This window comes from Vigna unguiculata, chromosome 3 (genome assembly GCF_037176805.1).
Source record: "Vigna unguiculata cultivar grain cowpea cultivar isolate G323 ecotype 2 chromosome 3, ASM3717680v1, whole genome shotgun sequence".
NCBI classification, from domain to species: Eukaryota; Viridiplantae; Streptophyta; class Magnoliopsida; order Fabales; family Fabaceae; genus Vigna; species Vigna unguiculata.
Window position 1 is genome coordinate 1,913,446 of NC_140794.1, and position 135,169 is coordinate 2,048,614.

The 135,169-nt window shown below is 31.3% G+C and overlaps 16 protein-coding genes, 1 long non-coding RNA gene and 3 pseudogenes across 22 annotated transcripts; 6 read left to right on the forward strand and 14 right to left on the reverse strand.

Annotated features, from left to right (window-relative positions):
- Positions 1-2,474: 2,474 nt before the first annotated feature.
- On the forward strand, positions 2,475-5,185 carry LOC114177074 (protein IQ-domain 26-like). Its single transcript, XM_085670670.1, has 4 exons — positions 2,475-3,133; positions 3,390-3,845; positions 3,959-4,168; positions 4,263-5,185. Exons 2-4 carry the CDS (start codon positions 3,450-3,452, stop codon positions 4,965-4,967), a joined length of 1,311 nt encoding a protein of 436 aa, XP_085526796.1. The 5' UTR covers positions 2,475-3,133; positions 3,390-3,449; the 3' UTR covers positions 4,968-5,185.
- Positions 5,186-8,529: 3,344 nt separating this feature from the next.
- Positions 8,530-11,566, reverse strand: LOC114176760 (putative pectinesterase 53). 2 transcript variants are annotated; one of them, XM_028061903.2, is made up of 5 exons: positions 11,023-11,566; positions 10,380-10,554; positions 10,084-10,290; positions 9,669-9,907; positions 8,530-8,782 (listed from the first exon to the last, which is right to left on the reverse strand). In XM_028061903.2, exons 1-5 carry the CDS (start codon positions 11,379-11,381, stop codon positions 8,629-8,631), a joined length of 1,134 nt encoding a protein of 377 aa, XP_027917704.1. In that variant the 5' UTR covers positions 11,382-11,566; the 3' UTR covers positions 8,530-8,628. The 2 variants fall into 2 exon arrangements, with proteins under 2 accessions (XP_027917704.1, XP_027917705.1); XM_028061904.2 differs by having other exon boundaries at positions 9,669-9,904; positions 11,023-11,553.
- Positions 11,567-19,307: 7,741 nt separating this feature from the next.
- LOC114175939 (protein OXIDATIVE STRESS 3-like) lies at positions 19,308-20,468 on the reverse strand. Its single transcript, XM_028060793.2, has 2 exons — positions 19,871-20,468; positions 19,308-19,755 (listed from the first exon to the last, which is right to left on the reverse strand). The coding sequence occupies exons 1-2, from the start codon at positions 20,122-20,124 to the stop codon at positions 19,467-19,469; spliced, it is 543 nt and encodes a 180-aa protein (XP_027916594.1). The 5' UTR covers positions 20,125-20,468; the 3' UTR covers positions 19,308-19,466.
- Positions 20,469-29,525: 9,057 nt separating this feature from the next.
- On the forward strand, positions 29,526-32,763 carry LOC114179823 (O-Glycosyl hydrolases family 17 protein). The gene is made up of 4 exons (XM_028066288.2): positions 29,526-29,808; positions 30,484-31,758; positions 32,297-32,327; positions 32,446-32,763. The coding sequence occupies exons 1-4, from the start codon at positions 29,754-29,756 to the stop codon at positions 32,585-32,587; spliced, it is 1,503 nt and encodes a 500-aa protein (XP_027922089.2). The 5' UTR covers positions 29,526-29,753; the 3' UTR covers positions 32,588-32,763.
- Positions 32,764-37,254: 4,491 nt separating this feature from the next.
- LOC114178642 (profilin-1) lies at positions 37,255-39,158 on the reverse strand. The gene is made up of 3 exons (XM_028064659.2): positions 38,870-39,158; positions 38,310-38,447; positions 37,255-37,662 (listed from the first exon to the last, which is right to left on the reverse strand). Exons 1-3 carry the CDS (start codon positions 38,990-38,992, stop codon positions 37,528-37,530), a joined length of 396 nt encoding a protein of 131 aa, XP_027920460.1. The 5' UTR covers positions 38,993-39,158; the 3' UTR covers positions 37,255-37,527.
- Positions 39,159-41,449: 2,291 nt separating this feature from the next.
- On the reverse strand, positions 41,450-43,580 carry LOC146887415 (bifunctional riboflavin kinase/FMN phosphatase-like; annotated as a pseudogene). The gene is made up of 6 exons (XR_014993870.1): positions 43,559-43,580; positions 43,338-43,499; positions 43,157-43,252; positions 42,885-43,043; positions 42,722-42,807; positions 41,450-42,616 (listed from the first exon to the last, which is right to left on the reverse strand). The product of XR_014993870.1 is annotated as a bifunctional riboflavin kinase/FMN phosphatase-like (transcript).
- On the reverse strand, positions 43,436-45,031 carry LOC114176024 (profilin-1-like; annotated as a pseudogene). The gene is made up of 3 exons (XR_014994064.1): positions 44,757-45,031; positions 44,409-44,535; positions 43,436-43,755 (listed from the first exon to the last, which is right to left on the reverse strand). The product of XR_014994064.1 is annotated as a profilin-1-like (transcript).
- Positions 45,032-47,349: 2,318 nt separating this feature from the next.
- Positions 47,350-49,079, reverse strand: LOC114178861 (profilin-1-like). Its single transcript, XM_028064986.2, has 3 exons — positions 48,820-49,079; positions 48,297-48,434; positions 47,350-47,748 (listed from the first exon to the last, which is right to left on the reverse strand). Exons 1-3 carry the CDS (start codon positions 48,940-48,942, stop codon positions 47,614-47,616), a joined length of 396 nt encoding a protein of 131 aa, XP_027920787.1. The 5' UTR covers positions 48,943-49,079; the 3' UTR covers positions 47,350-47,613.
- Positions 49,080-52,876: 3,797 nt separating this feature from the next.
- LOC114179455 (profilin-4) lies at positions 52,877-53,892 on the reverse strand. The gene is made up of 3 exons (XM_028065800.2): positions 53,616-53,892; positions 53,407-53,544; positions 52,877-53,205 (listed from the first exon to the last, which is right to left on the reverse strand). The coding sequence occupies exons 1-3, from the start codon at positions 53,742-53,744 to the stop codon at positions 53,071-53,073; spliced, it is 402 nt and encodes a 133-aa protein (XP_027921601.1). The 5' UTR covers positions 53,745-53,892; the 3' UTR covers positions 52,877-53,070.
- A 1,343-nt stretch (positions 53,893-55,235) lies between these two features.
- Positions 55,236-58,870, reverse strand: DER1 (DERLIN-1). Its single transcript, XM_028059769.2, has 7 exons — positions 58,714-58,870; positions 58,213-58,348; positions 57,391-57,464; positions 57,170-57,263; positions 56,267-56,395; positions 55,994-56,154; positions 55,236-55,606 (listed from the first exon to the last, which is right to left on the reverse strand). Exons 1-7 carry the CDS (start codon positions 58,728-58,730, stop codon positions 55,474-55,476), a joined length of 744 nt encoding a protein of 247 aa, XP_027915570.1. The 5' UTR covers positions 58,731-58,870; the 3' UTR covers positions 55,236-55,473.
- Positions 58,871-66,055: 7,185 nt separating this feature from the next.
- On the forward strand, positions 66,056-68,953 carry LOC114176518 (uncharacterized). The gene is made up of 2 exons (XM_028061583.2): positions 66,056-66,870; positions 67,958-68,953. Exons 1-2 carry the CDS (start codon positions 66,275-66,277, stop codon positions 68,601-68,603), a joined length of 1,242 nt encoding a protein of 413 aa, XP_027917384.2. The 5' UTR covers positions 66,056-66,274; the 3' UTR covers positions 68,604-68,953.
- A 1,113-nt stretch (positions 68,954-70,066) lies between these two features.
- LOC114176675 (leucine-rich repeat extensin-like protein 6) lies at positions 70,067-72,035 on the reverse strand. The gene has a single exon (XM_028061785.2). It carries the CDS (start codon positions 71,917-71,919, stop codon positions 70,546-70,548), a length of 1,374 nt encoding a protein of 457 aa, XP_027917586.2. The 5' UTR covers positions 71,920-72,035; the 3' UTR covers positions 70,067-70,545.
- A 2,926-nt stretch (positions 72,036-74,961) lies between these two features.
- Positions 74,962-76,977, reverse strand: LOC114175913 (uncharacterized). Its single transcript, XR_003602944.2, has 3 exons — positions 76,796-76,977; positions 76,616-76,686; positions 74,962-75,242 (listed from the first exon to the last, which is right to left on the reverse strand). It is a non-coding gene; the product is annotated as an uncharacterized LOC114175913 (long non-coding RNA).
- Positions 76,978-82,610: 5,633 nt separating this feature from the next.
- LOC114175640 (phosphatidylglycerophosphate phosphatase PTPMT2-like) lies at positions 82,611-84,759 on the forward strand. Its single transcript, XM_028060410.2, has 7 exons — positions 82,611-82,787; positions 82,866-83,083; positions 83,239-83,361; positions 83,618-83,711; positions 83,844-83,926; positions 84,016-84,105; positions 84,201-84,759. The coding sequence occupies exons 2-7, from the start codon at positions 82,886-82,888 to the stop codon at positions 84,459-84,461; spliced, it is 849 nt and encodes a 282-aa protein (XP_027916211.1). The 5' UTR covers positions 82,611-82,787; positions 82,866-82,885; the 3' UTR covers positions 84,462-84,759.
- A 5,155-nt stretch (positions 84,760-89,914) lies between these two features.
- On the reverse strand, positions 89,915-94,706 carry LOC114176561 (NAC domain-containing protein 75-like). Of its 2 annotated transcripts, none has more exons than XM_028061636.2 (7): positions 94,512-94,706; positions 94,035-94,269; positions 93,594-93,771; positions 92,778-93,355; positions 92,076-92,357; positions 91,118-91,210; positions 89,915-90,529 (listed from the first exon to the last, which is right to left on the reverse strand). In XM_028061636.2, exons 2-7 carry the CDS (start codon positions 94,158-94,160, stop codon positions 90,437-90,439), a joined length of 1,350 nt encoding a protein of 449 aa, XP_027917437.2. In that variant the 5' UTR covers positions 94,161-94,269; positions 94,512-94,706; the 3' UTR covers positions 89,915-90,436. The 2 variants fall into 2 exon arrangements, with proteins under 2 accessions (XP_027917437.2, XP_027917439.2); XM_028061638.2 differs by lacking the exon at positions 94,512-94,706 and adding an exon at positions 94,440-94,510.
- A 6,562-nt stretch (positions 94,707-101,268) lies between these two features.
- LOC114179447 (mitochondrial-processing peptidase subunit alpha-like) lies at positions 101,269-106,833 on the reverse strand. The gene is made up of 13 exons (XM_028065791.2): positions 106,610-106,833; positions 105,971-106,225; positions 105,567-105,863; positions 104,648-104,815; positions 104,359-104,526; positions 104,192-104,272; positions 103,957-104,023; positions 103,650-103,747; positions 102,993-103,065; positions 102,332-102,402; positions 102,163-102,212; positions 101,611-101,723; positions 101,269-101,500 (listed from the first exon to the last, which is right to left on the reverse strand). Exons 1-13 carry the CDS (start codon positions 106,646-106,648, stop codon positions 101,448-101,450), a joined length of 1,533 nt encoding a protein of 510 aa, XP_027921592.1. The 5' UTR covers positions 106,649-106,833; the 3' UTR covers positions 101,269-101,447.
- Positions 106,834-111,953: 5,120 nt separating this feature from the next.
- On the forward strand, positions 111,954-115,468 carry LOC114177095 (ATP-dependent 6-phosphofructokinase 3-like). Its single transcript, XM_028062331.2, has 13 exons — positions 111,954-112,208; positions 112,367-112,413; positions 112,547-112,586; positions 113,077-113,139; positions 113,217-113,354; positions 113,541-113,699; positions 113,783-113,836; positions 113,935-114,003; positions 114,102-114,231; positions 114,331-114,596; positions 114,681-114,729; positions 114,844-114,998; positions 115,079-115,468. Exons 1-13 carry the CDS (start codon positions 112,107-112,109, stop codon positions 115,229-115,231), a joined length of 1,425 nt encoding a protein of 474 aa, XP_027918132.1. The 5' UTR covers positions 111,954-112,106; the 3' UTR covers positions 115,232-115,468.
- A 1,525-nt stretch (positions 115,469-116,993) lies between these two features.
- On the forward strand, positions 116,994-118,626 carry LOC114177163 (AP-4 complex subunit sigma-like). Its single transcript, XM_028062418.2, has 4 exons — positions 116,994-117,183; positions 117,587-117,673; positions 117,858-117,926; positions 118,051-118,626. Exons 1-4 carry the CDS (start codon positions 117,043-117,045, stop codon positions 118,183-118,185), a joined length of 432 nt encoding a protein of 143 aa, XP_027918219.1. The 5' UTR covers positions 116,994-117,042; the 3' UTR covers positions 118,186-118,626.
- A 401-nt stretch (positions 118,627-119,027) lies between these two features.
- Positions 119,028-128,911, reverse strand: LOC114177162 (uncharacterized). Its single transcript, XM_028062417.2, has 22 exons — positions 127,821-128,911; positions 126,476-126,591; positions 126,134-126,342; positions 125,568-125,687; positions 125,221-125,349; positions 125,004-125,129; positions 124,765-124,817; positions 124,582-124,681; positions 124,372-124,489; positions 124,046-124,255; positions 123,610-123,940; positions 122,938-123,031; positions 122,604-122,712; positions 122,164-122,435; positions 121,930-122,057; positions 121,504-121,738; positions 120,693-120,881; positions 120,317-120,606; positions 120,052-120,232; positions 119,738-119,980; positions 119,445-119,530; positions 119,028-119,317 (listed from the first exon to the last, which is right to left on the reverse strand). Exons 1-22 carry the CDS (start codon positions 128,648-128,650, stop codon positions 119,170-119,172), a joined length of 4,317 nt encoding a protein of 1,438 aa, XP_027918218.1. The 5' UTR covers positions 128,651-128,911; the 3' UTR covers positions 119,028-119,169.
- A 3,269-nt stretch (positions 128,912-132,180) lies between these two features.
- Positions 132,181-134,342, reverse strand: LOC114179623 (inositol oxygenase 4-like; annotated as a pseudogene). Its single transcript, XR_014994068.1, has 10 exons — positions 134,118-134,342; positions 133,919-134,000; positions 133,606-133,808; positions 133,478-133,537; positions 133,332-133,384; positions 133,122-133,244; positions 132,932-133,001; positions 132,765-132,843; positions 132,596-132,677; positions 132,181-132,508 (listed from the first exon to the last, which is right to left on the reverse strand). The product of XR_014994068.1 is annotated as an inositol oxygenase 4-like (transcript).
- Between the last annotated feature and the right edge of the window lie 827 nt (positions 134,343-135,169).

Sequence of the window (135,169 nt, forward strand, 5' to 3'; positions counted from 1 at the left end):
TCCTATGCTATGATGAACTTCAACAACACATCAACCACACTTTCTCACAAATATCTGCTTCAAAATATTCTCTCATATTCTGTCAATCAATTTATAACTATATAAGGTTTCTGCTTGCTTCATTTATGACAACTTGTGACCAGAACATCCTATTCATAATGGGAACAATCCATCTAAAGTTTTAAATGTCATAATAATGTATCACTGTTTTCTATATTTGTTTTCAAAGAAATATTGTTAGAGTGGACCATTCATATATATTCACTAATACACAAACTTATATTATATCTATAATTTAAATACATTATACGCATAAAATATATCACATATCAGACATTCAGAAATAAGTATACAACTTACGTTAACACATTATTGGCAAGATGCACAAATCATTAATAACACTCCTGATGATATGTTGTTGATAAGATGTTGGATTTTAAACACATTTTCAATGTATAGTATAATATATCACTTAGTGCCTTCTACGAAGACTTACTCATATTATGTATATCTCACCAAAAATTAACACTTGATTAATAAAAACACCACTGATAACAAGTGATTTTAGTTTCTTAAGTTAGGATAGTTCATGTTTACAACCTAATTAAACTTACAAACCTTACTCAATTTGTTAAGATTAAATATCTTAATCTAAGTATTTTTATCATCATTTAGAATATATGATATTCATTTTTTCGATTAAATGTGTTTGTAATCCTTAAACTTTGAAATAAAATTAGAATTTGCTAATGTGTGAAACTTTGATACATTTTGGTTCTCAATCATTAAAAATAAATAGATATAATCATTTTAATTCAATTACATTATTTTTTTAACGTATCAAATGCATTTATTAGTTGACATTAAACCGAAAACATATTAAATAATATAAACAACTAAAATGCTAATACGAAACATGTTTAATATGTAAAAAAAAAAATAACCTAAATGGGTTAACAAAAATATATCAATTCATTTTTAAGGTTTAGAACCCAGAATATATTAAAATTTTGTATAAAGATAAATTTCAATCTCACATCACAATTAAAGACTAAAAACATATATCACCTTTATTTTTTTTTGGATAGAGAAATTAAAAAGCATTTAAAATACATGTATTTTTTTGAAGTATTTCAATTAACTAAATTAGAAGAAATTCAAATACCCTAAAAAAAGATAGAATTTGAAATTCTTCTCACTAAACCTCATACTTTTTACTCAATCCCAAAGAGACCCGACAAACATGACAGGCTGGGTTGGCTATATGATCTAAACGAATCAGACCGACCTGACGACACAAACGGGACGAGCAAGCCCAACAACTCAAACGGGTCGAGCGGGCCTGATGACCCAAATGGACTGGGTGACCTGATGACACATACAGGTCGGGCGGGCTTGACAACTCAAACAGGTCTATCAAGTCCTACAACCCACACCGTCCGGACAGGCCGACGACCAAGATGTGACAAGCTGGCCCAACGACCCAGACAGACCAGGCTGGCCCGATGACATAAATGGGTCAGCGACCCGATGACCCAAATTTTATCTCATAAGAAATTTAATTGTTTTTTTCAAACAAAAAATTGAAATGTAAGATATTTTTATTTATTTATCCAAATAAGTTATTTAGTAAATGAAAGGGATTTAATTGCAAGCAATTCAAATACAAAAATTTTAATTTCTGAGTATAGTTAAAATCTCCATCCAAACACAAAATTAAGTTATATAAACAAGTTTTAAAACTATGAAGAAAAAAAAATCATAAACTTGAACTAAAAATATGTATGAACAGTGTTATCCTGACATAACAAGATTCGGAATGATATAGTCAAAGGTGCATGTGAGTAAGATTTCCGAAAATGTTCCAATTTCTGAATTTCATGACCACATAGTGGATCTCTTTTTGAATGGTGTGGGTTCTCCCCTGCTTTACCATAGTGAATAACGCAGAGTTCAGAACTTTGAATAGAACTGAAAACTTTCAAATACAAGTTATTTTATTCAAAAAAAAGTATCGTTTTTAAAGTTTAGGTGTATGTGCCTTTGATGTAATTTTTTTAGTCTAAATTAACTGAAACTTACCTTTGGTATTTAAGAAAAAATGCATACACAGAATGCATGGATTATTGATACAGAGAAGTTGTGTGGTAAGTAATTATTAGACATAAAATTTTACCCTTACATGTTCTTTATCCCTGAATTACTGGAGTACTGTTTGATATGTTCACTAAATTACAAAATGGCACAATAATCGTAAACAGCGACGTGTTCAGCCAAATTTTGTTTTCATCTGGATCGTTCCCGTCAGCAAAGTACTGAAAGCCTAGTACAGCTAAGTTTGTCTTTGATGTTTTGAATACCCAAAAGGTTTCTATAATAACTTGGTAAACATAATCAAGTTTTTCACCATTAATCATACTTAACAGTGGATCATCCCAGATGCTTTCAAACAATAACATGGATAATAGTGAGTAGTGAGAGGACCATGTGGAATGATTTCTAAGTTGCAGAAAAACGACAGTAAAAACAAAGGGGAATTCGAATTGGTACACAAAATAATTGAGGGAAGAGTAAAACGAAACGATGAAAGAGAAAAATGGGTTGCAGAGAACAGCATAGGTAGGTGTTGGGAGAGAAAAAAGAGGAACTTTAATTGAAGTAAGAGCTATGTTTTTATTGGGAGAGCTTCATCAGGGCTACATGCAGAGAAGGAACATGCATTGTTTCTTTTTACACAGCTATCTGGTTTTGGGAGCTGAAAGGTGAAGAGAGAGCTGAGAAAATAGAATGAATGAGAGTGGTTCATCGATTAGCTAGGAGTTAAACTAAGGAGCAAAGGGTAAAACAGTTGCAGAGCACAGAGAGAGTTGATTTGTGGTACAGTTTAGGGAATGCCTTCACGAGACACGAGTGTGTCAGATGTTTTGGGACACTGAGGTATCTTTCTTTTCGAGGATACGTCCCTCCACAAGGTAGCAGGGGACAGATGAAGATAGAGATTTCACTATGGCCCTGTTCTCTTCTCTCAGCCTTTCCCATCTTTTTCTTTTCATTGGATCACTGCACAGTTTTTCCCTTCTCCTTTTCCCACTTGTGAACTGCTTTTGCCTTTCAAGAATTTGATTCTACCAAGGTGGTTACCTCACTCCTTCTGTTTTATACCACCAACATGGTTTCTTTGTCTACTATGTTGTAGTTTTTTCCTCTTTGAATGTAATGTGAACACCAACACCTCAATTGAACTCTCTTTATATTTTATATTCCAGTATTTTAATGTTCTTTGGTTTTGCTCACCATGTTCAGAGACGTTTTTGTCATGTAATGCAGATTTTGACGAGGTGTTTTATTTATTGTGTCTTGAAAAACTGTGTCTGTGTTTGTTTTTTTAGGTAGGTTTCCCACTAGCACTATTATTCAAAGGCCCCAGAAGCATTTCCCTGAGGCAGCCAATGGAGAGAACCATTAGGTGGTTGAAGGGGTTGTTTGGGATAAAGACAGAGAAAGAGCGCAAAGAAAATTCAAATCCTGGGACCAAATGGTGTCACTCAGACAGAGATTCCAGAGGTTTATGTCATAATCCTTCCACCATTCCTCCCAATATTTCACCTGCTGAAGCTGCTTGGCTACAATCCTTCTACTCAGAAACTGAGAAGGAGCAGAACAAGCATGCCATTGCAGTTGCAGTAGCCACTGCAGCGGCGGCTAATGCGGCGGTGGCTGCGGCTCAGGCTGCTGTGGCAGTGGTTAGGTTAACCAGCCATGACAATGGCAGAGACACCGTGTTTGGTGGTGGACAAGAAAAGTTGGCTGTTGTCAAGATTCAAACTGTGTTTAGAGGATACTTGGTAAGTCTATTACATTACATCCTAAAACACTAGTTGGATTCTATTACATATCATTCTTAGAAGTCATAAAGAGAAATACTTTGATCTTGCAATTCTTTGATTTTTCTACCCAGGCAAGGAAAGCATTGAGAGCTTTAAAAGGATTGGTGAAGTTACAAGCACTGGTGAGAGGGTACTTGGTGCGGAAGCAAGCGGCAGCAACCCTGCTCAGCATGCAGGCTCTAATTAGAGCTCAAGCCACTGTGAGATCTAAGAAATCTCGCGGACTCATGACCACAAAGAATGAAGCACACAGGTTTCAAACACAAGCGCGAAAATCCATGGTAGTTTTGTAGGAAATTAATAGATCTTAGATTCCTGTCCACTATCATGAATTGTGATAAACTTATAGTGATTGTTGTCACACTGTTTTTGCAGGAGAGATTTGAAGACATAAAGAGTGAGTACATAGCTCCCATCCACAGCAGAAGGTTATCATCTTCCTTCGATGCCACAATGAATAATGCAAACAACAACAACAGTGTTGATGGGAGTCCCAAAATAGTGGAAGTGGACACTGGCAGGCCAAAGTCAAGGTCTCGCAGGAGCAACACATCAATGTCAGATTTTGGCGATGATCCATCGTTTCAAACACTTTCTTCTTCTCTCCCATTCACTCATTTAGCCATACCAAACCACAGGACTTTTCTGGACTCAGAGTGGGGCTTAACAGGAGAAGAGTGCAGATTTTCAACAGCACAAAGCACCCCACGCTTCACCACCAACTCTTGTAGTTGTGGCTCTCTTGTTGTTGCCCCTATGACACCTAAAAGTGTTTGCAATGAAAACATGTTGTATGGGGAGTACCAGGATTTTCCAAACTACATGGCCAGCACTCAGTCTTTCAAGGCGAAATTGAGGTCTCATAGTGCTCCGAAGCAGCGTCCAGATCCTGGTTCAAAGAAGAGACTTACCCTGAATGAGATGATGGAGTCCAGAAGTATTTTAAGCGGGGCTAGAATGCAAAGGTCTTGCTCACAGATTCAGGAAGCAATTAATTTTAAGAATGCTGTGATGAGTAAGCTTCAGAAATCCACAGAATTTGGTAGTCAATTTTCAGGCAGAGGAGGTTGTGATTGGTGAAACTTGTGATAGTCAATTTTCTTTTGTCTTTTCATGTTGTTAGTAGTAGCTGTGTGTTTCTGCACCCCCATGATTGACAATTTGAGAACATACAGTGAATAGAGAACAGGGGAGACAAGACAAAATAGGAGAACAAAGAGAAGTTCCCCCTTGTAATTTGGTCATGGAATTATCCTCATCATAATCAAATGTTACAGCAATTAGTTTTCTTCCTCACAGTTCAGTTTTTTTTTTTTTTTTTTTTACTGATACTATGCATTTATTCTATTTCTCTGTACAGTTTGTTAAATTTGTTAATATTTAGGCAAAATAAAGCCTTAATTTAAGGATCTGAAAGAATGGTGTTAAAACAACAAGACTGTTCTAAAGTTTGAATGGAGTATAAAACATCAAGACACTTAGTTCAAGATTGCATGCTTGTTAAGGTTTTAGGAGAAAATAATTGTTTACTAAAATAATTTATTTCACGAAAAAATACAAAGATTTATAAATAACCTGAAGAAGTCATGACCTGTGAGAAGACCGTGTTAAACTGCAGAATATGCAGTTATTTAATGAGTGCAGAGAGTTCAAACAATTCAATTATTCAAATGGTAACTATAATTAACAGTTAATGATTGAAAATTGTATTTAGTTTATGGAGTGTGAGAAATGTCAGGGAATGCAGGTTTTTGATTATCTCTTCTTTCTGAATTCTGATTCATCACAATCACAGTACTATAATCTGACCTTTTTTATGTCGTTTCTTCAAATCTTTCCCTAATTCTTTTGAATTTTGAACTGTAAGGTAAGTGGTGATTTTTGTTTTTTATTGTCTCTTATGTTGATGCATGTTGCTTCGATAATCCCAAAAATTTCACCCTTCTTACTACCTCAGTTATAAGTAAAATTATCTAATTTTTAATTACTAATTAACAATAATAACATAAATTTGTTTATGCTTTATTTATTTAGCATTCTTGATTTTATAAAATTAAAAAACATTTTTAAATTACCTTATCTATATTTATTAGAAATAATGTTCCATTCTAAACATTAAAAGATATTTTTCAAATAATAACATTGAATTGTTTAAAATTTAGTTAGATTTACATTCATTAAAAGGATTATTATTTTTCCTACATTTGAGTCCAGAGGAAGTTATTTAGTTTCTAGTTACACTTGCTAAATGAAGTATTTAAGTGCAGGTTTATAATTGTATGAACATTGAGCGCTTGTAGGCTTTAGTTAAAGAAATATTAATTGTTGAGATTTCTCAGTTATAGTACATGTCTTAAATTTTATATATTATAATTAGAAACAAGTAATATTAAATATGAGTATTAAATCTGTAAAGTATAACATTTAAGGGAGGAAATTAAATGCTTTCTATCCAAATAATTATGGACATCAGAAATGTTTTGATGAATGCTTTAATTTTAAAATATGTATATATGAAAAATATATAATATAAGTGAAAAATAAAATATATGTATAATATTTAGATATCATACAAAGTAGGTCAAGTAGTCACTTTTGAACTATCATCTAATCACAGAATACTATAAGTAGTAATTTTGTTAACTTTTAGAAATTACTTTCAAAATTATATTACTAATAATATTTTTTTATTAGATGTCATGGTAAATTTTTTAGAAGATACATGTCTAATAATAGGGGTTTGTGTTGTGTTTTAAGGTTTTTGTCTTTTTATGGGCCTCAACATAAACGGGCTATATCTCTACTGTCCTAAGCCCATAATACTAGAACATGCTCTCGTTAAAAGGACCAAACAAATCAAAAAAATGTTATATTGGCCACTGTATGATAAGATATGATAAGGTGTGATAAAATAATTCTTGTATTTTATTTTGTAAGTTGTCTAGAGTAATGATAAAATAAAATTACTTTATTATATTATTTATCTTATCTTATTAGTAAAAATCATTATTGGATCTGTTCAAATTTAAAACATCCAAACGTATTAATCAATCATTTTGTAGAAAAGATTTATACTCATCAAGTTAAAATGTTGGGTTTGTGGGTGTTGTATGAATTAACACAATTTAGGGTTTCTAATCGCAACTAAAACAATACCAATATGATTTCCTTTATTGTATAACTTGTTTTGGGCAGTACAAATATCAGAAGTACAAAAGTATTTTAATATTTAAAAAATTACTACTCTACTAGTTTCACGAATATGTAACTTTGACCTGTATAAAAATTAGTTACACATTTAATCATATAAATTTTGTAAAATTAATAAATTTTGGTCTTTCGTTGATATATCATCTAATTATCAATTATAATTCTCAATGCATCTCTTAAAATTACAAGTCTTTACTAAATTTTACTATTAATATAAGAAATTCATATAAGTAATTGATAGAATTATCACCTATTAATACATAATGGATAAAAATCATTTAAATTTTAAAAAAATGAAGACTAAATATACAATTAATTTTCTATAGAATGTAGAATTGATTTTTTTGAAATTACATTGATCAAAGTGGATTTAAGTATTAGAAAAGAAAGAAGAAGACATGTTAGCAGGAATTTCATATTAATAACAATATTAAAGAAATTCATATCAATAATTAAAAAAAATTATTTGAATTTGAATTTTGTTTTTGATAATTTTTTTTTATTTCCTCAAATTATATTTTTTTATTAAATTGTATCGTATTTTTTCTTATAATTAATTTTTTAAAAAGTAGTTTTCTAACTTGAAGATAAATTCATTTTAGTTTTCGAAGTTCACATCGTTAACAAATTTGTAAACACAAACAACTAGTAGAATACTTATATATATATATATATATATATATATATGTATGTATATATACAAAATTGTATATATTGTAATATGTTATTTAAATAGTATTTTATAGTATCTAGAGTTTTGTATTTTTATCTTTCTAAAACTTTTGTACTGTTTATTTAAAATAGTAAACATTTTTTCTTATAATAGTTTTTATCTTTCTTAAACTACCACAAAAATGTGGTTCTTTCTTATCATCATCCTCCTTTGTTTTTTTTTTTCACTAATGAAATTTGATTTAAGTTATATTTTGAGACTAAATTACAGTAACTTGTGATTAAAAATTACTTTTAATTTTAAGGAGAGCAAAAAAAATCATCATTATAATATGGAGATTAAATGAAGTGATTAAAATATTAATTTCGGAATTAAAAATACTTTAAAATTAAAGGAGCTAAAAATATATTAAAGTCAAGTTTTGAATATTACTTTATTCTTGTTATTTTCTTGCACCATAGCACGAAAGACCAAAATAGAACATGTAAAATATTTTTCTCATCTTTTAGAAAGAGCATGTTTCTTCTTTTTAAAATATTTTAAAATTCATATACATGTTATGTTGATTTTAGTTTTGGCAAATATAGCCTATAGGTACAAGAATAAAAGCATAACTAAATTTTATGACATGTTTTTCTTAAAAAAAAAATGATATTATTCTGAAACATGTATACACGAGAAAAATAAGAGGGATGGAAGTAACGAGAATTCCCCGGGGCCCTACCCACTTTGACTAAAAAGAAAGTTATAGAAGAAATGTGAAGCAGGAAAAAGTGGGAAATGTGAAAGATACTGTGATAGTGTAATAATTTATATATTTATACATAAAAATTTTGTAATGAGATAAATAAAATTGAATCAAAAAGAAAGATTGATCCATTCAGAGCCATCGATGTAGCTAAGGGAAATAAACGGCTTAGCTTCCTCATCAGTGAGCTCCCTTGACCATGATACTCTCCCCGCGTAGCTTGCTCCTGCTCCTGTGCATTTGTACTGTCCATAGAACACAGTCCTAGTGGACCCAAACCAAACCAAACCAAAACCAGACAAAAATCAAATTAACAACACACTCACATGCCCATGCCAATATATATACAAAATAACAACAAAACATAGATCAATTCATAAATATCACTCAACTCAACTATAGCCAAAAAAGTTTATTAGGTGGCTAAGGTGTCACGCTCATTTCAGACTTTATGCACACTGAAGTGCCTTATCTATGTAAGCAAATATAGTTGCGTTGTATGTGGTTTCGGGTTAGGACTCTACCTATGTTTACCTACCATTTTTCTCATAAAAGTGCTACTATTTTCTTATTCTTCATAAAGGTCATGTTTCTAACATTTTGTGCATTGGAAGGGGCATGATTGATGAACCAACACGTAGACTTCCACCACACTTGTGTTCCTGGTGGCACAATACTCTAACTAGGCATACCCAACAATGCTCTTGTTCTGGCATGAGAGAATGGACTCATTCATTATTCTGGTATGTTGTTACCATGATCATAGAGGCTTACTTAGTGCGTTTGCTTGTCACTTAGCACAAAAACATTGAGAATTTCTGGGGCTATTTCTGACTTTGTCTAGTGCGAACTTCTCTGAGGCAAAACGACAAACACTCTGTGGCCCTACTGTTGCGAAAGGTATTCAGAACAGAACCACAGAACATAATCTTTCTAGGCAACACACTACACTTTCCGTTACCGAGAGAGATACCTTTGGTGAAAATACTCTTAACTTGTAATCTAATCAGCTGAACCTATATACCCATTGAGAAAAACACTTTATTTTTACTCTCTCGAGGTAATTTGCATGTGTTTTTATAAAACATTAAAGAAAAGTGAGTTGAAGCAGAAAAAGTTGAGTGATGAAGGAAATGTTTAAAGTACTTACATTTCACGGTTAGGGTCACCCCAGTTATACCATCCTTTGGGAATGATGATGTTGTCCATGTAAGTGTAAGCAAAGACAACGCGAGAAAATGGACCCCAAGCCCTTCCAAGGTAAAGTGCTCCTGAGCCCGTGACCTTACAGTGAACGAACGAGAATCCCGTGTCCTGTAATAAGCTGCTCCTTCCTTGCGCTGTTAGGGCCCCTGTAACTTGTGCTATGGCATGCACGTGACACCCCTGCTAATAAGTCAATAATCATGCTTTCAAAAATCTTACCAAACCAAACCATGCTTCGTTTCAAAACAACGTAAATGGAATGAATAAGACATACAGGTACGTACGCAACAACTTAGATTCCATTTCTCATTAATTTATCGAAAAACCTTGGTTGTGAAATTTTGGAGAGAAAATCTAACCTCAAAGAGAGAGAGAGCGTTTCCAAAGATGAAATCAACAGAGCCTTCGATATAACAATCCTTATAGTAATGCCTACCCAGATGATCATAGAGTGTGTCCTGTGCTCCCAGGAATTTGCAGCCTAGGAATATTGCATTGTCTGCTGAAATTCTTAATGCCACTGCTTGCTTTCCTACTGCTCCTGGTGCTGGAATCGGGGTAGTGTTCTGAAATCCCATTCAACAACGTTTTTCTTGTAGAAACACAGACAGAGCATGATTTGTATTCAAGCAGAGGAATGGAGGTTGTTACTTACTTTGAATGTGATATTCTTGGCTACGAAAAATGGTGAATTCACTGCAAAAGTTGCAGAACCATAGGTTCCCAATGGCTGGCTTTGAGCAGTGTCACCCCACTGAACAATGGTGTTATCCGCTCCAGCTCCTTGTATTGTTATGAAGGATTTCAAAGGAGGAATGTTAACTTTCTCCCTGTGTGATTACAAAATTTAACAAAAAAAGAAAGTGGCAAATAAGAGATTTTCGGTCAAATGCGAATCAAAATTTGTCCAGCAATGAACATAGAAGAAAAAGCTTGCAATTTGTGAAAGAAAGAATAAAATAAAAACAGGACAAGTCTCAGGTCTGAAAGAAAGGACAGTTCATTAGGTGCAATGTCTCCTGTAGTCAAAGACCAATCCTCAGGGCATTTGAATGAAAAGGAAAAGGACACCCAAGTTATTATCACTTCCCTATGTACCAAATAGCACAAAAACAAAAACAACAAATAATAATAATAATAATAATAATATTAATATTATTTTTATTGAACGTGAACAGGACAAACAGCGAACCCCATGTCTCACATGAACAAAGATAAAAAGAGACAGCACATGGCAAAAAGAGTTGAATGTGGCAGAATTGAAGTGGAGTAAGTAGAAATATAATACAAGTACTTACGTGTAAACCCCTGCATGGACCTTAATTACCACTCTCACTACATTGATGAATGGAAGGGAATCAATGGCTGCTTGAATCGACGAAAAACCTCCTTTGCCCGGCTTCTTAGAAACGTGCAAAGTGTGAGAAGGAAAAAGCTTATTCTTTGCTGTCTTAAAGACAGAATGTTTGAGGCCACCCACAAATCGCACCCATTCCATGAACTGTTCTTCTGAAAATTGAACTCTGGTCATATTGGTAGATAAACCATTCCCAGGCCTGGGTCTAATTCCCTTGGTGTGGCATTGTGTTGAACTGGGACTGTGTAGAAGAATGATAACTACTACCAAACCATAGAAAAGGGAATGAAAAATTGACATTCTCAGAGAGAATGTGATGTGAGAAAAAGAATAGTAAGGAGGGGAATGTGGTTGGGAAGTAGAAGTGTTTCACGGTTTATATACAAGTTAATAGTACTTGTTTATAGGTGGCACTGGAAAGTGAAGCTGAATCAGAGAATCAATGACAGAGAGATAGGTCACGGGTGCTTCTACTGACATCTAATGAGAGAGAGGGTGAGATGGGCAATCCAAACCACAGGACAGGTTGCACTTTTTGCCTATAAAAATGTTGTTTCATTTTTTTTTTTTTTAATGTTTGGCCACTTTCACTTTGTTGTAATTGTTGTTGTTTGTTTGGTGCTGCCCGTGAGCCCCTCTCTTTCTGTTTGTGTGTGATCGTGAAATTATTCTTGTTGAGAGATGACGGGTCGTTTCAGATTGTGCTCCAAACAATACCATATTTTGGAAAATATATTTTACTCTGCTAACTCTTGTGGAGCTGCATGCTTATACTACCTACCTACCTTGAATCATCGCCGTTCAGTGGTTGGACCCTCCTATATATATATAATTAAAATGCTTCTTCTTTACTTCAGAATTTTTATTTCGAAACTTGTAATGGTTGAGGTTGGTGAATCAGAGAAGCACCATGCTCTCTCCCAAGGAATAATTGGTAAAAAATAAAGCCACAAAGCAGTGCTGTGGCCTTAAGTTATAGCTTCAATGAGGTGAAAGAACTCACTATGAGCCATAAATAGTCACTACTTTGTGCTTTGGAGGACTATAAATTTTTGTTGGTTTTCTTTTCGGAAGATTCTCAGTTTACGCCATTTTTATAATCCCACTGTCTTCAGTGGCTTCTCTTGCTGGATCATCTTTTGTTCTTTAAAAAAAATGGTTCGCTATTAGCAAATCTTACCCAAACACTACTTACAATGTGTACGAGAAAGCGCGTATACTTCAAATAAAGTGTTGTTATAAAATAGTATAGAGATTTAGAGAATATAAGGGGAAAAACCGTATCGATTTACAACAGTAATTTTGTTCTGCAATAGATGCCAAGAAAGAAAACAAATGTATCAAAAAATGATACTGTTATTGTGAAAAAAGTTAAGCCTACAAACGCTTGAATTTGATCCAAACCTTTATGACAGAAAAAGAAATGAAAGGGTTATTGTCAATTGAAGGCCCCGCCAACTCTAATAAGAGACAACTAAAATGATGTATGAGTTCAATAATTTCAATCAGAGGGTGAATTGCTCTTTATCTGTTCCAGAACCATACCAGACCATCAATCATAATTTTGTCTTCTATAGAAATTTCTCATTAGAATTTAACTAGTTGGTCTGTTTGGGAATCGTCATCTTAATAAAAAAGATTAAGCTGTAAGAAAACTTTTGACCGTAATATTAACTAATCCAAATGTTGAAAATACTTTTTTTTTTTTAAAAAAAGTAACTGCCCTTCAGATTAATCAACTTTGACCGGTGTAAAAAACTTCTAATTTGTATATATAGAACTTTTTTAAGAGAAGATGCAATATCAGTTGACAGAAATTAAGTATTTATTAAACCAGTCATGATTATAATTAATATAAAAAAAATATTTTTTTTAAAGTCTTTTTCCTATTCTGAAAAAGTTTGGGCCTCATCTTTTCGTCATAGATCTTTAGAATCTTTTTTTAGTTCTAACTTTCATTTTGTCTTTCAAAGTTGAAATACTTCAACCTTTTCTCTCTTTTTAGAAGTTCTGTCTGTGAAGTTGCGATATATTTCTTAAACTGATCAAACGACGTTTTTTTCATGTAAGTTGAGCTCCAACTTTCACCTTTCTTTTTTTGTTTGTTTTTTTGTTCTGAATTTGTAATGGGTTCTTTCTAGAATCTCACCTTCGTACTAGTGTTTATTACTTCTCAGTCTTCTGGTGTTCGTGGAACTGTGGTGTTCCATCTTATTAGAAGTTTCACGTCAACTAAAGATAACATAGTTTCATAATATATAAGTAAGGTACAAATTTCACCTTACAAACTGAGTTTATATGATTTAGTTAGGCTTAAAACTTATTTCTAATATAATATACTTCTTTTATTATAAATTTATTTTATTTAAATAAGATATCACAAATTATACTAAAATGAACAACATTTTACGACATAACAAATATCCATTTACAAAGTATAAGCAATTAATGTCAGGTTTAGATGTAGATATATAATGTAACAGCTACAAATTTGACGAAATCAACTTCCACCACAATGTTCATTATCGAGAACTCTAGCAGAAGACACAGAAATAATAGAATGGTGAGAGTGGCACGAGCCGCGAGACATGCACTCGTGTCAGCTTATTGTAAGTAACGAACAGGGCCTATATTTTAGTTTCATGTGTTACAAGATTGTACAACTTTTACACGAGTTAATTCTATTTATAATTATTTTTTAAAAACTAATCCAGATGGAAGATATAAAAGAAAAAATTAACCCGATTCTAAACTTAAACGTTGGACACTTATGAAGAGAAGATAATGATAGATAGTTTAGAAGGCAGCATTAATTGAATCGACGGGATAACAGCACAAACTGATTAGCCATTAGAAGAGACATGGTGTGCAGAGAAAGTCAAGATCCCTCACCCTGTCTGTCACTCATGCTTTAATGGCTTTAAATCGCACATTTAAATTATTTTTTTTAGAGAAAATTGTATCTAAAGTGTTTTGCTATTAATAAAATCAAGATTATTACATATTTATTTAAGTTATTAAATTTTATTTGTTTGTAAGTTATTACTTACCTATCTTAATTAATGTAAGACATTTTTTACATAATTTAACAAAAAATAATTAAAAATTTGTTTGCTTTCAAATCAAAGTAGCTGATTTTTTTTAAGAAAAGTTTAATATATTTTTAATTCCTAAACCATGAAACTAAATTAGAATTAATTCGTATCTCATATTTTGTTATAATTTGATTTTCAAATTTTAAATATAAATAGATGTAGTTAATCTTCTATACTATCTGACATATAGAAAATTTTTAATTTAATTGATTTAAAAAAATTATATTTATTTATTTTAAAGTTTGAAAAAAAAATTCCAATTTAAATTCAAGTTTAAGAATTAAAAAATATTTATTTATTTTTAATTTTGCGGTTATTATCAAATTATGTATGTATTGTACTCAATTTTTAATATTATTTACATAAAATTTATTTGGAAACTTTTAGAGTAAAATAGAATTGATACAAATTAAAAATGAAATTCAAGAAAAACCAAATATCAATTCAAACTTTTCAAATTCTTAAAATACCTCATATGCTGTATACAAATTTATATTCAAATTTGAACAATCCGTTAAATTAAATAATTTAATGAAATAAACATACTAAACTTAGATGATACAAATCAAATTAAAATATATCATTAAATTTAATTTGTACATAATTATCAAATTAAAATTCAATAATTCCTAATTTAATTTATAAAAACAGAAACTTAAATTAATATTATAAAATACAAATCCAAATTTACACAGAAGAAAAAGATTCGAAGCATTTTGCGAACATCAATTCGATTACATGCTTTTTGTTTTCATAAAGTAAACTTCGAGATTTAGTTGATTCCGGTAGAGAAGTTATATTCATCAAATCATTTATCCATTATCAAAGTAATTATAAACACAATCAATACAAGTGGTCCAATAAAGAATGAAATAATATATTTAAACAAATAATAAATTTTGTTTGAACTATGATTCTGATAATACGTTCAAAAATAATTATAAGTCTAACTCAATTTTATAAAATTAATTTGTAGATAAAGTTTATATTTATTTATAAGTTATGAATTTATTTATTTTTAATTAACGTGTGACTTCCAACAAAACATACTTTTTTATTACTAAAAATATTTAAAAACAAAAAAATAGAACATATCAAAAGTATTTTTAATATATAATAAAATTATAAATATGTGGGATATCTGTCATCATCTGATGGATACTTTTCTTACTTATATAGGCATGCTCAATAATCGCAAATGCAACCAAGAAATCGTAGTATCTTGTTTAAGTACTTAAAACACTATTACATTTACTGAAGTCCTAAAATTTATCGAAAAATATGTTCTTTGGATGCTCGGTTACAGTTAATTATACACGATCAATGTTCATATTAAAATATTGTAATATGTACTAATCTCTTAAAGAGGAAATACAATTCGTTTATTTTTACTAATTTTTTTCATTGGTTTTTACATTGTAAAAACCAGAAATGGTACAAAATCAACTATTAGTCAATATTTATGAGTTTTAATTCTACGAATAATTGAATTATAAAATATGTTTCAATTTAAATTCATACATAGTTTGAGAATGAGAGAATTTCTATGGCTTATTTCACCTTATATCTTAATTAGAATTTTGAAAGCGGTTTCGTGATTTTTTAATAAATTGTTTTTAATTTAAACTTAAGTTTTTAAGGCATCAGCAGAATAGTATTAAAAAACGAACCGATAAACAAAATAAAAAAAAAAAGATTTAAATAACCGATAAATGAAAAATTAGAAAAAAACATGTATAATTACGCATTATAACAAAAGTTTTCTCTTTTTTTTTGGCTCAGCATTCTCTTTTGAATATATAATAACAAGCATCTTAAAGGACTTATTTGTCATTAATTAAAGTTTATTTAAAGTTAAATATGATTCTTAATTTGTGAATCTAAATTTTTTAGTTAGAGATAAATTATTTTGGTACTCAAAATTTTATAATTAATGTTAGTGACCAATTTAAAAACCAATTTATAATTGAAACTATTTTAATTATTAATTTAGAGACTAATTATAATTTTTTGGAACTATTTTAATTTTTAATTTGGTCAATATATAGTGATTAATTATTTTTTATCACTAAAATTAGTTATTATTTAAATATTTTATCATAGTGTACTATAATTTTATAAATTAAATACTTTATTGATAAGTAAAGTATCAAACATGATATTTATCGAATATAAATACGTAATCCAAATTAAAATATCGGTGTATCATAAATTCAAACTAATGTCTTTGTATTAAAAAAATAAAATAATTTCCGACTAGGTTATTCTAAATTGTTATGCAACTTGTGAACAGTGTGTGGTTGTTTGTGTGTGTTTGTTTCTTCTTTAAGGTTATCCTTTTGTCTGTATAACAAGAATATGTTGTAGACGTGAAGCAACCTTACAATTCGATTGACAAATGAATATGATGAGAGAAAAACAACTTTTGTTTTGTGAGTGGAATCCAGATCCATTACCCAAATCTAATCGCAAAAAAAAATGTCCACACGTTCATTTGGATAATTGAAGCCAACACATGAGATAAGCATTGGTGTTTGACCATAGAATCAAACAAAACAACATAAGAGATTATAAAAAGCCAATCCCACTTTATAAATACGTACCTTAGACGCTGGCTTCTAAGATCAATATTTATTTTTCTTTTTAATAAACTATACTTTTTCTACAATTATGTCATAGGATTTAATTATACATAATAAAGAAAATTTCTAATTTTGTATTCAATATAATAAGTAGTTTCACATTACATATAAAAATAAATGTAGTGAATACTATATACTTGTCAACACTCATACTTAATGTTTATTTCTCTCTGACACCATTTAAATTTTTTTAGTTGATGTCAGTTCTTATAAGTATTATTTCTATTTGTTCATTATATACCATACATTTACGTCATATTTTTACTCAAATTGTTTAGACGCGTCGGAAGAAGTCATCATTAAATAATTATATGTATTATTTTTTTTTAAGAAAAAATATGGTAACTTAAACTTTACATTTTTAATGGCAAAAAAAAATATATCTTTTATAAATATAAAAATGTATTAAATTTATTTTATTTTAAGTTTTTTAACCTTTTTGTTTTATTTTGTTAATTTTTTTTAAACTTTTTTCCAATTATTTAATCGATTAAGTTTATACTATGTATTGGTATATATTTGTGTGTGTATATATGATTTTTATTTAAATACATGTATATAATACTTAAAAATTAAATATATTTATATATTCACATTTATTATTTCATAAAAAAAAATACTACAACACAACTAAATTTTTAATATAATGAAACTATAACTTTTTATTCAAATTAAGAATACCAATTAATCAAGAAATAAAAAAATCTTTTTATAAATTAAATAGAAAAAAAAAAGAAATTTTGGTTTTGTTTTCATTATATGTGGGTTTAAAATTCAACTTGATGCTCAATCAGTTTCCATCATATTTTTTTCTTTTTTGAGTGCTTGAATCAAATTAAACCTAACTATATTCGATGTCTTAATTTTTTAGTCAACGTATATCTTGTTTTAACTTTTAAGTTAATGAATCCAATGAATATATTAGTATGGTAGATGTAACATTCACTTTTATTAAAAGAATTGCTATTTATATTGTGTATTAAAATAAATAATTAGGTAATAAACATTAATGTTCCACACTGAGAGAAAATGTTTAATTTAGGACTAATTTTAATAACAAAAAATAATTAACCTAATAAATTATTTAGATATCAATTTATAAACTAATAATAATTAAAATAATTTTAAATTTATTACTAAATCGGTCACTATTTAATTGATCTCTTAATTAGTTACTAATATTACACCAAAATTCTATCTATCAAAATAATTGGTCTCTAAATTTATATCTAAATTAGTTACTAATAAAACAAATTATCACTATAATAAGTAATTATTTTTTATTTCTAAAATTAATCATTAATTATACATTTTTTTTATGTGTTCGTGCTAAAAACTGCCATGTTCCGACTTCTAAATTCATCTTCATCCCATCGATATCCATACCAACGCCACCCAAGCATTCATATAACAACTCTCTAACCTTTAACTACGTGAAGATGAAGTGACAAGTCTCCATGATACTCTGCATAATCCTTTGCTAATATCTGTCACAACCACAACTCAGATTTGTACTGAATTTTAGTTGTCACCCACCTATCCAACTAACAAAGTAATTAAGTTAAACAAGGTACAATAACAAGTAATTCGATGTTGACTTTTTCATCTATATGTTTTCTATTTTTTATATTAATTGAGTCAATGCATAAGTTAGTTCATTTAACCATGATGATTGTGTGTTTTTTTTTTTTTTATCAAAAGAGTAAGATGAATTAGAGATTGATTCACTTTTTTAACGATCCGTAACATGAAAGATTCCCTCACTTTAACACTTCTACTATGTCTCAGGACCATCTTCATCTATGGGAAGATTTAAAAAAAATAGTGATAATAAAGATACTACGGTTGAAAATAGAGAGACGAGGAGGGTAAACAAAGAAAGAAATGAGTGATTAGGAAAAAGTTGAGAGAAATAGAAAAAGAAGTGAAAATGGAAATAAAGAGAAAGTAAATATACAACTATAGTTACGTTGTTTTGTTTTTCCATACCCCGTTATTTTCTCATCTTCTTCGTCAGAGACACCGTCCGCTATGGCCGACAAAACCGTCATGATTATCACCTTCAATTGATCTATGGTCCATGACCATAAACTATGGCTACACAAAGCTGTAAGGTAAAACCTGTGAGCAACCACAACAACTATTATTTCCACAAATCAAATCGTCTCTTTCTATGTCTGTAACCATGACCTGTGTGATTACAAAAAGATTAATAGAGTGATGACAGTGGTATACTAATGCTAAACCTGATTATTATGTGTAAACTCATCAAATCCTCTTTATATATTATTAACTGATTTTAACCTGGTCACAGTCTGAATAATTTCCACATAAGTGGTTCATTTCATATATATTCCACAGCCTGTCTCTCACCAACAACGATTACCTAAAAGTTCTCGCATACATGTGCTAATTGGCAGTCATGTAATGTGACTTTATTCTAGTAATAATGAAACACTGGCCATGATCCTATGGTATGAAAAACAAAGTAGCAGGAATTGATGATACTAATGAATCATATGTATATTAATGAATTAACAATAAGACTATATATTGAGGTCAGAAAAGAAGCAGAAGGTGAGGGCTTGAAAATTTTCCCCATTTTGTGCATAAAATAATAAGCAAGGTCTAACTATGAAGGTTGGATTTCAAAAGTTCTTCTGTACAGCAAAGGAAGAAGTTCTGGAGGCTCCGAGGAAACTCCGTCTTTTAGTTAGAACAGATACAAGAGTTCCTCTGGAAGCTTTCTTTGAAATTGTAGCCTTCGGAGTGAAGGATATTCTGGGGTTATCCAAGCCTCCCCCGAAGCTTTTGCATGATTTCATTTTCTTCCTGTAACAAGGTCTCTCTTTCTTCACAAGATCTTCTACGCTCTCTACGCTGGCTAGAGAACTGAAAGATTGGGCCTTTCCTTCATAAAACATAGACAAGCCCCTCCTGCACATTTCACATGTAATAAACTCTTGTTAACTCACCAACTTACACCAATTGAATAAAAAAGGAGGCATATATATATATATATGCATCATGACGCTGGATATTAATCTCTTACTTTATGGGAAGTTGGTTCATTAGCTCTGATAGTTCAAACAAGGGTCCGTTTGAATTAGATGATGAAGAGGATGATGATGATACCTCCTCAGCCAATTCTGACGATGAAAATGAAGACACAGAGTTTTCTGAATCTTCCGAGATTGATCCAATGGATGTCGAATCGCTGGTATCATCATTCACATCTTCCTTGACGATCCAATTGGTATTTCCATGGCCAAGATTATTCCCATCGATGATTCCCTTGACGTTCATTTCTGCGAAGATTTGCTCTGCCGATGAAGAAATTATAGATTTGTGTATGGTTTATGAAGTGGAATAGGCCTTCATTGAGGAAGGTTATCTGTTGATAATGAGACAGATATTATGATCCGATTGGGGTAGTTGTATGTATTTAACAGATAAAAATATATTGGGTAATGGGTGGTGTTATTTATAGGATTAGCATCATTGTTTATTATTCAAGTTGATGAGTATTAAGCCTTTATCCTAAATTTTGTCACTGTCAAATCACGTTATATCGTGCAAACTTAATACCCTTTAGTTTGTTTCTTCTTCTTCTTCTTCTTGTTTGTGTTAGTTGTATAGAGGATAAGGACTAAAAATGAAGACATCCATATCCCGAGTCGAGTCACCCATTGTTTTAGTTTTGGCGTGTGAAACTGTGGTCCCCCTTCTCCCCAACTTTGCTTCTTAAAGACATGACAGATGGGTATATTCCCACCTTTTAATGCATCGTTTATCACACCATATGTATCAATTTTCATTTTGTGACATTTTTAGTAAATGCTGGTGCTATGGCCAAGGACGACCAGGTTAAGGTCAAGTGTGGTTCTAATGCTCACGTTGCCCCTTTTCCTCATTTTTCTTCCAAGTTGTGGTACGATCGGGAACAATTTATGGGGCACCCCTATTCCGATATATTCTCTTCTTTAATTATCAAAAAACATAAACATTTTTCTTTTCATTTATCACCCATTTTTTAAATTTATTTTCTCAAAGATGATATAAATTGGTCATGCACTTACCTAACTTTTTTTTTGCTTAACCTTCTTCTTATTCTTCTTCTTGGTAGCTAAAGTCACGTGGTGCTACTTACTTGACCTCCAAAATTAATTTTACTCAATCTTCTTAAATTAACCAAGCAACCAACAAAGTATTGTATCCACGTGTTTTACGTTGTAATGGCACATTGCAATTGGTTCAACGTTTCCCCTCTTCTCAACCATGAATCATGCCATTTTCTCTACCAAATCTTTCAGAACTAACACAACATTAATTATTCATTTTTTTTTTCAAAATCACTCGAACCGGACCGGTCCAAATCTTCATAAAAGCTATATTTCATTTTATTAAATAGAATCAGTTGGTCGAAATGGTTATACGCTTGAAAAACATAAAAAACATCGAAGAATTAAAATGACGGTTGAATTAGTTATAAACTACAAAATTGAGAAAATTAACGGACTGAAAAAATGGTTTTTTTTTTCTGTTAGTTTTTTTAGAGATTTGTCATTACCAATAAATCTCGTTTGCTCTTTTTGAATTTAAATATAATACATTAGATTCGTTTTCTCTTATATATGTTTATTTTTGTTATATGTATTCATTTGTCGAACTTTTAAGTGGAGTTTAAATTTTAGTTTTACGAATTTAATTGTATTGCCTTTTTTTTATTAATATATTATATGATTATATTAAAAAGAAAAATTAACAGTATTTGTTGAAACATGGATTGAATCCTTGAACATTGATCCATCCATGGTTATAGTTGTGAGAAGATAAAGTATTATTGTGTTAGTTAGGAGAAGGGGTGGCCCAGCCAGTGGCAGTGGAGCAATTAAAAATTGTGTTAGTTAGTGATTTAAAGAAAGTTGATTTTGATTTTGCATAGAGCTAAACATTTGATGAAAAGCACATTAAGTCGTATATAGGATGAGGTGGAATATTTATAGCAGTTAGAATATATGAGGATATGTGAGGATAAGAAGGTTGACTTGTGAGGAATGATGTGGTGATACGTGAATGGCAATGGAAGGAGCACCACACGATTTTATTGTAATGTATTGACGGTGACAAGGGCAGGTAGGCCTCACCATATCTTCTTTATTTTGGGAGAAAATAATATCATGTTTCTTCACAATCTTATCTGTCTCCACCACTCATTCATCGCATTGTATATCACCATTTTTCATTTTATTTTAATATTTTTATTCAAATATCGTTATAAATCTGTATTGACGAGACAATTTTATAAATTTTAAGTTACAAATCAATTCTATAAAATTGAGTTAAGTTTAAAAATTCACTTCTAACAAATATTTAAATAAAATCTATTTGAAAAAAACTTTATAATTTTGTCTTTTATTTTATAGTGAAAATTAAAATTAGTCTATATTTATAATTTTGACTCAATTTAGTCTTTTATTATTAGATGAAAAACATATGTGAATAAATTTAACAAAATTTGGTTAAAATAATTAAATTCATCTATTTATATAGATGGAAGACTAAATTAATCTAAAATTTTTTTAAAAAAAAATACTAATTATAATTTTCATTGAAAATTAAAAATTTAAAAACATATTTAACCTTAAATAATGATATATTAATACTATAAAAAATAATATATTATAAAACATCAAAATCAAAGTCTATCGATATATTTAAAAATACATAAAAAGAAACCACAGCATAGACTCTAAATTCAACTTTCACCTTCATCCAACAAGTCGATCAACGTTTATGCGTTGTTTTCTTGATTCAATGTTTGCAGATCGGAAACCATAGTATTCCCCCATCTGAGAGAAACAATGGGCTAATGGATAAGATTTACTGTTTTTATTCAAAACCTATTACCAATTAATACTTAGCATGAGATACATGTGGGTTATGATAAAACCTAATTAGCGGAATGGATTTAGACTCCTCTCAAACAAACAAATATATAACTTATAAACAAGTACCGATTATTTATATCACTTTCAAAATAATTAATGTATATATACATTATTTTCAATAGACCATACATCCATACAATGTTGTTTTATTTAACAAAAGTAATTTCATCTTAATTAGATTCTAAGATTATCTCTAATGAAAATTTCATATTATAAAATCTTATTTTAGTTTATGTGCCTTATTATCTTATTTCTTTTTTAAGTCATTTTTATAATGTGTGTTGATATTATATAGAGCTCAACTTTAATAATCTTCTTTATATTTATATTTTTAAATTTTTTAAAAATCGTTTTTCTTAACTGGAATTTTATAGTATATAACTTTAAATGTCGTGTGTTATGTAACTTATTTTAAGCTATTTCTGCCATTTTCTGTAATGTTTATTTAACAAAAGCAATTTCATCTTAATTAGATTCTAAGATTATCTCTAATGAAAATTTCATATTACAAAATCTTATTTTAGTTTATGTGCCTTATTATGTTATTTCTTTTTTAAGTCATTTTTATAACTTGTGTTGATATTATATAGAGCTCAACTTTAATAATCTTATATTTTTAACTTTCAATACTAGGACCATACTGCACTTGTCTTAACCGATTTTAACCAGTGGTTCTGATATCACTTGTTAGGTCTATAGAGGGAGTTTCACTTCTCGGAGATATAACACCAATGAGACCTGAGCTCAACCATATAAGGCATTGACATCACTCTCAACCCAAAACCTTAGGGCAATATGTTTATGGGTCTTTATCTTTATATAGTGCTCTACTTTCTCATTTCTGATTAATGTGAGACTTAAACTCATACTTGGATTCCTAACAAATATTTTAAGATAATCTAAAACTGTAATTTCCATATTAATTACAAAATATATTCAAAGAGTCATAAAATAATTCCATTGAAAGTCATACTCAATTTTCAAACATGCATATATTGTCCTGTTATCACGTGAATAGTTCCTTATTCATTTCTCATACGTCTACAGACTATTCTTTCTTATTTGTGATATGGATGAAATTTAACGAATATTCTTTTGATACTATTAATTATCATAAAAATATAAAATTTATCTACACTAATATATATATATATATATATATATATATATATATATATAAATTATTTAAATAAAATTAATTTTTTGTCTTTTAATTTTATTGTAATATAAAATAGAGTTGTCAAAATGGACTGTCTGGCCCGCCCCAACCCAACCCATCATGGGTTGGTTATTTAGTGGGTCAACCCAACCCGGTTCACTTATAAGCGAGTCAAAAAACTTTGAATCCGTCCCAGTCCACCACGATTGGTGGGTTAAACGGGTTGCCTCACTAGCCCACTTAATTAAAATAAAATATAGATTTTTTTCTTGAGTCATAAATTGTAATTCGGATTAAAATTTAAATAAACTTAAATATAATCTAAATACAATACAAAATGATGTTAACCTCCAATACAAACCAAAATAAATAAATAAAAACAACAAATTACTATCTAAGATCAAAACATTATTGTCATTTATCTATAATATTAGAGTCTTGAATGGATAAATTCACAACATTTTCATCTCTTGAAGCATCTTCTTTATTCCATTTATTTGAAGTTGAAACTAGGTTTCCATTTGTCAATCCACAAATGTGTTTGGTTAAAAAAACAGTCCAACATTAAAAAGTCGAACATAATGTTTGTGTGACCATACCAGTTGGTGACCCGTGGTGAGTTGGGTTCTTGGTGGATCAAGTCAAAAATTGATCCGTACTGACTTTTATAAAAAAAATTTTAACCCAACCTGACTTAAATCCGTAATAGACCGGGTTGGTCTCGGATTTTAACCCACTTTCACAATTCTAATATAAAATGAATTATTTAATGAGTGTAAAATGAATAAGGAAGTAAAATTAAGATTGCTGTCACCGTTACAAAATGTTGAAGGGAAAGAGCGAACGAAGCAAATTAAAGGAGAGAAGGAAAAGTGGTGTAGATACGCAAGATATGAACAATGGCGAACGAAATGAACAAAAATGATGATGAAAATAGGTCCAGTCCTAGATATGTAGGTCATTGTCCATAAATAGATATGACTTTTGTCCTTTGTTTGAAAAGGATTATGGCATAATTGAGTTTTTTTACAGTGATGAACATAATCTATCAAAGTAAATAATGCAAAATCAACTGATCCGAATAAATCAAATATTCTTTTTCCACCACCATAAACATGGACCAAGGAAACAAAAATCATTAGAAAAAAATGTATCCAAAAGAAAATGAAATCACGTTAATCGGGAATTGTTTATTTTCCCTGTTGAGTGGAGACCACAACGTGTATGTTAGAAAATTGTAGTTTAAAATGGAGTGATGGATAATCGAGTTGTGCTTGGTCTAACAACAGTGACATAGGCCTAGGAGAAAGGTTTTTATTTTTGACTGAGCCATCACTAATCATAGCTTAAAATTGTAATTAATGATCACATCATCCTATTAGACTCCATGCCATGGTTATTAAAATCTCTAATAATTGTAGGACACTGTTGATAAAGTTTCTGCCAACTGTTATTGAACACAAGTGAGAGGAAACGATGGTTATCATTGATCGGGTAAGATTGGATTTGGATATGGTATAATTTAAATTTAATATTTCAAAATTTATATCTAATTATTTAATTTATTAGGTTAGTCGAATTTAGATTATTCAGATTGCGAATTAACTTATCTCATCCATAAAATAAATATATACTTGCCGTCAATTTAACTTGAAGTACTCAGTTAAAATTATTTATCTGGTAAATATATTTATTTTCTCACTTCTCCCATTCTGCATATTATTATGTTTAAAAATAGTAATGAATAATGGTAGTAAATTTTGAGTATGATCTTTTTTCAATGATGGTAGCAAATATAATTATTCTGTTATTATGTTTTAATAAAGAAAGAATTTTGAATGTGAATTGAATTAGAGGTTTCTCCTTTCTAAGGCGTAGCTTATGGACAGAAAAGTTAGAATTATGTTAGACTCGTAGCACTTCAATAATGGTGTATAACTCCTCCAGTTTGACCATGGATCCTAAATATGAGAGTTCGTTCTCATTAATTATACATACCTCAACGATGATATCTTGATAAATAAATAAATAAATAATAATAATAATAATAAACGATAATAAATAAAATAATATAATCATAATAATAAACGCTTTTATCTTTCTTTCCCTTTCTTTTTTTTTTTTAATTTTCTTATGTATATGGAGTGAAAGGGTGCGTCTAATATGTAAGAAATTTTTCTATGTTTCTTTTTTAAATTCTAATATCATTTCTCATATTTTATTTCAATCAAAAGAAACACTTCAGAAGATAACAAAGTTTAAAACTATTTTTTAAAAAGGTTTTCTCTCTCTCATATTAAAAAAAAAATTCCCATGTTTGGGTTGCATGCAATAATTATTAGAAATTTAAGTAAATTTAAATGTTTAACATTAAATAGACATAGAGTGGTTGAACAACATATCAAAAAATTATAAATTAATTATCTTAATTTTGTTTTTTAAAGTTGGTGTCAATTATTTATACAAGTAAGTTTTATTCAGATTTTATTGTTGTTATTTTTTTTTCGATACATTTTTTTAAAAGTCAACAAATTGAGTTGAATAGATTAATCTTTGTTGATTTAGGTTATTTTTTATTTTTAGTAAAGTGTTATACGAGCAAAAGACTTTTCTAATTTTGCCTAACTTCTGAATCATTTCTTAGATGATCACAAAAATGAAGGTAAATCAAGTTTATAATTTCATTTTATCTTTGGGTGACTCTAGATTTGACATGAAGTTTAGTTACTAAGTTAAAAAATTTGATGAATTAACACATTACAAAGTTAATTAAATTTTGGATTTGCAGTAATTATTATGTGTAGGATTAATTCTTGATTAAGTGATCATTTGAATTAATTACATTTTGTTACTCTAAGAATGTTATATGTAAAAATTGAGATAAGTTGATGTTTTATCTAATTTATGGTGGAGAATGATGGATTTATATGGTACAGTGTATGTTTGGTTTCACATCAAATGAATCCAAAATTGATTTTAGTGTATATGAAATAATTAAAAAATCATGTTTATAGGTTGCTTCGTTCGTTTTTCAAAATCAATTTATAGTTAAAAAATTAACGTTGAAAGACAATTCACTAATTGTAATTTCTTTGTCGACCACGATCAATTCATTCACGTCAAATAAAATTGATTTGGCAACGCTTATACAAACATGTTCTTAATTTAGTTTTAGATTTTGTAAGTTTTGGATTATAATGATTTTATGTTTTTCTTGAATTTAAAGCAGTCATTTTGATTTTGAACTAGATTGATGGTATATGAGTTTTTGAAGCATTTGGCAATGTTAAATGTTGTATTAAATTTATTAATAATGTTTGAACTAATTAATATGTAAACATAATTATGTATCATATGTACATAGTACGGTATTAAAATCTTCTTAAAAATATATGGTGAGATATATCTGATAACATAATATATTATTAGATGAATGATAAGAAATTGAAAAAAAAAATATTGTATTAAGATTTGCTATAACAAAAACAAGAGATAAAATGAAATTAGTTTTTGTTAATGTTATTATCAATAAATTAATTATTAGTTTTGAATCAAATATATTTAATACATCGAGACTGATAGTGTGTATTACATACATATTTAATATTCAAAATGATTTATCAAAGATGTACATATACAATTTTCATCAACTTATTTGTAAATATTTTATTAACATTTATTATTTGATAATTTTTTTACAGTCAAATTTTAATTAAAAATCTATTAAAAAAGTGTTTTTCTTGCCCACAGAACTAGTCAACTAACACCTGAAACATGGATAAATTAGATAAAATCATATAAAGGTATTTCTATTCGCCCATCTTTTCTTATATAAAAAAATATATATTTTGATTTTCGTCCTCATTTGCGTAACGCTCTTTTACGTAATTTAGCGTAGGTAATTAATTAATGTATTATTATTTAAAAAATAATAATTAATAGAAATTAAAAAATAAAAAATTGAAATTGAAATTAAAAAATAAGTCACAGTATTATTGTAAAAAAAAAATAGTTGATACAAACATAAGTGCATTTATTTTTCTTTTCTCATAAAAAAAGGCCACCTTCACCCAAACAGTGCATAAGCACAAATTTGATTATTTGGTGATTAAAATTGGGTCATCTTGATTACAGTGTTACAAAACCTATTTAATAATTGATGGGAGGAAAAGGAAGAAACATGCGAAATGGCGGAATAGAGAAGGATGTATAAACTGAATTGAATAATAAAACTGAGGACCGCTGCTTTTTCTCTGACACCTTTGTATTGTGTGTTGTCATGCGTTGCAGTCACATAATAAATCCTCTGTCTCTGCAAATTGTAAATTCACCACATTACTTCTGGATTCCAAATTATTTTTACTCATCATATTTCAATTCATGTTTTACAAATGCTCACATCACTACACTTTTATTCATCATATTTCAAATTCACAAGCGTTAAATAGTAATAACGTAATATCTTATAAACGCACTCTTCATCTAATCACGTGTGTTTCAATATTTTTACACTTATTACACTTATTATAGAAGGGTAATAAATAGGAGAGGAGATAAAATAGTTATTGGATTTAACTTGAGATAGATTAGGAGATGCAACACTTGTGTAATATAATTTATTCATATAAGAGGTTTGAGATCATCTTTCAGGAAAAAAAAATTTAAAATTTAAAATTGTTTGACTTTATTTTTTTATATATCACTTAAGTTTTTCGATTATATTTTATTTATAATGAGATTTTCAATTCATAATTGAATGTTTATCTTTCTTTATTTAAAAGGTTGAGCAAAACCATTTTAAATTACAAGTATTTAATGATCTAAATTTTTTAAGACAATAAATTTATAAATATTTAATTTTAATTTTTTGATTTTTACTCGGTATTAAATCAGACTTACAATCTGATTCCTAACATTATCTACACTTATGAATTTTGTTTTACTATTTGTACCTATCTATTTATTTCAAAACACTTTCTTTTTTAACCTAATTGTTGTTAGATTTTATCACAAATTTCTACCTTAAAAAGGACATACTTGTTCCTACCCTTATTTATCTTAACACATTTATTTCTTCCACTATCATACGGTGAGTCTTATTATATTGAAACATATTTATCTTTATTTGAACCGGATACCAATATAAAATAATAAGCTCTAATATCATTGATTTTTTTTTTCATTACAATACACTATCCATATAAAACAACTAGTACCATTTTTAATATAAAACTCTAAAACTTAATATTTACAAAAATTTTCTTTTTATATTACTTAATTTCCTCAACTTTATTTATTTACCCGGAAACATTGGAAATATTTTATATTAATGAAACATGAAAAAACTTATATGTATACCAAGGCATACTTCCAATTTTAAATTAAATAAAGAAATTATCTTACAATCAGTAATCTTTATGTTCTTTTCATAGAATATTCTTCTTTGCTGGAAACCATACTTGACACATCACTATTCTAAAAACATTATTTGGAGAAAACAGAAAAAAAAACAGTAATACTCCCTCCCTCTCTGTTTCTATGTGCATTTATTTTTTTTAGAATTAAAAAAAAAATGCATTAGTGGACAAAACATAATGTCCTCCTCGCCACTCTCGAGCTCCAATCTCCAGACAGACACAGAGAAACAGAGAAAGAGAGACAATAGCCGTTACTTTCTCAGCATTAGAACGTTAGGTAACAAAACCCCTTTCCCAACATTCACTTCGCACTTCACTCTTCACACTTCACACTTCGCTCTTCACAACACAAAATCCTCAAACGACATCAACAACTCTCTCACTTCACTCTCTCTGTTCCTCACACCAATGGCCACTCGCTTCACCCTCATCTTTGCGGCTTCACTTTTCCTCTTGCTTCTCGGTTCGTACCTTCCTTCTCTTCGTCCTTTCTTTTCCTACTCCGCTTCTCACAATGTCGGTGCTTCTATTTTTTATTTTTCCTTTTTTACACATGTGTATAAAAAAAACAATTAATGACGAACGGTGCTAATTGAAACTAGATTTATGATGCAGTTACCTCTTTTTAACCATTTTACCTGATGGAGGGTTTTAATTAAAGATATGTGTTCTAATTTACCTCTTCCTTGCCCTGCCCTTTCAACTGGGTATGTGGTTCTTCTCAATTTGTGTTACAGTTCGTGTGTAGAGACCATTTTCTGCATCATACTTTGGTTTGTGTGACACCTTACCAGAGATAGAGCTGGTAAAATGGTCGATACAACCGAGTTTTAAATTTTTATCCAAATTAAATGCGGGTTTTTTAGCCTCATCCAAGTACTGTCTTATTTTTTATGGGTTTAACCTTTGAAAGCCCCGCTAAAAGTCTTGCTTTTATTAGGCTTTTTTTGCCACATTTACCTTACTGCACTTTGCATTGTGTCTGTGGAATAAAAGAACTTGATGATTGATTGTTTAGACTTGCAGATACAGCTAGTAGAGCTAGAGCTAGCATTTTTCACTCTCAATGAACAAGTCATGTCTTCTTTTGTACTGCATAATTTGATTTGTTTTAATGTTATGAAATATTGTGTGTCAGATTGTTGCTCTGGGAGTTTTATTGGGGTCTGCTATGGAAGAAGCGCCGATGACCTCCCAACACCTGATAAGGTGGCACAACTGGTTCAACTTCACAAAATCAAATATGTCAGAATTTACGATTCTAATATACAGGTTCTGAAGGCCTTTGCAAACACTGGGGTTGAGCTTATGATTGGGGTTCCGAATTCAGATTTGTTGTCTTTGTCTCAGTTCCAATCTAATGCAGATAGGTGGCTGAAAAACAGTGTCCTTCCATACTATCCTGCCACTAAGATCACGTACATAACCGTTGGTGCCGAAGTCACCGAGAGTCCTAATAATGCCTCTTCACTTGTTGTGCCTGCCATGACCAATGTGCTTACAGCACTCAAGAAACTTGGGCTGCAAAAAAAGATAAAGGTTTCCAGTACCCATTCCCTTGGGGTTTTGTCCCGATCGTTCCCACCTTCTGCCGGGGCTTTCAATAGCAGTCATGCACATTTCCTAAAGCCAATGCTAGAATTTCTGGCAGAGAATCAGTCACCTTTTATGATTGATATATATCCTTATTATGCTTACCGTGACTCCCCTAGTAAAGTGTCTTTAGACTATGCCCTTTTTGAGGCATCCTCTGAAGTGATTGATCCAAACACTGGTTTGTTGTATACAAACATGTTTGATGCTCAGATTGATGCTATATACTTTGCACTGATGGCCTTAAATTTCAGAACAATTAAGGTTATGGTCACTGAGACAGGTTGGCCTTCCAAAGGGTCACCTAGGGAGACAGCTGCAACTCCTGATAATGCACAAACGTACAATACTAATCTGATAAGGCATGTTATCAACAACACTGGTACTCCTGCAAAGCCCGGAGAGGAGCTAGATGTTTATCTTTTCTCATTGTTCAATGAAAACAGGAAGCCTGGTTTAGAATCTGAGAGAAACTGGGGATTGTTTTATCCCGACCAGACAAGTGTGTATAGCCTTGATTTCACTGGGCGGGGTGCGGTTGATATGACCACCGCGGCAAATATAACCAAGTCCAATGGAACCACATGGTGCATTGCCTCAAGTAAGGCCTCACAAATAGACTTGCAGAATGCAATAGATTGGGCATGTGGTCCTGGCAACGTCGACTGCACAGCCATACAGCCTAGTCAGCCTTGTTTTGAGCCAGATAACCTCGCTTCTCATGCATCTTTTGCATTTAATAGCTATTATCAGCAAAACGGAGCTTCTGATGTTGCATGCAGTTTTGGGGGCACCGGTATAAAAGTTGACAAGGATCCAAGTACGCTCATCACAACCTCCTTCTCATACCTTATTTATCTTCATTGTATTTTTTTGTCATCTGCTGTTTTTCCCATAAACTGCTGCATTCATATGCTACATATGATTTGGAGAAAGCTAGTAAAATTGTGTTGGAAATTTAAGTGTGAGTCCAAGTTTTACATTGAGTAAAAATGAAAAAGTTGAGTATCATATAAAGATAAAGATCCATAAACTCATCGTCTTAAGATTTTGGGTTGAAAGTGGTGTCAATTTCTTATGTGTGAGTTGGACTCATGTCTCATTAGTGTTATATCTCTCTTGTGATTCTTTTTCGAAAGATCCAACAAATAATAATCCATTTTAGGAGAAGAAAGTGTATATATGTAGAGGGAGATCTGTTCGACATTATGTGGAAGTTGTTTGATATCTGGCAAACTGGCTGCTCTCATAGTTATTATGAATGTTTCCAAAATTTGGTTTTACTAAGTTGTTTGTTCGTACTTAAGTGTTATGGTAGATTGTTTTCTGTCACTGATTAGCTGATGTCAATTCTGCAGGCTATGACAACTGCATTTACATGAGGGCTGGGTAAGTTCGATATAGGACACGATATCTGGCTATTCCTTTTATTTTGACCTTAAATTATACAAATTCAATTTAGGATCAGTTATGACATTTGGGTTTTTCTTCCATTGTGTTTTTGCAGAAGTAACAAAACTGTGACAAGCAATACAACGGCAATGTCTTCTTCAACTTCATCCTCTTCCCAGAAGGGAAATTCAACACTAGTTTTTACTATTCTTCTTGTAACTTGTCTCTCCGCCTTGATGCATATTCAACGGTACTGACAAGCTAGATTGTTGAAAGTGCAGCACGATTTTGCTTTGTTTTAGATGTATGCTGCATTAGACATGGTTGGGGAAGTAATAGTTTAGTGGAAAGCGTTGGTATGCTCTGTGTAATGTATGCATCAGAAAAAAAGTGTAAACTCCGTTGTTGTTATATAAGAATTGTTTTTTCTTCACTGCATTGGTACCAGTTTTGTGTGACAAGTGATAAAAGAAAATGGCTTGCAAAGATAAGCTGTTGGACTGGTCAATTATGCATGTGTAATGCGTTGCTGCACCTCATTGTTATTGGTTCAACACAGTGAATTATTAAATAGTGAACCCGTGTAGACCATCCAACAATTCGTAGCATATTCTGTAGCAATGATTTAGGAAACTGTTAGGTTTTCTTAATGAAAGGAAATTGTAGGGTTGTTGTAATAATGGGTCTTTTCAACATCCTACCCAATATTCTTTTATTCATTAAAACCAAAAATAGGAATCCACTACTACTATTTTTAATAGTTAATGAGTCATAATAAGTTATATTGAATGTTACTACTAGCTAGAAAAAGAAAAATGGATTAACCAAGTTGATCCAAATTAGATTTCTGAAAAATTAATTGGATTGAGTTAGTCCATGTTTGAAAGTAAATTGGAAATCTTGACCCAACCCAAGTAAGAGTTAGGTTGAGCCAACTAGACCTAACTTGAGACATAATGCAAATTTTGAGGTGAGATATTTTTAAAATCAATAAACATAGCATATTATACCGACAAAACATAAGTGTTTTTTTCTGTTGGCACTGTTCGAACTCATCCACCAAGAAAAACATACACTAAGTTGCATTGCAGTGAACCAGCCAATAATTATATTTTGCCTAAATCAAGAACTTGGTTTGTTTGTCTTATGCCTGACCTTGTTTTGCCTAAGCTCGGCATAATTTTTATAACAAAATATATGAAGGTAATAAATAATCTAAAAATAACAATAGTAATCATTAATCATTCCACGAAAACATATAAATACTTAAAAACCATCAATGATCTTCAAAATTTAGTTTATCAAGAGATGCCATTACCATGAGAGCACGTTAGTGGCTAATCACTACATAATATCATCAGTTTATCACTTTAATTAAGCCCTTTCTCACCAATAAAACTTTTTTTTTTTCATTTAAATTGTTTCACCAAATATACTAGACTTATTAAAATATATTTTACTCGTAAAAAGAGTTTCAGGTACTATTAACCTAAAAAGTTATTGTGAAGAAAGCTTATATCAACCAGTCATATTTACTAAAAAGGAGCAAACATGTATAACATAGTACAGTCGTATAATAGTGCAATCTTTTTACCTTACTGTAACATGGATTTTCATTTATATTTATGTTGCTACGAAATACAAGCATAACAGGTGTAGAATCCTTCAAAGAGGTTAAATTAAGATAGTTTTATAATACTTGTAAAAAGAAACAAAATATAACAAGATTAAATTTATTTTCCTTTATTTAAAAAAAAAACTAAAAAATATTTATAGAAAAAGGATTTTCCATTTACTTTTTTTTTTCCTGATATTAAATTAAACTTAAACTCACTCAGCAATAACTTTCAACCGTGCAAAGTCATCACTAAAAGTGAGATACAATTATGGAATATGTGGCTACAATTAAGGTATGAAATGAATATCTGGGGATAAAAGCTTCTTTTTCAAATCCGTAAGAGTGATGAATTTATTCTTGAGCTTGGACAAAGGTGGTGTTCAAAGTATTGGAGTCATAGTGTTCCTTTTCTTTAAAAGTAGTCAAAGAATCCCTTTTTGTCATTACAGAACATAGTTCTCATATCGTAGTAGAATAGAATAAGTACATTCCTGACTTGCATTTATATCCACAAATACAATACGTATCGAATAATATTATATCTGATATGGTATGGCCATAGATTTAATTTGAAAATAAAATATATACATATCGTAAAATATACAGGAATTTTTTAAATATAATAAATATATGTTATTGCGTGAATCTAAATTAAAATAATATATATTAAATATTATAAAAAATATTAAAATATATTATCTTTATAAAATATTAATATTTTATAAACTAAATATTCCATTCATAAATATTAATACAAATATATTGGTGTATTATATCATGCAATATATTGTTGCTTATTATAGCCTTTAGTTGTATTTTACCGATGGATGTATCAAAGTGAGATATTTGAATTTACACCGATTGATTAATATTTCACTTGATTGAGATAATAATACACTTCAAAACTTGCGTTTCGTTTTGTTATTGAGAAGCAAATTCAAATTATGAGCAGACTAGTATGGTATTGATTTAATAAATAGCTAAGAAAGTTAACATATGTGTTTGATTATGCTTAAACACACACTCGTTGTTAGTATCATGTCAAATATTAAAAAAACGGGGAAGCTAGCTCATGCAGCATTAAAAGGACAAGTATGTGGAGTAATTTTATTTGTTGTAATAGATTATTACATTCCAATAATGACATTGAAAACAATTTTAAATTCAAATCTATTTCCAGGTCAAGACTTTTAAAGGTGCATTGTATACTTTATTCTATTAACCAACCAAAACCTGGTTTTCCTTGCGTTTCTTTCATTTGTCTAATTAATTTCTAGTATTCACCGAGTTGAAACAGTTGCAGGAGAAGTGTAAAATTAGAAAGTACTTGATTTTATCTAACACAATCAAGTAAAGGGTGTAATGATGTACTTTGGAGGATAAGCTTTGACTGAAAAGATAGCACCTACCTTCATTCTCCAAAATGAAAACAGAATTTATACAATATTGAAACTTCAACAGATTCTTCTATCTTTTATTAAGCGATGTCTGTATCTATTAAACCAACAAGAAGCATTTTTTGGTTTAGCTTCCGATCCTAGAACACGAACAAGGACAAACAAATATTGTTAGAAACACGCTTTCGATTTTAATAGCCCAATAATGACCATGGTATTTAAACAAATGAGGAAAAAAGGGGAGGACTTCTCCCAGCACTCCGTATACCCCAATAATTACCCTTTTGATCCTAATCAAAAATATGAAACGGATTTTGAAATCCGTTTCATAAATTTTCATGTTTTCTTATGAAATGAATTTCGGAATCCGTTTAAGAAAAGTATGAAACGGATTTCGAAATTCATTTCTAAAAAAAAAATTAAAATTTGTGAAACGGATTTTGGAATACGTTTCAGAAAAGTATGAAACGGATTCTGAAATCCGTTTCACAAAAAAAAAATTGTGAAACGGATTTCGGAATCCGTTTCAGAAATGTATGAAATCGATTCCGAAATCCGTTTCACAAAAAGAAAAATTGTGAAACGAATTTCGGGATTCGTTTCAGAAAAATATGAAACAGATTTCAAATTCCGTTTCAGAAAAGTATGAAACGGATTTCGAAATCCGTTTCTAGAGAAAAAATTAAAATTTGTGAAACAAATTTTAGAATCCGTTTCATACTTTTCTGAAACGTATTCCGAAATCCGTTTCATAAAAAAAATATTGTGAAACAGATATCGAAATCCGTTTCAGAAAAGTATGAAACGGATTCCGAAATCCGTTTCTAAAAAAAAAATTAAAATTAAAAATGTGGTTGTCGTTGATGTCGCTGAGAGAGGGGTCGAAGGTAGTGTCGAACTTGACGACGAAGGAGGTTGAGCTGAGGGAGGGTTGGGGGAGGCCCATGGAAAGGACAGGGAAGTGGGTGGATGAGGCAATGAGAAAGGCAATACCTTCGTCGGAGGGGCAGGAGGGAGAGGAGAGGATGGAGAAGGAGAAGCGGGAGGAAAAGGAGGCAGTGGAATTGATTTAGGAATCAAGAAAACAAAGAATTAAAAAAGTAATTATTGGGGATATAGAAGAAGGTTTGGGAGTGCAGGGAGAAGCTCCCAAAAAGTGACACCTGAGCATGGAAACTTTCCAAAGCTAAGCGTTTACAATTATCCAAGGTCCTCACCGACTAAAATTAAGCTTTATTATAAACTGTCTTATTCTAAAAATTAGATTTTGAAATGGAACATTTCATGTCTCCTCAGATTTTTAAATGGGACATTCAATGTGTTTTGTTTTTTTCCTTAAAAGGACAATCAAATCCAAGCCCAAATCCTCAACAACTTTATTAAGAGATTCCCATGCAGGAAGAAACAAAATTATCGCAGATTTTTTATTTTCAAGAACAGATATTTTAAAAAAGAAATAATAATAACAATTTTAAATAATAATATTTTACATCGTCATCCTAATCATCACTCATCACCCATCACCACATTTATTACCATCATCACCGAGCTATTATTTGCGTCTACCACTATGATTTTCATCAACACCACAATACAATATTAAATTTAACCTAACTTTGATGTAATAAAAAAATTAGTTTAATCTGAAACTCAACAACTAAATTAGTTGTGACTTTTAAAAAGAGGAAAATTAATTGTGATACGCTTTTGATCAAAGTTTATTCTGTTCCTATACTTTGAAATTGCAAAAAATAAAAAGCAAAATCAAATTTAACAAAAACTCGACCTAACGGGATTTTATATAACTAAAAGAATAATTACTTTTAAAATAAATAAAGGGTGGTAGGAGTACCAAGATAGTATAAATATGAAGGAAGAATATCTGCCAGATGGATAAGAATCTGCCAACTTCTGATAAATGTGAGAACCATTATACCATATCAATAAAATTTAAAACCAGTGTAATGTATACAGGTACCCCACTAAAAAAGTACAATCATAGAGAATAATAGTCATAATTCTTAAGCACCAAAACACTTTTTCTTCGCAACACGCACATGCCCTGACTTTTGATACCCAACAATATTATTACACTGCAATCAAAGCATTCCAATAGAGGTCGAAGCAAAAACTTGTACAGAAGCCAATGAAATATGCACTATAACAAGTCACAAAGAGGGGATTAGAGACCCTGATCAATGAGATAATCACCAAGCCTTTCAACTATCATGTTGCATTGACCCGGAGTCATGGGCTCATCATAAATGCCAATGACCAAGGCCAAATTGGTCTTCTTGACGGTAACACCACCAGGACCCTGGTTTGATGGAGATAGATAATTAAAGTCTCATATTACAACTATAATGGCTAAACTATGCTAGAAGAATATATCTGGACTAACATGTGCAAGAAATACAACTGATGTATATTCATTAAATTTCATTGAATTTAAGGCAACGATTGCATAAGACAACACTGGTACACAGCATTTACTTGTTCAGAGGATGCAAACAATAACCCCACTGCTTAAAGGTATCTATGTACATCTGCATTTGCTTGAAAACTATAACTTAAATGATGAGCATTTCACATCCACATGAATGGATTGCAAAAATGTGTATTGCTTTAAAAGAGATGTTAGATATTGTGCAAATAAAATCAAATAGCAGATATTGTGCGTATAAAATCAGATGCAAGATGCAGTTGCATAACTAAATTACTGCAGTACACCATAAGCACAACCCAAATAAAAGACTGAAATTTTAACTAGATCATAGTTTTGACAACAATATATGATTGGAATTCACTCCACAATCTATTGCTTGATTCTAACTCTAACAATGTACACAAAAATGCATCACTGTCATAACACAAAAATGCATCACTGTCATCACATAGTCGAGATCATCATCACACTAGATATCAACCTATGCACCAGGTTCACAAAAGATCATAAAGAGTTACCTTCTTGCCTCGAATGACAGCACCAGGTTCACCTTGGATGACCATATATTTAGTGCCACCAATATACAATCCAGTGGGAGCAAGTGTTCCAGGCTCATTAAAGTCATTCATGATCCCAGTTATTTCCTCAGGTTTAAACTAAATAAACAAAAAACATAATATTAAATCTCCATTAACAACAGATCAACAGAAACAAAAGCAGATCCGTTAAACCATTGTTCATAAGAGCATCAGACACAAATAATCAGATAATCAATCAATCAAGCACGCATCAAACTAACGACATCAAATTAAAGCATAGTTGTTGTATCAAACGGTTCAAAACTACTAAGGTGCAGTTCATTTCAATTCGGATTGGTTTCCGATGCAGATCAGGTTTAGCAAATTGACAAACATGCCCTGAAATTTGAAGTGTATTGCAAAACGATCCTTCTGGAATCTTGGCTTGATTTATAATTGAAGGCGGTGAGTAGAGATCGGAGAATCTAGAGACTTGAGTAAAGAATTGAGAATAAACAGCCAAAGGAGGCGATTGAATAAGTGAAGATGGAAACAAAAACCTGAGGGAAGCTGGAGCTCTGAGCCCAAACGCTGCCGTCATGGCCGATGATAGCGGCGTGAGTAAGGTGGTTTCCCTCAATTTCGCAGAGGAGGTGGTCGTCCACGTAAACTTGCCACGACATGGTTCAGATTGTTTTGGGGATTTTCTGGTTGAGAGTGTTCGGTGATCGGATTTGAAGAACTCTCTGTAACTCTGTATATCTATCTTTATCTCTCTCTCAGCTGCTGCGTTGATATCACGGAACTATATATAGCGATGAAGTTACGTTTACACCCTTTTCATTACCCTATTTTCACTCTCTCAGGTCTTGCAGAAAATATAGGAATTGTAAACCCTGTAAGTCTCTATAAAAATAAAAATTAATTGAATATTATCCAGTTATGTGTGGTTTTCTTACCCTAGATATACTTAATTTATTTTAATGTTGAATCATAAAACACACTTTATCTAGCCATTCAAAAGGAAGACAGACTATGATTAAAATAACATAATGAACTATTCATACCATCTCATCTTCTTGAATATACAAATAATTACAATAGGTTAGATTAAAAAATTATATTTAATGTGACGAATTTTTAGAAATATGTTATGTTTATGATCAGTTAAAATTTTTAACAAGTTATTCAAGACTTCATGTATAAAAAGAGTACGAAGAGATAGAAAGTACAAATATTAAAATTTATAAAAGAAAATTATTTTTTTAATCAAAGTCAAGTAATTATTAATGTAATTAGGGATATGTATCACTTGTAAACGTTGTCCTCCACCTTCTTTAGACAGAGAGTTAGCTGTACTAATTTATATCCATTAGTATGTTATTGGTTCAAGTTTTATATATACATAGTATCATCATTAAGATTGATCAAAATTTTATGATATTGTCATTAATAAAGGTTCAATTACATTTTTAAAATAAATTTTTCTTTGTTGTTTGGGTTGCAAGAATAGAAAAAATAAAATAAAAAAATGATTTAAGTATATTTTTAAAACCTTTTAGGCATGTTTGCAAATATCGATAGACAATATTCGAACCATAATTTTATATATTAAGTATTTAATTCATGACAATTCTCTTTAATGGAGTATAACAAACAAAATTTAATTACTTAATAAACTAATAATGTTTTGATTGTGCATGTTCATACCTTCTAAGTCGGTGTGAAAAGAAAATGCCATATAAAGAGATATTAAGAAAAAAAATAGTTTTATAATTAGGTTCAGTTAAAAATCAATTATCAACTGATTTAGTTTTGTTAAGCAAAAATAATGTTATGAAATACAATACAAATATTCTTTGTAATCGTAATCATTTTTAACTGAACTATTAAGTATTGTTTATAGTTGTATTTTACTTTTGTCAACTCTTTGAGTATTCTTTTAACAATTTTTTATTTAATTTGAGTACTTTTTTAGCTTCTAACCACTATGCATGGCCATATTCAAGTAATCTTTCTACAAGTCCTTTTTTACCCAACCTGGGTATTCTTTTTTGTTCTCAGCCACTCTTCATGATCATTCAAGAATTACTTCTATAAATTATTTTGGGCTTAAACAAGTGTTCATTCACAAGTCACTCATGACTTACACAAATATTCTTTGAACAATAACTACTTATAAATAATAATCAAGCATTTTTTTCTTACCAAAAAATTCAATCTTTAAGATGTTTGTAGTTAAGTGATCAATGATCACATGATTACTCACCAGAGGGCTAATAGTTTGTTGATGTACATAAAATTGATGTTCTCTCTTCTAGCTTGTTGGATATTAGCTCAAAAAAATTGAATAGCATTTTTGCACTATACAAGGTGGTCTATCTTATTGTTATTCTTCTCAAAATTGTTTTATATAGATTTTAAAGAAAGTAACTCTTATAAAATTTGTTTTTGGTTATTGAGTCACTTAAGCTCTTTTGAATGTCTTGTCTTTTAATAAACTTGTTCATGATGGATGTAATTAATGCACTCCATGTGGCAATAAGTGTTATTTTCTTCTTCACTCAACATTCTAATCTTCTTCTTGTGTAATATGCATATGTTTTCATTTTGTATGATTAACTCACTTTTATATACTTAATGTATGAGCACATTTATGTCATGATAAACATAAAGGAAGATCGCATTGTGTTGTATCAAACAAAACGCTTTTATCTTTCATGATTTGTTATTGATTTAAAATATTATCTTTTAAACCAAGCATGATTATGCTTTTATACTTAGCTGTTATCAACACTAGATCGAAAATAAAAATATGTTGAACTTATTCTCTAACAATATCCATACATTCACAACACTAATTACTCTAAAAGTTGATTATTAAAAATATTTCATATCATACCAAGTGTTAACCATTTTTCATATATTGAAAACTATGAAGTTGTGACAATTTTCTATATTATAAATGGGGCAAACCAATAAAACTATCAATAAAGAGTATCCCAATTATAAACACCAAAATAAACTTTTAATTGTTCGGCATTTTGCAACCATATTTATACTAATCTTAACAAAGATGATGTGTCATTCATGCACATCAAATAATGTGAAAGTGTTCAATTATATTATACTTATAAGACTTGTGCATGATAAAGACTCTAATATAAGATTTGTGCATAACAAAAGGTCTAGCAATTTGAGTTGGTTTGTATCAAAGATCAAGTTAAATTGGCTTGAAAGTCGAAGTTTGATCTGAGTCAACTCGGATTAAAGGTCAATCCAAGTAGTCTAGTGTCAAGGGTCAAGTTGAGACAGTTGAGCCAACTTGAACCGAGAGGAAGCTTGTACTAAGTCAGGCTGGACAAAAAGGCGAACTGAGTCAGGCTAGGTCAAAGGTCATGCCAAGACGCTCCAATTGAAGGTTGAATTGAGTCAGCATCATCAAAAGTCATGTCAAGTCGTCCCTGACCAAAAAACATGTCAAGCCGTCCTTGACCGAAGATCATGCCAAGTTGGTTCCTACTGAAGGCCTAGTTGAGTTGGCTCCAACTAAATGTCGAGCTGAATGAATTGAACCCAAATTGACATAAGTGAGCTTGGGTCCAAGTCGATGTTGATGCGCTAGTGCAATCAATTTCCAGCAAGTATACTGGGTAGTTGTAGTACATCTTCATCAGCCTGAGTTTGAGGCATATTTACATCTTCATCAGCATCAAGCACTAACTGCTATTTTGTTGGAGTTATTCAGACTTTGACAAACTTGTCCTGATACATTTATTCCTTTATATTCACAAACTCTGGAGATGAACAGAGAGAGTAAGGTAGAGGATAGGAGGAAAATCTCTTGGCCTTTAGCATAATGTCAGTTAACATAATGTCAATTACCAGACTTGGCCAATCAATAGGAATATTATTGATAATCCCATACAGAATAAGGATATCAGTTTCTGTGTATTGGGCATGATTGCTTGCTCTTGCACATAAAATCCACACCGAATATAGTGAAGCAATCTTTCATTGATCTAACAATCACTTGGCATTATGTCACTGATGCATATAAATTATAGGGTGAGAAGGGTATAATATGCAAACTTATTGAGTGGAATAACTGTATTATGCGCTTACAACAATTAACACCTGGGATTTCTTAGACAAGAACCTGTAAGATAAAAAAGGTTGTACTAAGAGCATCTGAGATACGAATCATTCTGAAAACTTGAATATAAGGGAAGATCAAGAGCCCTTTCAGCAACTCTGCGATCTTCATGAATTTTAGCTACCAAGCTTTCAAGGGAGGGAAAACTGGCCTGTTGTGCACAATGCCCAATTTTAGTGAAACTTTATAAGTATTCAGGGGACAGTACAAGGATGACAAAGATAAATTGTAAGAAAAATACTCATTCAGCTAATACCTCGGGACGTATATGTAACCAACTATAACAAGCCGTAGTTCTTCCCCATAGAAATCCTCGTTAAAGTCATGAAGTAACCATGGTTCCTACAGTAAAAAGGCAGAAGATAATATGAAAATTCATTGGTAAATAGTTATAGTTAGGGGTGGATAATAACACTTACTATAGTCTTTTCTTTGTTGTTAAAATATGGATTCCAACCAATGCTCATCACCATTTTAAAAACACCTCTTGCTGACAATCCAGCCCAACCAAAATAAACTCCCGTTACCCGTAGGATGTTCTGAAAGGAGATCTGAATATCCCATTGTCGATAAATTTGCTGGAAGAAAATAGAGTTCATATTACTATCAATATAATGATACACCAAAGATGTTTAAGACAGTAAAATGGACCAAAAATTCTTTGAGAAATAAGTTGAAACAAAGTACAAACCTGTAGGGATCCCAAGTACCTTCGAGCCACGACCAAATCCCTTGACAATAGGACCACCAATATACCAAGGATCTAAGGGCAAAGTTCCCTCCACCACTGCAATAATTTAGAATACTATACTAGTTCAAAAAGAAACAATAACAAATGCAAAGAGGACTATCTTATAGTATTTGGGGTTTACAATCTTCAAAGGGAGGCAGACCCCACTTTTCAAGTTACAGATCAAGTAGGAAACTGATCACCTCATCTGCTGTAGTGTAGATATGCAACTGGTTTGGAATATATATATATATATATATATATATATATATATATATATATATATATATATATATATATAAAACTGATTATATATGTAAAATAATTCAATGGACCATAACTAAGATTTTTATCAGGTCCAACACTGTTCTTGATTTAATGCCATGAAAAGTTCAATGAGATAATAACCAAGTCATAAGAGGGGATCAGAGACCCTGTTCAATGAGATAATCACCAAGCCTTTCAACAATCATGTTGCATTGACCCGGAGTCATGGGCTCATCGTAAATGCCAATGATCAAGGCCATATTGGTCTTCTTGACAGTAGCACCACCAGGGCCCTGGTGTAATGGGGATAGATAATTAAAGTCTGATATTACAACTATAATGGATAAACTATGCTTGAAGAATATATCTGCACTAACATGTGTGCAGGAAATGCAACTGATGTATGTTCATTAAATTTCATTGAATTCAAGGCATCGATTACATCAGACAACACTGGTACACAATATTTACTTGTTCAGAGGATGCAAACAATATCCACACTGCTTAAAGGTATCTATGTACATATGCATTTGCTTGAAAATTATAACTTGATTGATAAGCAATTCACACTCACATGATGTGAAACGCTTTAGAAAAGAGATATTAGATATTGTGCAAATAAAATCAGATATTAGATATTATGCGAATAAAATCAGATGCAAGATGCAGTTGCATAACTAAATTACTGCAGTAAACCATATGCAAGCACAACCCAAATAAAAGACTGAAATTTTAACTATATCATAGTTTTGACAACAATACATGATTGGAATTCACTCCACAATTTATTGCTTGATTTTAACTCTAACAATCTACACAGTAAAAAATACAAAAATGCATATCTTCACAGAAACTGCGACATTGTCATCACATAGCCCATATCATCTTGACACTAGATATGAACCTATGAAATCAAAATGAAGCAAAGATCATAACAAGTAGTTACCTTCTTGCCTTGAATGACAGAACCGGGTTCACCTTGGATGACCATATATTTAGTGCCACCAATATACAATCCAGTGGGAGCAAGGGTTCCAGGATCATTAAAGTCATTCATGATCCTCAGGTTTTAACTAAATAAACAAAAACCCACATAATATTAAATCACCAATAACAACAGACCAACAAAAACAAAAGCAGGTCCGTTAACACCATTGTTCATAAGAGCATCAGATACATATAATCAGATATAATCAATCAATCAAGCACGCATAAAACTGACAACATCAGATTAAAGCACAGTTGTTGTATTCAACAGCTTAACTAAAGAATAAGTGAAGATGGAAACAAAAACCTGAGGAAAGTTGGAGCTCTGAGCCCAAACTATGCCGTCGTGGCCGATGATAGCAGCGTGAGTGAGGTGGTTGCCTTCGATTTCGCAGAGGAGGTGGTCGTCCACGTAAGCTTGCCACGACATGGTTCAGATTGTTTTGGGGATTTTCTGGCTGAGAGTGGTTGGTGATTCGATTTGAATTTCATTACCCTATTGTCTCCATAAAAAACTTTGTAAGCATCAAATTCAAGTAATTATTAATTTAATTAGGGATATATATTACTAGTAAATCGGCCTTCTTTAGAGGAAGAGTTAGCTATGCTAATTTATATCCTTTTGTATGTTATTGGTTAAGTTTTATATATACATAGTATTAATCATCCTTAAGATTAATCAAAATTTTATGTTGTTATCATCACTAAAGGTTTAATTACATTTTTGAAACAAATTTAGCTTCTTTTTGGGTTTGTGCAAATAAAATAAAAATATAAAAGAGATTATTTAATTATAATTTTAAAATCTTTTAGACATTTTTATAAATATAGTCAAATAGATCATGTTCGGACCATAATTTTATATATTAAGCAATTAATTTATTACAATTGTATATGATGGATTACAACAAAAAATTTATGACTTAACAAATTAAAGATGTGTTAATTATGTGTTATTAACATGGCTTTCCTTCTAAGTTAGTGTGAACAAAAATAATATGCAATATAAAAAGATGTAGGAGAGAAAATACATATTTTACTTTTATAGTTACATCTACTTCTAAATTTTATTAAGCAAAGTAATGTTGTGAAGTATTTTTTTGGACTCTAGTTATTTCTAATCAAATTATGAAGTATTCTTTAAACTTGTATTCATTATTGGTAAACCCTTTGAATACTTTTTTAATAACTCTTGACTCAATTTGAATATTTTTTCATCTATTAACTACTCCTGTCTAACCTTACTCAAGTCATTTTTTACTCAATCTGTGTATTCTTTTTCCTCTCAGTCATTCTTGACCATTCAAGTATTCATTCTACAAATTACTTATAGTTCAAACAAGTATTTTTTTCACAAGTCACCCATGACTTACACAAGTATTCTTTCAACAATAGTCACTTAGATGATAACCGAATATTTTCTTACCAAACAAATAAGATAAGATATTTGTAGTTAAGTGATCACTGATCACTAGTCACTACACAGGTTGATAGTTTGTTGACAATGTTTTCTCTTCTAACTTGTTGGACTAAACATGAACAATGTTTCTTCTAAAGCCTTTTATTTATAAAAGAAAATAATAGGATTTTTGCATTGTACAAGGTGGTTTATCTCATTCTTTTTATTTTTCTTAAATTGCTTTATATAGACTTTAAAGATAGGAATTGTTATAAAGAATTTTTTTTGTTATTGAACAACTAAAACTCTTTGAATGTCTTCTTGTAGTTTAAAAAACTTGTTGATGATGGATGTATTTCATGCACTCTAAGTAGAAATAAGTGTTTCTTTTTTCTTTACTTTACATCTTAATAACTGGATATCTTAATAATTGAATGTACTTTTCTTTTTTCTTGTGTAATATACATTTACTTGTCTTATCTATATTGAAGTGTCTTATGATATATTTTTCGTATTACATTTATTTCCTAACTTTATTCTTTAAGTTAAATTAATTATTTTATCAATTTTGTCCAACAAATTACTATTTCTTTAAATTTAACTAACTATTGTTTTTGATTTATCATATTTTTAAACCCAACTATTTTTTAACTAAAAAAATACATATAAAATAAGTAAATTTATTTATAATAAATTAATCAAAAATATTTTTATTTAATTTTTTATGTATAGTAATAATTGTAATGATACTTTTTTTTATTATATCAGTGAAAACACATTACATATGTTCACCTTTCTATGTAATTAATTAATTTAATTTTAAAAGATAACTAAGTTGAAATAAATTATGATTTAAAATGATAAAATGGTGAAATAAATATTTTAATTTAAAAATAATTAAATTTAAATTAACAGTGATTTAGAAGATAAAAATATAGTTATTTTAATTTAAAAAAACGGTTACCAAAATTAAAATTAAAATATATATATATATATATATATATATATATATATATATATATATAAAAGAAAATTCCTTTTATACATAATTATAGATAATTGATTCTATATTATTATACAAAGAAAAATAATCTCTTTTGGTTGGTGTTCACATCATTTTTCATTTTCACTTTTTAAAAGTGAAGATATAAGAAATGTTTTTTCACTTGTAAGAAAGTTAAAACATGTAAAATTTGGTTTTCACCTACGGGCTTGGATCGATAGAGAGGGAAATCTCCGTAGTGTTTCAACTTACTAAAGCTTGACTTAAACAACTTGATAGATTTTCAAATACATTTTTTATCTAATTTATTTCTAAAAAAAAACAATGGGACCAGTCCCAACTACTTTCAATCTCAGCACCATAAACCAGGCTATTGTAGTTACCAAAGGTTGAACATGTCCACCTGGTCATCATGATTATTATCAGCGATTCGCAAATAGGAGTACGAAAGTATAAATATTAAAGGCTTTTTTGCCAGAAAGACAAGAATTCGCAACATTTTGATAAATATGCCAACCATTATACCATAGCATTAAAATTTTAAAAGCACTGTAATGTATACAGGTACCCACTAAAAAAAGTACAACCATATAGTCATCATTTCTCAAGCATCAAACACTTTCTTCACTACACGCAGATCCCGTGACTTTTGACACCCACGAGATTATTAAACTGCAATCAAAGCATTCCAGTCGAGGTCGATGCAAAAAACTTGTGCAGAAGCCAATGAAATATGCACCATAACAAGTCATAAAGAGGGGATCAAAGACCCTGTTCAATGAGGTAATCACCAAGCCTTTCAACTATCATGTTGCATTGACCTGGAGTCATGGGCTCATCATAAATGCCAATGACCAAGGCCAAACCGGTCTTCTTGACAGTAGCACCACCGGGACCCTGGTAATGGGGACAGATAATTAGAGTCTGATATTACATTGAATTAAACTAAACTAAATTACATTGAATTAAAGGCAACCATTACACTAGACAACACTGGAACACGCATTTGTTTGTAGATTATAACTTGATTGATAAGCAATTCACAATCACATGGATAAATAGCAGATATTAGACACTAGATATTGTGCTTATAAATCAGATACTAAAAGATTAGATGGATGATGCAACTGCATAAATAAATTACTCCAGTACACCATATGCAAGCTCAACCCATGCTGATCTCACCCTCAACATCAACCCAAATAAAAGAATGTAAAATTTAGACTAGATCATAGTTTTGACAATAATACAATAATACCTATGGAAATTCAATCCACAATCTATTGCTTGATTTTAACTCTAACAATCTACACAATCAAAACATACAAAAATACATATATTCACAGAAACTGCATCATTGTCATCACATAGTCCAGATCATCATCATCATCCTAGATATGAACCTGTGCAATCAAAATGAAACAGAGATAATAAAGAGTGGTTACCTTCTTGCCTCTAATGACAGAGCCGGGTTCACCTTGGATGACCATATATTTAGTTCCACCGATGTACAATCCAGTAGGAGCAAGTGTTCCGGGCTCATTAAAGTCATTCATGATCCCCGTGATTTCCTCGGGCTTGTACTAAATGAGTAAACATCCATACATCATCATCATTACTATTATTATTATACCACAAACAAAAACAGATCAACTAAAACAGATACAGATCTCTAGCAATTAGATTCAACCACCATCTGTTTTGTCTCGTGAATCAACAAATCACTCACACATCAAACTCAACTAAAAAAAACCATTATTTTAGAATTAAGATATAATTGTTGCTGAAAAGTACATACTCAGAATTAACACGTCATTAATCAGTTAACTTTACAGAATCATGCAGTGAACTGTGTTGCATGTTAATCATCATTTCATTAGCAGGAGGAGTGATAATAGATCTGCTAATCTAAGCTTAACAATATTAAGAATTGAGTAAAGAGTGAACAAAAATGGAAACAAACAAAACCTGAGGGAAGCTGCCGCTCTTAGCCCAAACGCTACCGTCATGACCGATGATGGCGGCGTGAGTGAGGCGGTTACCTTCGATCTCACAGAGAAGGTGGTCATCAACATAAGTTTGCCACGACATGCTTCTGATTTTCTCTCCAAACTTAGAATTTTCTCTAGAGTGTTTAAGTGCTCGCTCAGAGAATGGGTTGGGATTTTCTTTTCTTGGCTGCGTTGATTCCACGGAACTATATGCATATATAAATGGGTGCAACCACCTTGAAATTACGCAGATGCCCTTTTCATTACCCTATTTTCGCTGTTTCGGGCTGGCAGATAAGAAAAAAAAAATCTTATTTTATTATTGGCAGCACTTTATTAGAAATGAGCAATTATAATTATAATTATTACTAAATAAAACATTAATGGTTAAAATTATTATTATCATAGAATTCAAACTTAAAAACGCATTCTAAAGAATAGGTAAATCTTTTATTATTAATTGAGTTTAACAAAACTGTCTGTAAAAACTTTTAAGGCAATTAATTAATATTTTGCTGAAAATAATAAATAGCAAATAGTAAATTTATTACAAAACAGTGGTTACTGATTTGTTTTTCAAGTTACCCGTGAGTATACAATTTATTTTTAATATTTTAAGATTAATAAATATGATATTAGACGTTAAAAAAGAAAAAGAAAAACTTGGAATTGAGAGTTCACCATCACTTCTAACTTTTTCTTTTTCAGTCAGCTTTCTTTTTCAAGTAGCGACGTTCTAATTATACTATTTTTATAATTTATCAGCATGATTCATTCTGCAGTGGTGATAAACACTAATAAAAAATATATTCATATGTTAAGATTTTGAATTTTATGAGTTTAAGATTAAATCCTATGATACAGATATAAATTCATTATATTAATTAATGTGCAATAATTATTCTAATTAATTTATATAAATTATTAATTAATTCTTTTCGATTTTTATTGAGACAATAAAAACTGTTGATTGTTATTAATGGAGTGAAAGAATGTGCATTTTATTGTACATATTAACAATGATTTTTTATATTTATGCATAGTTGAATAGTAAAATTGTTTATTACAAAATTACTTAACTATGGGGATAGAGAAATTGAATAACAAACTTTAATATCATATTTTGTATGAGAAAATCTTATTCAGTTTAAGTTATTGCTTTGTTTTTGTAAATTTAAAAATTATTATGTTTTACCTACCTGTATTGCTTCTTAATATTTATTTTTATTTTCCATTTTCCAAATGAACGTGATGGTTTGTGAAATAATTTAGCTACACTAACAACTAAGTCAAATAGATACTGTAAATAGAACAAAATATATAAAAAATATTTAAATAATGATTGATATTTAAATTGAATAATTGTTATAAAAATATTATTAATATTGTTAATTTATATATATATATATATATATATATATATATATATATATATATATGCTTATGTTATGATTTAAAATTGTCACATTAAAAATGGAGATAAAAATGGAGAAGATGAGTACGTTATTGTGAGTACAAATTTATTTTGTTGTAATTAGTTGAAAATATAATTAAATGTTTCAATTGAAAAATATAAATACAAAAATATATTGCACCCACTTAATTGGGTTAAAGTAATCTTTTATTTGTTTATTTATTTATTTTTACCTATTTTATTTCTTGGAATTTTATTTGATTCTTAATTTTTCTTCACACACTTTTATTTTGTTTATATCAATGCAATTGAATCTCACAATTAACTAATCGAAAATAATATAAAACATTACTTAAGTAATTACAATTTTTTCTTCTTTTTTATATTAATTAGATTTTCTTTCTTTTATATATACATTTTCTCACCTACAATTAAAATACAGTAATAAATTAAAAGTGCTTGTAAGAAACTAAATTTTTAGTTAGAACTATGATAAAAAGTCGGTTGCTCATTTTTTTTATTCTAATGAGAGTAATTAGTTCTAGAGAGAACTAAGATGGAATAACAATTTTTGCTAAGTTCTCTTAGTCTTGTTAAAATTCATGATCTCACGGGTACAAACTAGGGGTGGGCAAAAAATTTAATTTTCTTGATCCAATCCACTTTTGCTTCGATCCACTCTATTTATAATCCATTTTATTAAAAATCTAATCCATTTAAAATCCATTTAATGGATATAGATTCCAATCTAATTTACATTTTATATATCTTATGGATTGAATATCCATTTTATAAATCAAGATTTTTAAATATGGATAATCCAAAAAATTCAATCCAAATTTTCAATTTAAATTTTTAGTTGGGTTAGACTAAAGGTTGAGATGAACTATGCTGAATTCAGAATTGGATGGGTCTTGTTCGACGACCTATACGGATCGGACAGGCTCGACAACCATAAGAGGTTGGACGGGCCTAAAGATATGAATGAGATAGGCGGGCCCGACAAACCGAACGAGTTGATCAGGCCCAATGACCTGATGAGCCAGGTGGGCCCGAAGATCCAAACGGGCCAAACGGACCCGAAGACTCGAACAAGCTAGGTAGGTTCGAAGACCCGAACGGGCCAAGTGGGCTCGATGACCCGAATGGGTCAAGCAGGCTCTAAGAACTGAACGGGTCAGGTAGGCCCGAAGATCCGAACGGGTCAGGCGAACCTGATGACCCAAACGAGTCAGGCGGGCTCGAAGAATCGAACGGGATAAGGTGGGCCCGAAGACTCGAACGAGTCAGGCAGACTCGAAAGGGTCACGCGGACCCGAAAACCCGAACGGACTAGGCAGAACCAATGACGAAAACAGGTCAGGCAGCCCAAAGACCCGAACGAGTCAGGCAGGCCCAAAAACCCGAACAGGCATGACAACCCGAACGGGCCCGAAGACCCGGATGGGCCGGACGACTTGGCGACCCGGACAGACCCGACGACCCGGACGGGCCTGGCGACCTGGATGGGCCTGACGACCATACGGGCCCGACGACCTACGAGGGCCTTACGACCCGGATGGGCACGACGACACGAACGGGCTGGACGACCCGAATGGGCTGGACGATCCGGATAGACCTGACGACTTGGACGACCCTGACGGGCCTGGCGACCCGGACGAGCCTGACGACCTACACGAGCTTTACGACCCAGATGGCACAATGACACGAACGAGCCCTACGACCCAGATGGGCTCGACGTCCCGAACGGGCCCTACGACCCGGATGGGCCCGACGACTCAGACGGGCCTGATGACCTTGACGTACCTGACGACCCAGACGGGCCCCACGATTTGAACGTACCCGACTACCCGATTGGGCCCGACTATTTGGACCGGTCCGTCCGGGTCGTTGGGCCCATTCGGATTGTCCAGCCCGTTCCCGTCGTCGAGCTTGTTCGTGTTTTCGGGTCCGTTCGGGTTGTCCGGCTCGTTTAGGTTGTCGAGCTCGTTCGGGTCATTGGGCCTGTTAGGGTCGTTCGGATCGTCGGGCCCGTCTGGGTCGTTCGGATCGTCGGGCCCGTCTGGGTCGTCCGGGTCGTCGGGTCCGTCCGGGTCGTCGATCCCATCCGAGTCATTCGGGCCTTAATGACACAAGTTTTAAGAAATTCAATTTAAATTTCTTTTATTAAAAATGGATTCTGGATTTTAAACTTGATCTAAATATTTGGATTGGATTTAAATCTTGATCCAAATATTTGGATCTGAATTTTAAAAAAATCCAAACTACTTTTACTAAAAAAATGGATTTGAGTCAAAAATCTAATCCAATTATTTGGATCTAAAATAGATGTGGATTGGATCATTAAATATCCAATCCATGTCCACCCCTAGCACAAACATATTTGACACTTTTTAACGCTAACACATCACATTATATTTCTTCATTTATGTTTCATGTGTTGGACATTGATGCTCTAATACTCAAATCACCTATTACAAAGATGATTTGAAATATATGCAAAAGAAGTTATAATTTTCTTTCTGATATGTTGCACAAAGTTTATTCTATCACCAACTTAATTAACCACGAGAGAAGAAAGGATAGAAAGATACAATGAAAATTTAGAAGAGACATGAGAGAAGAGGAAGAAAAGGGAATCATAACTTAAAAATTCAAACAACAAACAATTGTTCAATTCTCATATGGTTATTGTTGGCAACAACTCCCGGATTTAGGGTTGATATGTAGTAGATACAACTCAAAATATAAAAAAGAAATAATAAAGTATAGTATCCGAGAAATAAAAAATGTTCCAAAACATGATGTGTATATCTAGAGACCTTGATCAACTAGGTAATCTCCCAGCCTCTCCACAACCATGTTGCATTGTCCTGGAGTCACAGGTTCCTCATAAAGACCAAAAACTAAAGCTTGACCAGTTTTTTTTATGGTGATTCCTCCAGATCCCTACCACAATACACCAAATATGTTACTGCCTTCAAAACATATTAAATTTTAGGAAGTGATAAATTTTATATTTAATCAACTCTACCGAATCGACTTAATCAACTTATTATAATGTATTATTTATGTTCACTTATATATTATAAAATATTTTTTTTTTCGAATCGAAAATGTAACTAACATGTATGTAAATGATGTGAATACCTTCTTGCCACGGATGACAGCTCCCGGCTCTCCTTGGATGACCATGTATTTGGTTCCAGCAAGGTGCAAACCTGTAGGAGCAAGATGACCTGGTTCGTCGAAATCTTTCATGATATCAGACACCTCACTGCCTTTAATCTACAGAGGAAGTAACAAAATAAGGAGGTTGTGAGAAGAGAATTTATAGATGGTAATAGAAGATTGATTACCTGAGGAAAAGAAGTGCTTTGAGCCCAAACAGAGCCATCGTGACCGATGATGGCAGCGGCGGTGAGATGGTGGCCTGTGCCATCAATATCACACATCAAATGTTCATCGACGTAAGTCTGCCAAGACATTTTGTTTCTTTGTCTCTTGTTGTTGTGATGCTGATGTGATTTTGTTTGTGTCTCTGTTTGTCAACTTCAAATTTTGTTTTAAATAAGGGTTGGATCGTCGATTCTTGGATGCAAGTTCATGCTCCTTCTACCGTCTCTTTGTCTCCGTCCAATTCTTGCCACAACTTCACTTTCTCCTTATTTTTAGGATCAAAGCTTTTTATTTTCCTATTCTTATTCTCATTCTTTTATGTCCACAAATATATTAGAGATACCTGATTCATCAACCAATTCACCCATCACAATTCACAATTATTATTATTATTCTTATTTTTTTTTCATGAATAATTACGGAATATAACAATAAAATGCTACATAGTTTATGTTCTGCTAGATAAACAAATATAAAGATATATGAAATTGTTGTACTTTGAAACTGAGTTCTAACATTTACTTGAGGACATTTTTTTTATTGTTTAATTATCTGTAATTTTTTATATATTAATATTATTATTTATACTAAAAAAATTAATAGAAGTTCGAATAAATAGTTAATTACGACTAACAAAAAGAAGAAATAGACTTATGAGATGTTTTGGAAGGTCGAAGTTGTAAATAACTAAGTGTAAAACGTGTTAATCATTTTCTTGAATACAAATGCAGATATTACAGAGTGCGTATGAGATGGTAAGCACGTTAATTAGCCGAATAGGTAAAATATTGCACTATTATTAATTGTTATTGAAAAAAATAAATAAACTAATAAGACGCACGATCAAAACTGTTATCACTGCCAAAGAAATTGTCTTTCTTCTTTTCCTCTTTGCTACTTTTAATCCATTATTTTCATTTTGATTTATTCAAGGGAAGAACATTCTGTTTACACATACTTTTTATTTTTTAAATAAAAATCATTTTTATTTTATTTTAGTTTGTCACAAATTTAAAACATGTAATATGGAAGGTTCATATGTTTAACTTTCTTATTAGGTTTTATTTTATTTTAAGCAACTCTTATTATGCGATATAAATTTAGAGTTTTTGTAAATTTCGTTCCAATGATAAGTTTTATAAAATCATATTTTTAGTTTTTTTATCATTCTCTAGTTTTTTTTTCATGACTTAAAATTTTAATTTGATTAAATATAATTACCAGCAACCCCTAAATAAAGTAGAATAAGTTATAAAAAATTACTAACAGATAGTTAAGTTGGCCCACTGTGTAATCTACCTCCACCTCAAGAGCTATTTAGAAAAAAGCTTGGCAACTCTGTTCAAATATTGGGTTCTCACCGAAAACATTCATGACTCGAGAATAATCCGTAGTCACTAAATGACAAACAAGTATCCGAAATCGACTTTAATCTGACAAAATTCGGCTCTGGTTGCAACTTTTTTTATTTAAGAAACATGAAAATACGATAAAATCTAAACAAATGCAAAGCGCAAGTTAGAGGGAGAAAACCCCCGTCAAAAGTATAGACGTCTTGAAAGTGAGCACAAAGTAAAGAATTCAGAATGAAAACTCGATGATTAATTGATAAACCTTCACTAAATCTTTCTTACAAGTAAAAGCTCCGCATAGAATACATTGAAAATTATGAGGATACCTCAAAAGAAAGTTTGCTTTTCAACGAACAGTCAAGGTTCATACTCTGCTCCCATTCTAATTCCCAACTGATGTTCAGCTCTATTTGTCAGTGGTGTCAATAAGCAATAAGAGAAGACGAAACAACTCACTCTATTACATCTATCCACCAAGTCGATAGGATCTTCCCCTGAAAGCAACTCCGGAGCCACTCTCTTGCTGAGGGTTACTAGCAGCAGCCTGCGAACGGCTAATCGGTTGCATTCCAATTCTCCACCTTCCAACCAATTTACGTCTGAAAAAATATAGTTAAGAACACAACAGAGCTACCCCCGATTATAAGGAGTTAGACGTCATTGACTAAACAATAAGACCATGGCTAGGTCCTGCCCCCTACAATGCAGCAAAAACAATATGAGGAACAACTACTAAGTTTCTAAATGTTTATCTTTGATCCATTCCTGTAATTTTGATGTGTTTAGATGGAAGAGTTTAGAAAGGAATGGTGGTTTTTAAAGGTGAGGGGGAGGATGTGCTTCCTATGTTGGGTTCAGCTTCACAAAACCAATGAATAAAGCTTCAAGACACTATAAAATAAAAAGAAATCAAATAAATAAAAACTTAAAAATGAATACAGCATATGCATAATAACACCCTAAGCAACAGGAAACTAGAAGGATACACCCACATTGGAGTCTTCAAAATGTTCTTTCCACCTGCTAGTGGATGCAACACCGTCAAAAAGTAGTATAGATGTCCTGCGATGATACCTAAGAGGTCAGGTATAAGAGGCGAGCCAAAAATGACATCTAAAGCAAGCATTGCCCATGGAAGATAGAAGGCCTGGAAAAACAAAAAGATGTGGATCCTATCAGACAATGAAAAGATGTATCTCCTAGAGCTTATACAGCAGAGGCATAAGAACAAAGCTAACTTACAGAAGAGTGAAACATACCTTAAGAGCAACAAGCCCATATATGTTGATTTGAGCATTCGGAAATTCTCTACTCCAAACATAAAGGAGCATAAAAACAAGTGGTACTCCCAAAAATGGAGACCACAAAAAAGGGATAGCAGACAAAACCTATAATTGAGGAAATAAAATTAAAAAGAAAAAAACTGATGTCAGGACTTAGAATATCAAAGTGAAAAATGAAACTAGAAAGAAAGAACCTAGAAGTGGGGAAATGGAATTGGTGCAATTTCAACAACAATCAGACATGTGATCTTTCAATCAGAATTTTGTATCAGCAAAATTAACTTCCCAGATATTTTCTGAAATTCCCAAATCCCTTTCTCCACTGAACCAAGTGGTTATGTACAGAACATTCAAGCCTTCATTGACACTTCCTATCCTACCTAACAGAATTTATATTCCTCAGTCTCCTACAGATTCTCTCCAACTAACAGTAATCTCATACGAAATTAGCAACTAATCTTCACTTACCATTGATCATTTCGGATAATCAATCAGAATAATCATTCATTTGATAAATGAACCACCGATCTGAATATTTATCCATCTAACTTTGCATTCACTAAAATCAAATCAAATATAATTTGATTACCAAATGTTTTGAGATGTGACATATGCTAATGCATAAATTCTTAAAGACTAATGGAGCATAGCTTTCACAGGCACAATGGCCAAATGGAACACAGATAAACAAATTAGATTGGATATATCAATTGCCCATCATCTTTACCCCCAAAAAATTAAAGTTTTGTTATCTCTTGTCCAGTTCATAATCCAGAACCACTAGAATAGATTCTACAAAATATATCTTCCAGCATTTTGAAGGATAAATGTCACATTAGCAATCATAAGATGAAAAAGATATCTGGAGGATAAACATACTAATAGCGCAAACGAACCAAATATCATCATCCACAAGAAATCAGAAGTCCGTCTGTCAAATGGTCCCTTCTCAAGTTGGACACCGTACCTTAATCTGTACATTATAAGAATATGAACCAATTCAGATGAAGTAAAATATACCTCAACACTTAATATAATCTGCTTGTTCGATATACAGAAACGTAGAAATTGATGTAACAAATTATTCTTCAATTACTTACATCATCAAGAGACGGATCCCAAAATTGATAGAAAATGGTCCAAGGAAAAATAAGTTTGTGAATAACCTCCAGACCTACATATCATGGCAAGTACAAAAGATTTATTAAATCGGTCAATGGGAAAAGAACAAACTAAGATTATTACAAAAGATTGTCAACAGCAAGTTAAGCTTAAGGAAAAATCACAGACTTCAACAATAAAACTCTAATTGACTGCTTAATGTAATTGGCGGCCTGTCAGTCGCCAAGAGATTAAACCATTGCTACTTAAAGAAGCAGTATAATGTAATGTAGTGCCCAGATTACATAGAAAATATGGCAAAAAGGAATTGGGGGGATGCCACAGATAACATAGAAATTTCCTATATCAGTCTAGAAGGAAGTGGAGAGCACTCCATTTAACCCATACAATCATTCGATACACATGGCACAATTATAAATAACAATGAATGGAATGTTGACCTCAAAAATACAAGTATGTCAGCACATGATATGATAAACAAACATTCACGAAAATATGGCATAATCTGGTTGGCAATTGGAAGGCAGTGTTTGGCTGCAAATCTGGTTATGTAACAAAAGTTAGGATTAAAACCAAGTATGTCTCCATGATATTCTTTCAATTTGGCAACTGACAAACACAAAAAGATACTGAATCTGTCTTATATATAAAAAAAATTAAAAAAATCTTCACATCAAAGACGCACAGAATGGGATATCGAAAGCGAAGCTTTAGAGAATGAGTGCAACACTTGGCAAGAGGATTAACAGCACATTCCTCTTTCTTTGATACTGATACCAATGATATTAAGGAATTCTCACCTGAAAACCGTAGAACACTTGTTCGTACAATAGTGCAATATGAATTGGCTTATATAATCCAAGATGGTAAGCGGCAGTAGCCAACACGCAAACAGTGCCATATGCCTTGGTTATTGGCGGAAGAGAGTGATAAAAACTGAAAGCATGAAACATTTGAAGTATTAAACAAAGTGATTGAAGCAATTATAAAAATTTCCAAGAAAATTTCTACACCTAATCCAAGAATATCAATGAAAGCAGAATTTGTAATAGCACGCTTAACTGAATATTTCTGATACTAATGAAGCTGGAAATTGCTCAGATTAGGTTTAGCGAAAGAGAAAAAATTAATCAAAAACCTCTTAATCGACTTAAAGTAACGAAATGGATTAAAGTTGGCAATGATTCGACAGTAGAAGTTTGATAGGTCAAACGAACAAGAATTAAAATATTCATCAACATTATCTTTATTTGAAAAACGATAAAAAAAAAAAAAAAAAAACGAAGGATGAAGAGAATTACTCAGCGGGAGAAGACATTGCGTACTGAGGAAGAAAATAAGAACAGAACTCTGACTCCAGTTTGGAATTCAGATTTTTAGATCTTCCTTGTGATACCGTCTCCCTGAGACCCAGAAGCTTCCGTGCAACCTTTTCGCACGTGACCGTCGAAGCCTCACATGGCCCAAATTTTATGGGCCATTTGAAGGCTTACTCTTTCAATGTCTTTCCTTCACGAACCCCCCAAATTCATCCCTCAACCCCCGAATTTCTTCTTGCACCCCCAACTTTGAATTCAAATTGTTCTATTGGGCAATAAAAAGTCTTGATAAAAAATCGCTATAATTGCTTCACTTATGCTTTAAAAAGTGTTCTCATTGCTTTATTATGAGTGAAGGAAAATACACGTAATGTTTATTTTCGAGGATTAAAATTTATATTATTTTCGATTTTTACAAGAGTAGTGATGGTGTACCTAATGGTCTTGTTAGATGTTCTCATTGAGTCATGGATTACGAATTTTTAAAGAGATTTCGAATATATTTGCAAAGTTATTTTTCTTGACTTATAAATTAGTTCAAAATTTTAAATTTATTAAGAAAGGAATTCAAGTTAGTAATTTTTAACACATTTTCACAAATTAGTAATTTATGAAAATAAACTAGCTTGTTAGTTACTATTTTTTATCCTCGCTTGTTTATTTGAAATTCGTTTTTCTATAAAATTATTAAATATATTTTTTATGCCATTTTATTTTTATCAAGTATTTTATTATCTTTTTCAAACACTTTGAAGTGAATAACACAACTTACATATTTTTTAGCTTAGCATCTGCAGTTTACAAGTGATTGCCAAGACTTTTTTAGTAGCTTATTAGTTATTTTGAGAAAATTATAAACTAATTGGAAAAAATTAATCTTGATTCAAATACAAGGTTTTTTTTAATAACGTATAAGTTGTTTAGGTAGTTTAAAAAAATAAGTTAATTTATAAAATATTTTTTTTAATTTAATTAGATCCCATTTTAGTCGTTTAAATTTGATTTTTTTTATTCTATCCATCATTTATGCACGTTGATATCTATATATGGATCAAGTTTTAAAAAATAGTGTAAAAATAAGTATTGATATCCAAATTTAAAAGTTAAATGTAGCAATACTTTACAAAAGTATTTTGCAAATAAAAACCTTACAGTCAAATTTGTTATGCAATTAAAATTCAATCAAATAAAAGTTACTTTTCAATTCAATTTTATTAGCACAATGATACTATAAAGATATTATGACTACCATCTTTTTATTTTCATCATTTACTTTTTGATGTGACTTAATGTGGACCATTGATTATTTCAAAAGAAAAGATAGTGGTACATTAATCAATTATTCATAAGTCATGTTAGGAAATAAATGATGAGAGCCAAAAAAATGGGAGTTAAAGTATAATTTTCTCTTATAAAGCAGGGTTTAGAAAATAAGGTCGAATTTCACTTATATACTATAATGTGAAATTTTGATACATTTTATTACTTAGATGATCAAACATATCCAGATATTATATATTTATGAATGATCTAATAGTAGTTTAATAATAAATTTTACCATAAATCCAACTAGGAGAGTGATTTCACTGAAGAACCACATAATTAATAAGATATGAGTCTAACTCAAATTAATGATTGATATTACTCATAATACAAAACCTCAAAACAATGAGTTGATGGTTTTTTACTTTATAAACTATTCAACTTTCTCAAATATATAAAATGTGAGACCTATACTTAATTTAGACCTATACTTACAACCAGCTAATACATGAAAGCAATAATATTTTTAAATATAAAGAACAAATAAAAAAAAAACCTAACTGATTTCACTTTTAATATTTTTTTTCAAACGAAATGACATTAGCAATATTTTAAAAAATTCCATACATTAGTAAAATTGACTTGAAAAATTATTTTAATTTTAGTAGTATGTAATATTGTAGCTTTAAAGTGTTGTCGAATTAAATAAAATTAAAAAAAAAAGTATATAGATCAATCACATATAATACATACACTTAAAGCACTTCATTCCATTTCAATCCAAGCTTGCCTCTTTCTATTACTTAACAAAAAAAGAGATAGATAGAATAAGATGATAATTATATGGTACACCCATAAAGCAACAAAGTCGAAAAATGATGTAAGTTGTAACATTTTGAGCATATAGTATATGGTTGGCGTTTTTCCATGCAATGGATTCACACAATTAATTAATAGCATGATAGGAATTGGTGAAGAAAGTGTATGTGTGAGTGTATGCAGGAAGAAGAAAGGATCATAGTTTTGGTGGCGTAGAAACGCAACAAACATTAATAAAGCAGAGAGAAAAGGAAAGAGAATAGCACATAGCACCAACACGCTTGCCCCATGCTTTTATCATTTATCTTACTCATGCTCACTCACTCTCCGGTGGCTTCAATTGGGATCAATGAAAAAGACGAACTCAAAAAAGTGCAAAAGTCACCAATCAAAACAAAGGGATCAACTTCAATAACACACTCCTATGCAATTCATCTGCTTTTCTTCTCACACCACAATCATTTCAATATCAGTAGACTGGATTTTTCAATTCTTAGTTAATCAAATAAATTATATTTAAATTATATCAAATATAGATCGAATGTAATTTTGTTAATAAGATTAAATTCAATAAAATATAAATTTAGACTTATTCAACTAAACTCTAATTCGAAATTACTTGTTTCGATTTTCGATCTAAGATAATTTATCTCAATTTTCAGTTCAAATTGACTTTGATTGATCTAGAATCTAAAACAATTTTACTCTAACTTATCTTAAACTATCTTAATTCAATTTAGATGTACCTTAATTTTAGATTTTTAAAATATAAACGATAACTAAATCTAATTCTGATTAAATTTAATTAAGTAGATTGAACTTAATTAAAATTCAAATGTATAAATTCAGATTTGGAATAAATTTATTTAAATAAAATTATTATAGATTTAGATTATTATGGATTGAATTTTACAAATTTCCCCCTTCAATTTTGAATAATAATTTGGCAATCTTTTGATCAAAATATTATGGATGTTACAAAACCTTTTTTTTTCTATTTTGGAACTGGTTGAAAGTTTATCTCTAATTTTGTGTGTGGATAAATTGAATTGAAGTACTTGTCCACTGAAAAGACATGATTGATTGTTGTAATGAATGCATAGTATAGGATATACATTATAGTTAACATGCGTCACTTCAATCTAGTTCAACCAATGAAATTGGTAATACTCACTTGTTTGTTTCACTTCAACAATGTCCTATGTCATTTTTTATAATTACCGACTTATGTACTCTTAAAAACGGTTGATTTACTCTCTTTGTTATTCATTTTTCATTTATTATTTTAATATTTTTTAATTATCTATTTTAATATTTTTAAATAATATGATGTGATGATTTAAAATTAATATGAATAATAAATTAAAAATGATCAAAAACAATAAATTAAAATATTATTATCCTAATTACAAGTATTAATGGGTATAGTGCGTAACTTAAGGTTACTTAAACCATTTAAGAAGTTAAGATATCTCTAATTCTTTTTTTCTCACTGAATTTCTTGAAATTAAAAAAAATTAAAAGTAAGAACTTTTGTTTTGAAAACTATTTTTTTTAATAGTTGATAAACTTGCCAAATTGATTGAACTCTAGGTTTGATATCATAATAGCATATGAAATATTTTGGATTATTTAACTAGATGAAACCATTTGTTTTTATTTAAATTTACTTGTTCATTTGAATATAGATACGTTGAATTTTGATATCAAATGTTATATTTTGAGAATTTAAATTAATTGGAAAAAAATAAGCATATTAATTAAAAAAGTAGTCAAATTCTGGTTTTAAAAAGAAAATAGAAGAGAAGATGACATATCAACATCAATATTTGAAATAAGGTGATATTATTCCCATATTCCTCCACGTTTACATTTAATAAAAATATCTTTTATTCATTTTTTTGGTTTAAACAAATTAATTATCAACGAAGAATTGATAGAGTAAAAACAAAAAGTACGCAAAAAAAAAACTATTTAAATTAAAGATTAATGGTTGGAAGGTAAAAAAAGAATAAGTCAAAATTAAAAAAAATCAAATGAGAAACATTATGGTTTCTATCTTATTCACCTACATGATTTTTTAAAAATAAATTTACTTCCAAAGGCAAATAAAATGAAATAATAAAAAATATATGAAAAAAGAGAGAGAGGGGAAGGAATGGTATTTAAAATTAGGGTTAAAATTTGTTTTCCTTAACTTTCATTAAAATTTAAATATTATTTTGATATTTTTGACCAATTTAGTCCTTCAATTTTAAAAATACATAGATTTAATCATTTTAACTAAATTTTATTAAGTTTATTTGACGTTTCAATGAAATTTCAAACACGTTTCTCAGTTAGTATTGAGTTAAGAATGTATCAAATGTGTAAACAACTCAAATATTATCATAAAACACATTTGAAACATTAAGTAAAACGAGTAAGTAATTATATCCGGAATAATAAGAGAAAGGAAGAACTAAGAGAACAAAAAATATAGAAGAGGAGAATGAAAGCTCAAGTGGTGTGTCTTGGAGGAGGCAAATGACATCTATTTATAGATGAGAAAGAGCTCTTCACGGTAACAAAATTAAATATCAAATCAAAACTGATTGTGAAATAATGGCCAAATCAAAATTAAAACACCAAGACTTGCAACACAATTATGGATGAAGATGATATTAGGAATCAAAACATGGTTTATAAAATAGACCTGCAATGCATCATGTATCATTGATTGGTTCAAAATCGCTCCCATAAATGTAAAGATTTTGTTTCTAGACTCTTCTTTCCATTTTAAATATTCTCTATTTCCCAAACATAAAAAATCTAAATTCACACATTTCAAAAATTAAAATATTAAATTGGATCAAAACTTTGAAAAATTATTTAATCGTATGTCGATGGTAAAGATCTTAGCTGGAATGAAAAACATATATTGTTTTCCATTGAATCATGGAAAGAGAAAAGTAAGTAGGAAAGGAAATAATAATGGATAGAGTTAGAAGATATAGAGGATGTTGAGTATTGGTCGTAAGAAAGTGATGAATGTAATGAGAAGAAAGGTGGGCGAGGTGGGGTCAAAAAACAGCTTGGTTTAGGGTGTCATCCCTTTCTCATTCTCATTCTCATTTCTCACTCCAAACAAGGAACAATCCCTGCTTCTCTGCCACCACTTCACTTTCTCTTTCATTCACCAAAATTTCAGACACAAATTTCAGCCACAACTTTACACCTACATTCATCACTTCATGCCAATCTTTTACACAAAAATATTCAAATAATAAGGACATGCATTTGTTCAGTTTAGGACCAAATCCCTAAACTTGGTTGTTTATTCTTAATCCTCTACCAAATTAATCTTTAATGAAGAATAATCACGCTTGGACTTGACTCCGATTAATAAATAATAATAAAAAAAAGCATCGTGAATGATTGATCCAGCCTGTGCTGGGTTCATCTGAACTCATATCTAGCCAGATATGAAAGAAAGAATGTCATCAATTGTATGAGAAAATGTTCCTTTCACATATTGTTGTTTAATATTCTCTTCGTTTATTAAAAGATAGTCAAATTAATTATCACACAATAAAAAAATTTGATTATCTCTTCGTTCTCAAGATCATAATTGTACAATTTTAGTTGTATTTGTCTCGATTAAACTTGATTCAAACATTATATTTTTTTAGTGTTTTTTTTTTTTCGAATTTCACTTCAATGTTTAACAAAATTTGTAAACGTGATTCGGAATAACATTATAACTTAGCGTTTGACACATACGCTAATATTACTTATGCATTTTTGGTTTTTCGTGTCAGAAGGACCACAAATATAAACCAGTTATGTCAATAAATAGTTATATTTTAACGACGAAAAGAATTACACATTTATAATATTAAAGAAAAGTTCACTAATTCAAACTTGAAAATTCAAAATTGTATAACAAGGATTTTCTAAACGGATAAATGATGCAATAGTTGGAGAACCATTCGCGAAGATCAGCTCAAAGATTGAAAAGATAATAATTTACGCAAAAATATTACATATAACTTTGTTGTAATTTTCTTAGAAAGGCATGAATAAAATCTTAACCTAGGCAAAAACATATATGTAATGAATTAAATACTTAAATTCTGAAATTTTGAACGGAAAGTGACCATGAGTTTACTTCAAAATAATCAATAAACATTTTTAAAAGTAATGATTACTTCTTGAAAATAATGCAGTAAAAATCATTTTTAATCAGGATAACGATATTGTTTTATATAATTCATTTTTCTACCCCTTATTTCATTCCCTTAGACACGTTTTGGATTTCGAATTATAATATTTTTTTATAACGTAGTGGAAAATTAAATTTTGATTTGTAGACCAAAATTTTAAATAATTTATTAATTTTCTATTCCTTATTTCATTAATTTAAAGAAGTTAAGCTTTCTCTCATCTAAACAATTGTATATTTCTATTGTTTCTCTCTTTACTATTTCACTCTTAACTCAAACATAGTTGGTTGGCGTGAGCTGCGAGGGATCCACATGCATATATCTACGAGGCAATTGTCCCCACAACAATTATTATTTTTTTTAGTTTTTGCACCCCAAAAAAAATAACACCACCCATCAGAATGTTTTTTTTTTTGTAAGAGATAAAAAAATGCATTTGGTATTAATTTTAATTTTTAAAAGTTATATATATATGTATAATTTTATAATTGATTTTTTAGTCAATATATTAACAAAGAAAATTATATATATTTTTAAATGCTCATAACTAACTAAAATAAACTTGTGTATTAATACAACAAAAATCATTATTTTTGTTAACAGAAAAACTGTTCCACAATCATGAAGTGATGAGAATGAGAAACCACCCATCGGTTACTTCAGGAAAAAACTGGTGACTACAGTGGATACACTTTGACCCTACATTTACCAGTGTATTATTTTCTATTTTCTTGACATCTGAATGTGCTGTATCTTTTTTTTTTTCTCATTCGAGAATTGGATTTCAGAGAAAAATCCAGAAACTTCATTATTGTAAAAAATATATATACTAATTTAATATACCAATCTCTCCCTAGTATTTATTTCAATGAGTATTTAATTAGAATAATTGACTTCTCCTTTTTTTTCCTCTGCATAAGGTTTAGTCTATGGTAAGAGTATCTATGTAGATTCTTATCATGGCAGACATTAATAAATTATAGTGTATATTATTAAGGAGAATTATTATTATGACAGAACAGAAGCAAGCATGCACCAATCCTCGTATTGTGATTGAGTCATTTTCCCGCGAAAACAGCCAAAAAAGAGAGAGAAAAAAAAAGAGAGAGGATCTCCAAGAAAGTGTTTTAAACCTCGAAGCCGACACCCACATTTGTATTCCACAAAGGTAGATGTTTGGGCAGTTGTGTCTCTGAAACAACCACCACAACTATTCTCACTTCCTCTCAAACTTTCTTCTTCTCTTCCTCGTTACAATGGATCCTTGTCCCTTCGTGCGTCTCATAGTGGAATCTCTGGCTCTCAAACTTCCCTCTCCAACAAAACCCCCTCCACTCTCCGGGGTGCACCCCTCCACCACCCCTTGCTTCTGCAAAATCCGCACCAACACCTTCCCCACCCACACGGCCCTCCTCCCTCTCTCCGCCTCCGCCTCCACCCCCGACACCACCACCTCCACCCCGGCTTTCCACCTCGACCCCGCCGCCCTCCGCCGCCTCTCCGGGAAGCCTCTCAGCCTCGTCCTCTCCGTCTACAACGGCCCAATGGGCCGCTCCTGCTGGGTGCGCGGCGCCAAGCTGTTGGGCCGGGTTCATCTCACCGTTAACCTCTCCACTGCCCTCTCTCACTCCAACACCTTCCACAGCGGCTGGTTCAACCTCGCTGGGCCCCACAGCACAAACAAACCATCGGCCCAGCTTCACCTCGTCGTTCGCTCCGAACCGGATCCCCGGTTCGTCTTTCAATTCGGAGGCGAACCGGAGTGCAGCCCGGTTGTTTTCCAGATTCAGGGGAATATACGACAACCCGTTTTCAGTTGCAAGTTCAGCGCCGATCGCAACTACAGATCCCGGTGAGTCACTCACTGTCTCACTCACTCAATCTATTAAATTTTTATGTATTTGATTGAATGATGTTATTGAATTATGCAGATGAAATTATAGAAGTAAATTGTTGGAGTGCAATGTGTAATTTTGATTTTGGGTTTAGGTATGGTTTAGGCATGTGGGGTGTTTGGTTGGGCCAAGCCTTATTCAACCGAATTCATTTTCATGTTCCTTTCCTTGTTGGTGGATATCATTACCTACTGTTGTTTCTTTCTTTTTCGCCTGAAAAAAACGTGAAAAGTGACAGTGCTGCTGCGATGTTTTCGTTCCCATCTGTCGTTTTCAATTGGCTGGATCGTAATTCCAATCTTCGAAACGGTCTGTCATTGACGTTACAGTTTTCACGTTCCGACACTGTTTTCCTTCACATGAACGAATACTGTGCCGGTTTTATAATTTCCCTTTTCTCGAAAAATAGACATATCTACCCTTTCGGTTTAATCTCCCAATTTTATGATTATTAACTTGAGGATTACGATAAAAGACAATCTTAATCGAGACGATTTAGTGAAGACTAACTGCCTCCCCCTCTTGAAACATCAATATCTCATTGTTTTAATCAAACTCTTAGTGCCTTTTCTTTTCTCAATTACCGGCTTAACTGGTTTTCGTGCAATTCAAGAATCCATTGCTCAGTTTTATTTTGCCCCTTCTTTTTCCTTTTCGCATATACTCCCACTTCAACTTTTGGTCCTCCACCTTTTTCTTTTCCCCTTCAAATCCTAGACTACTACAACTAAATAAAAATAATTCCGTTTAAGAGTAACTGCTACTTCATGCCCATGTTCCGTAAAGCAGAGACGAGTTAACATCATCCATCCAAACTACCACATATTCTACCTAGGATTCCATCTTATGTGAAAGCCATAAGACAGCAGTAACAGTGTCTTGTTGATTAATTACCTGTCACTGTTTGACAATTTCATTGTGTTTGTTATCCAATAATTATACTTATCCACTTTATTTTCTTTCATTGGTCCCTTTGACTAACGAGGTAGCATGGGTGGTTAGTTGAATGAAGTTTGATTTTTGTTTCCGTAATTGAAAACTCAGGTCTCTTCCGTCAGATTTCAGAAGCAATGGCTCAACAGGTGACAGAGAGCGTCAAGGGAAGGAGAGAAAGGGTTGGATGATAATGATCCACGATCTCTCAGGCTCACCCGTTGCTGCAGCATCAATGGTGACACCGTTTGTCCCATCCCCTGGCTCAGATCGCGTGTCTCGTTCAAACCCCGGAGCCTGGCTCATCCTCCGCCCCAACGGAGCCTCCGTGAGTAGCTGGAAGCCATGGGGTCGTCTGGAGGCGTGGCGAGAAAGAGGCCCTGTGGATGGGTTGGGCTACAAGGTTGAGCTTTTCTCTGACAGTGGACCAGCCAACAGAATACCCATCGCTGAAGGCACAATGAGTGTGAAAAAGGGTGGCCATTTCTGCATCGATTACAAGGTCATGAAGGATGCAGGGTTGGGTTGGCGGTTGCCGGTGGCAGAAGGGTTCGTCATGGGTTCAACCGTCGACGGTGAAGGCAAAGTTAGCAAGCCCGTTGTTGAGGTTGGTGCACAGCATATCACGTGCATGCCTGATGCTGCTCTCTTCATTGCGCTCTCTGCTGCAATCGATCTCAGCATGGATGCATGCACGCTTTTCTCCCATAAACTTAGAAAGGAGCTTTGCCACCATCAACAAAATTCCCTATCATAGATAAAGATGACATTACTATCATGATTCATGAATATTCTTTTTGCCTTCATCTGGGAGTGAGTGCTTGAAGCTTTAGCTGATTTGGGTTGTTAATGTTCTTAGGCCTACCTCTACAATTTGTTTCGTCTTTGCATTCAGAGTGTTGGAAAAAGATATCGCAAGCAGTTGCTGTAGTACCTACACGTTGGGTTTTTTTCAGCAGCTCACATTTTAGGGGTGTGATTTAACTGCTCAACCACGTTGTCTGGTTATTGGGTGTATAGATCTCAACGGAAGATTTCAAATGTACAAAAATATTAAATGCACATGTCTATTCATAAATATTTCAATGCAACTTTCTCTTATCATTCCATGTCTTTTCTATTTTATTTATTTATTTATTTACCTGAAAAAAAAAAATCCAATTCACCATGTAACAACTATTTCCATATGTATACGGGCGTGTTTGAAGCATCGTTCCATTAAGTTCAATGTCAATCCTTCATGAGAGAAACTTTCACTTGAATGGGAAGTTTGGAATGTATGTTTTACCTAAAACAAACACACACCAAGTCCTAACCACGTCCCCTACATATTTTACACGTATCATATGAAGGCATGCCAAAGCCACATCTTCTAACATGTCAAAATGACACCAATAAAACTTAGTGACAGAAAACAAAAATGACAGTGATAATATACTCTTCACACGAAAATGGAAAAAATTCTTTAACAATTATTTTACATTAATAGAGAATAAGAGTTTATTTATTAATATTTTCCCATCGGTCAAACTTACAAGTATTATATACGATTTTGATAATTTAAATTTTGAGGCATATTAATAAACTATTTTCAATAATTATTAATGACTATTTTCCCATTGATAATATAGTGAGTAAGATAATTTATTCTTGTCTGTTTTTGAATATATATATATATATATATATATATATATATATATATATATATATATATATATATATATATATATATTGAGATGATTTTGGGTCACGCCATTATGATCATCGGCCCCATGTTTGGCGTGGTGAATGTTTGAAGTGATTGTGGTTTCCATGGTCCATGATCCACACTTCAAAATAGTTGCCAACTTACAAAGGAAATTACATATTTTATTTTTACTTTCCAAAAATGTGTTATATGCATTTTATTTACTGAGTATTTTTCTTTTCACTTGAAATATTAAGTGCGTCAAACCTACAGTGAAACCTCTACACCTTGTTTCTCCAATAGATTATATGATTCACTGATTGAATATGAAATGATCCCTTAAAAAAACTTCATATAATCCAGAATGTCATATACTTGAGCAATTCCAATTCAAGGAAAAAAAAATTATGCTTCAACGAATTCAGCAAACAGTATAACTAAAGAAAAAACAAAATTCTTGCTTTACACGATACTAGTTATTAGCCCGAAGATTTTTAGTGATCGTGGTTTTGTTATGTGATCCATGTCACAGATAAAGCTTAAAACTGAGGAGATGAATAATAACAATACATCAATAGCGAGAGAGAACAACAGGACCAAATGAATGTAGCAGTTTGTTGTATTTGGAAGGTAAAAGAAGTACTAACGTAACTTAAGCAGCCTACATCATGACTCTGGTGTGAAGATTCAGTAGTCAGAAAACAAGAAATGAAACAGGAGGTTCGTGATATTTATGAGGAGAAAAAACGTAGCAGAATACTGAATACACAGTCTTAAAAACCCTTGGTGGTAACCAAATGGCACGTGACATATAAACTATCTTGTTTGTTAAAACATCATAGAACTTTCTCATTGCTGGTTGCCCACAAGATCAAGGTGAATCTTATCCGTGCGGGCCAAGTATAACAATAATAATAAGATACTAACACGTATACTGAAAGCACCAAGAATAAAATTAGCAGGCTGTGATTCTGAATTAACTTGGCAGCATTAGTTATAGGATGAACCTGTATCAGGGAGAAGAAGAGTAAGATGAATTTGCGTGGTTGGACAAAGTTGCAGCCAGAGTTGCACAAACAAGAGGCTTTGGAGCAGGGATTCTAAGACAATTGAGACTACCCCCAGGGATCCCAGAACACTCTGGTTGTGGTCTCTGCATATTCCTTCCAGGGATACAGTTATCCGAGAAATCAAACCCCAGATTGAATAGCCTTGAGCATCCCTGGCTCAGCCCAGAGAAGAAATTGTGAGCAACAGTTAGATTCAGTAGGCTTCTCAAGGAGCACACCACATCAGGTAATTCCCCTGAAAGCTTGTTATTTGCCAAATTTAGAACCTCTATATCCTCCAAGCAACTCATTGTGTCAGGCAAATGGCCCATCAGAGAGTTGAAACTCACATCAAACACTTGCATCTCGGTGAAGATCCCTACACCCTGAGGAATGCAACCTGTTAACTGGTTGTTAAGGAAGAGAATCTCCTTCAGTCTTGAACCCATGAAGCCAAAGCTAAAAGGGATGCTTCCGCTCAACTTGTTGTTGGCCAAGTTGATGACGGAGGCGGGTGAGTTTCCGAGATTCTCTGGAATTTCACCCACAAAATTGTTGTTGTTGAGGAATATTGCATCGAGTTTCTTGTTGAAGAGTTCATCGGGAAGTTGCCCTGAGAAGTTGTTGTATCTGAGGTCCAAGTAGACGAGGCTTGGCATGGATAGAGTGGCGGTGGGAAAAGGTCCCGAGAGTTGGTTGTTGCTGAGGTCCAGCTCTTGGAGGGAAGTGAGGTCTCTGAAAGACTCGGGAACTGAACCAGAAATTCTGTTGGTGTTGAGATGGAAAAGAGTGATATCTGATAGCAAAGAGAGGTCTTTGACGAGAGTCCCTTGGAGATTTGCATGGTTGAGATCTATTCCGGCAACAACAGAGGACTCGGTCGATGCTGTTGTCGCAATTCCATTGTCGTCCTGGGAATTCGAGCAGAAGACACCTTTGTAGGAACACACATTGGGACCAACCCAAGTGTCCAAAATCTTCAAAGGGTCATCGGTGATGGCAGATTTCCAAGCTTGGAGGGCCGTGAAAGCATTGTTGAGGTTCGACACCGAGGATCCTGGGGTGTTACTGCCACCACTACCCCCATTGCCAATACCAATGCCAACACCTATGCCACCTCTTCCACCAACACCCACATCCACACTAATGGCCCCTTTTGCTGCATTTGAACGGAGCAGGAGGAGGAAAAGAAGAAGGAAAAAATTGAGGAACAAGGTGTTCTCCATTTGGAGCTGAAGAAACAGGATGATTGTTTGATGAAAGGCTTTTGAGGTTGTCGAAATAAAGTTGCTACATTGAAGGGGGAGGAGAGGGTGGTACACTAATGGGGTCTTCATTCACCATTCTCTTTTGGAATCACTCATAACTCACTTGAATTCTTCAATTAACTTATTTTTATTATTTTATCACACTGTCTTTTTCCCACTTCCTTCTCTAGGGTGTGAAAAGTGGTTGCTAAAATTCTTAGTAATCAGATTATAACATGGAGTATTATTGTTCCCACTTCCTTCTCCTCAAACAACTTCCAATAAAAATGAATTCAGATTAAACACTTTAGTAGTTGCAATTTTTCAATTAATTAACTAATTAAAATCGAATGTATTTGCTCAAACTTAAGACATCTGATTAAATTAGGAGAACTCATGGCTAAAAATATATCTATTATTTTAAGAAATAAATAGGGTGTAGTGTATATGTTAGGTTACTTACTAGCTTACAAATTTAATGAAAAGCTGGTAGATTGTGCAGACATAACCATCAATATAATGTTGTGGCTGCGCTTTCATTTAAGTTTTTGATGGAGATAGACATAACAGAACCTATGTTTTCTGAATTTGTATACGACCTTGATTCTTTTTTAGTGTGTGGTGTGTTCCAAACGAATAAAGAAATGAATCATGTAAGGGTAAGAAAACAAGAGCGTTACCAGGTGGAAATTTTTTGATAAACTAGTCAAAAAGATGTCATAAAAAACAAGGGCTAATCATGTATCTGACCAAATCAATATCATCATGATTATTGATTAATCTGTTTCTTTACACTTGACTTACGCCAAGACCAAAGTCCTGTTTGATTACTTGCACAAAAAAACAAATCCTTCTCTGTGACACTATGGCATAATTAATACATCACATAGGTTTGGTTATGTTAGTTCCCATCAAGAAGTCGAATCCTTCACATTTCCACCAAGAAAAAGCAGAGAAAAAAACACAGATATCTGCCCTTGTAGTTGTAGCAGCAGGTCTGGTAGAGGGAATTGAAGTTGCGATAAATGGTTGGCAGATGGTAGCTACCAGCCAACGGTCGTGAAAAGTTGTCTCTTAATTTCTAGCTCTTAACTTTTTTCCAAACATAATAATGTGTTACTCTTTAAAAACATCCTCGTCATGCAATCAAAAACTTAGAAAAGGAAAAGTCTTAAAATAATCAAGATAAGTTTACCAACGCGTGCTCTGCAAAACATCCACAACCAAATGCTACAAACAACACTAATTATTGGTGTGAATGAACTCGAACACGGTTTATTGCTAGCAACTCGGGTTGATTCAAAGTGGAGGAGTAAGGTTTTGTTGAATTATGTATTTGGCTGAAATATGTACAGTTCAACAAAAGTTAGTGGGATGCGCAGTTCAGTTCCCTTGCCTAAATAATGGGAGAACAGTCCATGAATCAATGATTAGAAAAAAAGTGATCTTGCAATACGCAATTTAAACTTCATTCTTAATGGATAATCATATGTTACATTGAAACAGTCAAAAGTCTACTTCATTCACTTTGAAAAAATTTATATACCAAACATGAGGCATGAAACACACATTATAAATATTCTTTTTTGATGATAGTTTGAAGCAGTTGATTAAACCACAGAAAGCAGCTAGTTTGGATGTGAATGGTGGTGTGAAAAGGGTGAGCATAGAAGAGCGCACACCATTTTGAAGAGTAATATGGAACAGCTAGTTTCCAAGTTCTATGGTTGAGAAAAAGGAGAAAAAGAAAGGAAATAAAAGAAGATTGAAAAAAAGAAAGATTCCTCTTCCGAATTCTCCATCCACTCCACTGCATAAAAGGAAGTTTGAGTAGTAAGTAGTTGCGTTTTCAAAACGTAGCCACCAAGCTTATATTAGTAGCAGTAGATTTTATAAACATGATGGCACCTACCAACCCAATGCATGCTCTTAAGTTAGGTATTCATCCCCTTAAACTATTCTAAACCAACCTTTAAGGAATTAAACAAATGAGAAACTCAAACTGATTTAACACAAAAAGTTACATTAAACTTGGCCAAAGCCTTCCTGGTTGTTTGGATTGAAGATCCTACATCAAATAGAGATAAGACGAGTTTATGGTATGTAAGTGGATAAAAACTTCACTCTACAAATCGATTTATAAAGTTGAGTTAGACTTAAAATTCATTTCTTAATAAATATAAGAGTGATGAGTTTGAGTTTATCGTAATCAAATTGGATATTTTTGAATTTATTATGTCAGATATTAAGTGGATTTAAACTTCATCTTACATGGTTCTTTACTTTGTGGAGTCTGTGACCAGTGTAACCAAGGACAGACTTCCATGTGCTGTGGTCACCTTCAAACATATGTGATTAGACAAAAAGTGTGGTACTTTAGTTCGATGTGGTGTTTTTATCCAAATTAACTAAAGTTTCGTTTTGCTAATTTGCTCATTAAAAGATTATGGTAAAGATTAGTGATAAGTTTCTAATTTTAAGAAGAAAAAAAAAAGAGAAATTGTGTGGTTAGTGGGACCCATCTTTAATCCTTGGAAAGAATTTGTTGGGTTAGTTGGTTTGGTTGCATAAATGTTGTTTTACTTGGCCTTTACGTTTACTCCCTCCTCTGTCTCTCTCTGTCTTTATCCTATGAGAATATTGGTGCACAGCATTTGTGTATGATTGTGGGACTAGGACGTGCAGGGAAATGGTAGACAAATATCTGTAACCTTTTTCTACACCATTCAAAACAAATACTCCAATATATAAAATCTAACAACATAAAAGAAAAAAGAAAAATACCATAAATTTAATTTGTTAAGATTTTGGATTGAATCTGAATTTAACTCATGTTTCATCTATCAATCTGTTTATCTTGCTCGTGTTCCTATTGACCATCAATTTTAAACTTTATGTTATCCTTAAAAAACGAGGAGGATAAAGAATCTATGATATGATAGTTTATAAAAGATAAATATACTATAAAAAGTTACACTGAATCTTAAAATAATAAATAAATTAAACGTTGTTACCATTAAATGTTTACAGATATTAAAGAAAAAAAATATTATTGAGTTTCTTTAATAAAAAACATTATTAAGTGTGACATCCCTTTCAAATAGATTAATCTATCAAATAAAACATCACATATTTATAACAGTAGGGAGCAAAAACTGACAGATAAATCATAGTCAAGGAAGACACTTTTACAATCATCCACGGAAGTACTTGCAAGGAAAACTAGGCATACAACCATGCCATAACCAAAACATAATCCAAAAGTTCAACAATTACACCAAATCAAGACTCCTAGAACTAGAAATAACAAAATACTACTGTCATTTAAACACTGCTCCCAAGAGCCAAAGGGGACAGGGCCCTCTACTCTGCACCATTGTTACCCTCAGGTCCACCTTCCACATGCTTCCCATCTGCTCCCACCAACAGGGTCATCATTGCAAAAGAGAAACATACAAGCACAACACGAAAATAAAAGGGTAAACTAGAGTGAAAATATGGGTTAACAGATTATAGAGCACGTACAAGGCAAAGCAAGTCATTACATTTAACAAAAGACACTCAGATCATGCAAGAACAATCAAATGCAGTTACTATGACTTGATATCTGGATCATACACTTGATATAGGATTCTAAAGGAAGTATGCGCCTGTGCTGGTTTCTAAACTCTGCAGAGTTTAGACGCAAGGGGTTATCAGCCAACCACACACAAGGTTAATCCTCTATTGTCTCAGGCCCAAACTATCCCAAGACAAGGACCTTCTGCCACTCTCACCACATAACCCATTCTGCTCTACGTGAGCGCGAATGCTTATTAGAGTTCAGGATACCCTCCTTTATCTAGACATCTCCTATATCAAGGTATACACTAAGCATGCATCTATATATACATATATATACATATATATATATATATACATGTATATATATATACATATATATATATATATATATATATGTATATATATATGTATATATATATACATGTATATATATATATACATGTATATATATATATGTATATATATATACATGTATATACATATATATATATATATGTATATATATACTTATCACTAGGGGTTTTCCATGAAACTCCCTCACCAACACTGTTCACATGCCTGTCCATCACCCAATTCTCATGAAATTTCACCAACAAATATATCATGTTTCTCATTTCATACTTATCACATGCATACCAACATTCAATCCAACGAAATCATAGCTTATTACCTAACAACACTTTCATTCAAAACCCATTTAGGCATACACACCAAGCATGGCCACATACTATGAGCAAAGAATTAATTAACACACATATAGAGTCACATCAGCCAACACAGCAGTCCCTGTCACAACATCTCACCCAAGCTAAAGGTCCTCATCCAGGCGAAAGGGTTCCTTTCGCTCAGGCGACCCCTCCTCGCCTAGGCAAGAACGCGACAATGGCCACTGCAAGATTCTAGCGGGTTCTCGCTCAGGCGAGAGCGTCTCGCCTAAGTGAGACTGCGCCTCGCTCAAAAATAAAAACCAGTCGCCTAGGCGACAACATGAGCTGGAACTCAGGGCGAGTCCCTGCTATTCTCACTTAGGCGAGGTCACTCGCTCGGGCGAGATTAGCAGGTTCTGCACCTGTTGATACATGCACTACCATTTCAACCAAGCATACACACGGGTTTAAAATAGATTCACACCACCACAGACATCGGTCAAGCACTAGACTCACAAAACAGACCATAAATGAGCAAAATAACCTAAGAGCACAAAGTTTCTAGCTTCCCTTACCTTTTTGGGGTACTAACACAGAGAATGGTAAACCAAGCAAGACCAAACGAGTTCTGGAGCAACCTACAGAACTGAGAACGAACACTCACGAAGATGAGAATGGGTATTAGGGGAAACCTACAACAAAACCGAAGTTTTTAACTGGAAAAAGAGGAAGGATGAAGTTAAAGCTCAACTTACCTGAGAGCATTAAACAGAGAAGCTAGCTGGAAACAAAAGGACTTATGCCCTAGCAGAGCTCTAACTGAAGTTCCAGAAGTGTTTGAGGGAGGGAGACAGTCTCTGAAAAATGGCACAAGAGAGGGAACGAGCTGCAAGAGTGACAAGGGCTCCTTACAAGACAGGCCTTGGGCCTGCGAAAGGCCAGGTCCAAACACAAAGAGCTGAAAAGAAATGGGACTTACATTAAGTACTCTCAATATATAGTTATAACATTATAAAATTAACAAAAAAAATTATAATTATTTTGCATGTACATAATTTTTTTATAATTTCAATATTTCTTTTAAATCTAAATTATTATATTAATTAATTTTTATTATTATTACTGTACATAATTGAATACACGTGTTTCGCTTATATTTCCACCAAGTTAATATAATGTAAATAAGTTTTTGTTTATTATTTTTTGATGTTTTAAAAATTAACACCGCACAAACAATTTTCAACTATATTAATTTCAATTAAAGGAAATTTGTTTCATCCGATGTATTCTTTTGACTAAATAAATATCATAGACATAATTTTGTTTTCTGGCTTTTGTTAGATGGTTTAAATAGTGAGTTGGGGGTGCCAATAGCAGGGCCGAAGTAAGGACATTGTATCGATTTAAGCTTTTAGCCCAATTATTTCTTTGGTTAAACTCGGATATTCATTTTGTGTTTGGTCAAATTTTTAAAGAAAATGGATTAACATGACTTCGTTCTTTCATTAAATTTATAATTGAGATGTCCCAAATAGGCTTGATTTTTTGAAAAACTATTTTTGCAAAATTAGACAACAAAGAAAAAATAAATCATTAATTCATTCACTAGTCAATGAATAACTAACTAACAATCCACTTTAATCCTTCTTTTGATATCACTACATGTGCCTACAAAACAGTATAATATGAAACCATTAATGTTAAAAGTCTAATATAGGAATAGCGTAATAAGTTTACCAATTAATTATATTTAACAGCTAATTTTTTTCCTTAAAATTGATTTAGATAAGGAAATAAATATCGTATAAGAAACGTGTATCTTAGATAACTTAGGTAATTGTGACCATGCTTAAAAATACATATTATTTTTCATTGATGACGTGGATAATTTAATTTCACATGTATATAGAAAGACATGGGCTTAGTCCATTCTTTCGTACATTTCCTTCTTTCTTTTCTTTTTATTTCATCTTTTCAAAAGCATGCAGTCTCTCTCCACATCTTATCATCTTCCATTTCTCTAAGTTTTTTTTTTTTTTTTTTTTTTTTTTATCTGAAAACCCAACGATGGGGTGCACTAGCATATAACGAGTACAATATCATTTTCATTCAAAATGATTTCAGTTTAGGTGAGTAACTTTTTTTATTTTAAAATCTTTTCACATGTTCTACGTATCTAGTCTTTTGATGAAATTTCAACTTTTGCCTGTCTTTTTTATGAAATTTCAATATCTGGTGATCATTGTTTGAATTGCAAGCAATTTTTATATAAGGAAAATTATTTCAAATAGCAATTAATCATAGATTTGTATATAATTTGTTTATGTATTGAGATTAAGTTGGATAAATGTGGATGATTGATTACATAAGTTTTTTAACTACGTAACACAACTTATAAAGGTCAACATGAGTACTAGTGACTATTTTGACTCATTTGTGTTTTATTGAGTGTGAAGTTATTTTAAACTTGTTCAAATATTGATTTTAGTTGAAATTTGTTTTTGGCGAGTTTTAGATTTTGAATAGAAATTGTTGTTTTATGTGTACCTTATTTAAGTGTAAAATTATATTCTATGTTAAATTTAGAATACAAATTACTATTATTTGAACTAATTAATCATATGTTTTTGCAAGATTAAGGATGATATCGGATCAAGTCAGGCATGAATAGTGATTATCCAATATCGAATCACAACAAAAAAAATCACATATTACTAAGGGTGACAATATGGACTTAGCCCAACGGGCCAGCCTGCAGGCTCGCCAAAAAATACGGGACAAGTCAGAACATTGAGCCAACTAGCACACAAAAGTATGGCTTGCAAAAGCCCACAACCCGCACGGGCCAACTCGTATAGAAAAAACTTTCACTTGTGTATATTAGTTACTTTCCTTCTGGACTTCTATATGAACGTTTCAAATTCTTGTATAACTGGAAAATACAAGTATTATGTATTTTTGAATGTGCTAAAATTTGACTAGTACATCGTGTATGTCAAAATACGAATATGAATATGATAATGTTAAATTATCAATTTATCATCCAACTTCCAAAGGTATTTGCTTAATTTTGTGAACTTTTTAAAGTTTTCCAAATTATTGAATATTGAAAATTTTATCATAAGATTTTTTTTTAAAAAGGCAAGCTGACCCGTGGGTCCGCACTTATGCGAGACGGGTCAGAATTTTCAATCTGCGTTGAAAATGCGGATCAGACCAACTCAACCCACATTTTGCAGACCAAGTGTAGGTCGAACCTAAATAGGTCGGACCAACCCACATTGTCATTCCTATCTAATATCCATTATGTTACCCACCGAATACCCATTTAAAAAATATATACAAATATTAAAAAATTCACGTATATTCGTGAATACTTACAAATGTTTAAAAAATTTTAATTTTTAGTGATAAGATATCTTCATCGTCTATGATACTTTCACCTAATCTGTTTGGGTAAAATTTTGGATTGAATCATGTATTATTATTCGGTAAAGTTATGTTTAGTATGAGGTTTTTTTTTTTTCAAAAGATGAATGTCTGTTTTTTTTTTTTGTGCCGGTTATAATAAAACAACATTTATCTAACAAATAGACATATGAATATATTAAAAAAAATTCACACACTCTTTTTGGGTGACACAGGCCACAAAATTTTGTAATTGTACATTTTGAATTAGATGAAGATCCTTCTTCTCTTGTTCCATTTTAACTGAATGATCCTGTGGGGTCTCTTCACTTTTTGTCCTCAACCGTAGTGAACTTTCCTTTCTTTTGTTCGTTACTCACAATAATAATAAAAAATAGTCACTCTTATCCGTTCAAAATATTAGTTTCGCATATCATTCTTTTTAGATTATGAATAATACTAATAGCTACGTCGTATATGAAATTTGTACCCTTGTATCACTTTTACAAATTTTAATTAAAGTATTTATATTTTTCTTATTTAAAATGGTAATAAGATTGTTACGTCATTTGAAAGGAGATTTATCAAATAAAGTTAAGACAGATTTAATAACAATCAAATATATGGCTTCAACTCATATAATATGTTTAAATAATTTTTAAACTAAAAATCTTAATATAACTAATTTATAATATATATATATATATATATATATATAGTTTTCTTATTTTCTCAGTATATATTTAGATTTATTATTGAATTCCTAATTGTTGAAACTAAATGTTTGATAAATAACTTTTCATGTAACTATTTTATTAAAATAATATATATATATATATATATATATATATATATATATATATATTAAATAATACGCTTTTTACTAATTTAATAATTTGTATAAATATGTTTTAGACATATCAATATATTTGTTGACTTATTTGATTATCTTATTTCACCTCTCAAATGTCTATTAATGATAAAATTGTGATAGAACTCCAATTTATTAAGTGAACAAAACTTCATATATAATGATTGATTATAACAAAATTATTGACATTGTTTATGAAATGTGGAAGAGTGATTCTAATAAATGGAAAAGTGATTATAGAGAAACTCCGTAGGAATTGTTTTAATACGTCTAACAATTCACGTCACTTGAAAGTTGAAACTAAAAAAATTTTAAATATATTTTACTTCTTCTTCAAAGTCGTATTGTAAAGACAAAATTATGACAAAATTCTGAATTTTAAAATGAACATTTCATGTATTTGAAATATTCATTCCCTTAACTTTTTAACTGAAAATAAAAATATAAAAATTTATTTAAAAGAGAAATTCTCATTCTTCTTAGACATTAAATTGTTCTGATATCCTAATAGTCTTATATACCTTAAAAATAATCTTTATAGTTATTAGAAATAGATACAAACAAATTATATAAATGAATGTTACCAACAATTTGAGATATGAGTAATTATAAATGATTTTTTCGCTTATATAAAGAAATAATTGATTCAACAAAAGTGTTTTTGAACTCGGCACGTTTCTTGATCATGTAAGTTAATTTCCTTTATTATAATAGATACAAATTAAATATTTTCAATGATGGAATAAATATGTAGAGTTCAATTGTTTAGGGTTTGTCTTCCTTAGATCACCCCCTTTTAAGTGTAATTTTGAAGGAAAAGAAAATGTTAAAGAAATTATTTTATGTTCAATAATATTTAAATTTGAGTTTTTCTGTTCATACTAATCTATTTCACCAAAGTAAAATTATCTTTCGTGAAGCATATACATATAAAGTTGAGCGATTATAAATTATCCTATAATATTTCCTCGTTCTACTTTGCTTTAAAACCGATTACTAAATGCATTTCATGTTAGTAAGATATTAAATAGATAATTTTTTATGTAACTTTTTTGTATAAAACAGGAATTTTTGTAAAAGAAAGTATTGCTTTGTAAATAAGGAGAAAGACATTGTAATAGAATTTAAAAGTAATTTTTTAATTTATGAGATGAGAAATAAAGCAGGGATTTATTTTAATGGGGGAACCTATTTTCAAAACCTTACAATATCATTATTAGGTATTATATAATTTATGTGACACGAATTTCTCCCTATCATGAAAAGTTTGTCACAAGAAGAAAAAAAGTGTTGAAACTATATTATTCCATTACACGTTAATTATTATTATTATTAATGAAACTATATGTAATTTAATTGCCGTGATGTTACTATTATTATTTTTCATTACATTTAATAAGATATTAAAACATAAAATACACAGCAGCCGAAAACATAGGAAATAAAAAATATATTAAACATAAGTCTCATGAACATGATACCATTTTCAATTATATTTATTGTTGATTTTGCAATGTCTTCAATTTATTAAGAAATTTATTATTGTATCCATTTCTCGTACATATGAATGTATATAAGAATGAATATATATATATATATAGTCTTTCATGAAAGAAACATATAAAGGTATTTTATGTTTTTAAATTGTAAGAAATACAGAATAGTATTAGGTGTATTAATGATTACCTTTTATATTTCCAATGTTTGATTGTTCTGTTTCACATATATTTATAAAATATTTCATTTATACAAATTCAATCCTATTTATTGTTTCGAAACAAACAAAAAATAGGAAAACACCTAAGGTTACAAATATAGAAAATAATTTATTTTAAAACATTAAATATACTGTGAAATCAGACACTTATTTATTTCCCTTAATATATTTTTTCTTGATCAATTAATAAAAAATAATTTGCTAAAATCATTAGAAGAAAATTTATCAGTAGCGGTGCAATTAAATATAATATTAGGTAATAACTTAAACAATTGAGCTTTATGAATATTTCTAAGACAAAATTAATGTTTTAATTATCAATTAAAAATAATCATTCTGATTATTTTTATTAATTTTTTGCATTAATTATTTATCATGAAAAAATAAAAAAAATGAATTCCAGAGCAATAAATAAATAGATTTAATAGTGAATTTATTGTTTCATAAATTTGGGGCATTGACTATTACTAAATTATAAATGATGGTACTTACCAAAAAGCACACCCGCTACCCATGCTTTCCAGCAATAATATTATAAATATTAATAGAAGGGTAATTTAGTTGAGAAATAAGGGCATTTTTGTGAAGGATCTTACACAATCCACACTCTACTCTTGTGAACATTGCATTTCTTTCACCATTCTCTTTCTCCTTCACACCCAAAATTCCTCGTTTTCTCTTTCTCTTTTTCCTTCTTCCATTCCATTTCTTGTTAATTCGCTTGTTCCTTCGTTCCCAAGTCAGCATTAAGGTACGATTGCTTTTCGATTCCCTTCGTTTTTTCAGATTTCTAACCGAACCAATTTGGGATCCGTGTTGCGGTTTTTAGGGTTTCGTTTGGCGCGTGCGATGAAGATCGAGGAATTGGACGACGCGGAGTGTAGTATAGACGAACAAGAGAAGTACGAGAGGCAGATTGTCAGCGTTGAAGTGAAGAGAGCGATTGTGGGCGCAGGTGCTCGGATCCTGTTCTATCCCACACTCTTGTATAATGTGCTTCGTAACAAAATTGAAAGTGAGTTCAGGTGGTGGGATCGAATTGATGAGGTTTTGTTCTCTCTCTCTTTCTCTATCAACTTTAATTTTGTTCTTGATTAATTGTGGTTTTGAATTGTTGTATGACCTGTTTATGGATTTGTGTGCCTTGTTTGCCGAGAATCATAGTTGGGATTTTGTTAATTTTGGTTGTTGCTCCTTTTTAGTTTTTGTTACTGGGCGCTGTTCCGTTCCCCAAGGACGTTCCTCTTTTGAAGAACCTTGGTGTGGGTGGTGTGATTACTCTCAATGAGCCATATGAAACCTTGGTGCCGTCGTCGCTGTATCGGGTGAGTGACATCCCCTTTCCTTTTCTGAAGGTCTCTCTTGACTTTTCAATTTGTGTGCTACTAGAGCCTTCTTGTAGTTAGGAAGTCTTGTAATCTCTGATATTGGTAATGTGCGGGTTTGTAAGTTTAATTGACACGTACGGGAAATCATGAATTTCTATTTAAGCAAAAATAGTGTCACAATGTATTTGCTTTAGTTGTTTTAGTATAAATAAACCATTCATGATATCTAGGTTTGTTACTTGATTTTTTTCAGGCTCACGGGATTGATCATTTGGTAATTCCCACTAGAGATTATCTCTTTGCCCCCTCGATTGTTGATATCAACCAGGCTGTGCAGTTCATTCATCGTGGGTGTTTTCTTGTTAATTTAATTTTGAGAAAGGGGGGGATAGGGTAAATGCATCCGTCAATGTGGTTCTTTGTTATTTTTTGTTGCTGGTGATGAACTGTAGTTGTGTATTACCTTTGTTTTTTGGCAGAGAATGCAACTTGCGGCAAAACTACTTATGTTCACTGTAAAGCTGGACGTGGGAGGAGTACAACAATTGTGCTCTGTTATCTGGTAATTGATGGTCTTTATGATTGAGTTTAGGCATTACTGAAGCTTGTAGGTGCTGAATGTTCTCCATGTGGTCTACTTGTGTTTTCTAGGTTGAATACAAGCACATGACACCTGCTGCTGCTCTGGAATATGTGCGGTCTCGACGACCTAGAGTCCTACTAGCACCATCACAGTGGAAAGTATGACCAAGTCCGTTTTGTGTGTGTCTCCTTCTCTGCAGAAGGATAGTGGTTTTATGCAATGATTTGTAACTGTTGGTTGTGTTTGTGGGCAGGCTGTTCAAAACTATAACAAGCGCAGGCCGTGTCCTTTACCCTACTCCCCCTCTGGGGACGCAGTACTTATAACCAAAGCGGATCTTGAAGGCTATCATAGCACATGTGATGCTGATATGGAGCTGGCTATTGTCCCCAAACTTCCAAGGACTATGCCCATGATTGCAAGATTATCTTGCCTGTTTGCATCATTGAAAGTATCTGGTAGCAGTGTACCAATGATCAGGCGGCTGCCGGTTTCTGAGTCACGTGCTTGCTAAGCTAGCTTGATATTCTGTCAAGCAGGTGGCCTGTACAGAAGATGATGATGAAAATAAGTGGAGTTTCATAATTTCCCAAAGTCGGTACAATTGTGTAACATGAAGAGAGGATGCATAGAAAGATAGGAGAGAAGGTTTCTCCAATGTTGTGTTACAGATTAAGGGGAATATGTAGTTTCTTGTACATATATTTACCTTTTACATGTTTGTTAATCCAAGTGAATCATCGTGCAAGTTAAAGCATTGTTAATGTGAGATCAGGTGGTGACCTAAGGGTTACTTGTCTTTACATGAAGAACCATAGCCAAATCACTCATTCGCTACCTATTTTGTACCTGAATTGTTTAACTCTCTAGTTAACCTGTTGACTCTAGTTTACAATTCTAGACAGAATATAGAGCAGAGATTCTCTACAGTCCTGCAGCCCCTACAGCAACATATAATAAATCTTTCGTACTTATTTATATAATAAATTTATTTATACCCTAAATTTTAATAATAATTGGATTAAAACCAGTGGTTGAGATAATTGCTGCAGAGGATCCAAGTAGGAGAACATGGATAGCTATCTATCAATCTCGTAGGAATAGTGACTATTTTATCCAACTCATGAATTGTTTTCGAAGCCATCTCTGTTAAATTTTCACGGGTATGTTAAGTTTATGGAAATGTTTTTCAGTTTGACAGCCTTGCAGGCTATTGCGAATCTACCTAGTGGCGTGTGTTTTAGTTTTGGTTGTATAATGATAAGACAGGGGAATGAGCATGGAGTGTGGATTGTTCCTCACTGTCATCACTCCTATTAAGCTGCATCAAAAAGAGCCGCGAATTTTACTGCTCTAGTTACGCCTATTGTTAACATCAACATTCTTTTTGGGTCAGGAAATGACTCCACATGCATGCCCTTGCTTCCTGCGAGATATTCTGATGGACCAATTTCATTTAATTATAAATTGTACTGTGCAATAACAATGTTAACCTTTTGTAATTGCTTTAAAACTCGTAGGATGTATTGTATTATAATTAAGTTGATAATGTAAATTTTTTTACATAAAACATATATAAAAACTAAATTAAATTTAGATAGATATTTTATTCAAAAAATTGACAACCAACCAATTTAAGCAAATGACAAGAGATACTGGAGTGATGATAGCCACATGTATGTGGAATGGAGCATATACTGTCAGGCATCAGCATCTCCAAAAGGTTCAATACTGAATATTTAAACCCTAATGATTCCATGTTGCAGTAGGATTGGGAGGTAGATTCACGAAAGAAGGATAACTAAACAAAGTTCTCATTAAAGACAAGAATTTATATTCTCGATTAGCGGGCAGTGTGCATATATTATGATATTACCATTCCACATCATGCTTTTGCCTAAACAAATTAATTTGGGCTTCAAATATTACTTTTGAAACACAGTACATGCACAAAGGTCCAAGTTCGTTGTTTTTTCTTTTCTTTTCACAACATCAAAATACATATGCCAACATGAACACTTTGCAGTTGAACAATAAGTCCTGATATTAATTTCTTTGTAAGTTTTTCCCGTTTTATGCAAAAAATATTATACAAGTTGCTGGATTTTCTTGTCCTTAAAATATAAGTTTATTTCCAAAACAGCTTATTGGTATTAGATTACTATGTTAATGTTTGATTATACCTTTTCCCAATGGAGTGTGCTTTACAAAGAAGAATCAACAGTTAAGATCTTTGACACACAAATTATGGTAGACAATTGATGGAAGTAAATTACGTTGGAGAAAAAAAAAATTAAACAAAAAGCAGCCATAGATAAAAGAGTCAGAGGATGGTGCACAATAGATGGCTGGAAACATTTTCAAGTTAATGGGAAGATAAAACGCAAAAGCTACGATTGGTTGTGAAACGTAAAATCAGACATAAAAAAAAGAAAACCATCATTGGTGAGTGAAAATATTCTTAGTCATTGACAAACAAATATTTTTCATAGTGAAAATAGTAGAGGACGATGGAAGGAATAGGGAGGTTATTAATTATTTTTTTTCCTTATATATAAATATAAAATAACCACATTATGCATATATTGTGTTAGGAATTTAAGATGAATAATATACACATAGAAATACTTACAAATCCATTTTAAGATTTTTAGGTGTGTTTCTTTCTTATACGAGTTCTTGTAATTTATTGATGTACAACTCACTTTTAAAATTACTCGTTTAAGTAGTACTCTTTACCTATACATTTTTAGAGTAAGATTGCTTACCTCATTAGTTCATTCATTCATTCATTCTGTCACTATTAAGAATAGAAATGGAGTCAAGAAGTTCCCTACCTATATATCTAAAATCCTTTTTAATACTAAATTTTTAAATAGCGCTACTGTTCATTATATTCACGTTCTTATTAATTTAATACAACCATTAATCCACTTTATTCTCTCATTCTTCTCATAATATAAGAGGAACTCTCAACAAACTTGAGTCATATACCTTTCCAAAATTTACCTTAAGAATCAACCATGATTTCATCTTAGAGCTCTCAGGTGATGAAGGTGTTTTGGACACAGAAGAAAACCTAAAGTTGAACTTGCTATATTCAACTTCGTTACAGTAGAAAATGAAGCAGAAAATTAAAAGAAGCAGTTGGTGGGGTCTTAGGGAAGAATCTGAAAGAGCATGTTTATATATTCGTCCTTTCACTACCACCATTCCTCCTGCGACTTCTTTACGGGACCAAATCTATGGCACACCCAAAAACCATAACACTTATACTCTCTCCATATATGCTCCTTCAAAAGCATCCAAAGAACTCAATATCACCTTTCTTTATTAAATTCCTCTTCCTATAATTTCACATTAACTTTCTCATATATATATCCTTGTTTTTTCTATCTAACAGGAGTAGTTTAAAGATTCTCCTAGCATTTCATTGCCAGAGATCCAAAGCTATAGGTATCGTATCTCGTTTCACACCATCATATATACTTGAGAGTGAATAAAATGATATATAATTACACACCGAAAGAAAGTATGGCTAGCTATAAGAGTTTGGGTATGGCACGCAGTTCTTAAAAAAGAGTACAAGAATAAAAGAACCTAAAAAGTTTATTCTTGTCTTCACATTCTCTATTCACTCCTCTCTTTATTCCCTTCAGAAACTACAATGAAGTTACCCTCTCTTTATTGCATGCATGTCCCTTTAAAGCAATATATATAACATGCAACTTTCTCTCTCTATATGTATCTAAGATGAGATAAGCACATCTTTACTCTAGTAATATATCAGGAAATTTAAAGCTCGAATCTTTATTCAGAATAAAGCAAAAAAGACGTGTTTGTCTCCTAGTATCATCACTCTCTTTCTGAAAAACTAAATAACAAAATCAAGAGATGTGAAAAGCTCATAGTGTTCAATAAGAAATTAAATTTCCCTCCTTAATTCCTTGAATATCACAGACACGAGCCGTACATGCCTTTGGAAAGTAAATGTAGCTTCGTGAAATCATTAATTTGGCAGAAGTTAATTAAAAAATTGGTTGGTGGTGTGTGCAATTTGGAGAACAAATGCGTTTGTGTATGTATATACGCAGCGTTTCAAAGTTCAAACTCTTGTGCAGTTGAGGGACCCATGAACACTGAAAGATATTCTTGAAACCCATATCCGAAAGTAAATTTTCTTTTTATTACGCAAACATCAGAAGCAGTAAAAGGTTCAGGGAAACAGCAACTTACCCCAGGTTTCTGAACATGGTCGTGTCGCAAAGAAAGCATAGTCTTAGTAGTGAATCCATCAGATTTGGACATAAAAATTGTTTATTAGAGTTTGTTAAAATAGGGTTTAAAGCCTAACTAAACCCCTTAATGTCCAGATATATTTATCTTGTACGTGATACAAAAAATTAGTGGGTGATCCGTTAGCATATCGGGTAAAATAGAATGTTAAAAAAATTCATTAGGATAAACTTTAACTTGGTTATGAAACCATGTTAGAAGTGAGTTTTTAAAACCTAACTCAATCCCACAAAATCAGCCTGTAAGGTGAGAATTGCATTCACTTAGATATTGTGAATTGGCCTTATCTGTAGACATACTGGACTTCCAACAAAGTTACTATTCAACATGACTGGCATGGTTCCGAGGGTGCTATAACATTATGTTCGGAATCAAACCTTTTATGACATATTTGATCTCTAAGTTAAAAATTTTAGTTATAAAGTTATTAATTAGGATAGATGATTTGAGTTTATTAGTTTTTCTGTGTTTGAATATAAATTTTATAGAATTTGAGTGAGTTTAATTTTTTCTATTACTATTGAATTTGACATTTTCCTTCATTTATTGTATGATTTAATAATCTTTTATACCATATGTTTTAGATATGAAATATACAGTAAATCATTAAAATTAAACCAGTTTAATTCAGGTCTAGTTCTTAAAATAAACCAGCTATAGTAACATATATTTCTTCAAATCTATCAACTTAATCAAATATATGTTAAATTGTAATGGAAAATAGTCGATTTTGTCAATTTAATGACAACTGCGGGGCATATTTGCGTTGAGTTTTGTTTTCTAATTTCACTTTAAAGCTGTTATTTTTTTAACATGGAAAGTAGTAAAAAGTAATAAAACAATGAAACAATGTTTGCTTTGATTTTCTATTACAAAAGTACTATAAAAATAGGAAACTAAACAACAAGGATTGACGTTTTCCAATTTTACAATTAGAAGTTAGAATAGAAAATATTATTTCAACAAAATAGTTTTATAGATAGCTTGGCCTAATATGTATTTTTTTAACATTGTTTTTAAGAAACATTCCACAATTTATTAATATTTAAGAATAATTAAAAAATCAATAGATCCAATAGATATAAAGTAAGCCTCGCTAAAAAGTTGGTAGTTTTCATTAAATTTTCGACCAATAATAAAAATTGTGTTAATTAATACGCTAAAAAGTATATTATTAACCTTATAGAATAATTTTACAAAGAAAAAAAAATTCTAGCATGAAGTAAACTGTATATATAATACAAATTTATCACTTTGGGGATGAAATTATATATTTATTCCATTCTAAATTTTAAACACAGAAATTTGTTTGTATATACAAAGTCAAATTAATTTTAACTTTCCAAACAACCCAAAATGAACAACTGTGACTTAACAAAGCAATTTGAATTCTGAATAGTAGCATACATAACCTTGGTCCTTGCAGCACTAGCTAGCATGAGGTATTCCCTAAAGTTCTCGATAATAAATTGTAAAAGAAAAGTAAAAGTTATATGATTCCTCACTAGCCTTTAAAAATGTGAAAAGAAGAAGAAAGTTAAACCCTATGACAAACAGTACATAATAAGATCAATGATATAAGAAAAAAAAACTGATGTTTAAGCTAATGGTTTGAATGAATTATTCGGTAAAACTGATAAAATGCATATAGTATGAAAAATATATGAATCGTTTGGTAGAAGATTCTCTAACAACGAACATAAATGGTTTAATGTAAAAATATAATCTTAAACTATATATATGGAATAATACCTAATATATATGTATATGGCTCGTTGGGAGAAAAACGGGGAATGTGAACCAATACAAACATCTTAAAATAATAAAATAATGTGAATATTATAAAAGGGATATGATACTGTAATCATAGTAGTGATGATTTTTATGCAGCAACTTTGGTCGTTCTCCCTCACCATGTGTCAGGAGGAAGAGCAGCTTTGTTTCGATTTCTTTTCTTTTCCCCTTTTTTTCTTTCTCCCTTTCTTCGCAATTTGTTCCGTTGCACTCAGTTAATTCCGATGAGAGCCACCAAAGCTTATCACAAACTTGCACCATTGGAAAATGAAAGAAAATGAGCAAGCCCCGATCTCATTACTTGGTTTTTTGTCGAAAGAAACTTTATGTATGCTTCAAGTATTAATGATGACCACAATGATGTTGTCTTGTTTGTGTTTTTTTTTTCTTTGTCTCCTCCTACTCATGATGATCGTGCATGTTGCCAGGGTCTGGCCAGTAAGAAGAGTATTTCAACCATTCAGCCTCTTGTTGGTTTGTAATGGATGACTCCTGCATGAATAATGCAAATAATGAGAAGATTAGGTTTTTGTTTTGTTAAATGAAATAAATATATGCTCACTCTGGATCATGCCTTTCCACCTCATAGTCAAAGTCATTCAGAACTATTCTTTCCTAATAAGGACAGGATTGCAAAAAAAGATATTTTAAGTCACTGTCACCTTTTCCAATATTTCATTCTTATGGCAGAAGTTGAAAATTTTCAAAAAATATTCAGCATCAGCACCAGTGCTTCCATGGAGAAAATGTTAGCAGAAGTTTTTTCATGGCGTAAGGAAAGATATTCTACTGTTCAGATATGCAAACATAATGAGAACAGTAAAAAGTAATAAAGGGTAAAGATGAAGGCTTCTGGTCTTTTGCAATTCAAATTAAAAATGATGAAACTGTATTTTCAACTTGAACACCGTATTTTTATCCAATACTTTTCCCATTTCTGTTTGTCACGTATCAATCATGTTATAACACATTTCGAAAATTTCTGAGTTGTTTATTCTTGAGCCTCTTTTTCTGTCTCCCTAGTCTCGTTATGGCAAACAAAGTTGATACATTTGAGAGAGTCAAAAGGTTGTTAATTACCTCTTTGATATCAGTTGAAGTGCAGCCCATGATGAGTTCCTCCAAACCAGACGCAGACCTTCCTCCTAGTTTATGATGCTGCTGCTGCGGTTGCTGTTGCCATGTGGATGTACACATTACACATTCATTAAAAAAAGACAAAAATCAAATTCAAACCCCACATCTTAATCATCATGTTTCAACTGCAGTACTCCAAAAGTGAAAAGACACTTCCATGCTCCTAATTTATAACAAGCACTTATAAAAGCTTCCTCAGTTACTGAATCAGCCTCGTGCAACACACACACAGCGCAAAACCAAGTACATTTTGAGCTTAATTCAACACACTCCTTTGATTGCACTATCCAAACTACAATTTCCGTTTTCCTACTGTTTTAAACATAAAATCCTTTCTTCTTTGCCAAATGTGATTTGAGTCAGCACCAACACCTTTTTTTCTCTTTTTTAAGAAAATTCTGTCTGTTATTTAGTACCTATCTATATTTAGATCATGAAAATTAAAGGAGAAATAATAATGATAAAAAAAAAAACTATTACCACTAAAAATTGTGTCCTTCCCTAACTTTATTTTAGAAAACATATCAACCTAACCTCTTTTGACTAACTTTTTTTATACTTATTTACTCATCCGATCTTTATATTTATACAAATTTCATAGTTTAATTCTTATCATTAAAATTTGAGTGTTTTAACTTTTATAATTTTTTATAAGTTGAATTAGTTTTTTACAATTTGCTCAACTCAAACTCAAACTAAATAATGTATGCATTAAATCTAAAGTAATTTCTAAATGTAAAGGCTAACTAAATGAGTGTTAATAATATTTTTAAAATCTATAGACTAAATAATAAAGTGAATATTTGCATATTGGAAAAGCCGAGGGGGAGATTACTGAGGAAAATATTATAAGCAACCAAAAATGATCTTGAAGAAGTGTGGGTTGTTGGGTGATGATTACCTGGAAATTTTCATTTTGAAGCATAATTCTGGAGACATGGTAGGAGTTGTCGTCTAGGATGATGGATGCATGGTGAAGGGGTGGAGGAGAGATGATGGTGGAGATGGGATGCGAAGGCCTACTGATATGGAATGCTGTGCTTGAAATTTGTTGCTGCGCATGCTGATTTTGCTGCTGTTGTTGATGATGATGATGATGATGATGATGATGCCCTTCATGTACTTCCTCACACGACCTTGATGCTTGCACTTCTCTTCCCGTGGAAGCTTCTCCTATTACAACCTGCAATGTTCATCGTCGTCATCATCGTCTGAAAAATTTCTTAACCATCACCAAATATCTCATTGAACTAACTTGCTTGCTAGCTAGCTAGCTAGTCTTTTCAGCCTCTTTTCCTTTCTTTTTTTTCTTTTTCGAGCCTCTCTAGATAGCTCCAACTATCAGCATGCATGCATGTGACCAAATTCATTGTTCAATAATTCATTAGCATATAAAGTTACCTTTTTTTTAAGGTGGGTGGTTGGCTGACGCTGATTTATTATCAGGCCAGGTCAATTCAATTTTATGCTGTTTATGCAAGCAACGTTTATGTCAACGCCTTCCCTGTAATGTAACCCTTTCATGTTCTTTCACCTTTTTCTACAACTCATTTCACCAAACCTATGTTCAAATCTGACAAATTTTGTATATATGTGTGTGTACCTCATCGAAGGTTTTTCTGAATGGAATGAAGCTAAATTGGTCGGATTTGAGTTGTTGAATGTCCAAGGCAGTGTTGAAGGTTGTTATTTGAGGGACTCCAACGATAGCAGACATTTCATCTCTGTGAGTGAGAACTTCCTTCGAAGAACAACTCCCACTTCCACTGTCTCTTCTTCCATTAGTGTTGGCTTGTTGTTCTCCACTTCCTTCACCGGTTGTGGCACTTCTATCTGACCAATTGCACTGCCTCGGTTGTGTCTGGTAGAAAATCTTGGACACCACAAGCTCTCCCTCTTTTTCTTCTTCGTGCTGTCCCAGATGGTACTGGTGCATCACCCAGTTTGTCTTTTCTGGTTTTCTGTTCTTCCCGAAGTTGGTGTAGAGCACCAGAATCTTCTTGCAACCCTTTTGTTTCCCATTCACCATCACTGGTCTTGTCTTACCTGTCTTGTGCCATCGGGTTTCCCCTCCTTGCAAGTCGCATTCGTTTTGAATCTTTCTCCTCTTTCGTGTCCCTGTTGTGTAAGCCTTTGAGGGCCTGTGGAAGAAGTGTCTGCTTAACCCATCTCTTGTCACTCCTGAAAAACCAAAACCAAAATCAAAGTTAGGTCAACTTAGGTGACCTGTAACACAAAACCCTTTTGACTTATATATCCATCTCTTGCACAAGTTTCAAGGCAGGTTTTCTGCTCTTTAACACAAAATATCAATATTATATGTTTTCAAACGCACTCTAAAACTGAAATTTATTAAAAATATTAAAAATTTGGGAACTCTCATTGTCTGTAGTTGTGTTTATTATTTGAGTATTTGAACCTGGAAGTTTCTCAGGATGGGTGTAACAAATGCCGTCTTCTCCTTCAATAGTGGGAATGAACTCATCTATGAGAGGGTGTGATTTGATGTTCTTTGCTTCAACTTTGGCTTCAAGATGTTCTATGAGTTCTTGGTCGGTTGGATCAAACTTCACTCCCGCCGGAAGGCCTAGCCAGTCCTGGCGTTCCCATTGAAATTCAAATTAAAACTCAGAAAGCAAAAGGGTGGAGATGATTAAGAAGAGGAGCACAAGAAAGAGAGAACTTTAACAAACTGAAAAACTTTTGCAATAGCATTAAATTAATTGAACTAGTCCAATGATAACACGGGCATAAAGATGTGAATATGGTATTGTTTTGTGGTGTGATTCTTGTTGATTTTGTCAAAGGCTTTTGGTTGAAGGCAAGAATATTAGTGAGATTTAATTTTTGTTTTCCGTACCGGCTTCCCTTCAAATTTGTGACCACAACCTGGGCACTGTTTGGATCCACACAGTTGATGCTCTTCCAGCTTTGCATCTATGAGATCAGAGCTCCTAACACAACTCAACTTGCTCATCTTATTCATGCCTATTCCTATTGCTATCTCTCTTGATCAAACTTTACGAGACCTTCAACTCTGTGGAACACTCCACAACCATGCATCTCTCTCGATTGAGATCAGAACAAAGACTTTCCTGAAAAATCAACACAAGAAATTTGATGACATGTTACAATCTTGGCTTTTCCAGGTTTGTGAACTTCCATCAAGAAAAAGATGGTCGATCAGGCGATGATTCAATTCAGAAAGTAGCTCAAGAAGAATTAGCAACAGAAACTCTAAACAAAATATTAAGAAAATAAAAACCTTATTTGCACAAAGATGAGAGTGTGAATTGAGAGAGGAGAAAGAAGAGGAAAAGAGAGTTGAGGTATAAACCTGGTTTAAGCATGGAGAAGCAGAAGGTAGGTACTTTAACTGAAACTGAGTGAGAAAAATAATAAAGGAAAAGTTGTCGTCTTCGAACACAGAAGCAACTTTAAGGCTTTGCTGATTTATGAAGCGCATGTATGTTGGCGGTTTATGAGAGATAAAGAAAGAGAGAGAGAGTTTTTTTTTTTTTTTTTTCTAACTAACGTATTCTCTCCTTTATCTTAGACATTCATCCTAAATATACTGTAGCCACCCTACACCTTTCTATTTCACCCTTGACTGCTAAAGCAATAAAGCAATTAACGGCCACACAGCTGTTATTATAATCCATCAAAATTATATACCAAAAATAATAATATGGATCTCATTTTTTTTTATTCTCATTTTTTATTTGTTTACGTAACTTAACGTATAGACAATTAATCAATGTTTTATTCTTTTTTTTTTAAATTAATGATTCACCTTAAATTATATCAGACGATAAAAATAAAAAAAATAGAAATCATAATATCATTTTTCATCGTATATACATATTTAGATTAATATATAGTTAAAATGTAAACTGATATACGTTATCTTTATAATAAGTACTAGAAAAATCATTTTAAGAATGAGTGTTTTCATTAATAGCAGTGTAATAGAGTACTTGCCTATTAAACTGAAAACGAAAACGGAATAATCCAAAGTAATTAATGGTATGGTTTTTTATGAATGGTTACATTTCTGAGTTTTAGATGGTTAGATGTAAAATGTGAGAAAGCTTAGAAGAAAGATGGGAGTGGGAAATAGAAAATAAGGGAAAAAGGATGATAGAAAGTGAGATGGGAGTGCAGATGATGATGGTTTTGGCGCATAGACGCAGGGAGAGAAAGAGAGATGCGTCCACAGTATTACTTCATAATCAAGGAAGATGGGGAAACGCACTCGATGGATTTTTTTTTTTTCTTTTTATCGATAATGTTAATCGTTAATTTTTTGGAGAGTTAAACTCATAATTTTTCTCGTTTTTTTTTTAAATTTATAAAATAAATTTTATTTATCTAAATTATTAATTAGTTGGGGATAGAAGACAGATAAATCGTCATTGAGGATATTAATGGGGTAGGTTTGGATTTTTTTTCTTTTTAAATTACTAAAATATTTTTTATTTATTAGGTAATTTCTTTTAACTTTCATTTATTTCCTAGTTTTCTAATTTATTTATTAGATACAAATATAATATTTTTACACCTTTTTTTATAATTATTTGATATTTTGTACTTTGTATTAACATTCTTATTCGAGATGATATTTACTTAATTATAAGTTTTTTTCATATAATTAAAAATAAAAAAAAAACAAAAAATGTGTATTTTTTTTAACATCAAATCCTTTATAATATTGTTTTTTTTTTGTGATTTTTTTTTAGAAAAAGTTATTTAATTAAAATTTGTAACATATAGATGACACAAAAATTTCATTTTCATATAAGATGAAGATATAGATGGTAATATATTTTTACTTTTAAGATAAGGATAAGAGTAAAAAAGTTAGGACGACACGTATTAGTTTGGGTACCAGTCGGGTTTATTCGTCATTTGGCTTATTTAAAAAATTTCACTACTCAATTATTTATGAAAATAAATATTTAAGATTCTTTTTATAACCGTTAATATTTATGGATATCGACAAATATTTGTTTATTTTATTTTTTAAAGTTTTAATTAAATTTATTAAAAAAGCAAGCCTTTAACTATAAACTTAGATAAAAATATATATTAATTTTGAAGTACAATTTTAATCAAATTATGTAATAAAATATTAATGCAAATAAATTTGGTATACAAATTTAAATGAATGGGAACAAAATATAGATTTTATAAAATAACTTCAATTTCATAAATTAAAATAAAAAATATAAATAAATAAAATCAAATTTCAAAATTTCCGGATTAATATTTTTTAATTAATAATTTTATTTTGATAACTTGAATTAAAAAAAAACGTAAAAATTTTTTACCAATAATTATTAATTATTTACGTGATAATAATATTCCAATAATATTCATATCCGTTGCATCGATAAGTAAGTAATTAAATATCCTAATCCATTATTCGTATATATCTCCTAAAAATATTTTTTTTAATATCAAATTTTACTTGCAAATATCCGTCTTTTACCATTATGGGAGAAGCCAATAATTTAGAGTTATTGTTATTTTTATTCAGGGGTTGTCTAATAAAGTTCACATAATCACAATATTTGGTCTCCAGTGGTTACATTTCACGGTCATAAGTACCTTCCTCTTCTCCGCCAAAATTTAACACAACGAAACGGAGAAAAAACAAGACAATTAAATTGACTTCTGACGAACCAAGTCATGGAGCCCACATGTTTCAGAGTTCTTTACCATGCTCGCCATTTCAATTAATGCATAAATAAAATATTCCAATATTTATATATAATAGTGTTATACTAGTTTTGGTAAGGATTTGATTTTATACATGTTCAAATATTCCAAAACACTCTTCTTTTTCTGCATAATTCATCATCTTTAGGAATATTTCTTGTATGACTACAAGGTGTATGTGTATATTCCTCATTAATTTTTCACTTATATATCTGAATATTTTTTCGAACTTAACAATTCTTGCACTTGTTAATTATGGGTATGTATATAGTATCCTTCGTTTTTCTCTGGTCTAAACATGTAATTATTTTAACAACCAATAGAGCTATTATTATGATAATTAATTAATCTAATATGGGAGACAAAAAAAGTTGCATCATGAGGATGAGGGTGCTCATAAAATAAGTACAAGTAATAATTTAGAAGGTAAATAAAAATAAGAAAAGATTGCAAGACAGCAAAGCAGTGAATACAAAGTTGGAGACACATTTCAGGTTTTGTGTTATCAGAAATAATATAATCGTTAATTATTATGTCATATTTACGTTTCACTAAACATTTCATATTATTATACTTAATAATTGTATAGAGAAAAATTTCCTTCTAATTATTATTCTTGACCCTAGTATAGTAGTGAAAGTAATTACTAATAGATTTCATTTTCAATAGTTTGATGATTTTATCTCCTCTCACTAACTTAGATTGTTATCCTAATTATCATTTTGTAATTTATTGATTTATATGTTTTTTCCACAAATTTATAATGACATATGATTTGATGGACTTTAAAAAAAAATCACTCTAACTCAAATGTAAGGTTTATAGTTATGACTAATATAAGTTTAAAAAAACTATTATGTAATAGAGTTATATATATTTATTCTATTTTACAGTATTTAATAAATTTTCAGATAATTTTTGTTCATATCTATTGCATATAAAAACATATAGTAAAACATATTTATAGTAATTCTTTTGGCGGTTATTAAATTTTATAAGAATGGTTTTTTTTTCTCTATTGTTTGTGATAAACACTTCTAAAATTATTTTCTTATAAGACTGATGATAAATTACTATGTAATCATTTTTTTTATCCATAGTTAAAAAAAATAAGAAAAACACACCATGAATTATTAACTTCCAAATAACATTATTTTAAATATTTATACTACTAACATTTTAAAATTTATCGATCATTTATTATCACATAAAAATTATTAAAAAAGTTATATAAAGATCACGTCAAATTCATAATAAAAAATACTTTACAAAAATATAAATATACACAAATTATTGAACAAAATTTATGTCATGAGTTATTAACTTCAACCGTTATCCTTTTTATTCTTATCTAAAAAGAATATATCATCTTTATCCCATTTTTTAAGTAGAAAATTCATGTCATCTCTATCCGAAATTAAATATTCATTCATATTTTAGAACTATACATTTTTTTGTCTGATATAATTTTCATTAGAGAATAAATATACCCATGTCTCTATTCATACCCACGTTAATTAATATTTTATAAAAAATAAAAATTACAACAAATAAAACATCATATAATTAAGTATTAAATACTAATAAGGATTTTCTTTTATCCTAGGTCAATCACAAAAAAGATTATAGTTATAAAAATGTTAAATAATTATAAAAATAGTAAAAATAATTAAATGTGTTTTAAAATTAAGTTAAATAACTAAGCATAAAAGAAAAGTTCGTGTAAATATTCTATATTACTCAATAAATTAAATATAAAATGTTATAGTAATTTTAAAATAAAAAATGATATGGACATGTCCTCAAATACCCAATTTAAAAAAAAAAATCATTAATTATTCATTAACTTTTTACTCAACTATACAGTCCATCTATCATCTTGATCCACAATATCCTGAATATATTGTTTGCCGATATTACTTTAAACAAGTTATTCGTTACATGTTTCTGAAGATGATTTGGAAGTATTTTTATTAGAAAGTTGTTACTGATAAATAGATACTATTATTGTATGATTTTGGAATTTTTTTAAAACTATTGACTGTAATGTATCTACAAAAATTGTTGTCTATTTTGAGTTTTAAGAACAACTTTTTAAGTGTTCAGGAAGGAACAATGCATTTTTTTTAATGTTACATGTTCCGCATATTTTGAACTGTTTTATAATCATTAACGTTAAAAAAAAAGTGTCGTTCTAAACTGTTTTATAATCTATTTTTCAAATTTTTACATATATTAATTTTCTAAATTTATAAATAATTTTTATGTTGATTCTATTCAAAATTTAATAATAATTTTAAAATATTTTTTTCTAAATATTCTTTAATATAATATATAATTATTATTTTTAATATAATATATTTATTAACACTAGTGTTTTCATATTTTTTAATTTTTAAAAATTTAAATTTAAATTAATAATAAATGTATAATTATTTTTTAAAATAATTGTTAAATGTAAAATTAAAAAAGTAAGATATGTAAAAAAATTAAAATAATAATTTAAATAAAAGAAATTTTTAAAATAATGATTAAAAATTAAATTATATATAAAATAATTAAAGATAAAACTGGTATTATAAATTATGGACAAGAAAATTTCTTATATATTATTATAGATAAAATAGTACAAAGAAACATCAATTACTCCATGGATTTCAAACTAGTTTTCTAAAAAATAAAAATGATACGTAACTGATTTACCTTCTTTAAATAAAAAGGTAAGAGGTGAAGTCCTTATCTAAAATTTGTTGAGAACTGACAATTATTTTGACAAGGAAACAACATGATATCATTTCATATAGTGTGTCTAAAAATATATGTTTAGTGAGTGCCCCTGTCGGCAATGGGAAAGGAAATATTCTTATCATTTCTGTTTTTTTTCTTTACAGGAGGATCTGTAAATAATTTAATCCAATTATGGATTGTTTTGACACAGACATCTCTTCCACTTTCCTTGTAAAGTGTAATTCTTCGTTGGGTGAAACATTTTCTTATGAAACTTCATTAGGGAGCACAACTTTACCACATTCTAAGTCAGCTTTCGCTATAGTTCTAGACTTATGTTAGAGATAGTTATTTGATTGGATCTATAATCCACACATACGTACTCAGTGCAAAACAGTTTGATACTGTAAAAAATATTATAAACATAAGTTGTTTTTATCACATGTCATAGTCTTACTTCAAGTCAATATTTAAGAGTATTTAAATATTTTTTTTTAAACATCTTTTAAAAATAAAACTGTGATAGAATATATATTTTAAAATGGACAATATCTCTATGCATAGATAACAATTTTATCATAAAAACTTAAACATAAGTATTATTAATTGTTATAAAAAGTAATAAATTTAATTTATATAGTGATTTATGGTTTAGTAATAATGTAAAATGATTTTATATTGTTAAAATTGCACTCTTAAAAATTAGAACGTTATTTTTTAATAACCATCTTTTAGGGTCTCCAAAAGAATGGATAAAGGTACAAGAGTGGGTATGACCCCATGAAATATGGCAGAGATTATCTGCTACTTGATAACTTACTTCTCTTTTACTCACCAAAATATGTTTTGACCAACTGGAACTAAGGTAAATTCTCAGCAACATGTTACAAGTACAACAACAGGAAGAAGAACAACACACATATGACGTGTTTGGCAGGAAACTGTTGAATAGTCTTATAAACTTGTAGCAATGACATATATATGAACAATTCTTTGAATATCTCACATGACATGTATATTGCCCAAATGTTTCTTATAAAAATTACTCCTTTTCTTGATCAATATTTTCTTTAATGGAAGTGGTTAAATACGGTTGAAAGTTAATTTATGAGATATGCAGAAAAAATCGGTTCTTTTTGGTTTTAGTTTAGATTTAAGGTTGAAATTTCTCTAGAAACACACCTAGATAAGAATAAAGCATTTATCAACTTGCGGTTGTTTTCTATGGTTCTAGGTAATGATGTTAACTAAAACATGTAATAATCATCAAAACAAGTTGGGTGAACTTTAAAGAAGACAGCATAAATAGTTTCACGATATTCTTTTTTTATCCAGCAACCTGGCTAAGATTGAAATTCAGTTCGGGAAAGAAATGCAATAGAAAATTATAAAGTAAACAAAGACTTCTACCAAAATGAAAATAAACAAAATCGGACTTTACTATTTATATCTTACAAGAAAAAACATCAAAACAACCATTTAATATTATTATCTGAGTGAACCTTTTCTTTCAAATACCTATCCAATTATGATCCGAGTGTAACAGAAGTCAAAATATACTAGATTTTGTACTATCTAAATTTATTCAAAACGACGAGTTCATGATTTAGTTTCTTGAAAGGATTTAACCCAATCTAATCCAGCAGTTGTAAGTTAAATCCAAAAAATATTCTCATACGCCAATGTTTATGTACCGATAAACAATGAGTTTTGCCTCACTAATTTATTGACTACAACAACAACAATTAGGAGAATTTTACACCTTTTAATAGTACAAGACTTCTTGCATGACAAGAAAAGTTAAATGAGGTGGATGGAAATAATCTCATTTGGTAGGGAACTTGCTGCTCACTGATTCATAACTCGGAACGTACAGAACTGCATGAAGTGGGAAGATTCAGTAAGATATAAAGAAATCAAGAACCGTCTTTCAAAAAACAATGAAATATATACAATCAAGAAGAATTTAAAAAAATAAATAAATATACCATCTCCATATGATGCCATTGTCAGAGGAGAAGAAATGAGTTTTTGCGAAATTGAAGAAATATCCTTCAAGGTTACTTCGTCCACTGCCTTCAAAAAATCCTCCACAGGTTTCCTGAATAGGGATAAAGACATCCTTTAACTAAAGGCACTAACATTTCAAGTATACAAATGCTAGTTAGGAATGGCGGCATTCAATACAAAAACTAATAGCTACCTCTTTTTTATTCTTTTTGATCAAAATTTCAAAACTATATGGCGAAAATCCACATTCAACGCATAACATTCAGTTCACCATAAACAAAACTGACACCAAAGACGACATCTTCAATCTAAGAATACTCTAGGAATGGCCAAGAGTTGCTCGACACAACCATGTCAATCTAAGTGTCTTTAAACATGTAGCTATGAATTGAATTGCTATAGACTCGGATACTAAAATCCTAAGAATATGAAGTTCAAAAGAGGAAACAAACAAGTATAATGAAATATCACTAACCTAATTATTAAGCTTAAATTAGCAGCAAATTTAGACTTCTCTTCATGATACATACCTCTCACCATATGTTAAAACTTGTCTTCCTATATCTTCTGAAACAACCATCTACAAAATGTTCGGTTTAGAACTGATTAGACGATTACAAAAAACATAATCATAAAAAAAAAAAACTTCTGCTATTGTAGTTTCATTATAAAACTTTAATTTGAGGTGCATTTACTTACTCTAGATTCCAAATTCATCAAAATTGCAGATTTGGTAGCTTGTTTGGCTCGATCCAGTTGTACCTGTTCAACTACAGATAGAGAAAAAGCATCAGTACAAAACTACTGATACAGAAGAAACAAAGATGACAGAAATGGAAAAAAGGGGAATAGGATTGAAACTATACTGTCGAGTTGAAAGGAGATGGGTTCCCCCTTAAATTGGCTGGAAAGGAGACGGGTGAAAGAGTTTATTTCTTTTATTGAGCTTTAATTTCGTAAAAAAATAATTGTAATATAAAATATTGAAAAAAATTATATTAAGAACAAAAAAATAATGAAACAACAAACTAATTTTTTAACTAGTACAAAAATATTTTTCAAACTTTTGTTCCTACACTTTTTCTACTGACCACAGATAACAAAGAAAGGTCAACTTATTTTTTTAGTTTTTCAATTAAACCAAATGATTCATCCAATAGAAGCCATTTGTTTGTGATTCATATAAACAAAAAATATATATTTTCACTTTTTCCTGTATTTTTATCCATTTCCACTTTATTTCTCTATTTTCTATGTTTCCTATTTATTTTCTCTCTATTATATTATACGTCTAATACAACTGAGCTCAAATAAAGTAGATAATAAGAAGCAAATACTAGCTATAAGCATAACAACCAACCTTTTCCATGAGTAGCAACAGCAAGAATCTCATTAGCAGTTATATCAATGGCCTTTGATACAAAATCTGAGCTCTGACACAAAGACAAATGGAGTCAGAGTAGTAGATGGCATAGGCAGCCATAAGAACAAGGAAGAGATCAGATGGATCACATCCATCACACGCTCACGCACATATATAAACTCAACGATTCCCAACATTTGGGCCAGTAAATATAAGCTGTGCGTATAGATATTTATATTACTATACTGTAGAGATTCCACACTATATCTACATACACATATAGAAACCATGAAATTTTGGTTCTAGAGTTTCATTTCAAGGGTTTAAAAAAAGCACTCTTAATTACTACATATAAAAATTGACTTAGATAAATATTCGTCATTCCAATATATCCAAAAATTCATCATTTCATGATGGACGGGTATTTCAATATATCCAGAAAAACATGATTTCATAAAGGATGGATAGTATTCAAAGGGGCTTACTGTTGTAAATTGGGTACCGTAAACTACTATTACTAGACATATAAAAATTGACTTGCATAAACATTCGGTCTTCAAAAATATCTAAAAACCATTATTTCATAATGGACAGGTCTTTAAATATATCCAAAAAATCATGATTTCATAATGGACAGTATTTGAAGGGGCTTACTGTTGTAACTTGGATGCCAAAAATGCCAGTGTCATTATAAATATTGTTGAAGGCTGAAATTGAATGAAACTGTGGATATTGGTTCAGAACATTGAGATCTGCATATCATAAAACCAAGAATGTTAAGGTAATAATCAAAAGAAAAGACACAGCTTTTGGGAAAGAGCACGTATGTGCTTAGTTGCAGAACAATTGTGCCAATAAAGAAAGTGAGCACAAAAACTATACATCAAACATTGATTATCATTCTTTGTTCATAGTTTCAAACACAAACGAAGAACAGATTGAATATTTCAAGATGACTTACATAGCCGTGAATACATCCCTTTACCAGGACCACCAGCTGAGAATGACCCACCACCTCCCAGTAACATCTATAGTAAAATGACATAGTCAGTTAAATACAAATTTAAATAACAAAAATATTACTAAAAATAATAAGCATACTTAAAGAGACCAGCAGAAATATTTTTAGCCACCTTAAAGTAAGGAAAACAATTTCAAGTTAAGAAAATCAAGTAAATATATGACATCATCAAAACCTGAAGAACAGTCAAAACCATAGCATCCTTCAACTTATGCCAGCCGCCAGGAAGTTCAAATGCTAGAGCAAAATGGGTCCTCTGCTCATTCAAGGAACGTAAGACTTTCAGCACAAAATTTAAAACCCGGAGTGTGAACAGAAGCTATATTTTTTTCAATTGCATACCCCTGTTTCACTTTGACATCGATAATCACCACCAGTATATACTGATCTTGGCTCCCCTGGACGTGGGACACTAGGTAAATCTGACAGGAGAGGCTCTGCAACGGATAACAATTCCTCATGTTCAACACCAGAAGCAGCAAGTACTATGCGAGGTGCTGTATAATTCTCCTGATATTTCATAAAAGTTTAAGTCTTGTAAGAAAGATAAAGAAAGAACAACTTATAAAAAGAATCTACAAATTCTGAAAATTTAGTCAATAATATTTAAAGATTATTTTTGAAGACTTACAGCAACAAACTCCTCCAGAATTGTACCATTCAGTCTATTTATGGCTGATTCTGAAGCTAAAAGAGGATTTGCCAAGGCGCCAGAAAAACCAGCGGAATGAATTGCTTCCAAAAGCAAGTCTTGAGGATTTTTGGAAGCTTCACCAATCTCGGCCTTTACTTTGAGAAGCTGCAATTAATAAGGAAATTTTTTTAAGAGGCCATTAGACATGTAATGTAAGCCTTAATAGCTAACAGATAAAAGAAAGTCTGATAACTATTATCGACTGACTTAGTAATGTATTTACTATAGAATATAGAATACACGGTTCAACTAAACTGACTTATCAATCTTCTGACAGTCTCACTGAATTTAAAAGGTTAATATATTATGTGAATACAAAGTTTTATGACTACACAAGAAAATAGTTATCAACCTTCTAACTGTCTCATTGAGTTTAAGTCTTTTTTTCTAAGCATACGATATATTATTTACAAAGTGTATATCTAACCATACAGATATTTTTAAGTCTCTGTAGCACAAGCTCAAGCTGCAGTGGCACAATTATGCAAGATTAAGTTTTCAGAAGATCAACAATTTACCCCATTTAAACCATAGAGCAGTGACTGGGTTATGTGAACTAGTATGACAATAAATATGTAGTTTGACAATTAGATTAAGCCAACACAACACGTGTAAGGGGAGACAGGGCCTGGTTCTCCATTTACAACTATTTTATTAACACAATTTTCCTTTCACGTTCTTTCTCCAGTTTTATCATTATGTCCATCGTAATTTATGAGTAAACATCAGCTTAGCGCTTACTAGAGTGTATAAATTATTACACATGTTTCAAATTATTAGGTAGCCACTTTTCAAATTTCCTGTCTAAATATATTGGAAGAAATCCAGAAAGTATAAACAACAATGTAGAAAGTACCTGCTCGTTAACCTCCCAATCAAGAAATGCAGGATTCCTCACACAATCAACAAGAAGTTCCACCATTTCAGGAACATATGTCTTCAAAGCATCAAAAGTGTAACCCATCTGTTCTCTAGAAGCTGAGGCCTGCACATTGCCACCAATTGCCTCTACTTCTCGAACCACACGAAAGTGACTACGGTTTCTAGTGGTCTTGAAAGCCATTCGTTCGAGCAAATGTGTAGCCCCTAAACTTATTGGACTCTCATATATTGAACCACAGTCTACGTATAAACCTATTGATGCCGTAGGAGTCTGAGGAACAAAGAATTGAGATCAATTTATTTAAAGTTTAGACATCTTACATGTGCGTGTAGATGGATAGATATACATGTTAAACGATATAAAATAATCATTCATACCGAGGATGTTTCAGAGGCCACTTTGACTCCATTTGGGAGTGTAGTAATAATAGTTTTACCCGGTGCAACATAATCCGGCAATGGAGGAGAAAGTATAACACCTGGAAGCGGAAAATCAAGAGGTGTAGCAGAACTGGATCGGTCGCCCGTGAGCCATCCAAACAAACCACCCAAACCAGAAGAGGATTGTTTGGTTGCAACAGAACTTGAACTTGAACTTGCAAATCTCACAGGCAACCTGCTGCATGAACGGGCCTATCAAAAATCAAAACTATCAGACGATCACTTCAAACCAAGCTCATAACCTAAAACTTTCAGGCACAATAAACCAAGTGAATAAAGTTTAACCAAAAGACAAACGAATCATAGGAAAATGCTGTGAGAAGAATATAAATTGTTCAAGATTTTTCGCCACGAGCCAAAGCAATTAACAGGAATTCCGCACACATGGACAAGTGAATTTAAATCCTAATTCAGTAGTTATTGAACAAAGAACTACAATTGAGGGACTAGTCAATGGAATAAAAAATATGAGCTTCGATTTAGTTCGTAATTTAAAGTAAGTGCAAGTAAGGGTGAGATCTAGGGCATAATTCTAACAGGTAACATTTGAAAGGGAAGGAGATGAAAGATACGAACCCTAATGGTCCTGAGGCGTGAAGCAACGTTCCTGTACATGACTGATCGACAATTCAAAACCACCTGATTAGTTGATTCTGTAAGGCTTTAGTGTTAGAGAAGAGAAACAACTTGATCGAGGTTTCGAAGATGATGGTTCCGGTATCTGCTATACGCTTTTGAACAATGGGCCGTAGCCAGAAGCAAGCCCATAACATGATCACTATGTTACAGAGGTTGTCTTTAAACACAACACAACACAACACAACCATTACTTCAGAGATCATTCTTAAGCATAATTATATCAGTAAATGTACAAATTTAATATGAAAAACAAATATTTTATTTATAAAAACATTAGATATAGTTTTAATCATAAAAAATACAAAGGAAAAAAAACAATTACTAGAAAATTATTATTATATTTTTTTATAAGTTATACCATTAATAAAAGGGATCGACCCTTTTGATGTACAGAATGGTTTTTTAATTTTAACTTTTCAATAACTATTTTACTTGTAATAACAATAACTTTTCTACGTAGTAAATAGATTATCTATAATAAAATTATAAAAATTATGTATTTTTTTATTTTAATTAATAAAGAGAATTTTCTCATGTAATTTTTTTTTCAATTTTACCTTTTCTAAACTTAAATAATTATTCATAATAAAAAATACATGCGTAATAAACATTTTTTTATAATAATATTATAAAAATTAATTACTTTTATTTTAATAGTAACAAGTAACAAGTGTATCACTCCATTAGTAAGACTTTTCTACTGATTGAGAGCATATATGATGTTAATCAATAAAACTATATAGATAAAGAATATATTTATTACAAGATTCCTCAATTATATAATTATATCGTTCTATAAAATATTGAGTTTGTAAAAGAAAGAGAAAAGTCATGTAATATATAAATAACAAGGGACGGTATAAAATGAGATGAGTTTTATTATCTCATACTTATAAAAATTAATTTTAATCTTCATTTTACGACTAACAGATATATTCTCGTATTTATATTTATACATTTTTATTTATTTATTCAGTATCAACTAATTATTTTTATAAAAAAATATAAAAATTACATTAAAATAAATATAATATTATCAAATATTCAATATTAAAAAATATATTTTTATATTTTTGATGTCAAATATTTAAAAATAAAAATCACTATAGTAATTAATTTAGATACCAATTTACGAAATAAAAAAATTATTAATTACTAAAATAGTTATTATTATAAATAAAAGATTATAATTGGTCGCTATATTAGTTTCTAATTTTTTTTTCTAATTAATTAATAATAAATTATAATTTTTAATTTATAATAATAATTATTTTATTAAAAAAAATATTTTATAAATTAATATCTAAATTGATTATTATACTCTTTAACAAATTTTAATTATTAAAATTTATCGGTAGTACGATTTTTTCTGACGCTTGTCTTTTTATTGCTCTTTTATTTGTTTCCGTTAAGAATAAGTTTTCTTCTTTTACTTAGTTTTATCTAAGTTTTTACTTTATAAATCAAATCAGTGAGTTGATCAATAAAGTTTCTTTAAGACGTTATTTTGTTTCGGTGTTTTTCAAACACTAATAATGAAGTCGAAAGGTTTGTTAATCTGAGATCATTTTTATATTTTTAGAATTTTTTTCATCATTTCTTTCCTTTCCGGATGTGAAGTTACCATAAACGTTAACAATGAAAGTGGAAGGTCTTTGTTAATAAAAGATCATTTTATACATTTTTTTTTTCATGATTTCTTCTCTCCTCCTACAACTTCTTGTCATTGTTGTTTATGAATTTTAGATGATAACAAAAACATTTAACAATAAAACACAAATCAAATTATATAAGACTGACACAATTCTAATCTAAAATTTAAAACAATAAATCTATAATTTTTTAATATAATTGTTCAACTTTTCCATTTTAATAATCTAAATTTTAAACACAAACTTAGAATGTCTAATTATTAAATTTCTTTTTATATATAATCCAACTTATCTCAATTTACGAGTATATTTTTTTTTAATACTGTATATAAAGACATAGGAACTTTTACGAAACATTTAATTGGTTGTCTTTGAAATCAAACTTTATAATTTTGTTTTGGGTTAAATATGCTTTTGTTCCTTAATTTTTTAGTAAATTTTGAAATTAGTCAATTTCGAAATTTTTGATCAATTTAGTCATTCATCCTTTGAAATATGTGAATTTAGTCATTTTAATCAAATTTTGTTAGATTTATTTGATGTTTCGTATGCGTTTCAGTATCGTATTTGAGTTATTTATAAAATTTGACACATTTTTGCTTCAATGTTAAGTCAAATACTATTATAAACACGTTTGAAATATCAAAATAAACTTAACACAATTTAATTAAAAAGATTAAATCCATGTATTTTGAAAGATAAATGACTAAATTGGTCCAAAATTTTTAAATAAACTAATTCCAAAATTCACATTAAGGGACAAAAATATACTTAACTTTTTTTTTACTGTTCTTTTCATTTTTCTTAAACCAATTAAGCTATATTCTTATGATAGGTTCTTGTATATTTTGTTCTTTTCCTACTTATATATTTCCTTTTTTTCTTTTCTTTGTCAAAGAAGGCTTATAGTCTGGTCCATGCAAAGAAATTAAATTAAAAGGTAATAATGAATCTTAAAAGAACGGTGCCTCCCCTATCCACATTTTCTTAGACTGCACTAATTCAGTATAATTTCTTTTGACTGATTCAAACAATTTTTTTTATTACACTTAACAAATGTACTCCAAAAATTGTGAAAGATTTCTGGGATTTTGTATATAAATATTCTTATTTTTATTTTATGTAAAAAAATCTATTAAATAATTGTTCTATTGGCTATCATTGAGAAGCACGAGGCAGATTATAGGAGTCAACAATTTTGGAATATTCTCTAAACTGTTTAATATTCTTTGAAATTGAAATCATGCACAACGTTCGAGTAATGAAAAAGTAATTTGATGAGCCATTTTGAAAACTTTTCAGCACTTCTTATATTACAGATGGACATTCATTAAATTTTCACAACTTTCTTTTATGAGATGATATTTTTTTAAATAATTTTAAAATATTGAAAAGAAAAAAATAAAAAATAAAAAATAATTTAGAAAATAACACCAACAAATTTAATAATAAAATAATTATTTTTCATTATATACAGTATTGAATTTTAAATATGTATACATACACAGGCCCACACCATTTTTGAACGCATGTTATAGACCAGCAAGACTTCAAAACAAAAACTCCTGCACATATTTTTATATTGAAATCCCGAGTGATTAACTATTTTAATTTTTTTAAAAAGACTTTATGGCTCAAGATAAAAAAAAAAAAAAACAAAGTTTTTATGCAACAATTCAAAATGTTGTTAAATCATACCAACAACCTATTAATAACTTTCGACAATATGCTAAAATATCTCACCTATGCTATAATCTCATGCATGTTCTAATTCTTTTAACTCAAAAGGATAGTTAAAAGCACATATTACATTCTCTTTCATTCAATCTATTCTTTAATACTATTACGACTATCTAAACTACAAACTTTCAAACTTAAAATAAAAGAGACTTTTTATTTCAACATGCATTTCATTCAATCAATGCAAAGGTATTCTACAAAACTTTCTTGAAGTTATAATTTTGTATGCATACACATCACCTTTTATCTTTAGGGTAGATTTAATATTTTTTTTTTCTAACTCTTTTTCATACGTGTAATTTTAATTAAAAATATCTCATTTACTATAATATAATAATTAATTGTCATAAATATTTTTATCAACATTCATCATAAATTTAATTATAAATTCTAATTATTGTTATTTTATTTTATTTTCTCTTTGAGTCATTTTATTTACATAATGTATTATAAGGGTTATTAATATAAAAAAAAAAGTAAGAAAATGGATACAAATATATTTACTATTCCATACTCGATATGATGAAGACGAGACAAGAGATTATTATTTAGAAAAGACAACAATGAAAATGTGACAAAAAATTTTCATACAGGGATTTAGTTGAACCCACCTGCCCTTACCACTGTTAAAGAGAAAAAAAATCTTGTTGTTTTACATGTATATTAAAATAAATATTAATTTATATTATTATTCACGATATACTTTATAACATTTCTAATGATATTAGTAAGTTTGAATTACATACTAATATTTATAAATTATGACATTTAATTCTTTAAATATTTTTATTAATTTCACGTTAATATAATTTGAAAATAATCATAAATTATTAATAATTATTATATTTTATACATTTTTTAAATATAATTCTTCAAGTCAAAATATTTTCGAATTTTAAAAATAATTTATAATATTTTTAAAATTTATAATAATCTCTAAAATTCTAAAAGAAATGCATTAAATATAATTTTAGTAGTATTTATATATACTATTATATTTTTAAAAGATTTGGTAAACTTAAAAATTAATCAATTAAATATATTTCCTTTCTAAACTTTCTATTTTTATACTATTAGATTAAATTTAGAAAACCCCGCAAAGAAACCGGCGGGAAAATGAAAAAAAAAAAAAAAAATTGGTTCAGGATCTAGTCCCTCCTGTATAGTAGTAGACTAGTTAGATTGAAATCTCTCTAGATTCCGTAAAATTTTACTTAATTCTAATTTCTATTTTTACATTAATTATTTCTAATCATTTCATTTAAAAAGTATATCATAGAAGCATTTTTTTCATTTCTGCAATAGAAAAGGATGTAAAAATGTAAGTTCACGAAGCATTAAATATATTTTTTGTCTTTTAATTTTTAATAAATTTTAAAATTAATCTGTTTTAAAATTTTAAATAAATTTAATTTTTAATTTTTTAAAATACGTAAATTTAATTTTTTTAATCAAATTTTATTAAATTTATTTAACATTTTAAACATATTTTATAATAATATTTGATTTAATTTTAAATCATGTCTATCTGTAAAATAAATTAGAACTCAAATAGAATCTATATAAAATAAGTTAGTGTAATGAAGTTTATTTGAGAGGCATTGTGAGGAAAAGTTAGTGTGTGCAATTTAGTTGAATAAATAGGAAGGGTTGGTGGCAACTTGTCCGAAAGATGATGGTGGTGGACTCTCCTATTTCCATCTCTGCGTCAAAGCGTAGACTTTGGAAAGCATCTGGTGCCACCTGTTTCACTCTGATTTTCTCTTTTTCCTTTTCAACCGTGAAATCACAACTTGCTAAACCAAAACCTACCCTAACTTTCGGGTTACCCCTTTTGCAAGCCACTCTCTATATTCATTCCTTATTTTTTGTATTTCTGTTTCATTATCATCACTCGTTCCTTCCACACCCTCTACTATAAATAAACAACAACACCTTTCTCTGTTCCACTCGTTACACCTTAATTCCACGCTTCATTTTTCTTTCCTCAATCACAATACCACAACCTCTTTTCGACACTCTCACGTTACAACAACAACATCATGGGTTCCTCGCCCAATTCAAAGCCTAAGATCGTTAGAGGCACCGCAGGTTATGTCCTCGAAGATGTTCCACATTTGGCTGATTACATCCCTGACATTCCAGTACGTCGTCGTTCTCCACTTTTTACCTTTCTCATACGCCCTCTCAAAAACTGCTTCTTCTCCACCGCATAGTCTTTTTCTCTTTCTCTTCATCTCTCTGTAACTTTTTCTACTTAATTACTCAATTAATGTATCATTTTTGTGTAACTCTCTCGCAGACATATACTAATCCTTTGCAGATCAATCCTGCTTACTCAGTTGTCAAGTAAGTTTCATATCTATGGAAATATGCGTTTATCTCTTCTTTCTTCTACTTATTCTTTTGCTTTTTTCTTTTAATTATGCTTGTTTAGGCTTATTTTTTGTCTCACCATTTTAATTTACTTGCCACTCCTCAGACAGTATTTCGTTCACGTCGATGATAGTGTTCCGCAGAAGGTTAGATTTTATTATGTTATTTATATATTGTTTTTTCCGGTGAATTTTCCTTCTCTCTGAAGGACTTTTTTGGATTATTTTATCATGCATTAACCAAAGGGGCTCTGATTTGAACATAATACGTGTTATTGAAATCTGAATTTACATTGTCTCGGGATTCTTGCAATAATAATAATAAATTAAACTATGTCGTACTCGTATATCTCGATAATTCACGATTTCTCCGAATACGAAACGTCATCGGATCTTAGTTATTGAAAGGAAAAAAAAAAAAAAAAAGAGCAACCACCTTGTGAAAGAGTATAAAACGCATGTCATCACTAATTCACGTTTTCTCCAAGCTAGTAATGGACATCATGGGATGACGGTTGGACTGGTTTAAATTGACTTGGAACACGAGAGTTTCGGATAGGTTCTGGTACGAGTTGCTTGTTACAATTTAACCACTATTGCATTACTTTATGCATTTTTCTGTGTATGTTCATCACAGATAATTGCTAATAAAGATAGTCCAAGAGGGGTACATTTTCGGCGTGCAGGACCTCGTCAAAATGTATGTTTTGGTGTGTGTGGCTTTATCTTTGGAGGTACCATTTTTGTATTTATGACCGTATGATGGTGGATATCCAGGTGTATTTCGACGCAGATGATGTTCAGGCTGCAATTGTGACATGTGGTGGTCTATGTCCTGGCCTAAACACCGTGATTAGGGAACTAGTATGTGCACTGTATCACATGTATGGTGTCAAGAAAATTTTGGGAATCAATGTAAGTGGACCCTATTACTAATGGTTTTAATGATTTTTCATACAAACTCATTTTCTTCTGTTGATTAGAAAGGCAACGAATGCAAAATTCAAACGCACTTCTGAATTCTGATAGAACAAATTTACAATAATTCTAATCGTTTGATTTGTATTAGTCTCGTTAACTGAAAGATACTGTGATTTGAAGGGAGGATACAAGGGTTTCTATGCTCACAATACTATAGCTCTAACTCCTAAAAACGTGAATGACATACACAAGCGTGGGGGAACTATCCTTGGTTCATCAAGAGGTGGACATGACACCACTAAGATAGTTGACAGTATTCAAGATCGGGGAATTAATCAGGTATGTGCCTCATTCTCTCTATTACAACATGTAACTTCACTTTGAATGTAGTAATATCAGTCTAATATCTCGAGCAATTTCAGGTTTACATAATTGGAGGAGATGGTACTCAGAGGGGTGCAGACAGGATTTTTGAGGTATATATATACAACTTGAATGATGAGGATATTACACTATTGAATGTTGATATTTGACATTTGACATTCTGAGCAATTTATTAACAACGCCCGCGCAGGAAATTAGAAGGCGACATCTCAAAGTTGCAGTAGTAGGAATCCCGAAAACCATAGATAATGACATCCCGGTACATCTCTTGGTGGATACAACTCTTGCAGTTATTGCTCAGAATCCATTAGCATCATTAACTTGTAATGCGGTTTTATGTTGTCTCTTGCTCAATAGGTTATTGATAGGTCCTTCGGCTTTGACACAGCTGTTGAGGAGGCTCAACGTGCTATAAATGCAGCACATGTTGAGGCTGAAAGTGGTGAAAATGGCATTGGTGTTGTGAAACTGATGGGCCGGTATAGCGGTAAGAGTCTTGTAGAATGACACAGGATATAACATACCATGTTAAGTTCTTTTCTTGATGTTGTAATTATGTATGCTTTATTGTGGATTCATGGTGCAGGGTTTATTGCAATGTATGCTACTCTGGCCAGTAGGGATGTGGACTGTTGCTTGATTCCAGAGTCACCCTTTCACCTTGAAGGTCCAGGTGGACTTTTTGAGTATGTAGAGAAAAGACTGAAAGAAAATGGCCACATGGTTATTGTGATTGCTGAAGGTGCAGGACAGGAACTTGTTTCTGAGAGCATGCAATCCATGCAGAAGCAGGATGCTTCCGGCAACAAACTTCTCCAAGATGTCGGGCTATGGATATCCCAAAAGATAAAGGTGTCGATTGTTCTGTACGCTGGATGTCTCAAATGTGACTATTGACTGCGTTATGTTAAGCATGTTGAATCTTTGATCTTGCAGGAACATTTTTCCAGGCTGAAGACAATGCACATAAATCTGAAATATATAGGTTTGCGAACATAAAAACTAAATAGCTAAACATGTTTATGCAAGAATATTTATGTATGGATACTAAAAGGAGGAAATAAAACCAAACATTGCACAATGTTTTACTGTGTGGCAGATCCAACGTATATGATCCGAGCTGTTCCAAGCAATGCTTCTGACAACGTGTACTGCACTCTTCTTGCTCAAAGTGCTGTTCATGGAGCCATGGCCGGTTACACTGGCTTTACCAGTGGGCTTGTGAATGGAAGGCAAACGTACATACCCTTTTATGTGAGTTTAGATATGATTAATTTGTTAAAACATAATGAAGTTTTGAAGTTATGCTAAGGAGAATTAAGTTGCAAATGCAGAGAATCATCGAGGGCCAGAACAAAGTAGTGATAACTGATAGAATGTGGGCAAGGGTTTTGTCTTCAACAAATCAACCCAGCTTTACGGTTTCCAAGAATAACGCTGAAGAAAAGACGGGAGATGAACCAAACGGGGAGCAGCAGCAGCAGTAAGAGCATTCGTTCAAATAACCATTTGACTCAGAAAGAAGTCAACAACATTTTTCACCTGCTATGTACATCATGTTACTATATTCGTTTCATGTTTCATATCCTGCATTGTAAGTAGTAGTACATATTTCAGTTTTCTTTTTCCTCTTCCATGTCCAAAAGATGGCCCTGGAAGAAACCTTGAATATATTCATTGTATTATTCTTTTATTATGCATTGTAATTAGTATATATTTCATTATCTCTTTCTTCTTCTTATCATGTATCTAATTAGGTTACTCAAAAACTTGTTTAAAATTAGCTCGCGGTACTCTAATTACAGTTAACTTGATTACTTTCCACATATAATTAAAATCGAATACAAATTACCCATTACACGAATTATTTCTTGAGCTAATGAGTGCAAAATGTCAAATCATCACACCAATTTATTGGATTTATTTTATTATCTTGGCATTTGTGTAGAAATTTCAACGAACTTTATATGATTGAATTTATATCCTTGTCTCAACGAACAATGTGGTGGTTATTTTCACAATAGTTCATATACGCGTGCGTTGAATGCTTGAACGTTGAACCGTTGAAGATGCGGTGAATCTATCCACTGGTAGTATTGGGTAAACGGGTTGAAAAGAGAAACTTAGAAGGTTTAATATTTTTCTATTCACTTTGGAAAAATAACTCAATGGTCTTTGTTTTGTAATTGTTTAGGTCGCCGATGTGGACTAAAAGTAGTTTATTTCTAAATTAGCAGATGAAAATAATCACTTTTAATTATGAGAGATTAAAAGCAGATATTAGAAACCGTGTAAACTGATAACAAGTATTGAACCCCTTTGTCAAGTAAATTACCAAAATCAATTTCCACAAGAATTGAATGAATGCATGTCATAGTTCAACTAGAATCATCATCATCATCATCGTGACTTTCAAGATTGAGTTTTGTTTACATTACCTTTGTCTTTGCTACAAAAGTCGAAGATTGATAGTTTAAGAAGGATGCTGTTGTAGTCAAGGTAGAGAAAATAGGCTTATTAAGAGGATTTATATTCCTCAATTAGACAAGTGGTAACTTCAACATGCCACGTTTAACCGAGTCAAAGTTCGATTTTACGTTAGTTGACCGAATTCTTAACATTAAAACAATTGTTTCGTTGCATAGATTCAAACTAACTCCTATAATTTATTAATTCTTTATTTATTTTTTCTTCATCATAATGTGTTGAAAAAAAAAAGTCAACTTTCTTCAATTTAGTTACGATGTTTCTTTAGAAATATTCCTATTTGAAGTATAAATGTCAAGCTAATTCTGAAAAGCTTTTATTATATCTGCAATTATAACTCAAGATTTTGATTAAGGAAAATAAATTATCTATTAGTTGTTAAGTTTCTTTACCCACTATTGATATAGCATTTGAAGTAGAAGATTCAATAGTTTTTATAAAATATTACATGTGAATTTTTATAGAGTAACTTTCATTGAGTAGCTTCAGATATAGTGAGTCATAAGATTAATATATAGTTTTATATGACATAAAAATCAAAATTCAAGTTTTTGAATAAGTTTACGAGAATAAATAAATTTTAATTTTTTTATATCAGAAATATATATTTATACAAACAACTAAATAAAATAGTGATGAGAATGTGAAAATCATAAAACTTTTATATTAAAATAAAAATTGCAAAAATAGAAAATCCTCGAAAATGAAATTAGTTTGTCGATTAAATTTCTCCAATAGATTAATATTTTGTGAGAAGAAAAAAGAGAAAGATTAATGCATTAGGTGAGTGCGTTTGTGAAGGATCGTTGGAATGGGAATCAGATTCGTGTTAATGGTGAACAAGCAAGGACAGACTCGTCTTGCACAGTATTATGAGTACCTCACTCTCGAAGAAAGGCGAGCACTTGAAGGCGAAATTGTTCGGAAATGCCTCGCCCGTAGTGATTACCAGGTACCTTCTTCTTTCCTTCTCTCTTTTCTGCGTTTTCATGCATTTTAAGATCACATGTAATTTAACAAAATGACAATTCCTGTTACAATTTTCTTAGTTTTTAGGATTCAATTGCTTCGATTGCCAATGTAATGGATGTCAATTAACAACAAATCATGTTTGCAATACTGTATGTATGTATTATTTATTCTGATTAGTTACATTCAATGGTGGTTTAGCTTACTTTTTTTGATTTATTAATATAAAGATTTTATATTGAGAAATAGTTACAATTATATTTAGGTTTATGGGTTATTATGTGTTACTGTCACTATGACTGTACTTTTACTTTCTTACATTTTTCATGTACATAATTGAATTACATAGTTGTTGTAGCTGATGGATGCATTTTCGTTATGGACAGTGTTCATTTGTTGAGCATCGCAACTATAAAATTGTGTATAGACGCTATGCATCTTTGTTTTTCCTGGTTGGAGTCGATAATGAAGAGGTAAATCAAATTATAGAATAGTATTTTCCTTTCTGAATTGATTTAAACAAGGTTTAAAGAAGTGCTTTCTTACGAGTGCTCGTGGCTTCGACAAAGTTACAACGTATAACAATTTTGGTACATCAATATGATATCATCTGAAAACCTGCTTCTACATTGTACCTTCTGTGAATGATTTTTGCAGAACGAGCTTGCAATTTTGGAGTTTATACATCTTTTGGTCGAAACAATGGATCGACACTTTGGCAATGTGGTAAGTACCACTGGGATTGGAGATTTACGTTTTTTCACTCCCTGCCACACTTTCCATATGTATTTTCTTCCTTCCATTTCCTGATCTTAGTTTCCACATTTCTTGTCTGCACTTAAATCTGCAGTGTGAGCTAGATATTATGTTTCATTTAGAAAAGGTTCATTTTATGTTGGAGGAAATGGTCATGAATGGCTGCGTTGTGGAGACAAACAAAACAAGTATCCTGAGTCCAATTCAACTGCTGGATAAAAATTCATAAGAGAAACAAAAGAAGCACTCCTGGTAATTTTTATATTAATATTCGTTCTTTTGCAATTATTTTAAGCGTACAATAAAGTGAATTACAATAGTAAATCTCCAAATTTCTTTATCTATAAAAACAGCAAAGTTTTTTTTTTTCATTTTAGTTTTCTCCCTCCTTGATTGTAATGAATTGACTATTGATCATGTTCTGAAAGAGTAAAAAGACTTGAATGATACTTGGTGTAATCAATACTCTGAAATTCAGAAGTTGCTTACTTGCTAACCGAAAGTCGGATGGAATTGTTTTCATGTTACTTGTCTATCTCTAGTAATGCCTAAGATTGTCTTTACAGTTTAAGCTTCATATCCTTATACAAGATAAATTCAAGCTGGAATTTTTATTCGTTTCCATAAATAAATCAACTTCGAACAAATTTTTTTCCAAGTAATTGGTTTGCCTCAATTACTATACATCTCTATGTGACGTCTAAAGCACCCAGACTTCTTTTTACAATCTGTTCATGTAATTTTATCATAACAATGTGCATGTGTAATAAAATTTATTAAAAATCAAGAAACATGATAAATCTTATCTTAGAAAAACGTCTTCGATGTGGATGGATGTTTCCTTTTGCTGTATCCTGAGATTATGTTTCCTTGTTTCTCATCATCTCCTCTTCTCCTAATAAACTGCCAGTTGTTGAATGGACGACTAAAATGAGATAACAGAGATCAAGAAATTTCAGTCGATATATGTCAGATGCATATTTTGACAGACTCGCCAACCCTTACAGAAGGACTGAAGCCTTGAATTCTTCTCAATTGTATAACTATACTAACTGATCATCAAACACACTATAATCAACCCATTCCATAGGACACATTTTACTGAATCTTTTACTAACGTTTATAAAATTTACAGTGTCACTTAGTGACTGCTCCCACCCATTTAAGCTTTACACTTTAATAAATACAAAAAGAAAGCAAAATAGTAAAACTTTCAAGAATTCCAGAATACGTTAGTGTCACTACTATACAATGAGGGATCTTGTATTTCCTGGTTGGCCACATGACAATCAACAAGGCGCGCTTGAATAATTTTACAGAGGGCCAGACCAGAAGGAAGAATCCACCATTCACTTTCATCCCTGAAATGGCCCAGCATAACACATATATGAAAAAGGTTGTCAAATAGTGACAGAAAACAAATCTGTGGCATCAATTTTCTTTATCTGCTAAAATTATTGTTAATGGAAAAAACTAACAACTACTTACATGCTAAAACTCCAGGATTGAAAGGTAGAAAGCTTGTTATGTGAATGAATTGTATAATGTATAAATCCACAAAAGAAAGCAACTACCTGTTTCAAAGAGACCCCAATTTATTGTCAAAGATCTAAACAAATACTTGAGAGCCTATTTGACACCACTTTGAAAAATGAAATTGAAATACAACGAAAACTATGTAGTACACTCTTAGAATCCAGGTAAACTAAACAATTCAACACTGCGAACTACTGTGTCACGTAAAAACTAGTTAGAAACAGGTACAGTTTAGCACAACTTACAACGTTGACTAAGGACATTAGATTCCACAAAGCATAGAGTCGAGCAAGCCCAGCTGATCGCTTAGGTCCCTGACTAAACAAAGCACTGATTCCAGATGGAAATGGAAATAGGACACCAAGAGGGAGGACAAATAAAACTAAGAAGAAGCTCAACAGCGAAAGTGAGTACATCTGAAGTAAGGTGAGCAATACTAAGATAAAATCTCCCAGCAGAAGTATAGAGATAACGAGACCAACTAGATCCTGCAATAAAACCAGAGTTAGAAATCGTCCGAGGGGATAACATGCAGTTGACAAGGGAAATATTTTAATACCTGATGACCTAAGGGCTTTGTATTATAAATAATAAAAGCAAACGGATAGTATACAGTTTTCTTCTCTTTAAGCGTTCTTAGGCTTTTAGCATGCAATATGCCACCAGACATCCTTCTAGGCATCATCAGGTGTTCATTGCTTGTCATGTGATGCACTGGGTTTCTGGGACTTGAAAGTAAACTGCACATAACAAAGCATTTCTTAGAAAGTAATTTTAGGTTTCATAAAATTATCAACAAGATAAATAATAAGTTATAGCATTACCATGTTTGCTTCTCAGTTATTCTTGAATCATCATAACCTTCGCAAGATGAGGACATGCTTTCATTCTCGGTAGCATATACGACGATTCCAAATTGGCAATATCCCGATGCTGTAGGCTGAAACCATGCAAGATCAACACGTACCCCATATGTAGCCAACTTAGGGTTAGCAAATATATCAAGCCAGCTGATAACAGGGCCAAAAGTTATTTTTAGATGTCCACGGCGAACCAAGCGTAATTGGGCATTAAGACCGGCAACTAATCGATACCATATAGTTGGTGGAACAGCCTAGGGAGCAGAAAAACATAATAATCAGCCAACAAAATAAACACTCAGGATTTCACAAAAAAGGCTAAGTTCTAAGTTGAGCAAACCTGACTCATGATGCTAGTGAGAATATTATCACTAACAAGAGAGAAAGGACTCGTGTAACTTCCATCTCCTCCAAAAATGATAGACATGGGAAATCTTTGATAAAGACGAGGAGGCAGATCAGGTCTTTTCTCATCCCCGCCAAGAAAGAAGTCCAGATATGCCAGCATCAGATCAGATGTTGCAGCTACCTGTAAAAATGACAGAGTAACTAACCATTGACAGATTCTAATTTTTAATAAATAAAAATCCCTGCATTTGACAGAGAGAGAACAAGGTAAAAACAACTGAAGAATCAAACATGTTAAAATCAACAAGCAAAAACGTCCATAAAAAATAAAAAAACAAGTTTTAGATACCCCCGAAAACATGCATCGACATAGTTAATTGGAACCATAAGTTGAACAGTATAATTAGTAGGAGGGAAATGATGGTGAGGAGTGCTTCGGTTTTGGACTGGAATTTGGTAGACAAAATTCTGGTCTCTCGAAGATTTGAACACCTAGAAGGCTCCAAGAGTTTTGTAATATAGCATATCCATATTCCCCTCATCCCTGATCTCGTATCTCTTTGATACAGATCCAGGGACAAATGGCTTCTGTTTATAAACACTGATCCAGTTCTATCACCAGGTCAACTAAGGTATTATAAAGGAAACATGTTTAGCTTACAGATATTTTAAATTATATGAACATATTGCACATTAAGTTCAGCAGGGTAACAATGAATGCGCTGCAACATAAACTTACTATGCCAGGACCAGAGCCCCAATTAAGGTAAGGAACAAAATTCATAAAATTAAATACGAAGTACCTTCAGCCCTTCATAGAGTGCTCGAGAACGGCAAGAACGCAAGCATGCGTGATCATATTCTGATCGAACAAATTCTCGAAGTTTCTGTAATTTATTTCTACGACACCTCTGAAGCCATGACCAAGCAAGGGGATATGCAATGATGCAAAGGATACTATAAATAGACCCTTCCCACCAGTGATAAGTAGCTAAACTATTGATGTCATCCACAAATCTATTGAAGGCATCTTCATATCTGCAATAAGTGATATACTTAATATTTAAAAAGCTGAACTTTAATGCATATCTGATAGGAACCCAGAAATCTCCATTTGTCCTAACAATATCATGAACTAAAGCCTCTTGCAGGGGGTGTTCAAAACTAAAATACTAAATACATTTACATTAAATAGGGATCAGCTATATTTTAATGAAACAGAGGCATACACAATATCTTTTACTTGCTCTGGAGGACAATGAGGTAGATGCCACGGTTCACTGAATGTATTTGGACCCTGGAAATACAACCGGTGCACATGACTCTGAGATTCCTCACTTCTGTTTGTTTCCATTATCTGAAAGAAGACAGAAACACAAGGTTAAACTTGGTTGTAACATTGAACCGAGTTCCAAAGGTAGAGAGTGTCCATGAGATTCACAAGGAAGAAGTTGGTTACGAACCTCATTCAGTGATTCCAGAAAAGGAAAAGAGTGATTCAATCGAGTGTCATTTCGAGCAGGTGTAACGGCTGGTAAATCATCCCCAGCTACATACTTCATTCGTGCAAAACTGAGAACTATAGCAAGCAGGATAAGAAGGCCTAACAATAGAAGACCAAAAATCCACGGCCCACCAAAAGTGTATACCAACTCTTCAAAAGCTGTATAACAGTTTGGCATGTGATATCTATCAGATAAGCACTTGTATGGACAGGGAGTCTCTGCCACACCACCTTTGGGAAAGGAAATGGGAAATCAAATCAATTGAAGTTTATGCAATAAATTTTATCATAATAAAATGAGATTATTAGAAAACCTTCTAAGTAAAAGCACACTCTTAAATAACTTGGCCTTTATTCTTCCATTCAGGTGTGGTGAAAACAACATATTATTAAAGATACCTCGAACAGGAATATAAATGGCACGATACGGAAGCTCATGAGGTGGACAATCGTGACAAAGAGCCCTGTCAGATCCAGTGACATTTTTATATGTACCAACAGGGCATTCCTGAAATACAGTTAAATGCAGGTAACCAAGACAAGCAACTGAGAAGTTGATCTTCAAAATTTCATTTCAACAATGAAACAGGAATTCACAGATTTATTGATAAAATTATGTAACAGAAAACAATCAGAAAGAACTAAAGTTCATGTATCGAGCCAGCTAATCCTTTATCCGATTCCAACTACACAAATAATTACTGAAAATTGCAAAGGATGGTTGTTCATGTACCTCACAAAAGATACCATAAAGCCCTCTGGGACAAGCAGTTCCACTGATAGATCCATTTTTTCCAGGAAGGCCCTGACCTCCACCAAATCCTCCTCTGTAATGAGAAAAAAAACTCAACCAAACGGGTCCAGAAAGATGAAACTTTAAGTACACATGAATGCACATGCCCATGACTTACACTAGCTAAAAACAATCCAAAACCCAAAAAAGTTGGAAGGTATGGTCCAGGTCTGCTGGACGATTTATGTAAATTATGAGAGAGTCAAAGCATAAAGTCTAAATTACAACACATAATCCTTGCAATTCAGTTTAAGGAGCAACAACAGACGACCGTGTAATGTTTTGATTTCAAATTTACAGCCACATCCCCTACCAAAAAGAAAAACCCCAGTATCTCCTTCGGGTAACATATTCAAGTATGCATTAATTTATCTACATAGAGTAACACTAGAAAATCACTCTGGTTAGAGGCCTATTGGATTTATCGAACAACATAAGCCAAAAAAACTACACCCAGCAATGATATTTGCAACACCAATTCAATAATCATAAACCAGCTTCTAACTCTAAGAATCAAATAATCCATGAACTAGGGCAAACAAACAAATCTTCAGTCACAGCCGCTTAAAACAAAAAGCAGTATATTTGAGTATACTTTGCTATAATACCAACCCAGTAATAATGCTTCCCTTTCCACTTGCTAAAGGAACGTATTCATCTCCAGCTGGAATATTAGACCAATGAAAGTGAACTCTTCCACCACCTCCACCCCCACCACCGCTAGGACCACCTTGTCCACCAGCAGCTGAGACTATAGAAGACTCACCAAGTACCAAAGTCTGAACAAACAAAAGAACAGTTCCACCAGAACCACCACCAGGACCAATGCTTGAAGTAGTCCCCCCATCCTTCCCTCTTGTGTCATCTCCAAAGCTCTCTCCATCAGCTCTAAGAGCACCATTCAAAGTCAAACTTGACAATAAGTGCTCCAGAGAACCCATCACTGTCAAAGAAAATAAATAATTAGACAAAATCACCCTTTCCTTCACCTAAAAACGCTGAGCAACAATATTTCTTCTGTTATAACTAAATTTTAATTCAATCTTACCAATGATGCCACCACCCGCAGTTGCCCCAGCTAAGCTATTATTTCCACTGCCACTGCCAAGTTCACATGGCAAATCAACATCCCCATATGTGGAGCCACCTTCAATGAAATTTCCATTGTAATATCCATCCCCACCGTATCCTCCATGTCCACCTCCACCACCAATTCCATTTCCAATATACCTTCCCCTACCTAATCCACCAGTACAGCCTGTAAATGGTTGAAATAACAATAAAAATTTAATAAGACATCATAACATAATGCAAGCTATCAAGTGATGTATGAAATTCAGTAGGGAGCAAAGTATTTAGAGGAAATGACAGTACCTAGCCCAGACACACTGATTTTTCCTGAATAAGAAACATCTACATTTCTAACCCAGTGAAAGTGCACAACGGAACCTGTTATGATCCCTTCAACAAAAACATCTTCAACCCGACATATCTGCAGTAGAAACCCATAACAACTATTATCCATATTACAAAGAGATCTGACCAATATAAGGATTTCAGTTTTTATGGGGACTAAAGAAAAACCTGAAGTGTGAAAGCCAGTGAGGAATTCACATTACAATCTTCAGGTGGATGCAGCAATTCCACAGGACAATTTTCAACTTCACAGTAGAGTTGTGGAGCCCTGCCATTTAACAGTGACAAAATAAAATATTTAATACAGAAATTTATGCCGAAACTTTCTTATGTTGTGCTGAATAAACTTACATATTATCACCAGAAGCCTCTAAAGGTCCTCTTAAAGCAGATCCAGGTCCAACCTTTTCGTTTCAAAGATGATGGTTAATGAATTAGCACAGATATAATAATACAGCTCCACAATTGAGGGTCAGTAAATTAATTTTATAAATTTCACAATCCCAACTCACAAATATACAGGGAACAATACAAGTTTCCAGCTCCAGACAAGTTCAAATATACTATGAGAACGAAAGACCTTAACTTACATTTATACTATAAAACAATGACAAAACCAGATGTTGCGCTTCAATCATGTTTCCAGCTCCAGACAAGTTCAAATATCCTTGCCCATGAACTCCCAAATTTGCATTAGAATGAATAACAGATGACTCCTGATAAACGCCACATGATTTTGCAACTCAGAATAAGCAATGGAAATTAAAGTTGAGCTGGAAACGAGACAAAATAGAATAGGACGACAACCTTGAGAACTACTAAGTTGCTAGCTTCAAGCAAGGATGTTGCAACAATTGGATCACCATTGGCATCTATATACATCTTGGAATTCAACATCAGATGAATCTTGACAGACATACGAAGAGCTCCATATATCTAATTTAAAAAACAAAAAGAAAGGTAAAAAGATCATGAATGACATCATTAGTCTCTAAAAATAAACTATCCCATACATATAAATACTAAACTAATAACTTTTAGATTTAGTTTGTAAGATATGATTTTTGAAAGAAAAAAAAAAATGGAAAACAGGGAAATGAATAGTAAACTCGATATCGGAAGTTCTTAGAAAGAGGCCTTATAGTTCTACTTGCCTTGACTACAGAGTCACTCATCAGAAGCTCTTCTGCCATTAACTCAAACTCCGAGGAACCATAATGAGCAAGCCCAAAGCTTAAAACAGCACCAAAAGTCAAACGAATAAGTCCACCAACCTGCAAGTAAATAAAAATGGTATTTTGGATATCCTTCAAATTCTCAAATGTTATTATGCAAAAGATGGCATAGAAAAACCCAATAACAGCTCCTCAAATGAAGCAATCTAACTTCCTTATAAAGTTCTAATATTAACTAAACATCTGAAATTTGCTTTGTCTGTTGTCTATCAGTTCCGGTAATTATTTCAAATATACCCAACAGAGAAGTCATAAAAACATTGGTCAAGAATAAAAGGCAATACGTAGTCATCCAAAATCAAGTAACTTAAACTATATATAAATTACCAACAGTAACTAATTATTGGCCAGATATTCTTCTGAATATGTTTATAAAGAGTTTTCTCATCTTATTTATGTCACTCTTCTCACTGAAACTTTTCTTATTCTTTTTCCTAATATGAGTAAGTTATTCCATTTGGCAATGAGATCGGTATTTGAATCACCTGAACACGACTCCAATATAAAGGAAATAATGCTTTTGCCTGATTCTGGACATAAACATTTGTCCAAAGAGGTACTTTAGGAAACTCTAACAGAAGAGTATCAGTTTGAGTAGAAAAGTTATAATTGCAAATGGTAAGACTCCGAGGAACAGCATCATAATATGTCCCAGCAGCACCTGCGTTGTCGGAACACCCAAGACTAATACCTCCTGCAAAAGAATACAGAACAAGCTTCATATGTATGTACTTATTTATCTTAAATCAAAACAATATTGAGGGTTTTTTCTAAATTGAACTAGGACAAGAGTATTGCTTTCTAAAACAGTAATCATCATAGCACACCATGAATGAAGAAATTTGTATTGTCATGTCTGCTGAAGACATTAATTGAAACTCGTCCTCCTCCACCCCCAGCAAACCCACCACCTCCAGTGGCACTGATTGTGCCAGTTCCAGTCCTGCACTAGGTAGAAGACATGAATAGTTACAAACTATTTTATTTAGATCAAGCAACCTGAAATTGCACAGAAAATAATTGAAGCTCATGAAAGGGGTGAAACGTTTGGTTAGTTTTTGCATATCGAAAACTACTCAATTGCATGCAATCACTTTGAAAACATTCTTTAACATTCCACACCACAACAATAAATACATATTTCAGCAAAACTATGCAACAGCTAACACAGCATACTGAGATCATGTACTAACGACAGGGACACCAATTGGTAACAACAACAAGAAGGCTTTTCCCATTAGGTGAGACGTGTGTGCCACACAAATCAATCAACAACATAACATTGTATCATAAATCACGCCTGGAGAGTATAGACAAATAATTGTCCCTAGATACTTTTTAATACTTTTATATGTTTTTCTTAGACTCCTCTGCTTCTATGATTACACTACCTGCATTAAAATATTCCCATAATTTGGGGATCCTACAAATCTTCACATGGGTGCAAACCAATAGCTGAAATTTTACCATTTTTTCTACCATTCATGCAACCTCCACTATAATTGCACCACTCTGAAGACATTCTTTAGCATTCCGCACAAAAAACAAGAAATAAAAAACATTAAAAAATAAAGAGACTCCATCAATCTCATTTACATGTATTTCGGCAAAAACAAATAAGGGTTACAACAGCATACTCCGAGAATGAGATCACGTACTGGTTGTCACAATGACACTGACTACCAACAACAACAACCAAACCATTTGCTGAGATCAGATACACTGATCAAACAACACCATAACATTCTATCACATATGATGTCTATAACTAAATCGTTAACCTCTAAATCCTTCATGATAGTTTTTCCTAACTTCCTATGTCTTTAGCGATTATGATACCCAGTATTTGATCCCAAAATTGATAGATTTTACGAATCTTCTTCACGCATGCTCAAACCTCCTAAACTGAAATTCTTACCATTCTTCTAAATTTCATGCAACCTCAACCTTCTCTCTAACAATCATTCCTAATAACTTACGGCTATATTGACTACCAAGCACAATACTTCGACAACAACAACATCAACAACAAAACCATATCCCACTAGATAATGTAGGCTATATAAATCACAATGTCATTCGGCTCCTTAAAGACCAACGTTTCAGAGATGTTATCATAAAACCCAATTAAAAATGCAAAATCAAGATTGAAAGGCAGACACGAGACATTACATTCTATGAGCTTTAATAAAAATGCTGCCACCGGAACCTCCTCCACCTTTGATCCCACCATCTCCTCCATTTGCCAAGAGATCCCCAGACACATCAATGGAATCAACAGCCTCAAGCTTAATTCTCCCCCCTCCTTCCCCTCCATACTTCTCCTCCTTACTAGTCGTCCCACCCTTACTCCCATAACTCCACGGCTTATCCAGCGTCGACCACGAGTACGCATCCCCACCCCAAACATCATCCGGAAGCTTCGTATTATCCGAAACACACGTGGCTCCCCTCCCGCCGTGCCCTCCTCCCGCCCCCTGCGTCCCCGACGGCGTCCCGCTCGTCTGCGCCGGAGGCGCCCCGGCCAGTCCAGTCACGTTTATCAACGAACCGCTGAACAAACTCGCGTTCCGCGAAACCACCATCACCGTCCCTGCAACCATAACAGCACCACTCTGCAAACTAAATTCGCCACTCACGTTAATCAAAATCGCGCACCCCAACACGGGGCAACTCAAATTCACGCCGGGAAGTATGTTCAAACTCCCGTTCCCTTCTATGTACACGTCGCCATCGAAAACCAGACTCGAATTGAGATCGCAGGTGGTGGCGAGCGAGCCCGTCCCGTTGAGACCCTCCTGGCACCTGAGCGAGGGCGGATGAGGCAGCGGCGGCGGCGGCGGCGGCGCCGGAGGCGTGTAGTCGCCGAATAGCGCGTCGAAATCAGAATCGAGGATCGAGAATCCATGGTGCGAGTTCTGAGAAGCGAAAGATAAAGTGAAGTATAAGAGTATTGAAAAGATGGTTAGGTGTGAAAAAGGTTTGTGAAGAGTGTAAGCCATTAAAAAGGAGGCAAACTCATCACTGAGAGGTATAAGGTGTTGAAATCGATTCCAAAGGGAATAATTGAATAGGGTTTCGGGTTTTGGTGAAATGGTGAATTGGAATGAAGAACGGTGAAGAAGAAAACTGTGAGAAAAAATATTATAATATTATTATTATAATGAGGAACAAAAAAGAAGGTATAAAGGAAATGTAGCAGAGGAAGTTAAGTTAGTGTAGGAAAAGAGAAGTGAGTAATGCGGAAAGGGACGAAGAGCCAGCGTCTGAACTCAACAGGTGGCTGCTAACTACATACGCTGGGGGCAACAACACGCACGTACGGCACGTGCGCTTCTTCTTCTGTTCTTTTCTTTTCTCTTCTTTTCTCTTCTCTTTTCACTTCACTCTACTCTTCTTACCAACGAATTGGGCTCACACTCTCAGTCAAACCACCAGCCCAGCCCAGCCCATAACACTTCTTGATTTCTTCCACAATTCAAGGGTTGACTTCGCAAAACTTCATTGCAGAAAAGAAGTTTCTTAGACATCAAATTCTTATCTTATCATAATTGGTAATAACACGTGATAGTTAGAGGGAGTTACACCAAATATTAGGCGTTAATTTTTTTTATATAAAAGATTATTTATCAATATGTTTTTCAAAGATAACTATAACAGTGCTTTAATATATATTTTTTATCTATAATAATATAGAACGTATGATTTCAAAGATTACTTTAATGATTATAATTATAATTTTATTACTTTAATTAAAAAGGAATTTAGAATTTGTTTGAACTTTGAGGGTGTATTTGAAAAAATATAAAAGAATGAATTTGAGAGAAAAAATAAAAGTGAAAAGTGGAGTGTTTATATTAGATTAAGGAAAAAAAAGTTGAAAGCGAAAAGAATTGAAGTAAAAGTTTATAAAAATTTATTAGTAATTTGATTGGTGTAATAAATAAATAAAATTAATTGATAAAATTGTAAAGTTTATAATTTTACCTTTTAGTTAATTTGAAATGAAACGTATTAAATTAAGTTATATTAAAATAAAATGTGACTTGTTATTTAAAATAAACAAGTTTTAATTCATGAACTTAATTTTAAATAATGTGATTGATAAATTAGTTTAAATAAAATAAAATACTATATTTATTTGATTAAATTATTTTAAATTAAAATGTAATTGATTAAAATTCATTTAAATTTAGATTTGAGTGATTTGTTAAATATGTGCTTTGATTGATGAAAATAATTTAAACCAAATTGTTGAAAAGGAAAATTGATATAATAAAATAAAATATGAATTAAAAATAATTATAAAATATGATTACTTAAATTTATAATGGAATTAAAATGTAATTAATTTCTTAAATAAATCATTTTAATCCATATAAATATTAAACTCATCTCATTCAAAAGAAACAAGAGTTTATGAACCTAAGGCGCAAAGGTACATTTATTACTACTTCTTTCTTATAACACTTTAAGGTAAAACTATTAAGTGAAATTAAATACATCGATGTCTCAATAAAAACAATATTTAATAATTACAATTTTAAAAATTAATTTTTCTTCTGGACATGATCAATATGTATATAAGTAAAATATTATTTTACTTAAAAATGTTGACATTAGTATAATACTATTATTGGGAAAACTATGATAGATAATTTGCTTGAAGGAAGGCAAATAAAACCAAGAAAGGCATCATAAATTGTTTCACGTCTTCTTTCACACACATGGATTGGGCACTGAAAATTCTTCTTCTATCACCCTTTTTGTTTTCATATTGTTTTTCAATTTTACTTTTTAATAAACAACGGTTTCTTAAATCAAAATAGTTAACTTATATCTTTTTAAGTGATTTTTTTTCTTATTTGGTCATTTTTATAATTTAATTACTTTTTTAAACTGAAATATACTTATAATAAAAAAATTACCTACGAAATAATAAAAATTACTATTTATCGTAAGAATAATATATTTACATTCGTAATAATAATTTTATTATTTTATGTTATTATAAAAAAAAAACATATCTACATGTTTTTTACAAGTGATCTTTAAAGCCCTTTTATTCATAAACTTCTCTTTAACAAATTTATATCTAACATGGGTTAAAGAAAAATAAATATATTTATTTACAATATTTAAAGTTTACATTTAAGTAACTAAAAGCATTTAATAATGTACACTGATTTCCTAAGCAATTTTTTTTGTAAAAGTGTTTTCTTGTGTATTAAGTTTCGTTAACTTAATTATTGAATAGTTTAATAACACCTCAACAAACATTCATAACAAAACTTAAGCATTAGTAATTTTGTAGTTTGAAGTGGTTTTTATTGTTGTTGATTTTATTATAAATTAGGAAATTAAAGAAATTTTATTGCTATATATTTTATAAATGCTATTTAAAAATATATTTTGATTTAATAATATCAATTAATTTGCAAATTACATATATTTTTATTATTTGTTTCCAAAACATATCAAATAGGAATAACAATCACTATCCTATTTTGACCCATTCTACATAAGAAATATGAACTAATTTATCTGACACGCTTCACAAAACGTTTGGTCCATGGGTTTACGCGCCGGCCTGCGACCCAAATGTAAAATTATTTATTTTGTATTTTTTTCACTAATTTTAATAACCTTATTATTATTTAATTAAATTATAAAAAATAAAAGATTCTATAAGTCTATTTTTTTAAAATAATTAATATTCAAATTTTATAATTCATAATTTTTAAGTACAATTATGTTGAAAATAAAAATGACTTTGATCAATTAGAACAAAAAAAATGCGAACAATAAGATTACTTTTGGATGGACTAGAAAAAAAATTATAATAGATAACTGCTTATAAAAAACACACAATGTACTATGTTCGTGCCACCAATTTAGAGAGATTTAAAAAGTCAACAGGACTATGCGGACCAATACGGATTGATCCATCATTATACGTGTTGTGAATTAAGAAGGACAAACCTAAGCAGACCAATAAACAAATTAAAATACTCAATTCATTTAGATTTTTTATTGCGGGCCTCACACATCAATCATTGTCATCCTAATATCAAAATGAATCACACACATATACATATATATATATATATATATATATAATCAAAATATTTGAATTATCTTACTATATATTATATATATTATTGGAGTCAGTTTTATGAAAAAAGCTACATAATGTAAAGGATTTAAATTTTTGTTAAAACTAAGTTTAATAAATTTAGTGAATAGGTTGTCTTGACTAATGACGTATTTCAACAATTGGAAAATACGAAATAATGGATCATAAAATTAATGATTCTCTTTTTTTGAGTTATTAATAGTTCAATCTTTCAATTAGTCTTGGATAAACGCACGTACAAGATTGTTTAGGGTTTTTTAAAAATGACAATTTGGGGGCGTGGATAACTCACTTATTAGTCACACACTCCTAAGTGAAAGAGAACAGTTCACTTTGTGCTTAAAATGAGATGGAGACTGGAAAAGAAAAGCTCAAAAAAATAAAAAATAGTGATAATTGAAAATCCTATATACAGATCTATAGCACTGTACATCAATTACAAGTTTTCAACATATATAGATAGAACAATTTTTGAATCTCTATTCTATTAGAAAGTTCATCCTTCATATCTTTAAATTTATGACAACAGTAATACTAACCGCTCAATCGCATTGTAAAAGGATTTTTTCTAATTAAATGAAATATCAGAATTCGATAATCCTTTTAAGTGGTAGGGATGATGAAATTTATGATTGATTATTCGAAGACGCATTCAACATCATTTAGTGAATCGCCGTTGATCTCACATGGTTCACCATCACCATCGAAGTTTGGCAGGGAAATACTGCAATGCAAGTGGCCAAATTAAAAGAAAATAAGAACCCCAAATATATAAACAACAACATCGACAGAATAAAATAAAAGTTCCCACTTTCTCGATCAGTGACAAATAGTATGGCTTAACTTTCTCCACGTCGACTAGAACTTTGCTCTTGCTATACAGATCATATTTGCTGCATGATGAATAATGTACAAAATTATATACATTATATGACAGTGAAATAGATCAATGCAAACAACTCAAAACTATAGATACGTACTTGAATACTTTGAGCCATTTCAAATTCTCAACATCTTCTTCATTCATCAAGTGAGTATATCCACCTTCCCTGTGCAGAGCTACAAAATTAATTATAAGTTGTTCTCATTTACGTTTGTTGGCCAGAGATAAAGCAACATATATATGGTCTGTGTCGAAACTGCTTACGATAGAAAGAGTGAAATCTGATTATGAACAATGCTGGAGATGGCAAAGTGCTGCCATTTTTCTTAGCAACCTGTACATTGCAATGCACCACCATGCATTGTTATTATATAATTTTACATATATATATATATATATATATATATATATATATATATATATACATGTGTGGTGAAGTTTATGTATAGCTTACCAAATACATATATTCATCGTGTCCCCATGACATCATTACGTTGTGTAGCCCACATCCTTCGGTGTAGATCCCATTCTTAGTTCTATATGCAGGGCATTGGCAATCTGGGTTGTTCTTGAAATACTGCATTCATCAAGAATGCAATTAGGGTTTATCAATATTCATTTAAGAATAAAATGCTTCGTAATTGATAACACGAAATCGGTTTACCTTATGATGAATATTTGATTCGTCAAAGGCGCAGCCTAAGGGGAACGTATCTCCTGCAAATATTCCAGTAATTAACTTGTTCAATCAAAATTCCCAATTATTCAAATTTCAAAACAAAGTGGAATCAAGAAGAAGAAGGTTGTTACCAACAACGGCCCATTGAGGAAGTGAACCAAAACGAGGAAGAAGAAGGATCTTTCCAAGATCTGAAACATGGCAACAAGATCATTGATAGGGTATAGCATCGAAATTGATTGATATAGGGTTTATGTACCATGAATGAGAGCGGTCAAATGCAACCAATCTTGATCGGGATAGTCTTTTCTGATGGCCTCAGCAGATTGCAACAAATGCTGAATTTGAGGTTCGTCCAAATCAGGATCGCTGTCATCCACCACTTCATTCAGCATCTCACAACATTCCCATATACCCATTTCAGCTTTGTCCAGTGTCATATATTTCCCTCATTTTCTTGGCCTAGATCCAAATATCAATAATCATCATTTTAATCACCATTTTCATTAATTCCTTCGTTTGAATCGAAAAGTTTTATTGGTGAAAATAATTCAACATATTCCTCTGCTTACAAAGTCATATGTCGGGTTTATGTGTTGCAACCTATAAAACTCCTCCACGCTCTTCTTCCTTTCGCTTTCAACGTCATAATCTCTGTTTCATTCAAAAGAGAAAGACTAGAATAAATGTAAAGATATGATTAATACTTCAAATTGGAAACAAAACAAAACACCTGCAGTTAATTTAGAAGATGAACATATGAAATTAAACCTGAAGGAGTGGCCATATGAATTGATAGGTGGAGCCATAAATCCATCTTTCGCCTCATTCTTTGACACGTTATTCCCTTGAAGTTGTGACCCAGTGCATGCAATGTGAGGATAAGAAATATTAATTAGGTTAGCGATAAGAAATTAATTTGTGCAAAAACGAAAGCTATGAGCAAAAAACATTGATGCTAATTACCGTGTGCAGGTTGGTCATTGAGGATGGCCATTTGATCTTGACTGAGAAGAAGAGAGAAATGGATGGGAAAATAATATTATTTCAAAACAAAAAAAAAGGTAGGGTATTTATATGTTTTCATGTATCGGAAATATTAATGTGATCATAAGGTCAAAATGAATTGGAAGCTCCAAATACAGATAAAAAATTGTTATTTGTTTTGGCCAATTAATGTCATTCTTTATGAAGCAACGGAGTTACCGGAATACCCCTGTCCCTGCTTTAAGGATTTGATTCGTTGTATGATAAATAACAAAATAGGATATTTTCGTCATAACATATTTGTAATTATATTTAGTGTTTGAGAAACACAAAATATTAAAATTAATAAAAATAAACTTAACTAAATTATAAAGATTCATATATTATTTATATAATTATTTTCATATTATAAAAATCTATATAAAAACCTAAAGGTATGATTAAGATCTTAAAAATTGTATTATTTAATTTATAATTTAATAAATAATATAATTTAAATTTATACGTCACAGTAATTATAGATACAATATAAATAATATATGTTAAATTAAAAATTATGATATATATATATATATATATAAATACTAACAAAGTTGTAGAAAATTTTATTTATTTACATATATAGTTACTCCTTTTAAATATATAATAAATAAATTACACAAAATTCAAAAAAAAATAAATAATATTATAATGCAAACATTTTTCCTTGGAATTATATTTAAATAACGATAAATTATTTTTATATTTTAATTACTTTTATAATTTAAATTATTGTATAAGTATTATGTAAAAGGAGGGAGAGAAAATTTATCCTATCCTATTAAACTTAATTAGGT

Coding starts and splice junctions, on each gene's coding strand:
- LOC114177074 (XM_085670670.1), top strand. CDS start 3,450: ATGGAGAGAACCATTAGGTGGTTGAAGGGGTTGTTTGGGATAAAGACA. Junction 3,846..3,958: donor CTGTGTTTAGAGGATACTTG/GTAAGTCTATTA, acceptor TTTTCTACCCAG/GCAAGGAAAGCATTGAGAGC. Junction 4,169..4,262: donor CACAAGCGCGAAAATCCATG/GTAGTTTTGTAG, acceptor CTGTTTTTGCAG/GAGAGATTTGAAGACATAAA.
- LOC114176760 (XM_028061903.2), bottom strand. CDS start 11,381: ATGTCAATTTTTCATTCCCTTTTCTATGGTTTGGTAGTAGTTATCATT. Junction 10,291..10,379: donor CCAAGAATATCACATTCAAA/GTAAGTAACAAC, acceptor ATGGGATTTCAG/AACACTACCCCGATTCCAGC. Junction 9,908..10,083: donor ACGCTCTCTCTCTCTTTGAG/GTTAGATTTTCT, acceptor TTGACTTATTAG/CAGGGGTGTCACGTGCATGC.
- LOC114175939 (XM_028060793.2), bottom strand. CDS start 20,124: ATGAACGTCAAGGGAATCATCGATGGGAATAATCTTGGCCATGGAAAT. Junction 19,756..19,870: donor ATGAACCAACTTCCCATAAA/GTAAGAGATTAA, acceptor TGAAATGTGCAG/GAGGGGCTTGTCTATGTTTT.
- LOC114179823 (XM_028066288.2), top strand. CDS start 29,754: ATGGCCACTCGCTTCACCCTCATCTTTGCGGCTTCACTTTTCCTCTTG. Junction 29,809..30,483: donor ACTTTTCCTCTTGCTTCTCG/GTTCGTACCTTC, acceptor ATTGTGTGTCAG/ATTGTTGCTCTGGGAGTTTT. Junction 32,328..32,445: donor TGCATTTACATGAGGGCTGG/GTAAGTTCGATA, acceptor GTGTTTTTGCAG/AAGTAACAAAACTGTGACAA.
- LOC114178642 (XM_028064659.2), bottom strand. CDS start 38,992: ATGTCGTGGCAAGTTTACGTGGACGACCACCTCCTCTGCGAAATTGAG. Junction 38,448..38,869: donor AGAGCTCCAGCTTCCCTCAG/GTTTTTGTTTCC, acceptor TTGTTTATTTAG/TTTAAACCTGAGGAAATAAC. Junction 37,663..38,309: donor CTGTCATTCGAGGCAAGAAG/GTAACTCTTTAT, acceptor CCATCAAACCAG/GGTCCTGGTGGTGTTACCGT.
- LOC114178861 (XM_028064986.2), bottom strand. CDS start 48,942: ATGTCGTGGCAAACTTATGTTGATGACCACCTTCTCTGTGAGATCGAA. Junction 48,435..48,819: donor AGAGCGGCAGCTTCCCTCAG/GTTTTGTTTGTT, acceptor TTACTCATTTAG/TACAAGCCCGAGGAAATCAC. Junction 47,749..48,296: donor CTGTCATTAGAGGCAAGAAG/GTAACCACTCTT, acceptor CCCCATTACCAG/GGTCCCGGTGGTGCTACTGT.
- LOC114179455 (XM_028065800.2), bottom strand. CDS start 53,744: ATGTCTTGGCAGACTTACGTCGATGAACATTTGATGTGTGATATTGAT. Junction 53,545..53,615: donor AAAGCACTTCTTTTCCTCAG/GTAATCAATCTT, acceptor CTTCCTCTGTAG/ATTAAAGGCAGTGAGGTGTC. Junction 53,206..53,406: donor CTGTCATCCGTGGCAAGAAG/GTATTCACATCA, acceptor GTATTGTGGTAG/GGATCTGGAGGAATCACCAT.
- DER1 (XM_028059769.2), bottom strand. Junction 57,465..58,212: donor AAGTGTTCTACGGTTTTCAG/GTGAGAATTCCT, acceptor CATGATATGTAG/GTCTGGAGGTTATTCACAAA. Junction 57,264..57,390: donor GGGATCCGTCTCTTGATGAT/GTAAGTAATTGA, acceptor TATAATGTACAG/ATTAAGGTACGGTGTCCAAC.
- LOC114176518 (XM_028061583.2), top strand. CDS start 66,275: ATGGATCCTTGTCCCTTCGTGCGTCTCATAGTGGAATCTCTGGCTCTC. Junction 66,871..67,957: donor GATCGCAACTACAGATCCCG/GTGAGTCACTCA, acceptor TTGAAAACTCAG/GTCTCTTCCGTCAGATTTCA.
- LOC114176675 (XM_028061785.2), bottom strand. CDS start 71,919: ATGAAGACCCCATTAGTGTACCACCCTCTCCTCCCCCTTCAATGTAGC.
- LOC114175640 (XM_028060410.2), top strand. CDS start 82,886: ATGAAGATCGAGGAATTGGACGACGCGGAGTGTAGTATAGACGAACAA. Junction 83,362..83,617: donor TGCCGTCGTCGCTGTATCGG/GTGAGTGACATC, acceptor GATTTTTTTCAG/GCTCACGGGATTGATCATTT. Junction 84,106..84,200: donor TAGCACCATCACAGTGGAAA/GTATGACCAAGT, acceptor GTTTGTGGGCAG/GCTGTTCAAAACTATAACAA.
- LOC114176561 (XM_028061636.2), bottom strand. CDS start 94,160: ATGAATAAGATGAGCAAGTTGAGTTGTGTTAGGAGCTCTGATCTCATA. Junction 93,772..94,034: donor ACAAATTTGAAGGGAAGCCG/GTACGGAAAACA, acceptor TGGGAACGCCAG/GACTGGCTAGGCCTTCCGGC. Junction 90,530..91,117: donor CTTCAACTGATATCAAAGAG/GTAATTAACAAC, acceptor TTATTCATGCAG/GAGTCATCCATTACAAACCA.
- LOC114179447 (XM_028065791.2), bottom strand. CDS start 106,648: ATGTACAGGAACGTTGCTTCACGCCTCAGGACCATTAGG. Junction 104,024..104,191: donor TGGTTTTGACTGTTCTTCAG/GTTTTGATGATG, acceptor ATTTTACTATAG/ATGTTACTGGGAGGTGGTGG. Junction 101,724..102,162: donor GTTTTAACATATGGTGAGAG/GTATGTATCATG, acceptor ATCCCTATTCAG/GAAACCTGTGGAGGATTTTT.
- LOC114177095 (XM_028062331.2), top strand. CDS start 112,107: ATGGGTTCCTCGCCCAATTCAAAGCCTAAGATCGTTAGAGGCACCGCA. Junction 114,004..114,101: donor CCATAGATAATGACATCCCG/GTACATCTCTTG, acceptor CTTGCTCAATAG/GTTATTGATAGGTCCTTCGG. Junction 114,597..114,680: donor GGATATCCCAAAAGATAAAG/GTGTCGATTGTT, acceptor TTGATCTTGCAG/GAACATTTTTCCAGGCTGAA.
- LOC114177163 (XM_028062418.2), top strand. CDS start 117,043: ATGGGAATCAGATTCGTGTTAATGGTGAACAAGCAAGGACAGACTCGT. Junction 117,184..117,586: donor TCGCCCGTAGTGATTACCAG/GTACCTTCTTCT, acceptor CGTTATGGACAG/TGTTCATTTGTTGAGCATCG. Junction 117,674..117,857: donor TTGGAGTCGATAATGAAGAG/GTAAATCAAATT, acceptor TGATTTTTGCAG/AACGAGCTTGCAATTTTGGA.
- LOC114177162 (XM_028062417.2), bottom strand. CDS start 128,650: ATGGCTTACACTCTTCACAAACCTTTTTCACACCTAACCATCTTTTCA. Junction 126,343..126,475: donor TACAAATTTCTTCATTCATG/GTGTGCTATGAT, acceptor ATTCTTTTGCAG/GAGGTATTAGTCTTGGGTGT. Junction 122,058..122,163: donor TTCTGGAATCACTGAATGAG/GTTCGTAACCAA, acceptor GTCTTCTTTCAG/ATAATGGAAACAAACAGAAG.